General features: G+C 41.9%; 7 protein-coding genes across 8 annotated transcripts; 2 read left to right on the top strand and 5 right to left on the bottom strand.

Moving 5' to 3' along the window:
* The first annotated feature begins 17,920 nt into the window (after nt 1–17,920).
* ccn2a (cellular communication network factor 2a) lies at nt 17,921–20,591 on the top strand. The gene is made up of 5 exons (XM_069657521.1): nt 17,921–18,178; nt 18,316–18,532; nt 18,631–18,882; nt 18,993–19,204; nt 19,313–20,591. The coding sequence occupies exons 1-5, from the start codon at nt 18,116–18,118 to the stop codon at nt 19,607–19,609; spliced, it is 1,041 nt and encodes a 346-aa protein (XP_069513622.1). The 5' UTR covers nt 17,921–18,115; the 3' UTR covers nt 19,610–20,591.
* A 3,437-nt stretch (nt 20,592–24,028) lies between these two features.
* On the bottom strand, nt 24,029–33,411 carry chga (chromogranin A). The gene is made up of 8 exons (XM_069683396.1): nt 33,181–33,411; nt 32,849–32,898; nt 31,900–31,993; nt 29,970–30,038; nt 29,800–29,886; nt 28,233–28,544; nt 25,354–25,778; nt 24,029–24,440 (listed from the first exon to the last, which is right to left on the bottom strand). The coding sequence occupies exons 1-8, from the start codon at nt 33,224–33,226 to the stop codon at nt 24,357–24,359; spliced, it is 1,167 nt and encodes a 388-aa protein (XP_069539497.1). The 5' UTR covers nt 33,227–33,411; the 3' UTR covers nt 24,029–24,356.
* Nucleotides 33,412–45,308: 11,897 nt separating this feature from the next.
* Nucleotides 45,309–55,206, bottom strand: sel1l (SEL1L adaptor subunit of SYVN1 ubiquitin ligase). Of its 2 annotated transcripts, none has more exons than XM_069657488.1 (21): nt 54,679–55,206; nt 54,477–54,514; nt 54,084–54,306; nt 53,068–53,235; nt 52,597–52,702; nt 51,985–52,147; nt 51,793–51,846; nt 51,611–51,670; nt 51,442–51,523; nt 51,196–51,350; nt 50,814–50,870; nt 50,658–50,726; nt 50,268–50,345; nt 50,075–50,137; nt 49,852–49,939; nt 48,576–48,724; nt 48,259–48,424; nt 47,981–48,055; nt 47,653–47,825; nt 47,441–47,569; nt 45,309–47,282 (listed from the first exon to the last, which is right to left on the bottom strand). In XM_069657488.1, the coding sequence occupies exons 1-21, from the start codon at nt 54,764–54,766 to the stop codon at nt 46,992–46,994; spliced, it is 2,475 nt and encodes an 824-aa protein (XP_069513589.1). In that variant the 5' UTR covers nt 54,767–55,206; the 3' UTR covers nt 45,309–46,991. The 2 variants fall into 2 exon arrangements, with proteins under 2 accessions (XP_069513589.1, XP_069513588.1); XM_069657487.1 differs by having other exon boundaries at nt 47,981–48,058.
* A 1,009-nt stretch (nt 55,207–56,215) lies between these two features.
* arhgap18 (Rho GTPase activating protein 18) lies at nt 56,216–77,207 on the bottom strand. The gene is made up of 18 exons (XM_069657228.1): nt 76,799–77,207; nt 68,355–68,601; nt 67,634–67,775; nt 65,693–65,775; nt 65,299–65,448; nt 63,979–64,039; nt 63,317–63,435; nt 62,200–62,271; nt 61,938–62,031; nt 61,581–61,672; nt 61,252–61,329; nt 60,901–61,060; nt 60,707–60,789; nt 60,426–60,632; nt 60,139–60,273; nt 58,118–58,239; nt 57,960–58,015; nt 56,216–57,830 (listed from the first exon to the last, which is right to left on the bottom strand). Exons 1-18 carry the CDS (start codon nt 76,927–76,929, stop codon nt 57,739–57,741), a joined length of 2,124 nt encoding a protein of 707 aa, XP_069513329.1. The 5' UTR covers nt 76,930–77,207; the 3' UTR covers nt 56,216–57,738.
* On the bottom strand, nt 68,547–84,012 carry fkbp6 (FKBP prolyl isomerase 6). The gene is made up of 10 exons (XM_069657227.1): nt 83,944–84,012; nt 83,183–83,300; nt 83,002–83,091; nt 82,694–82,896; nt 82,288–82,407; nt 81,446–81,643; nt 81,007–81,116; nt 80,742–80,836; nt 79,011–79,143; nt 68,547–68,601 (listed from the first exon to the last, which is right to left on the bottom strand). Exons 1-8 carry the CDS (start codon nt 84,010–84,012, stop codon nt 80,764–80,766), a joined length of 981 nt encoding a protein of 326 aa, XP_069513328.1. The 3' UTR covers nt 68,547–68,601; nt 79,011–79,143; nt 80,742–80,763.
* A 1,654-nt stretch (nt 84,013–85,666) lies between these two features.
* On the bottom strand, nt 85,667–91,031 carry tmem244 (transmembrane protein 244). The gene is made up of 6 exons (XM_069683671.1): nt 90,939–91,031; nt 88,838–88,923; nt 88,650–88,726; nt 87,115–87,240; nt 86,781–86,825; nt 85,667–85,764 (listed from the first exon to the last, which is right to left on the bottom strand). The coding sequence occupies exons 1-6, from the start codon at nt 91,029–91,031 to the stop codon at nt 85,667–85,669; spliced, it is 525 nt and encodes a 174-aa protein (XP_069539772.1).
* Nucleotides 91,032–98,164: 7,133 nt separating this feature from the next.
* tmem200a (transmembrane protein 200A) lies at nt 98,165–117,605 on the top strand. The gene is made up of 5 exons (XM_069657259.1): nt 98,165–98,814; nt 113,809–113,943; nt 115,125–115,414; nt 115,499–115,662; nt 116,274–117,605. The coding sequence occupies exons 2-5, from the start codon at nt 113,816–113,818 to the stop codon at nt 117,357–117,359; spliced, it is 1,668 nt and encodes a 555-aa protein (XP_069513360.1). The 5' UTR covers nt 98,165–98,814; nt 113,809–113,815; the 3' UTR covers nt 117,360–117,605.
* The last annotated feature ends 26,574 nt before the right edge of the window (nt 117,606–144,179 follow it).

Here is a 144,179-nt window from a genome sequence, read left to right on the forward strand (position 1 = left end):
AGGAAAAGTAACAAAGTCACCAAAAGCATTTTGATTTATATTCTGTTAACCATGAATGTCTTTAAAGAATGTTTTTGCAATCAGTCCAATATTTGTTGAGATATTTTAGTTAGTGGCCCAACTGACAGATCGACACTGCCCACCCTCGAGCAAAGCCGCTAGCATGGCTAAAAACAGATGAATCATGTAACAGCTCATCAACAGTTTGTGGTTTAGTGTTGCACATTGTCAAAACTGACGCACAGAGCTGACATTATATAATTACAAAATCACGTTTCAGACAGCATTGATGGTCATCCTCAATGTTTCAACTGTAGCTCACTGTTCCAACGGCTCAGCGCTCACCTCTTAATAAGAGCCCTCCCTTCATTCGGCAACATGTTGCTCTGCTCAGACCAGTCTGAACTGCCCCTCGCTAGGACACGGCCGCTCCAGCATCAAACGATATTTTTAATCAAGTGGTCAAAAGCTATTGCACAAACATTCTAAAGTAGCTTAGGTCAACAGTGTCCCAGAGCCTGTTCTGTTAGCAGGAATGCTCCTGAACGCTGCGAACAGGCCCCTCTTTGTGCTGCAGTCCAGCAGCCTCACGCCACACCGCACCGCTCTGGAATCCTGTTTGTTTTCTTTCAAATTTCTCAACCTAGTTCACTCCGATGTGGAAGCGCAGTGTGCTGTGCGTGTGTGCAATCTGTGTTTTAAGGTGTGCGCTAAGTGTGCATCTGTGTTTGTACCCATGCGGCAACAGTATGGCTCATTGAGCATGTGCTCATTTTAAGCCGGTGCCAAAGTTCACAAGCTTCAAAGAGGAACATACTGGAGGGTTAAAAAATTAAAAACTTTGAGCCTGTGCAAATGAAGCCAGCTCGAGTGTAGGCTGTTAATGTGAAGAGCAACAGATTGATGCCTATTGGACCAGACTCTACTTCTTGTAGCCAACAGGCCTGCTTTTCAATTCATATTCAACTCAATAATAACAGGATTTTCTTCAACAGAGTTTGCCCTGGTATGTTAATGTGTGTCTGATTGAAATACCAGAACTCCTGATGACTTGAACATGTTCAATTTGCTCTAACCTACATTCGGGGACAAGACAAAACCTTGGACGTCAATCTGTTGTTCAGCATTTCTGTACTCCCCCGCACTCATTTCTGGTCAATCCACTTATCTAGCCAGTAATCTGCAATTATCCACAATACAGAGGGCTTGTTATAACCCTAATTGCTGACTGGACAAACACCTCAGTCCTTCCGTTCTGTACTTTCAGCCCTCCTCCCCCTTTCCCCTCGCTTCTACTGTTGGCTGAACAAACCAGAGGAATTCATTATCCTGGAAACACTTTGCAGAGCCGAGTGAGCCAAGCAGGGCAAGGCTATTCTTCTCTCCTGTCCTTCCTGACAATGAAACCATGGCTTACAATAGACCTATTATTGCTGCTATTGATGACTGCTGTTATTTTGCCATATGAACTGTAACCTTGGCAATCTGGAAGCCTTGTTTTTGCCCTTAACGGACTGTTTCACATGGATCTCATTCTTTCTGTGAGGAAAATCACGGCTTTCTTCCAATGGTGAAGAACTTTGACCGGACATTCAGGGACTAATTGATTTGAAAATATTGCAGTAATTTCAACTATTCAGTGGTCAATTCCATTTCTATCAGCCAAGCAATATATCTTAAAATAAGAAACCAAGTTTTCCAAGCATCCATCCACTATCTATAAACACTAAAGCCTTACAGTGTTGTTGGAACTCTGTTGCTTGGTATGAGGGGGCCCAGTGTGAACGCTGGCAGTAGCCTGGAAAGGTTGCCAGACTGTGATAAGTCTGGCACATGCTGTAATACTGTGTATAGACACTGCAACATTCACACTCACATCACACCTATGGGATATTTAGAGTTGCTAATTCACCAAACCTGCAAGTCTTGGGACTGTGGGTGGAAACAGGCGCAGACATGGGAAGAACTCTACACAGGAAACCTCCCAGAGTACGCTGGTAAACAGGAGGCAGGTTTTACATATGAAAACCCATATTACATGAAGATATATGTGCTTTATAAGAATCTGATATTATTAATAACAGTTCATCTTGCTGGTGTTTATTCACAAAGATTTCTATGTTATTCTAAGCTTAATCCAAATGGCAGCTGGACTTGGTTGAAGTTCTTGAAGACGCCTCTCGTCCGAAAGGCTTCTTCAGTTCAGGTATTGGATGAGACGTGAAACGTCTACAAGAACTTCAAACAAGTCCAGTTGCCTTTGGGATTCAGTTTATAATATCCATGACCTGGATGACTGAGAACCTTCACAGACATTTCTATATTATGCTACTTGAAGCGTATCATCAGTAGACATGATATTGATGTCAGTCGTTATGCAGACGATGCACAACTGTATCCAAAAGTCTGTTGTAATGATGTTTTAATGATTTAAGTGATCTATTTTTCAGCTGTCATTAAAACATTTCTCACTCTGATGTGCTTGACTTTGGTTCAAACACTTCACTGCTCCATTTCCAGTAACCTGAGGAAATGCCTGTTCTGGGCTGTCCCACTAAATGCCACATATAGGCGGCCCCTGCTAATATACTGCAGGGTAGGCTGCTCTGAAAAGCCCCTCCAAAATACTCTGCAGGGCGGTGTGTCCTGAACGTCCTGCACCTGCATAAACACACGGAACCAGAGGAGCTGCCTGCTGCCCTGCCAGGCACGCTAAACCACATGTCCAAAAGGCAGGAGAATAACATACCTGGGAAGAGTTACCGTGAGAAGCTCGAGGTAAAGTAGAATACAGTCAGCCACAAAAGGTTGCAGTCGAAAGGCACGGCAAGAAAGGTGCAACCTTCAGTTTATACATGCTTAGTGAAAGGAAAAGTACGGTTTTATTTTTGCATGTTCACACAAAACACACATGGTAACAAAATAAAGAACATGCTACGTTCGTGTGAAATAAATCAAAGAGCTGTAAAAGATCTCACACTATCAAACACAGAGAGAACAAGAGAAACCAGATGTGTAGAGGAGCCACAGACAAGGCAAAAAAAAATGCCAAAGCCGAAATCAGATTGGGTGAGAAAAAAACATGGAAACCTCAGGGATAATTTTGTAAAATGAGCTTAAAAAAGCCTAAAAGGAAAAATGTGTTGGGGCCTCGGAGACAGGCTGCGTATTGACACGCGGTGACAGAACACCTACCTGTCAGACGTGCCCTGTAAAAGCTCTGCTCGGTGGGACAAGGCTTCATATTCACACAGCATCACACAACACCTTGTTGTTACGTAACTGTCGCACCCTTCAATCATTGTGCTGTAAGTGAGACCTCACAAGGGGCCCCGACCATACATTCTGCACCGCTTTATAGCACAGGAGGGTCAGATTTAAGCTAGCTGGCCTCGATATTTGATCCTGGAGCAGTCTAAGGTATAGAAATGCCTTTTAGAATTGATTTAGTCTAGCTTTAAATCTTGTTTGCTCAATTTTGTAATGTGTTTAATTCATTTCTTGTGATCTCATCTGGGTTTGACAGCCGAGGTTTTGTGCGTTTAGCTTTAAAGATAACAGTGATTGCAAACACATGAACAGAAGTTAAAGCACAAGTTTAACACAATACTTCAATGTTGCAGTAAGAAAATACTGTAGCATACAGCAAATTAAGCCGTCACACTTGCAAAAAGCATCAAATTCACTGACCAATATACTGTTTGTATGTATGACAGATACTCGTGTGATAGTCCCTTCCTGCAGTTTGGCCTCCTCCTCTGCTGCTGATGGATTTATACACTGAGCGGGACTGGATACAGCTGGAAAAACAGTGAACTCAAAGTTTATGATGCATGAGACATATTTGGGTTAATGCAAAAACGATACTTTTAACTGGATTAAGATTTATAAATCTGACAAACCAATAATCCTTGAAGCAGACATTACAGCGTGCAATGTTGCATTTTGGCTCATGATTAAGACCTTCGTCATTAAGTCAACCCGAGATGCACTGAAGGAAAAACTGAGCTGAATTTGTTTGATACTCAAACATTTATTTTGCACATTTTTTGAAAGCTGATCGCCTATTTAAAGTGTCTGTGTACACAGATAATGAAACATTTTTAAAAGTTAATGTACGTGCTTTCTTTCTAAGAGCTAGAGGAGGAGATTGATAAAACACTTATATCTGACTGTATATTATGAAGTAGGAGCCATGAAGTCCTTAGCTTAGCACATCTAGCTAAGCTCTGTACAAGAGTAACAAACCAGTGTATTAGCGTATAGGCTACTTTATATCAAGTTGCTGGTTTACAGGAGGTTATTGTACCCTTTCTTGACTCAACACAGAGACTTTGTGGCAGCTTGTCTTGCAAAGCTAACATCTCCTGGCTGTAACTTCATAATTAGTGCACAAACATGAGTGTATCTATCTCATCTCACTACTTAACATTTTAGAAAATTGACTTATTTGCTTTCTTGCTAAAAGTTCGATATGAAGATTGATACCACCCTCATATCTGTTTAATATAAAAAAGGAGACATGGAGACGGTGAGTCAAGCTTAGCATAAAGTCTGGAAACAAGGGGAAACTAGCTAAAGCTAGCTACACTCTGAACAGAAGAAACAATTCCGTGTAGGCTACGAGTGTTTCTTAAATTAACACGTTACATCTGGTGGAGTAAAAAGCAAAGTAAAACCAAACAAGTTGCTGGTTTACAGGAGGTTGTTGTACCCTTTCTTTACTCAGACTCAACACAGTAACTCTAGCTGTAACTTTGTGATTAGCGCACAAACGTGAATGGACCTATCGTCTCATCTCACAAAGTCTTTATAAAATTGCCTTTTTAGCTTTCTTGCTAAAAGTTAGATATGAAGATTGATACCACTCTCATATCTGACTCTTCAATATAAAAAAAGAGGACATGGAGACGCCGAGCTTAGCTTAGCATAAAGTCTGGAAACAAGGGGAAACTATTAGCTAAACGCTGCACAGAAGAAATTATGTGTACCAGTGTTTCTTAAATTAACATGTTGCATCTAGTCAAGTAAAAAAACAAAGTAAGTCGTTGGTTTACAGGAGGTTATTGTGTGTTAAAGTCCTTCTGGGCCCGACACAGTAACGTAACATGGCTTTTGCTTCACAATTAGCACACAAACGTGAGCTTATACCCATCTTCTCATCTCAGTATCTGGAAGAAAGCAAATACACCTATCTCCTACAATGTTATAACTCAACTGTTGCCTCAAGTTGTTCCATTTCCATTTTTTATGGAAATAAGCAGAAATGTTTTTTTGAGGTTATAATTAACCTTGTTTATATCGGCTTCCATCCACAAGGTAGTAGTTCCCAAATGGAAAGCATGGTTTACCCACCACTAATTTACCACTATACTATTTAAATCTTCTGTGTCCATGCCCTTATTCACTCGTGCTGAGAGTGGAAAACATACTTCCTGCTGTCTGTGCTGAGGTCGGAGGAACATGTGAAACTTGGGTTGTCTGCTCCCGGTTTGACAGCTAGCTGAGCGATGACTCCTTCCTGCGTCATCACTTCCTCCTCACCTTGCTGAGGAATCCACCGTCCACTGTTCCAGCTGGGGAATATTCCATGTTGTTGTAAAGAGGATGATGGGAGCGTAATATTTTCCACTGTCAGTTTGGAGTGGGCAGGTATGCTGCAAGGTAAAGAATACTGTCAAGAGAGGACACAGTTAGATTTGGATACTGTTTTTCCGTGACGTTGGCGTTAGCTTACTGTCCTCTATAAGTTTGTACTTAAACCTATTCTTTCCTATTTTTAACCTGCATCTTTTATTACTATATTTTCCTTACCCTCCTTTACTGAATAGCAGAATTTGTCTGAATTGAACTTTATTGATTATTGTTAGCTTTAGAAAAAGCAGCTATTTGACTTGGGAATAAAGAAAACAGTGAGTAATATCAGACCAGCAGTGACCTTCCAGCTAACAGACACATAGACGAGCACCGAGGGGTCAGATTGCCACCAGACAGACAGACACTGGGCGAGGGTGTAGGCTGCAGTCTGACCTTGCAGCTTGTGGACCGATGGGGAGAGGCCTTTTGGTTCCAGACACGCAGACAGACTGGGAGGGGTCCCGTTAGCTACTGCGCAGAAACTTCATATCTGGAAACAATTAGAGCCGATGGGAACCCCAGCTTGGCTGCTTCTACAAGGCACTGCACTATCAGGAGTTTATTGAGGACTCTACTAATCAGAACTCCTTCACCAAAACCGCCAGCCACGAAAACACAGTTCATTACCCAATCGACGTTTTATGGAGCAGTAGGTACCTATATTGTTTTTAAAATTTAGTTGAGAACACATTTGTGTTTGCATTGACGGCCTAGTGAGAGGGAAAACCCTGGAGGAGTAATATTTTCACAGCCGTTGTAAAAGAACAGTCCACCTCGCACTAATCGTTCACCTTTTGCTCATTCCCATTAGTCATCTGAAAATGGTGTTACATTTTGCATCGCTCAGCAGTAACGACTCTATCGCAAGAGAGAGCTATTGTTGACTTTGAATGTTCTTCCTCCCCAGACAGGCGCTGGTCTTCTTGTTCGATGCCAAAGGGTTAGACTGGATTTTCATTGGTAAAGCCAAAACTCCAGCAGTGATGAAAGGGACTCGTTGCACACTTCCCTAATAGAAAAGTTTGTGGCTTGAACTTTGTTCTCTCAGATTGAAAGTTTGTTTTTGGGTTGATAGGAAGCCAAATCTTTGGGCTGGTTATTATGTATAAACCACAGAAAAAATACTTTAGACTTATAATTTACGCCATTAGTCATACACTTAAAAGACTGATAGTGATACACTGTAGTATTTTGGAATACATAAGGACGGTTAACAATGTAGAGACACACCTTTTAGGACAGCTACCAACTGGACTTTGGAGTGAGAAGGTTTCAAAGGTCATGAATGAGCCCTTAATAACTTAAGTACTGCAAAGACACATACGAATCTCTATGTGCTTTTGCTGCAATTTCTGTAAAAATATTCCACTTGAACTAAGGTCTGTGAGACAGAGTGGGTACCCGTATACGAGGTAAACAAGCAGCTTGTAAATAGTTGGTATGTTTGATTGGGTTACAGTAAATTGAGATTAGTGTTACTGGCAGGCAGCTGCTAAATAATCAGAAACTAGTCAACAAGCTCTCGTGCAGGAAAGTTGTTTCTGAGGGTAAATAAACAGAGTGTGAAAGGCCCCATAAGCTCTATATGAATTGATTTGTATGAAAGCACAGTTCTGCCGCTGACAGCCGGTAAATAACCATCCAGTAAAACAGACAGTAAACACACCTATTCAAGAGCGGTTTGACATCTCAGGCAACCTCAGGATGAGAGAAAAAAAGCGCACGAATTTCAATGAAAGCCTTTAAAAAGGTCTAATGGTAGAAAAACAGTCTGAGTTTATTTGATGTTGAGGAATCTTAAGGTGAAGCCTTGACCTGGTTCGCTGCACATCACGCCTTGAAACACCTGTCTGGGAAGCAGAAAAGCCACAAAGCAAAATGAGCGTTTTTCTCAGCTTGAGGTAACATTTACCTTGGCAGTGAATGAAACAAATCAGCAGCGTGTGATTAAAGCCCATGTTTTTATTCAAGGCTTTTACAGGAAGCTAATTAGCTAAGGTATGCAGTCGTGTGCCAAGCTAATAGGGGGAAGCTGACATTCCTGCAGGAGAGCGGTGCCCTCAGAAAGCTACAGAATATGTATTTATGCTCATGGCCTACTCTGTGTGAGCCACAAGACTTTCAATTTAAACAGTTCACAACATGGATTTTTCTTTTTGAAATACTGTGGTCGGGCTTCGTGAACCACAAAGTAAAGTCAATTGAGCACAATGAAAACCTGACTGATCGTGAAGCTTTAGATTAACCATCACACGTGTGTCCGTTCAAAAGAGGCTCAGTAGGCAAAACAATGTAACTCCCTTCTTCCGCTAAAGGTTGAATGCACTTATTATACACTGCCTTATGAATTAAGTGTATTCAGAAAGGTGAAATGGCAGTTTCAGAGCAAAAACAAAGGCCTTTGTCTACCCCCCAGTATGTGAAGGCTAGATGGCCAAATTGAATGGCTTTTCTACTCAATCACCCACTCCATATACTAGTAAAAAAGACTACATTTTCTATGTTCACACAGGTAAATAAATGAAATGGAACAAAAAGTAACTGCTTTTGATTTAGCTTGCTAGGATGTTCATAGCTGACCTTATGTACATTTCTGTTGTGTAACTTGAAAAACCTTTACCTTCAATTGTTGCCCTGTGATGAGTAAGTACTTTTTGGTTTCTTCCACAAGTATAATTTTATTTACCTTTGTAGTCTTATCTTCATCAACTGCAGCCAGGAAACATTGAGCCTAACTTAGCAGAGACTGGACACTGGGAAACAGCTAGCCTGATATCTAAAAGTAATTATTACACCACTGTGTTAAATACTTGATTTTGATTGGTGAATCCGCATTCCGAGGTCTGCTATTTCTCAATAACAGACCATTGTTTTGAAAAACAGACCATTGCCAAGGATGCGGCTTAAATCACACAATCCGGAGGACTAACTGTAGTCATATCAATCTGCAGAAAGAAGCCGGTTAATTTCATGTTGGTTTGTTTACGGGGGGGGGACAAAACAGCGGAGAGAAAGCAATAAAAGGTTAAAAGATGCTAAAACTGAAGGCTAAACTGAAGACAGCACATTAAGTTAACATTAAACTGAGCACAGTACGGGATATGGTGGTGTTTAAAGATGGTGAATGGAAAAGAAAATGTCAACAGACTCTGAAAATGACAAGACAGAAAACCTCAATCAGGTGCTACACTGATTCCTGGGGCCCGGTTTACCGTGTCTTACCTCACCATCAGTGAAAATGTTTCCATTTAATGTGAGTAAAAACAGCTAGGTTAGCTAATTTTAATGTCAGTAATAACAGCTATGTTAGCTCATTTTAATGTGAGTAATAACAGCTAGGTAGAGAAGGCTGCAGTTAACCTTTGCTAAGGACATAGCTCTCACTGACTGTAGCTGACTATTTTTACATGGAAGACGGAAATATAATCATTTTCAAATTAATGAAATATTTCCCAATTCAATATTTTGTGTAAAATATTTGATTCCGTAAGCAAAAAAGCTGTGTAAGAAGCGGGACAATGTATAGTGAGCAGGTTGTTCTCGCTGAGGAACCCCAACAGGGTGAGCAGGTCTTTGGTCTTGTCTCACATTATCTCTTACATAACTAACTCTCTACCTCATTTGTTTTAATCCATACAGGAACTGAAGTGTAAAATATCAACATGTGGTTGAAGAGGGAGCTCCAGGAAGTTACTACGACTGGCTTTAGTAAGCTCTTGTACTGTTGTAGGTTAGCCGTTTCCCCCTAAAGTCTTTATGCTAAGCTCTGCTAATCACTTCCTGGCTTAGTCATAAGACTAGCCAATAAGCATATTTTCACAAAATGTTCAACTAATTCTTTAAATCTGAATTATTCTCAGTGTGCTTCCGTTAAATAACCCTTTTGTAGTTGTAGCGCTGTGTGTGGTAGGACCCAGGCTATATTTAGAAACCAGCACCTGTAGAGACCATCTTTAGGGTCAAAGACACTGCGACCCCCAGAGGTCACCATCTGCTGTAGCTCTGGGCAACATGAAACTACAAAGAGACGATTGATTTGGAACTAAGTGTGCCGGTCATGATGTCTAAGTTTAGAAACCTCCTCGACCTCCAGCTGACAGGTCACCGAAACAGAACAGAGGCCATCCTGGACCCACACGGCGCTGTGTTTGAGCTAAGACCACCTGACTTCCATATCCATGTGTGTGGCAGTAAATCTACAGCTGAGCTGGTGTTCTGCTGTTTGTTGAAAGAGTGACAGCCCGAATTCTCATCAGTGTCTCCAGTCTAAACACTTTCCAGGACAGAGGTTTTAAAAAGCACTTTCCACTCTCTCTCAGCCACCCAGCAGCCCCCCTTGTTGTATCCGTGCTGATGTTCCCATGCTCTGAGTCCAGGGCTGGCTTCCACCTGTGAGCTTCAGCCAGATAAAAATGCTTTGTCCAAGGCACATGAAAGAAAAAGCCTCTCCTTTGTTAACACACACTGGCATTTACATTCCCCTAGATGACCCTAACTCTATGATTTATGAGAGAAATTGACCAAAAAATGTGATCCACCCTCCAACTATGCCCCTCTGGCATGAAACAGTCCATATATTACACCTCCGCCCATTACCCCGAGTAATCCTAGACCCAACTATTTCGTACTGGACGTGCCTGAATAAGATTTGGTCTCTTGCATGTTTCCAGTCTGAACATTTTCCACCACTCTGGGCTTTAAATAGACACAGTTTCCAGCTTGACAGTTCATCTGCCCACCAACCCCATTGTTAAATCTCGACAAATCATCCCAGGCTCCGGATCCATTATTAGTTTCCACTGCTTGTCTCCTCATAGACAGGCTTCAAGAAGTTTCCATCAGTTTCCAACTCTTTCATCTCTCAGTAAAAGGCCAGCCCCCTCTCTGTTGTTAAATGTGCACAGATCACCATCCAATCCTTCTTAAAATGTGAGTGTTTTTGCAGTCAGGTTCCAAATTGTAAAAGAAAGCAGTGACTTACTTTCCAGCACGTCTTTATTAGACTGTTTCCACGCTGATAAAATGCTTATTGCAGATGACAAAATTGAGTTCGACACTTGTTGTGTTCTGCATTCCTTATTTATAGCTGTGCAACACAGAAATATGTGCTTATTTTTCCACTGGAGACAACTAAAACGCATTAGCTGCCAATAAATAACAAAACAACTTTTCACCGCCAGGTTGTTTTCAACTTCTCCACACTCGCCGTGCCTCTGCAGGCAGCCCGAAAGTTCAAAGAAGCAGAAATATTCAGGCAGGAAAATCATTTTGAGATGTTGGTTTCATGTTCAGTTTACACAGTGGTGTATGATGGTCGGTTTGAAGGCTGAAGCCAGGGAACATTCCTCAAATAGCCTGCCAGCTACCACTGGGGAAATTTAGCTTTAATGGACAGCTGAGAGCCGATAACAGCTTCAAATATGGAGCAGATTTGGGAACAACAGTTTGGGTTTGCCTCCATAAACATACAGATGCATACATTTACATGCATGCAGGACACTTAGTTGCCATTCCAAAATACAATAAGGCCCGACATTTTAATGAACAAAAACTTTTTGGTATTTATTGCAGGGTTGTTCTCTAGGTTTCACTACAAAACAAAGTGTACATATAAAGTCCACTTAATACTGCTGCACAGTTTGGATAAATGTCTCCACCTAACCTCACAGTTTTTAAAATTGGCATTAAATGGAAAGCACACATAACATATTAAAGACGTTTTAAAACAGTACATAAAAAATGCTAAAAATGTTCACTGTGAAATCAAAGTCTATATCTGGCCCAGTGTGGAACAAAAATGCAGCCTCAGTACAGAGTGTTCGCTGTGACTGACTGCACTATTTTACTTCTAATGTTTATCTTCCTGCTGAGCTCTCATAGTGCTGGGAAGGAATGACTGTAGCTCTGCTCAATATGAGCAGTGTGCGGGAACCATGGAAACAGCTAAATGATGTCCCGCGGGACACAGAGGCCTCCTCTGTGACATCACCAGCAGGTATGACATTTTCACCCATGACGTGGTGGAACAGCACACATGAGGCGTTGAAGAAAACTGGGAATAATTTCCACTTTCCGCAGCAGAAGGAGAGACCAAACGAGGACAGTGTCGTCACCACAGGCTGATGTGGGCATTTTCAAATGCAGCTCGCCTGAGACACTGAGTCTGTCATCTCCACAGATCCTAAAGTTGGAAACGTCCCAGCTGACACGGCTCTGCGGCCTTGTGATGTCACACAGTAGCTATGAAAGCAACAGTGATGTAATGAGGCTAGAAGTGGCAGGCTGCAATGTGTGTAAATCCACACAAGGATAGGAAGCAGGCCTTGACCGGGAATAAATAGTTTGTATGACTTCACAGCTACATTAGGATCATCACAGCAGCTTATTCTCTTTGTAATGTTGGAAGAGATTGTGTCAAGAACCTGCAGAGAGTACTTACAAACCTCAATTTAATTACATTAGATTTATTGGTTAAGCAGCCAGCCGCAGCAGGCACAATTTTAAGAAGAAAAGGTCTGAAAAACGGCTAAACGCTACCTTCCAAACATCAAAAGAGCTTGCTAGTGAACAAAGCATAGCTTTAGCTAAAGACCCAGTACTTTCCCTTTAGAGTCAGTGTAGTAAATCAGAGCAAATTAGAGAGTAATTGTTGGACTTAAATTCACCACATAGACAAAAACAAAACTCCAAAAGAAGCTTATGTTGCTCTGCGACTGCTGGATGTTGAATTAGGCCACTGTCTGGTAACGACTTTGCCATATGCACTTCATAGTATCATTTATGGTTCCAACAGGGGAGTAGGCCAGAAGGCTTACCGCAAGTGCAGTTGTGGTAGTACAAATGATTTTTATTAAGAATGAGCAAAAACTCAAAGCTTACGGTACATTTTGGAGGGAGGGGTCAAAACGAGGAAATCAGTCCAATGCAGGTAAATGAAACCAAGGGGCTGGCCGAAAATCACAAGTCCAAAAACAGGCAAGGTCGGTAGGTAGATAATCACACTGGCAGGAAAACAAACTAGCAAGTTATTTTCAGACAAAAAAGGAAAGGTTGAGTGAAAAACAAAACATGACACAACATATACATGAACGGTGCACTGTTTTCCCAATTGTAAGTCATATAAATGTTGGTTATCATTTTTAAAACTTCACTTTTATCTGACAATGCAAAGACACTGAAAAGACAATGGCTAGCTAATATTTGAAGAGCCATCGTTCCGTATTTTAAAGTTAAACAACATATTTGTTTCTCCATTAGCTACAGTCAGACAACAGCTAATGTTAGCATTCATCCACCTCCTAGATACTGCTAGCTAGGGGGTGGATAAATGCTAACATTATCATTGGATAGTCTAACAAGATGCTATAAGAAAGAAGTAAATTCCTAGCTAACGGTAGAAATTGTAGTTGAAAAGTAGTTGAATGCTAACTCTAGCTGTTATCAAACAGTAGCTAATAGGCTATCAAATATGTTGTTTTACCTTGAAATATGTCCAGATGTCCCTCCAGATTTTCACTGTCGATTGTCTTTTCAGTTGCTGAATAATTGAGATGTAGTGATAAAAACGTACAACCTTGAACACAGTAGAACATCATTACGGTATTTGAGCTTTCCACACTGAGCGTGACGTAAGAAGAAAATGGCAGCCGTGCAAATATGGTGAATAAAGTTGTTAATGTATCTTTGTTCGGCTTGTTTCTGTTTCTCCGCAAAAAAAATTAACTTATAATTTAAAAATGTTGTGTTCAGTAATAATTTCATTGTGACTGTAACAGTAGCATTGACTCCAGTCAGCACCAACATGCTCAGACTTTGTGTACACGGTTTGTCTGGAACAATTTTCCTAACATGTGAAAGACAGACGGCTTAACGGCAGGTATTTTTACAACACTGATGCCAACAAGTACAAAGCCGAGCAGACTCCCCTGACACTGTATCACCACCACAGTCCCATTACTGATCTGAACCCACCGCTACTCTCTCTCTCTCTCTTAGACAAATATCTCGGCCTATACTTAGCCTTGACATATCTGGGCCTACCACACACAGAGCCGTATGTTTCTTTTGGCCTCCACCGTCGGCCCGTCCGCACATCAGGACCTGCAGAACAGTGAGCACGTGGCCCGTCAGACTACTGATAGTCAGCACAGGAAACCCCTGATACTTAGAGATTGAGTTCAATGAACGTTCAAGCTGACAACAACAACATGCGTCATATCATCAGCTGGAAAAAACATGTTGACTGTACGGGAAAACCTCATCTAGCCTTTTAATTACCTTTATTTGAACAAATTGTTTTCTAATAATCTTTATTTAAAAGACTCCTTTGTCCAAGTTTACCACTCAGATATTTTTTAAATAATCTACTTCCTGTTCAGACTTGATGCTATCTGATTAAATAAACCCTTAGTCTTTAAATGGCATTAAAATTGGTTTAAAAAAGTCCCTAAAATATCCCACAATTGCGGCTTATGTAAGATAAATTAACATAAAAAACAACCTGACTGAATTACTCTACATGCAAGATAAAACTGTCCAAAAAAAAGTTTTGTTTTGCAGCGTGGCTGGAGCACGTTCCTCTATCAAGCTGTTTCCTTTAGATATCACGGCCCTGAGGCTGTAATGACTGACAACACACAAACACACACACTTTCTCTGCTCTGTTTTGAGAGACACACACACGCAACACACGTTCACTCTGGGCTGTTTTTCCTCGCTCAGACGGTCTAACAGGAGTCCCTACTGTACTGAGCCAGCACGCATAGAGAAAATATCCATATTAGGAAAAGAGCAGACGCCCTTATATGGCGCAGCTTCCTCTGTAGTAAGAGCTCTGTCTGCTGGCTTCTCCTTCACATTCCTCCAGCTCCAGGTTACTCTGGGAGTTTTTCATTTCCGATTTGCTGGCTGGAGAAGGAGCAGGGCCGCCTTTCATAAGAGTCTAGCCTGGTGTGTGATCCCCCCCCTTTTTTTTTCTTTCAAAAAAATACACAAACCTCCGTCTAGCCCCTTTCCTGCGATCCTCCACTCTGGGGTTTGATGTAGTAAAATAAGCCCGGCCAGGGACGGGGCACACCTGGCCTTTTTAAGTCCGTCATAGACTAAACCTCATTAGGCAGGTGAGAAGCCGGAGAACATGTAGCCTTTGTTCCCATCATGCCTTCCTGGGCCGGGCTGCACTTTCACTAAAGTCAGGTTTATGAATCACGATTTATCCTGACGAAGGCCCAAAAATTCCTGTCAGATGTGAAATTAAACCTCCAGCCTTTGTTTTCAACAGAATCCTCTTTACGGGAAGTAAGAAAAGCAGCCTAATGCTCAAATCAACACGTGCATTACAGGAAGTGCCATTACCTGAGAGCATTAGTCTTTGTCTGCTTAATACCTGTCCGGCATACCTTGGCAGCTCAGCACATTCAGCTCAGGTAACTCAGGAAACAGACCATCAGGATCATCCTGAAAGAATTCAGCAGCACAAACAAAAGACAGAAATATATTATTACTATTTCCAAATTCTGTGAGGATGAAGATTCACTAAAATGCAGTGTCATTTGATTATTGTCATTTGTTATTTATTTGCAGCAAGAAATCTGGATAAAGCCGGTTTAATTTCAAGTCAATTCAATACAACTTTATTGTCATTCATCCACATACAAGTTATACAGCTGAACAGAATGACGTTTCTCACAGACAAGGTGCTAAAAATATTGCAAATAACAAGACAACAAACAAAACAACATACTTAAGACAAACAAGACGCACGCGAGATAAACATTAGCACTGTAAGCAGGAGCCGGAGGGGCCGCTGCGGCCATCCGCGCCGCCATTTTGGATCAATAAGCCGTCATTATTGTGATCTAGATGTCAGAGTTTAGGTTTTAAACAAATGGTTGAGGACCCAGATGTGGACTGAAATAAGAATTTATTTAAACAAAAAAGGCAGAAGGTGAAACAAAAGGCTTACTCATATGCAAAAGACAAAAAGGAAAATCAAAAGGCGGAGCAAAAAACTTACAACAAAACCAGGAACAGGTAATCCAAGAGACACGAGGGGTTAGGGGAAGCACGAAGAATATCCATCATGGACATAGACAAAACTCCAGAGAAGGACGACACAGGATGGATGACAATGAACAGGCAATGAGACAGGGGAGCACAAAGACTAAATAAACTTAGGAGGTGAGGCTAATCAGACACAGGTGAGACAATCAAGGGGCAGGTGAAAACAATCAGGGCAGGGCACACAATCAAACAGGCGGGAAAACACACAAAGGCAGGGAGTAAAACAAGACAAAACATACATAGGGCAAGAACTACAAAATAAAACAGGAAACACTAAAAACCAAACTCAGGACTGTGATAGCAGAACTCAAGCAGAAAATCTCTAGACAATGAAAAACAAATGAATTACTTAACTAAACAAGACTAAATCAAGACAAGAACACAATATATTAAATACAAAATTAAACAATGAGAACTCATGACAGGGAGACAAAGTGACATGGTAAAACAAGAAATAATAACTGAACACCAAAATAAAAGAAAACCGGAACTAAACTAGAAACTCATGACACTAGAAAGTCAGCCAAGTCGGTCCTAGTGTGCAATGGTGAAAAATAACACATTAAATGTACTCAAGTGTTGCAATCAAGCGGAGTTTGAGGTACTTTATTTGAGTATTTCTACCTTGCTACTTTAGAATTCTCTGAAACTAAACTATTTTGACTAGATTAAGATCAGAATATCAGAATATAGAACGCAGAACCACAAAATGAGAAAAATATGAGAAAAAGTTAAAAAGAAAAACTGGAACATGAACTTCTCATGACCTCTTATATTAATCTAGTGTCCCCTTGACAGGGACTCGAACCCTAAGTTTGGACTCAATGTATTCAAGCCAGTTCATTGTGCTACAATAGAAAAGTGCAGTAACCATTGATGCAGAAGTATTAAAGTAAAGATGTTGTATGTGGGGCTGCGTGGTGGTGCTGTGGTTAGCGCTGTTGCCTGGTTTGAATCTTACTTGGGACGTAGGCGGCCTGTTTGCATGTTCTCCTCGTGCGGGTATTCCGGCTTCCCCCGCACTCCAAAGACATGCTCGTTAGGCTCATTGAAGACTCCATAGTAGGTGTGAAAGTGGGTGTGAAAGGTTGTCTGTCTCTATGTGTCAGCCCTGTGATTGACCAGTCGAGGGTGTAACCCCGCCTCCCGCCCAATGACAGCTGGGATAGGCTCCAGCCCCCCCACAACCCTGAACAGGATAAGCGGTGTAGATAATGGATGGATGGGTTGCTGTTGTGTGTGTGGATACATCAGCCACAAAGGCCATGAGTGCTGATAAAACCGAATTACTTTATGAAGTTTTACCTGTTGAAAAACTTCCATCACTGCTACTTTTACATGAGTCTGTATCTTGTGTAAAAGTCGAATGTTACAGTCAGATAAGATCACTTGGATACAGGATGGGAGGACGTGTTTATGATCAAGCTGCTGTCTTCACAAATAACAGATCATAATGTGCTTATAATGTGTTTTCATGTGAAATGCTTAGAGCTGCACTTCAGCCGCTGATGTCAGAGCACAAAAATGCGGCTGCAGTGTCCCAGATGTAACCACAGGAGTACAGAAGCAGCGGCCAAGTCTGTGTGCAGGAACCTGATAGATAATCAGCTCAAGTTAATGACTCCAATGAATTTCCTTTTTCTAACAGCGTGCTGCTAATTTACTAAAGTACAAGCTGTCTGTGCGCCTTTGAACTGGAGCTGAGGAATGCTGTTGTGGGCTTAAAGTCTTAACTACTCGTTACACATCAATCGGTTTATTTAATCTTTGCGCGTCGATGCCTTTTTATGAGCTTCTACCTGTTGTTCTTTAACCTTTCTTCTTCTTTCATGCAAAGCTCTACTCGTTTTTTCCTGTTCTCCTTTTTTTAAAATTAATATTTATAGGTACCGGCTGTCTGTTTGTGAAGTCAGTCTTCAGGAATTCCCAGTGTGGGGTCCCATGCAGGCCTCTAACCAGACTTCACCTCCCATCCCAGATGAAAGCTGCTCTGAGAGAGACGGTGTTGTTTGGCCGAGCAGCAGAGCCTTGCCTTCAGACAGCAGGAATGTGGGATGTCTGGAGTGGGGGTCAGGAAGCGAGGAAAGAATGCCAAGTATGTCCATGTTTGTCCAAGGCCGGCTCTCCATTCAGCCCCCAGTGACGTGCTCGGAGGGCCAGCGAGTATAAAGGGAGCTGGGCTGTGCAGTCAGAACTCAGATCAACTCCTCTACCGAAGCTAAACTCTAGCTTTCACCAAGAAAGAAAGAAGGAAAAGACTGTGACCGGAGCAGCGGAGAAACGCTACGAGACGAACGAGACAAGAGATCAACTTGATCAGAAAAGGTTTCTCAAGCTCAAACTCTGAGACTAAAAGGAAAACGTTCTTAACAAGACTTAAGGAAAAACTAGAATCTATTTCTACAGCGAAGAAAAGATGTCTGCTGGGATGAAGACAATGATTATGCTGCCTTTCCTGTGCATCATGCTCTCACACATGGTAAGTCTAAAACACATCTCACCTCATACTGCTGATGGTTTTATTTTAAAGGACTTTATGTTCTCCATGTGCTAAATGGAGAACTGTTACACACTCTGTAGAGGTGATGTTTATCTAAGCGTGTGTCTTGTGTTCAGGCTGCAGGTCAGGAGTGCAGCAGCCAGTGCTCGTGCCCCTCCACTCCCCCTCAGTGCGCCCCAGGAGTGAGCCTGGTGCTGGACGGCTGCGGCTGCTGCAGGGTGTGCGCCAAACAGATGGGGGAGCTCTGCACCGAGAAAGACCTCTGCGACCCGCACAAAGGCCTGTACTGTGATTTCGGAGCCCCCATCAACAGACGCATAGGCGTGTGCACAGGTGAGCGACTCTTTCTACTGTATCATTTCAGTAGGGCCTTAATCATCCTTTATGTATGAACCAAATCATGACCGTTCCTTTGTTGTTCTCGCCCACAGCTCGAGACGGAGCCACCTGTGTGTTCGGAGGCATGGTGTACAAGAGCGGAGAGACTTTCCAGAGCAGCTGCAAGTACCAGTGTACCTGTCTGGACGGAGCCGTGGGCTGTGTGCCTCTTTGCTCCATGGACATCCGGCTGCCAAGCCCGGACTGCCCCATGCCCAGACGCGTCAAGGTGCCCGGGAAGTGCTGCGAGGAGTGGGAGTGCGATTCTCCCAACAGACACAGCTTCATGGGCTCCGCTCTGGCCGGTAAGTCGCTCTCCATTTCCCTATCATAATGTTGTTTTAAAGCAGTGTAGTTTTAATAGCAGACATGAGAAATGCTCTCTCTAATCTGGCGTTCCCTTCTATGTTTACAGCTTACAGAGAGGAGGAGACCTATGGCCCAGATCCCTCCATGATGAGGGAGAACTGCCTGGTTCAGACGACTGAGTGGAGCGCCTGCTCAAAGACTTGTGGCCTTGGGATCTCCACCAGAGTCACCAATGATAACCGCGAATGCCGCCTGGAGAAACAGACCCGGTTGTGTATGGTGCGACCGTGCGAGTCCCAGCTGGAGCAGAGCATCAGGGTGAGTGTTTGTTCAGCTGCAGTGATTTCAAGAACTCTAAAGGTTTAATATCATCATTAAAACAACCACAGAATGCTTAATAATGTTGTTTTTCCTTTATTTTTGCAGAAAGGAAAAAAGTGTATCCGCACTCCCAGACTCTCCAAGCCCATGAAGTTTGAGATCTCCGGCTGCACCACCACAAAGTCCTACCGGCCAAAGTTCTGCGGCGTCTGCCTGGACGGCCGCTGCTGCACCCCGCACAGAACCACCACCCTGCCCATGGAGTTCAAATGCCCCGACGGACAGGTGATGAAGAAGCACATGATGTTCATCAAGTCCTGCGCCTGCCATCACAACTGCCCCGGGGAGAACGACATCTTCGAGTCCATGTACTACAAGAAGATGATGGGCGACATGGCATAAAAAGCCACTGACGGACAATCGCAGCTTATGACTTGAAAACAAACAGAACTCCATCTCATTTTGCAGCTCAGTATATATGTTTAACGTTTTGTCATTATCTCATGTAAAAGTAGTCAAGACACTTCTCAAAGTGTCTGTGTGTTTCGTATGGCTGACATCAGCCGCATAGACTCAGACAGAGGGCTGCATAGCAGCTCCAAGAGATTCCTGCACTATAACTTCTATGTTTGACGAACCTACTGTCAGGTTTACGCCCACTCCCCTTAAAATCCCCTCTACAGACCCGTCCATTTTACTGTAAGCATTTGAAACCTTATCTAAGCCATGACCCCCTCTCTAAATGAGGTGTTTAATAACTCCCTCCACCCTCCGAGCCCAGACCAGACCTGCAAACTCTAAGCAGCTGTAGACGGAGCACGCAGACCAAAGCGGGCCAGTGTTCCCCTGTGCAAACAGGTCTGAATGTGTCCCTGTGTGTGTGTGTGTTTATATATGTGCGTGTGTGTGTGTGTGTTAGCGCAGGCCTGAATGTCAGCCTTGTCTCTGCTCCCAGAGTGGAGGAAAGGTCATAGTTTCCGCCCAGCATGTCGATGAGAAGGCGAGCAGCGTGCTGAGTTAAGGGTTAGATATGAACACAGTGGGCGTGGCCACGGCACTGAAAGACATGTTGACTATCACTGACTCAGGTCAGGAGGAAGAAACCAAGCGTCTATAGGAACAAAGTGTCTATTTTGTACAAAAATAGAAGAAAAAGACTGGAAGAATTGTTATTTCATTCCTTTTTTATTGTTGATGTGTAAATTATGTATATATTTGTACAGTTTAAGTTAATTTAAAAGCCAAATTTCTTCTGTGCTTCAAATGTATCCATAGTGTATTTTTTGTCGACAGTATTTTTTACTATTTTATTGAGAAGTGTGACAACAATGTTACATGTTTCACTTTGTAGCTGGAAATAAAATGTTATATTTTTTTATACAAACACGAGTTCTCTAATCTTTCTGTCTTATTTTGAGCTGATTGGTTTTTTATTTTGACATCTACTGAGGTAAAACTGCAATGAAAGATGTCTTCATTTACACCTCAGACTCACGGGGGTCTCAAGTTTGTGTTCTACATCACCCGATCAAGACTGACTCATGTTTGACATTTCATCCAGTGCAGGCATTCATTAATCATGAGGACAAATATCACTCAGTCAGGAGCCAGAGGTCAGTTAATTAACCTCACACAGTCATTACATCAGATCTGCAGCTGACTGAAGAGTAAAAGGGCAAAATGAGTTATGTGAGTCACTCAGTAACATGTGAACTCTTCAGTTTTCATGCAATCATCTTTTAAAAGTTGTTCTTTATGCAACATCAGTAACGCCTAATGTGATTAAGTTCTTATACAGCAATTAACCAGAACAATGTGCAGAACAGGAGGCTGTTAACACATGACTGCTGGTTGAAAGCACTCTTACTTGTTGGTCTGAAACTTTTCCAGAAAACAAGAATAGGAATAATAAAATCTAGGGAGTTAAATGTCTGAATGTGACTATGTTGCCTTTTCAAATCTCCCTTGATGTCAGCACTCACCTTTGGAGAGGAAGGCTGTGAGTCTGTCTCAATGCCGCCCTCTGGTGCCCTTTTCTTTTTGTTGTCATGCATATTTTATAACACTTTCAGGTTGCTTTGGTATTCATATGCATGATGTTTAAAGGACTAGTGCGTACGTTATAAGAGGATATATGTGGGACGTATGTTTTTGTTCGTGTATATTGAATGTATGTTGCAGCACCATACATTTATAGTTAAATCTAAGACAAGCTTTTTTTTCCCACATTTCATGGCCATGGTAGGTCCTCCTACCTGCTTGTAAGGGGAGAACAAGTAAAGCTGTTGTCATCTGGTTGCAGGGCGCTGCCATCTTGCGATGGTGAAGTCATTTGGAGACAGAGCTGCAGAGAGATCGGCAGGTGAAGCCTGATTTAATGTTTATTAAATCAGCCATTAAATGAGCCTGTCATGTAACCTTGCTCCTTGTCAGGATGTGTCCTGTTGCTCTACAACTGTTTTCAGTGTTTTTCTGGACCTTGATACTTTTCTTTTTGGACTTCTATTTTTACCTGCATACCTTGGACTGGACTGTTTTTCCTTTTTGTGTTGCATTAAATCCTTTATTAAAGTCTGCTATTGGGTCCTCTCCCTTTATGTTTAAAATCTATATATATGACACTAACCAAGTAATTTTGCTGTCAGAATCAAGCCAAACTGTAGCATCCTTAAAGTAATAATCTCAAAGTGAGTGTCGGGGACGGACAGAACTAACTTACAGTTTAGGCCAGGGGTCTCAAACTCAAGGCCCTAGATATACTCATACCAGTATTTCTATCATAGCTGGCTCGCGGGTATATAGCACGCACATCGCTGATACTATAAATCCCAGAATGCACTGCAACAGCGGGCGCAGCCAACAAGCCAAGCTGCGCCTGTGGGAGACTCAGATGCAGCAAGGAAACTTGGGTCACTTGTCATGTTGCCAAACCAGGTCTCCACGCTGTGTTCCCGCTTCCCAACTGCGCGTTTTGCTGATAGACTGAGCGGACCTGGCAGAGTTCACACGGTGATTTTCTGGCTTTGGAGCTCAGAAATTTAAATTAGAAGTGCTCAGTAATCTGTTTGTAGTTGAGGTGGACAGAGCACAGTAAACACCCAGCTGATTGAACTCTGAAACTATACCCCAAGCTCCGCCTACAAGCTGCTTGAATGCTCTGCATGTTTGGAAGCGCATACCTGTGTAAGCAACTGATGCACACCTTCACTCCATCCTGAGAGTGTCCACAGCTCAGACCCTGACCACAAACATGACAGAACTTGCATCCGAGGACAGATGGCTCCGGCTCCGGCAAATAAGACCGGAGTGCACTTAGATGTATGTTTTCTTTTTGCACCTCAGACTGCTTATGGTTGAAATATTGTGGATTATTGAAGTCTGTTGTCCAAATAATGTTGACGCCGTTCGACCCTTGTCTTGTACCCAGTTTTTAGTTTGGGCCCCCTCTCCGATTGAGTTTGACACCCCTGAACTATGAGGACAATAAGGTGTGTTTTGATTTTATATTTTGACTCATGTCCCATCTCTTAACATGGAGGAGGCGGGCTTTATGACCCATACTGCAGCCAGTCAGCAGGGGGCGATAGAGATGTTATGGCTTCACCTTTAAGGAGCTGTGATGTCGTCTATCTTTTTAGAAGTAGTGGATCAAACAGCATAATGTTTACTGAAGACAGTTCTATATACTGTGTATAGTCCAGTCAGTTGAGCATGCAGCTGATGTTTCAGGGACTCTGTACATGTGGCGCCTGCTCTACCGACTGAGCTAAACTGTTACCACAATGTGAGATATTGAGCTTCTCATGCAGGAAGACTTCATACATTTAAGATGTCGGCCTGGTTTTCAGGCTGTTTGGTTTTGGATACAGACACAGTTTCAGGTTTCAGTTTCGCAACAAGCTGCCAAAAAAGCAACACTTTGTATCTTCAGTTCCTCCTCTGCCAATTGTCTGTTCTATATTTTTCACTAATATTCTTTTAGCACTGCTGAAGCCTTTCACAGATTTGCTGTGTAAATATAGTAAAAACTAACAGATTTCCAAATCTCTCGTCTGGCTCTTTCTCCTCAATAGTAACAACCAGAGAACAATGTTCTAAAGGTTAAAGTGTGATTGTCTTGGTACTGAATAAACAGCTTGTGTGTCAGAGTGATGATTCATGTTCTCAGCTTACTCGCCCACGAACACAACTGTGTCCAGACTTCATCCACAGTGTGAATCAATGAGTCCTTACAGTGAGAAACTGGGTTCACTATCGACTGAGTAAAAATACAGTACACATTTTATTGACTGAATCTAGACTCCAAGTATTCACATCTTTACCAACTTATATTTAATAAGGTGCTATGTGATGAAAACTATCCTATCAGATATGTACACAGTTATAAATGGGTTTTATTTCTGTTATATTCACTTTAAATGAGCAATCGAAATAAAGATTTCCAGATAAACTCACTTCAATTTATTGTTTTTCTTACATAAATTAATTACAGTTAAAGATTACAACCCAGCTATTTATATGCTAAAAATGTTCATTTATTGCCTTGGCTTAATTAAAGTCAGCTGTATCTACAATAAGCAAGCATCGATGTCTTCTTCTTCTGCTTCCTCATGACTAAGTAAGCATCGCAGAAAGATCTTTGTACATGTATACATGCTGCTATTGTACAACCGCACCGTGTTGGTGTGTGTATACCTGGATCTACCTCAACCTTTTGCACGAATCAAAGTAGTGTGAAAGTAATCTGAAAAGCAGGCAAGACACATTTCAGACGGATAGAGATGATTGTCAGAGGAAATAAAGGAAAAGAAGCTGCCAACCTTTACGGACAGATTTTTTAAGCAACCTTGCTGTTTGTTCTGAATTTTATATGCACAGATGTTGTACATTTGTGTGTTTTCAGTGTGCATGTCTCGGTGCGATGTGCATCTACTGTTTAGTAATCTACGGAAGGGACAGAAAGTCACAAGGGAGGCCGCAGCAGTTTGGTGCCAGAGGGCATCCTCCATTAAACAGCGAAAGATGAAATCTGGTCACATATTCACACGCTCTATCTGTGGAGAACCAGGCAGCTGGGAAAGCGGAGGAGGACGAGGAGGCAGAAGAGGTTGCGGTGTCATCTCTCTCTCTCTCTCTCTCTCTCTCTCTTTCAGCCTTGCCGCATCTCATGGATTTTCTGGACAAAGTTTTCAAGCTCCGACTCGATGGTTGCCAGGCTTTCAATCTCCGGCTCCTGCGGATAAAATGAGAGGATAGCGAGAGGGAGAAGTTACCAACTGCAAGCTATCATGAGTATGTGCAAAGATTTCAGGCACAGCAGCTCTAAAAACCTCCAGCTTCCATGCAGTGCTGTTTTAGCTGTTAGCAGGGACACATTACGAGCCACCTCATTTAGCATCACTGTCAGAACAAATGTGAAACAGTTTGTGGCCATTAAGGCTATCACATCCTAAATAGCTTCCTTTGAACATGCTGCCAGGCAGCAGCTGCTCTGTTTTGCATCTCGGTGGGATTCCAGAGGTGAGATGGACTCTGCTTCCACACACAGACACCTGAGGGTTTTGCAGGTTTAAGGAGTACACAGTAACGAACTAGATACAGGGTTTTCAGTACATGGACTGTAAAAAAGAAGAGGAGCTAGCCACCATGACATCACCTATTGACATCACGACTTGTCAACCACAGGAAGTCATTTCCTAAAGCCTACCCTGCTTAATTGTTGCTGTTATTCTAAATGGGACCATAATTTACAAATGAAAAAATATGCTGTGTTAAAGAGGACTACAGATCGAAACCATGAAGTCATTGGGAAAATATTTACTGAAGTATAAATTGAGTGAGAATCATTTTTTCATCTGGTTTCATACAATCACACTTGCTTTGTCGCCCCCTGCTGGTCATGGAAAGAATGCAGGTTTAAGGTACTTCAACACTAGCTTCACATTTTCTTCTTTAAAGCAATCAGTGGTTAATAGTTAGCTTAAGCGGCAAAGGCTTTGTTACCCTTGGACAGATCTAGGCTACCTTTTTCCTGCTGTGTCCTTGCTAAGCTAAGCTAACTTGCTACAGGCTGTACTTCATATTTACTGTACAAAAACAAGAGTTGCTGCAACAGCTGTTGGGAGATAAATGGATTGACAGCACACCTCTAACTTCCGGCTGGCACTCCCCTCTTCCTCTGACCCCCTCTTCTCCTCAGCTCCCCTTCTCGCGATCATCTGCAGCTCCTTCTCCTCTGGACTCCTCTGACTGCTTCTCTTCTTCTTCTCCTCCACTTCCTCTGACAGCTCTTTGGAGTGATGTGGCACCTCATGCTGCTGTGAATCCTTTCCTCCTGATTTCTTCTTCAGTGATAAGGCCTTGCCCCTCTTGGTCCATGGCTTGACGCTCTCCATACCCCCTCTCTTTGACTCCCCTTCCTCCTCCTCCTCCTCCTCCTGCCCCTTCTGTTTCTCTTTTTGTTTGTGTCTGAAAAATGCAGATCTCTTATCTTTCTCCTCTTTATCGTCTTCATCTAACCTTTCTTTTGACTTGTTTCTGTGTGCATCTCTCTTTTCACCAGATCCAGCACCTGGGAATATAAAAACAAAGAATAAGGATTATTTTTTGATTCTGTTTTGAACTGAAACACCTCTCCCCGACAGGGGACAGAACACTCTCCACCATCAGCAAGAATCCACTTCTTGTAATGAAATATTTGGTGCCAGCTGGCAGCTTCACCCACAGTGCTGCTGGATGTGCTTTATAGGAATTAACAGGATGACGGGAGCAATAAGATGACTTGGCTGAAGCTCACTTTATAAGAGCAGGTATGCATATTTCTTTGTACTTTGCTATATCAGTTAAGAAAAAAATCATTGATCTGTTTCGAGGTCTGGAGAAAGAAGGCCTATCTTTGATTGTAGTCTTAATGAGGGAGATTATGCTGAATTATTCCAGGAGCCTCGGGTCCTATGTTCTTCAGCTAAATATCCTGTTAAAATGAAACATTGAGGAGACCTATAGAAGGGTTAAATGTTCTTTTTCTTTCTCAGATGTATGTTTTCCAAATTAAATAGGACGGCTGAATCTTTTTTATCCACTCAAACTGCATTTGAAACCATGTTTCTTCTTCTAAGAGATGTTCCGAATTAACTTTTCAGATAGGCCTACCAATTTTGATACCTAGACTGTGTACCCCTCCTCCCAGTATAATAAAAAAATATCAGTAGTATCGCTATTTTTTTACAGCTGTAAACTTCTAACATTGCATTGATGTAAAATGATTGCTACCATTTGTATATGCCCTCTCAGTGCACTCAAGGCACCTTTATATAAAAAAAACAGGCAGAGCAGCTTAAAACAGGCTAAGCTAACGTTAGCAGCAGCTCCTCCTGAAGCTCTGTGTAAGCCAAGAGTGTCGGACAAACCTGGATTCTTAACCAGAAACAGTTGTTGTGTGTGTTTTTACCAGCTTTATTGTCTTGTCTTAAAATGTGTGATGAGAAAACAATGCTAACTTTATGCTAGCTTATGCTAACTTTTGGCTGCACCTCCACCGCACTGTTGTTGATTGCTTTCATCACATGATAATTACGTGAAATTGGTTCTTCTTTGCCTTTTTTTAAACGGTAGTTAGTTCACATTGTATGTGTTATTGCTATGTCGGCCACTTTTTTGGAGATGGGGAAACCAGTGGATTTTTGGGGTGCTATCAGATCAGTGCATTGACAAGTTGCTAATACCCGATACCACATTTTAGGCAGTATTTCCAATACTGGTATTAGAATCTGACCAACTTTACTTCCTTTGTTCTTATGTAAGTAAATATATGTATGTCCATCTTAATCTCCAATTAAACTTCATTTTGATACCTAGACTTGAGTGTTGGTCCATACAGTGAACCCCTCCTCCCAGTGAGATACAAAATACATAGTATTGTTATTTTTACACAGCTGTATACTACTGACCTCGCATGAATGTAATAGGATTGCTACCATTGTTATATGGCCTGTCTTAGAGCACTAAAGAAACCTTAACAGAAAAACAAGCAGAGCAGCTTGACTCAAGTAAGCTAACGTTAATGCTAGCTCTTCTTGCGGGCTCTCCTGAAGCTCTGTGTCAGCTGAAGAGTCGGAGAAACACAGATTTTTAACATAAAATGGTTTTATCTATATATTTATTTATTTAGTGCTTTTACTTGTTGTAATTACCTTAACTGAGATATAAGATAAAATACAGCTTAGCATGTTTGATGAGATTTAGCTAGCTAGCTTACTTTTGGCTCTGTCGTTGTTTGCTATCATCACATGATTATTCAACCTAATATGTGTTCTTCTTTGCCCCCCTTAGACAGTAGTTGGAAGCCATTAAATGTGTTAATGTACATGTTTTGGAGAAACAAGTGGATTTTATTGGGGGCTAATAAATTATGCTATCAGATCAGTGCATTGACTAGTCGCCAATACCTGATAGCATATTTTAGGCTGCATTGGAGGCACTTCCTGTACTGGTAATGGTATCTTACACACTTTACTTCTTTGTTCTTATGTAATCAGAAATATATGTATGTCATATATGTAATGAAAACATATGCCCTACCTATCCTTTCCTGTGTTATTGAACAGAGGACCCTTTGAACATAGAGGGATGACACCAATCCTTCCAGCTGTAACCGTGCTCTGAAGCTCATTTGAATTCTGGGACATATACACATTTAATCATTTCTCTTGGTGCGCTGTCAGCCTGCCAGCCATGTTGGCCCCGCTCCCCTGTGTGGGGAGGGGGGGAGACTCATCATGTAGATGGAAGCACTTCAATCAATCACAGAGTCCTGTGGTGGCAGGCTGTTTTATCTGCAATGGCAGTTTTTCTTTTCGCACTCTCCCTATCTTAAGATCCTGCCATCTGCCTTTGGTCAACGTGATTCAATGTTGTAATTAAAAGATAAAGAAACATGACTGCTTTAAGTCTGTCACATTTTTTTTCTGGAACTATTCATGCTGAAAAAAGGCATGCACACACAGATAAAGAAAGCTTTACTCGCCTTTCTTATCCTTGGCCATGTTTTCTTCTGAACTCTCCTCTGTGTTTGAATCATTCTCTTCCTCTTCCTCCTCCCTCTTCTCAGCCTTGTTCTCGCTCCACTCATCCTCAGACTCAGAGACGTGACTTCCTGGGTTCTCATCATTTTCCCTCTTCACTTGCAGCTCTTCAGCGATGTTATTGTCCTCCTGTGACTCTCCATTCTCAAGGCTGTCATGCTTTTCTTCCTCTCTGCCTACATTTCCTGTCCCCCTCTTCTCAGACAGGATGGATCTCTCGCCCGGGCCTCCTAAAGCCTCCAACATGGATCGATCTGAAATGAGGGAGGGGGGGAATTTAATTTACTAGAAGACATTGATTTTTCAGTGATGTTAAGAGAAGGCGGTTACACAAAAGCACAAAAGTTAACTACTGGGGTTCATTTGGGTTGTAACTTTCAAATATTTGGGATTTTGCTTTATGTCATCATGTACGATTTTATGTCACATGATGCACATGATGAATTATTTTGACACACTTTTACCTCAGACACAGATCTTAAATTTGATGCAATGTAAACTATAATTACATTTTAAATATAATTAATAATTTTAGATTCTCATAGAGCTCAGATGCACTATGGGTCAGAGGAAATAGGCATGTTTTCTCTATTTTAGTCTCAGTCTTGCATTGCTGATCATCCACTCCAAGCTTTACAGTAAGTCCAACATCGACTTTAAAGGGCCAGTTTGCCGATTTTCAGCCTATCATGCTATTATGAGGAGCTAATGCCATTATGGTAGGAAAAAAATGCAATTTCCCTCCTCCTTTGGATGACGCCATCCGCTTCTCCAGTGGGCCCTGGAAATCCTCCACCACACTACGTAAATCACGTCATCTGGTGGAGGCCAGGGAGCTTGCAAAACTACACTTCCTCAATCCAGGACGCCCGCCTCTGATGTCATGTCTTGTTCAAAGTCGGCAGGTTTGAAATGTAGATTTTTTAGACGATCCACCGGTATATTCTAGTCATATTTCTGATTCTGTACCGCTCTGAAACCGTTGCCTGCAGTGAAAAGTAGTAGGTAAGGTAGTATTTCATTCCAGCGTCGCTTGCTGGGCCGTTCCTTTCAGAGGGAGGGGCGCAATGCATGCTGGGAGTTTAGGAATGTAGAATGGGCGAAACCACAAACTTTCTCCACAGCTATGGTGCCAATTTCAAATATTATTGCTTCTACTGATGACTGAGAACACCAGCTTTGACTGGGCGAATTGCTCCTTTAAAGGTAAGGCAGATGGTATGGTTTATCTATATTGGTACATGTCCCGATTCTGTTCACATAAAGCAGAGTTTAAATTCACCTCAGCATATTTACTCTGTTTGTCAGCCCTGCTTTACTGACAACATAAAATGTAAAATAATAGGGATCATACATCATTTTGACGGTGCAGATGGTGCATTTTAAAACATTGATTAGATAGTCCCTAAAAATGGAACAGGATGAACCTATGATAAGAAATAAGCAATAGAGAGAAGCTGTGGACTCTGTGTTCAGGTGTTGCACTGACTAAAGACTGAAGAAACTCACCTGCAACATCACTTGTAGTCTGAGGAGTTTGTGTCGAAGGGTCCGGTGTAGCAGCTTCTCTCTGCAGCTGCGATCTCTCTTGACCTCCTAATATTAAAAAAAGCATTATTCTTTTCTTCTTATGAGTGTAAACACGCATGTAAACAGACATCAGCTGATCTGTGACTCACCTTGAAAAGCAATCTCCTGCAGCTCCTTCAGGAAGTTATGATGGCGCAGGATGGAAACCAGCCTGTCGTCTGCGTAAAAACACAAATGCAAAAACGTGTGTGAACAAAGGGGTTAAATACCAAGTGATAAAAAGGGAGAAAAGGCAATAATGGGATCCTGCAGGGGGTAAAACACAGGTATACATCGTTCCCCTTCACTTTTTCAAAGGACTCAGCAATTTGCTTCAGTGGTTCATCGCAGTTAATTGCCCAGAAATTTACTGCTTTCAAAGCAAGAGCGCAATTAATCATTTGGCCCACAGAGACTCCCCGAGCGCAGAACATCAGCAGCGAGCAACTGGACTTTCTGCTGACCCACAAACGGCACTGCAAACTGTACGCAGCAGAAAAAAAGGACAACTGCTGTGCTCTAATATCAGTCCCTGATCTTTCCTCTTCCTCTCTTTCTTTTTTTTCTTCTTTTTCTCTTTGACTTTGACTCCCCCTTTCTCCCCCCCCCTCCTCCTCGTCTCTCCCTCCCTCCCTCCCTCCCTCTGGTGGTTTACAGTTTCCCGCTCTCTCAGTAACAAACGTGGTGAGTAATGCACGGATTGATTTTACAACAAGGACAGCTTCAAGGTAATTCACTGGCAATGTAACTGAATAGCCTTCACTGAGTGATAGTGACCCTGCCGTATTTATAACCCTGCATGGTTTTTTTTTACCCAGCAGCCATTGCATCAATCCATTAACCTTATGATATTGACACCCTGCTCTCGATAAAGAATGAGAGTATGTATTGGTTCTCATAGAAAGGTGTTGTTATTCCAGGGAAGCGTGATTGTTTTTGTCCTTGAGCATGTGGATGATGATGGGGTGATTTTAAGGATGAATATGGTGGAAAAAAAAGGCTGAGGTTGCCAAGTTTTGAAAATAATTGAATATTTGGAATCAATCTTACATAAAAGGTGTTATTTTATTTAATCTTCATAAGCTTCGCTAAGACCTTACAAATTAAATGACAGCCTTGGGTGGGGTGTACCAAAAACATTATGGCTAATCTGGAGTGTTTAACTCAAACACCTCTTTATTATTTAAGATGAAGGACGAAAATAAATGAGAGGATGACATCATTTGATGACCTGTTTGCTGTTTTCGCTGGGACACCTCAACCTCGGGTTAGCTGTTGCTGCGACAAGGAAATAAATCTGGGCTCTGTTGAGCAACGCACATCCTTCTAGCTACCCCACAACGCTACAATATATCATTAATATTGTGGTAATAGACTAGATATTGGTCAGCATTTTCTGTTATCCTGTCATTGTGAGAAAGTTTAATGTTTTCTTCTTTTGGTTTCATGGTGATACAACTTCCTACTTAACTGTTCCAAGTGAGTCACATGACCAAAAATAGTCACTTTCCCTTCTCCCAGTCTTCCATCTCCCCTTGGGAAGCTATAACTCAAATTTGAAGGTTATTGGCAACGTGTAGTACTTTTTAAAATTGACATTAGACTCTTCACTCAAATTTGAGAAACATGTTTTTGCAAATTGGCAAAATAAAAAGTTTTATTTAATCATGTAATAAGTACGAGTGGTAAACTACATTTTTAAGCTATTAAGCCCTTAAACCGAATTCGCTAATTAGAAACAATTACATTGATAACATCCTACATAACCAGGCTTGTAAGGTGCTCACTGACATAGCAGTGCTTTTGATTTTTGTGCTGTTTGGTGTTCATGGGTGGGTCTGGATAGGTATTACAAGGCTATCTGTTATGTGGCTTTGGTCAATGCTATACAGCTGTCCCAATGAAAATGCATACATAAGATAAAGACTCTTTAAAAAAGACATCAACAGCTAAACCAAAGATATTTTTTACATTATAAATCAAGGTTTTTGTTCAAAAAGATTTAATTTTGTTTGCTGTCCTCCTCAGGGCGGGACTCACCTGTCCTCAGTGTGTCCAAACACTCCTGACTGACAGGCAGGGGGTGGGGCCTTGAAAGCACGTCAGCCAACGCCTCCACGATGCATTTCATCACCTGCAGACACACAGAGCACAACATGACTCAAAGCCTTTCCTGCTACAGTCTGATGGTGCTTCAGAAGTTGTTTAAATTGGTCTCTTTGGTGAGTCAACGATGTAACTGTAAACTTTGGTTCTGCTAAACTCAGAATAAATAAAATATGTTCTGGTGGGGGAAAAAACTGTTCTCCACTTGTTTGGGGCTATTTGGGAATTACTTTTCACAGTTTTATGGATTAAAATTCATCTGCTTCTCTTTGAATGCCGCCTGTGTGCTTACTCACTCATTAACTCAAAGATATGAGTCTCTTAGATGAGACATCAAAATAATTTCAACTCCCATTGTGCTTTTAATTTGAAGCCAATGCTGCATCCCTGCTGATTTTTTACTCAATTTATTTGTTATGCCTGCCAGATCTGTGAATATTACTCAGTCCCATCTCACAACTCGCATCACTATTTCACTTTGATGAAATAGGTCTCCAAACTAGCCTCTCTCTCTCTTTCCCCTCTCCATCGAGAAATGGATCCAGCGATACCAAATCATGGAGGTGGAGCCTCTCCATTGCTCCCAGAACGGGATCTATTGATTGGAACAAGGTCACAATGAGATTGCCCCAGTGGAAAAGGAAACCAAGTGAAATAAATGACTTGGATTAACTATTTTTAATCACTGCTTGCTTTTGGAGAGTGGCAAGTACAGTGGAAGGACTAGGCAGGCTGTAATGAAGATTTATGCATTAAAATTACAGTTTCAACATTAGCAGGTAACTTTATAATATATCTTCAACTACAGTAATACATATATATATATATAAATAAAATTATCCTGCCAATACTGCTATCATTATGCTGCTAACAAGATTTGTACCTGTACGTCTTCATTCTCCAGCTGACTTGGAGTCACTGGCAATGACAGAACTGCAAGAGAAGAAAAAAGCATGAATCATCACATCATTACCTGCTGTATCTCTCTCTAGTCCCTACAGCTCTCATGTTATTCCCTGTTACTAAACACACACACTGCGTTAGTAACAGGGGGCTGAACGTGCCAAAGGTGCAGGTGATTTGACTCTAAAGACGTTATAGTCGCTGTCCTTGGTGCTGAAGCCGGCAGTCACATCTCTTAATGCAGATTTCTCTCAATTAAACAGATATTACTATCATATAAATTAACTTCAATAGGATGCTATGTTTCCTCACCGCAGTTGGACAGTATTGTCAGAACGATCAGTCCTCTCACGATCATTTTGTGGACACTTGGCGCATTAAGCTCTCCAGGAACAGAAAAAATAGCGAAGCTCTTATCAGAAGGTTTTAACTTTAAGTCGGTGGATTACGGACTCATTCTGAACAAAACTTAGCCTCCTTTTGGTATTTCTGGAGAGCTGAATCTCCTGCAGCATCGGCGACCCGGCAGCCTCCTTCCTCTCCGGCTTCTCCTCCAACACCTCGCCGCAACAGCACGCGCTTTTATAGGACGATGTGTAGCGAGGAAGTGACATCATTATGATACAAATGATTACTATTGTAGGCAACTTAGACGTTCCTCGGTGGTTGGCAGGGCGTGCACAAGTTAAGTTTACCTCATTGCAACGTAAGCTTGGGCTCTTGTTCATACTTCAATATATTATTGTATTAATAATTTATGTATTATTAATATAGAATAATTTTCCATTTCGTATTTTGTTTTACTGTGCATATGTTTTAGCCTGACAAGGTACACAAAGTTTACACAGAGACCTTGCTCATAAAACTTGAATTAAAAAAAAAGAAAGAAAGAAAGAAATTACACCATATACTATTTATTATATGGATCACTGGAACCTGTCTCCAACCAGATCAAGCAGGGGTGTAAATTAACATAAGAGCACAGATTTTGTGTCTCTTTTCTGCTGTGTTCACACACACAGGTCAAATCTGTGTCATCGTGGCGTGTTTGGTGATCATGTCTCCTGACTACCTGAATGCGTTGCTAGGTGACAGGTTATTAAAACTGACTGCTGTCATGGTTGTTTCAGTGCCCACTTTCATTATGTCAGTAGGTGGCTGAGATTACACAGACATTTTTCACATTTCATAACCAAAGACAAAGCAGCACTAGGTTACATTTCTTATCAGTGACAAAATGGCATAAAAAATGTAGTCTGTGTATAGAGTACGTGTAAGTTATTATTACCAATTTTATGTATGTTAATTTATGTTATTATTATTATTTTTACTGTAGTAGTAGTAGCCTAGTAGTAGTAGTTGACGTAAAAGTAGTATTAAAAGTGTATTAATGATGGGTATACGTCACCCACACGACTGTCGTTGCAAAGGCCACCTTTAAAGAAGTTACCGTGTATCCACCCTGTTCTACATATGACCATTTCCTGCTCCAAAAACAGATGCTAACGTCCAAAAATGTTGAACTCGACGACAAAAACGGTCTACCAACTAATGGTTAATGCTACAGTAGCAGTTCAGTTCTTAAATAGGCCTATAGTCTTGTCTCATACCTGCAAAATGTATCCCATCAGCCTTAGCTGCGTTTCTAGTAAATTGCTGATAAGCAAACCCTAGCTAGCTATCCCTAGCTATGCATTTTCTCCCCCCGCATTTCTTTTTGTATTTTCTTGTAAATTTTATTCATACTTTCTAACTGATGCTTGTCTATTGTCATGATAAAGGACTTATTATTGCTATATATACAATGCCGTTCGTGTTATTTTATGTCAGTTTTTGTTGATGTTGTATGATGTCAAATTTAAATAAAGTTTAAAAGAAAAAACCTAGCTACCTAAAATGCTAAACTAAGATGGTGAAAATGGTATTATACCTGCCTAACATAGCATATTAGCAGCATTATTGCGAGCATGTTAGCATGAGACATTGGCATTTAACTAGATGATAAAGGTCTTTATGTTACATTTATTTATGTATTTTTTTGCGCATTTTTTATTTGTCTTATTACTTGTATTGTTCTTCTGAAGTAGCACAGACTGTACTGTAGTTTACAGTATAGTGCGCGCACTTATACTGATATAATGACGATATACATTGAAGTTACAGACTGATGTAGGCGGAGTAATATGTAGACAATTGGATCCAGGTCTCGAGTGTATGTCATAAACTTTATATACAGTCATTGGTGTGTGTTTAGGCTACATTTAATGTGGACTACGACTGGCTGCATAATGTACTAATAAAGTGTTGAGTGCATGCAGTTAAAGTCAAGACTCTAAATATTTATCTACACATGTTCTCTGGTCATAAGAAGATACACAAACAGAATAGTGCTCTAAAACGAAAAAATATGGTGCCAGTTGATTATGGGATAATAAATAGACATGTTTAAGCACAGATTAATGTGATAACGTGAGGAAGAAAGGCAGGGTATAGATGTGCTGTCTTTAATCTGATTATGGCTTGTCATTATTCAGAGCGTTTAGATGTTTTCGTCTGAAATGTTAGGTTGGTGGAATAGAATAAATGTACATCCTAACTGTAAGTCAGTCTTTTGTAAATTAAAGATTTTAAATTGAACAAAACGCATGGTGAACAATTGTATTTATGTTTTACAGTATCATTATATAACAGTATCTCTATTCATTAGTATAATACACTGATTGTAAAATTGTTTGCTCCCTTTTACCTCATAAGTGCTGAGTCCCAGATGTACGTGTGCCTATGAGGTACATTTTCTCTTTTGTTACCAACACATTCACATAAAAACCATCAGACAAAGATGTTTCCGAGGGGTTGGTTGGACTGTTTGCCGTTTCAAATTTCCTACGGCACCATCCACTGAGATCCCCAAGATCTCATTATGCTTTCAGAGAGACAATAAAGGCCAATTTGCGTCACATCCATATTTGTCCCACATAAACCGGCGCCGGCTTTGTTTAAACATGAAGAGGGGTTTCTCTGAATGCAGTAATAAGACTATTATGAAAGCCAAGGGCTACAAGCACTGATTGAAATTCATCGCACATCAGCAACATCCAGGAGAAATGGTAGAGGATGAGGACACGGGAGATGTATATCTCAGCTCTCAGTGTTAGTTAATTAAAGTACATACTGGGTGATAAGAAATAAAATATTTATACTTAATTTTCAGAGTCTTTATACTTCAAAATGCTTTTATAAATTTAAAAATGGGCCTCTCCACTCAGTCAATGCACATGAGGGTTTCATTCTATGCTCTGTATGGCATGTTTACTTTAAGCCTTAGATAACCATCCCATTCTGCTCCTCACAACTCAACCCAACCATGCTGAGTACAAACGGTCTCCTTTTCATTTGCATTCAAGGGCTAAATTAACATTTCTATGCAAGTAACCTGAGCTGGGCTTAAAATGGCCTGCACCTGCCCCTGCATTATCCTCACTAAACAGAGTGTATGACTGTACTGTTTATTCTTAACCAGAAACAAAGACGAACATAAAAGTCATCTTCAGTACGTGATCATATACCATATACCATTACGTCGAATGGGGATCATCTGTGTGCAAACAAACAACAATGTTTTCTCTGTTCAGCATTCAGTATCATGTTTAATATGTGGTGTTTTTGTTCACTGTGGTGGCTTACTTTGCCTCCTCTAGCTCTCAGAGCATAATAATGAACTTAATGATGGACAGCAGTGAAAGTGGGCCAGCAGCAGCCTGGAGATCCAAGGAACAGACGTCAGACTAAATAGTGTCGGGTTTGAAAAGTCACAGTGGGTAATAAAAATGAAAAACACTTCTCCATCTTTAAGTGCTTTCTGTGCGCTGATTGTGGCCCTATGCAGTAGTAGGGTTCATCTGCATGACAGCACATGTTGTTGGAGATGTGAGCTCTGTCATCCTCGCAGGTAAAGGAATCCTAATGTGGGGAATGATGCAATTACTTGTTTCGCCCTGAAAATTCAAAGCTTTTTCCTTGTCTGCTGAACAAGATTGAACATAAAGTGCCATGATATAATCAGTGAAGTTTACCTGAAAATTTAACAGACATTGACTCCAGTTTTAAGACTAATTAGTTTAATGTTTTATGTATGAAAGTATATTTTTTACAATTTGAAATGCGTTACTTAATGCAAAATCTGTGATTTAAACCAATAAAGTTAAACCAGCACAGTTTTCCTTAAAATACATCTTCAGAAAATATTTTAAACACAATTGTAGGAGAAAGAGAAGATTTTTCTATCCAGTTAGTGTTTGGTCAGAGCAGGTAAGTCATCGTGCTACTGATATGATTCATTAAAGTTTAAAAGCAAAATACAAAATGTTCTGCCAAAAGTAGAAACTGTTTCATGTAGAAAAAGCTGCTTACCAACGAGGACTAAACGCCTTTCCCACCTGAAAATTAAATAATAGGGTTGTAGGATTCACTGTCACATTACCTCTGTGGTTACAGATCTTTAACCTGCAGTTATTTCCTCTACGCTGCTGTTCAGGGCCACATGCATGCAGAGTTGCAAAGAGTGGCTCACAAACTCTCCTTTTCCGGTCATCCACTTTATCACCTGCATGTAGCAGTGACATGTTCTGTGAAATTGTCCAGCAAAGTGAAAGCTACACAAGCCCAAGACATCCCAAAGCCACGTGGAGCGAGAGCAGCAGGAAGACGGCTGCTTGTGACCGAGCAGCGGAGTGCAGGTGAGACCGGCCTGAGTTTGCTGCAATCGGTCGGGTGAAGATATACGGGTGTTCCTGCAGACAGACACAGAGAACACGGGATGTTACGTGCATCTCGTGTGGTTTTGCATAACAGCCACTGACTTTATTCATTTATAAACTGCACATAAATGCAGACTCTAAATTAGGCTACAATCAATATTACATTCACTTTATATATTTAATTATTTTCCAGTCGTACTCATATTATTTTTGCATGGCAGAACAGTTGCACAGGGACTGAAACAGAGCTGCTCTGAAAAGAATATGTAGTTCTGTTTTAGATGATTGCCAACAAGTCAGACCCCGAAAAATGTTTTATTTTTTCATAATGAGGACATGTGCGTACATGGAGAAAATTATACAGTGAAATAGGTCAACAGAGTCTGGAGGTCTAACGTTCCTTGAACGCACCAACAGAGAAAGAGAACATTTATAGCCATAAAAATGTCTATAAAATCTAAAGTTGGACTAACCTATTTTTTAAAAGCTTCAAACATCTGCAACATGATTACTATTGCAAGCAAAGATTAAAAGAATCAATTTGCCCCCTCAAAGGTACTAAAAAACCAACAGCGTTTTGAAAAATGCAGCTACTTTGACTCTATTTTTCCTTATTATTACTAATCTTCAGGAATGAATGTAAGCTGGTTTTTGTTAGAAATAACTTTCCCAGTGAAACACACAAGCTCCGTGTGATTCCCTGGTGAAGTACCAGCACTGACCTACCATAGGTGGACAGATGAGACTGATGGGGTCAGAGAAACTGCTCACAATCATCTTTCCTCCTTCAGGCTGAAACTGTGAGAAGACAGACATACTGTTGTCACTTTTTACTGTAGTTTGAAAAAGCATACAGTTAAAGACGTTGTAGTGATAGTGCTCGCTATTAGAAAAAATGCTTCATTTTCTTGAGCTTGTGATCTCCAGATTTGTTCTATTAGAGTTGTCCATGTTTTCAACCTTCTGAGCACAGAAAGGATTTTCTTCTATTCTAAATTATATATATATATATGTGACAAAAAAAGCCATTATAGTAATGTATGTGATGATGCATGAAAAATAAATAAATAAATAAAGTCAGGTATGTGTGGGGATTAATGTGCGTGTGTGTGCGTGTGCTTATGTTTGGATGTTTGAGAGGCAGATATTTATCCTTGTTTATTGCTTGTTTATATCTATCCTTGTTTATATGTGTGGTGGAGAGAGAAAGAGGTTATAAATATGTTGGTGATATCCAAGTAGTGATAAATATATAAAATAAAAAGGGTATCATAATCACAATAACGTAATACGATAATATAAAATTATAAGGATCAAATGCAATTTTGGTATAATGATTATAAAGGAAATATCAGTATATTATCATAATATACAGCATAACACAACATTATTCTGATTGGACAAAAGTAATCCCATGAATGCTGATATGAAGTACAACATTACAGGGACATTTCACACTGTGTATCACTCCGCCTCCACCAGGCGTTCTGAATACTGTCATTCAACATTACAGCAGATGTATGTATGTCGACATTAATCAAGCTGGTACCTCTGAATCACACAGCAGACTCTTATGTCACTGCTTGCTTTATAAATTAAAACATACAGATCGATGTACATTAAAAATACAGCTGATCTGTGGTGACCTGTAGATACAAAGTGCAGGAGAATGCTCGGGTTGCTTGGCAACAAAAGTCCATATCAACTAGTTGGTGGAGCAAAAAATAATAATCTCTTGTTGATTATTACTTTTACTACTTTTTGTTGCTTGTATAACTGTTGTATAAAAGCAATATCTCACAAGAGGGAGTGTTGTTGTGCTGTAGGCATATAAGAGTAAATACTGTATATAGCCATAATCATTGGTATAATTGGTACAATGATAATTAAGTTATATGGTAATTACAATCATTATATGTAATGCAACATTGTCATCATAATAATAAGGTTTACAGTAATGATATAAGTAATATAATTATTATATACAATACAATTTTATTTAATGTAATAATTACTATTACGATGACTGACAATCATTTTTACACCTATAAGGTGTGAACCAGGCCATCAGAGGGTGGCGCAACAAAACATACCTTTACATAATACCTGTAAGTCCTTTTGAATTGCATCGTGGCGGTTGTTGACCTTTGACCTTGTGTGCCATTAACTGCAAGCATGTAACTCACCATGTTGTTCCACAGCCCCTTGGCTAGCTCCTCGTGCCCCTTTATGGTGAAGTGGAAACAGTCGTGAGTGAAGAAGGTCATATCGATCTTCCCGCTCTGTCAGAGAGACAAACACATACACCAGTGTAGAGTTTCTGATGGAGTGTGTTGATGCTGAAACGTGACTTCTCTCTCATTCTCAGCCTCGTGCTAACAAAGCCAAAGGCTGCATCTGTCACACTAGGGATGTTAATGATTCAATCATTACTGTGCAATGTTTCACACTGACTCATCTCCTGCCGTGTTGTTATTGTTGTGGCCTTTGTAGTGACAATAGATTACCGGGAGGCGGGGAGGGTCAGCGAGTTTGAGAAAGGGCTGAAGAATGACAGCAAAGTCATCCCTGAAGAAACGATCGCTGTTCAGCAGCTCCTCAAGTCTTTTCTGTGAACGGAAAGTAACACAAAATCAATCAAAAGACCAATGTAATGCCATTTCTATTGACACTTGTAATGTTTTACATTCATGAACCAGTTTCTGTAAATGAATGATCTTGCAGGGATGTTCTAATAAATACGAAAAACGTTATTTCCCATTGTTAACATGCACTTTCCATGAATTTAGAGGAATTAAGAGTACCTGGAACTCCAGATTGACCTCTATCAGCTCGCGCAGTTCAGGAGACCTGGGTACTGGCTCTATCAGGCATGAGCAGAAAGACCTGAAGAAAAGAATCAGAACAAAAGGAGGAGGGGGGGTTACATCCAAACAAGGTATCGCGTTGTTTTAAAGAAAAATCAGGTGAAAAATGTTCTTATAGTAATGTTCTAAGATATTATCTCTTAAAGCAGCTACTTTGCTAAAGAAACCAACACTCAAACCAAGACCAGTCTATCTTCTTCCACTTCTTTTCAAAACCATTGATACTGTCATTACGTTACTCTCTGCTGATGGGAACAGAACAACTTTCTCTAGCCCCACCGGTAAGTATTCAAGTGGACTAAGACTGCCCTCCTTGCTGTCACAGAGCAACTCCACACTGCTAGAGAAGACATCTTATCCTATGATCCTGCTGCCCCTTATAGCAGCATTCCCTCATGGACAGCACTTACAGGGTAAATTGGAGAGAATCCGTGTCTAAACCTTGTAGCCTTACTTCTGGGGTCCCTCAGGGTTCTATGCTGGGTCCTCTTTTTTTCATGTACCAATGAGTCACTCGCCTCTGTTTTTCACACACATGGCTTTTCCTAACACAGTTATTCAGATGACAAACAACTAGTTCTGTCTTATCCCTGGTCATGTTATCAGACGATGCTGGAACCCGACTCAAGTCAAGTCAAGTTTTAACCGACCGTGCTTCAAATCCTACAATGTCATGGTCAAACCATACATCCCAGCCCTTGTACTACGCTTTGCTACAGCCAATCAGCCTGCTATTCCCTCTCAATAAGCCAGTGCCCAGCTTTTCTGTTTCTGTGCTAGCTCTGCAATGGTGCAACAAGCTCTCAATTGACATCAAGAAAGCAGAAACTTACTTACGTACTTAAAATCCAGCGACAGAAAACTAATTGTTCAACCTGCACTCTGGCCCATTACAATATATAGGAAACTTTATTCTATCTCCTCTTTCTCTTATGTTTTTTTTTCTAATTGAAGTACTTGAAACAGGTCAACTTATTTGAGAAAGTTGTACCTGCATGTCCACATAGTTTAATGCAGTAATTGTTAGTCATAGAACATAGACTTGTACGTGTTGTACACTGGACAATGATTGTCTTCCAAAAAAGCAGTTCAATGTGACAACAACCATCAGTGACAAACTGCAACTCTAAACAAAACAAATTTTTGCTCAGGGTACTACATTATGGATCACTTAAACGTTCATTTTATTTCTGTAGATTGGCTCACCTTTGGAGCAGGCACCCTGGGGTGGGCTTCTGGACCTCCCTCAGAGTCTGCATGGGCAGGATCTGAACAACATTAACGATCATACGAGGAACCTGAAGCACAGTACAGAGGAGACTGTAGTGAATTCAAGCACTGGACAAAAACCTCACTAATCCAAACAGGTCTTGTCTATTTGTCTTTCACTTTTTACCTCATTCATAAGCATTTCCAAGGACACGGTCATATAGTGAATGAAGTTATCCACTGAGAATAGAGCCTAGAGAGAGAGGAAGACTCTGCAGAGATTAATGATGTTTTATTGAACTGAACTCATTTCAAAAAAGAAAAGACGGACCTTATCTTTACAGTAATCACAGATGTCATTCATGCCCATGAGGATGGTCAAAAGCTTCCAGTCCTTCTCGAAGTTCAGACCCTGAAAGAAGAGATATGAGAGGGGTCAGAGTGTGAATCTGATGAAACAGATTCAGGGACAGCATCTTTTCTTTTGTTGAGCTTTAATAAAAAGCTTTATTCTGACATTTCTGTACCTCAAAACCTCTCAGCGTGTCAATCAGATGTCTCGTCTGGCCGGGGAGATTACTAGAAAGAATAAAAACGTTCTAACCATCACTTAGACAGAAGAGAAGACATTTTTGTACGATAACACATTTTATCAGTGGAAGCAGCCTGGAGCCCAAACGGAGCAACAATCAGGCTGACAGATTATCATATTACTGTTTGCAACGTGCCAAAACAGTTAATGTCACGTCGTACAAGGTGTTGTGTCCGGTCACAGCCAGGTTGAAGCCTGTCTCGCTGATATGAGCCTGCATCCCGTGGACCGTCTTCCCCGGGGCAGCACCCAGCAGATTGGGATTGAACAGCTTGATGATATCTAAAAAAACACAATTGGGGAAAAAGAAATGTGTAATGACGATGTATTCGCTTGTGTCTGTAACAATAGTGGTAAGAGAGAGCAGAGTTACCATCTGTTATTAAAACATCTTACTTGCCAAAGTTATGGCTTCTTGAAATGAGCCGTAGCCTCCAATGCTGCAGAATGAGGAGACGTCAAAGAAGACATTATTACAACCAAAACTAATGATGTTTTTTTTAATCAATGCTTGCTTAAAACAATTAATTCAAACAATTCTGTTTAAAAGGTTAAGCCACATGAATGTCATAAGCTGTCTACAGGGTTTTTTATGTGCAAAGGATCGAGGACAGGTTTTACACAGGATGTCTGTCACCTCCACGACACGTGACGAAACTCAATAGGAATCCCGAGAACAGTGGTGGCGTTGGCACCTATGGCCGTCTGAAAAGCAAAGACACAACATCTGAGGAATATATGATCAGGACCTTGGGAAAATAGCTGTCTAAATAGTGTATGTCTGTTCTGAGGATAATGTTGAAAAGTAAATTTCACAATCTATGACTGACATTTAACAGGTCAGACCTTTGCTTTTGACACCTACTGTCAGTGAATCCCCCAGGGCTGCGATGACCTTGATGTCTGCCGCCTTCACATATTCAACTAGAGCAAAGACAGAAGAAAAGATGAAGATGAAGAAAAATAAATCTAATCTAATGTTTCACCTCTTGGATTATCATATTAATTGGGGGTTTGACCAGACCTGAGGAGGGGACAGAGGGAGACGGACTCATGTCTGGGCACTGAAACACAGGATGTCTGAAGCTCACCGGTCGAGTTTTCTCTGGAAACTCCTGACAAAGAAACGAGAGAGAAAGTTCTCCGCCATGTCCAAAACTTTTTAACTATATATTTTCAGATACAGATTAAATGTCTTCTATGTGGGACAGCCCTCCTTACAAAAAAGATCTTGTTAGAGAAAACCTTGACATAAAACATGTCTATGCTGATTTTTATTTCTTCCTTATTTCTCCTCTAACTTCATGTATTTTATACACTTTGTGTTGTTATGTCTTTAGTCCATTAAAGCTATGGTTGCACATAGTCAGCACGCCTGCTGATACATGTGGTATGGTCAGTTCTTGCCTCTAATGTTAAAGTAGGTTAGCTATTCATCAGTATCCGATCCCATCTATGGTCTGACAATGATATAGCCTTTGGGGACAACGGTGAACATGTCGGGGCATGTAGCCAGCGGTTAGCGATAAACGACTTCCAAACAAGACTTCCTTTTCCGCGTGCTGCATTGTACCGAAAACTACCGTTTTTTTTAACTTGTAATTAAGGGGTCTTACCTTTGCCGAAATTTCAACATCATGATGCAGATTTGTAAAAACTAAAAACGCAAGCTTCGTCAGGTCTGTCCTCAAAGAAAACTACTTTTAAAATGCTCCTTTGTTGAAAGGAGGTCGGGTTGATCATTTCTGATGCATTCGTGGAAGTCGGGAAATCTAAACGCTGAACGGCTTTCGTGACACTGTGTTGAAGGAATTTGTTATGTTGAATATTACATCTAGAACAGGTTGTTAGCTGTTTACATGTAGATGTCTGTTAATAGAGATTAATAAGAAGCTAAATCATCATCAGATGACCGCTGATGGAGCCGGGATGTCATTAAGGTAGATTACGTTCCGCCTGCTTTTGCTTTACCGGAATGGTTTTCCTGCGTGCTGATACGTGATTGGTCAAAATTACCCGGACTACAAGCTAGTACAAACTGAAACCAGAACACTTTACAACTTGCCATCCCTAAAATCCACGTCCCTGCCTACAGATTCTACATTTTTATGTAAATATAGATTATTCATTCATTAAAACAAGATTAAAAAAAGACCAAAATACAGGAGTTGAATGAATCTGTTACTCAAGGCCATAGCCATATATTAACCTGTTTCATGATTACAAAATAATGCCGGAAGAAGTAGATAATTTCCCTTATTCAGCACGAAACAATAACATTTTATGTTGGGAGCGGTGGAAGCGGTACCTTGTTCAGGGCCTCCTTGCTGTAGTGGCGTATCCCCTCCTCATACTCCCACCACCAGTCGTCACCTTAAAGAGAGGATTATTTCCAAAGTAAAAGGCCAAAAAAGCCACTTCTTCACATGCGTTTATCAATAAAAAAAGGCAGTTAGAAAAGCCTCTAAAAAAAGTTATTTGCAGCACAAAAATAGGCTCTGTTGTCACTTTTAAAGAGCTATAGTAGTATTACTTTACTCCCAGGAGGTCCCAGGTGAATGTTTACTTCCATATAAATAGTAGCCATTATATAACATTATAGGCCTGACAAACAATCAGTCTAGTTTCAGAGGCTGTTGTAACAATAAATACAGGCACGCAGGCTCACGTGTGCTCCTGCTTGTTCCAGCACTTACCTTTGACAGAGCAGGACGCGAGCATACAAGTTGCCACAGCGATCCAAAGCCACCCCATAGTAGTGCGCACGGGCCAGTCAATGGGTCCCCCCCTACAGACCCGCACAATGTGATGCTCAGCTTTACAGCACTGTCGCTTTGTCTGTGGCCCGACCTCTAAAGCTGAGTGACACCCCGCGGGTCCATTGGGTGTCAGCCACCTAAAATCTGAACAAAAACCAGATTTCACATGCGTCCTATGTTACGAGGTTTGTGATGTGCAATTAGCACTTAAAGCAAAAAAAAAGACAGCATGAAAACAGCTTTTAAATATCCATATATCATTTATTAATTTCTTTATAAACTTGTATCTGCGATGGTAAAAATGCAGTCTTCGACAATCTTGTACAGTGTTTCATTTTAGACAAATTATGTGGGTATCAACGTGTGAGGAGGAAACAGCTTCTTATTCTCCTACAGATAACATCCTACTCTCCTGTTTTGACTTCATGCAGATGTATTGGCAGATGACTTCTCAATATTTCTAACAACAAGCACATATTGTGGAGCTGAACAAATGTGGCAAAATCAGACGTTTCTCATCTTGTTTTTATAAATACTGTCTGGCCGAACCGAGGCGTCGTTTTTTCCTCAGTTGAAGCTGGAAAGTGTCAGCAGAGCGCGCGGCTCCAACTTGGACTTTTGCTGAGGGGGCGGAAAATTCTCACAACAGCTGAAGTTGTGTAGCTAAAACACACGCACAAACTCACACAATAAAAAGAAGTCACTTCCTCTTATGTGGAGACAATCCAGAGTTTGAGAACCTGTTATTTTTAAGGCTGCTCCAGTTTCTGCCTCAGCTAACACAAGGATTAAAAAAAAAAAAAAGCCAGGCGTGTGGGATGAGACGAACCAAAAACCCGAGCACTAGAATGAAGAGAGAAAAAACTGTTGATGGAAAATAAACACACCAATGTACCGTACACCTTCAAAAACTACTCTCTCTCCAGGCTGTATGCACCAGTTTCTCTGACGTCTGCTCTCTGAGTTGAAGCCTGTGCACTCTGCGTTCACTCTGCGTTCACTCTGCTTGGAGAGTGGAAGATGTGTCAGGATGAATTTTCAAACAGGATCTGCTTCAGAGATTTCCGTGACCGACTTCAGCAGCTTCTCATTCTGCCTCTGTGTTTCTCTGCCATGTTGGAAACACAACTCCAGTCCAGCTTTACGAACAATTAAAGTAAACCACTTTAACACGTCTCTTGTTCTTACACTAGTGACACAGCATGGCTTTAGTACATTTTAGCACTGTTAAGTTATTTACACAGAAACTGCCTCTCTCCTGGATCTGCAGGTTTGCAAAGGGTACACACCGGATATGTCGACTTTCACTAATGGATGCAAAACTTGTTCCGAATTAGCTCACTCGTAAGTGTCTGAAAAGAAAGGTGCCTTAAATTAAAGTCTGTAAAATAATGAGAGGAAACATGCAACACATGACTTTCTTTAGCAGATAAAATGATTTCAGTTCACGCCTGAAGTTTTTTTTTCTAAATGTGTCTCAAGATTAGAGTTGAAGCAGCTCGACTGGGTGTGATTTTCTCATTATGGAAAGTGAGAAAAAACTAACGCACATATCAGATTCCAAACAAGTCGGCTTTGTAGATTAGTAATGTCCAAAACGCCTTAAATCTGGCAACTATTTCCAGGGTAAGGACAGGGGAGCTTCTGGCAGTATCCTGAGTCACAGACTGTGAAGCCCCGAGTCTGTGTTTTCCTCCCAACTCTTAGTTCCTTTATCTTTGTCCATTAAAGTCCCCCTGTCTGACGTCAGCACAGGAACAGCATATTTGAGTTGAAGATAGGGAGTTGTGAGACTGCACAGTTCAGCAGCCACCTCAGTCTTTGTTTTGCGAGTGGCAGGGGGGAGCAGGCAGAGTGGAGGAGGTGCCACCAGCTGCTCCACGGAGCCGTCGGAGCCTCACGTTTGTCTTTTACTTCCCTCGCTCCGTCTGGCTCCCTCTCACTGCTGCTGCTGCTCCTCTTCCTCCTGGGCCGGGCCCTGGGCGGGCGTTTCTGCCTGAGCCTGGGGCTCGGCAGGGGCCTGCGACTGTTCCTGAGGTGCTCTGGGAGGAGGTGCCGGGGCTGGTTGAGGGGCAGGAGCGGGCGGGCGAGGGGGGACTATGATTTGGTGTTGGCGTTGTCTGTAGGCGATGACGGTTCCTAGCAGCAGGGCGATGACGGTCATGAGGTAGAGGTCCCACTCTGGGCCCAGAAGCTGGTCCAGGTCCACCTGAGAAACCAGCTCCTTCAACTGACGGGAGCCAAAACGGAAAGATATAAAGGACAAAAACAAGTCATGATTAATTTCAGTTTCCTCTAATGAAGCTTTTAACTCAGTTGAGTTATTATTCAGAGTTTCTTCTTCAAAGCCAAATTGTCAGAGCTCCAGCGGAGGAGAGAAGTACTCACATTAAGATCCTGCAGGTACTGCAGAGTGTAAATCAAACCCAGCTTGCACAGAGCCAGGAACACTGGGACCTGGGCATCGGGACTGGCTTCAGCTGCCATGTCATAGAAACGCTTGGCTAAATGGATGTCCTGCAGAGAGAGATTAAATCAGTCTATGCATATTCTAAAAGGAGCCCAACGACAACAAGAACTTTGTTCACCAGTTTAACTACCTGTTTGATGCCCAGGCCTTTCTCATGCATGTAACCCAGGTTGAACATGGCCTGGGCACTGTGCTGCTGCTCCGATGCCAGCCTGTAGTGGATGACGGCCGTCTCGTAGTCTACATCCGTCCCGTAGCCGTAGAAGTGGTAGTCCCCGAGTTTGATCCTTGCCACAGTGTAACCTGGGAGAGGTCGGGTTTTCATTAGACAAATTCAACTTACTTCCTCTTTGTTAAACGTCTACAGATGGACTCCAGATAAAGAAGTACTGCTAAATATAAAATTCAGCAGAGATGTAAAATGGATAATAGATGAGGGACAGTGTGTGTGGACTGACCCTGTGCTGCAGCTCTTGTCCAGTGGAGTAGAGCACGAGGGTAGGTCTCATTCTCGGTGAAGATCTTTGCTCCCTCTGCTTGATTCATTCATACAAAGGAAAGCAAATAAATTACTGCGTCGACATACATTGTATTAGATCATCAACTGGTCACATAGCAAAACCAGGAAACCAGACACATACAGGTAGTTGTCCCCCATGAGGTCAGGGAAAAAAACTAATGTGATCCTGATGTGCTTTTCACTTCAACCTAAAACCAACGTGATGCTTTTTCTTACTCTGGTCCAGAACGAAGGCCACGTTGCTCTGAGCGACCTCGTAGCCCTGCTCAGCCAGCAGCAGATACTGGACCAGCGCAGCATCCGTCTCACCCTCCTTAAAGCTGCCGTACGCCGTCATGAGCCGCTCAGACCAGCGACCACGCTCACACACGTTCTTGAAAAGCTGCAGAGAGGACACAGGATGATAGAATGAAGCTACATAACAAGTGTAAAGCACTCGGGCCGTAATGGATGAGTAACACAGCAGAGAGATGCTCTGTATTCTCCTCATTTCTTCATCTGTGTAATGTTGGAGTAGTACCAAGAAGCCTCACCTCCACAGCAGTGTGGCAGGAGCGCATCACACCAGTACCGGTCGCATGCATCTGAGCCAGGTTGTAGAAGGCCAGGATGTGGCCGGACTGAGAGGCCAGGTTGAAGAATTTAAGAGCCTGCTTGTAATCACGCTTCACACCGATGCCGTCTGTGGAAACACAGGAAGAAGAGAGAATTAGAATTACTGCCTCGCTGTTTAGTGCCTCCGCCAACCAGTCAAGTTGCAGTTTACACCCATGTCTGTTCAGATTCATACAGTGAAGACTTTGAAGGAATTTAATAAAAAGGTATTAAGTATATTTCTTGGCGAAACGTGGATGCTTCACACACATCTTCAACCCGGCAGCACAGAAGATCTATACAATCACCCCAGTTTCAAGGTGGGCACCAAAGATTAGTGTCACTCATTCAGTGTCTGACCAAATGTGAAATATGGTCACAATGTCCCCTTCTGCTCCTGAGTTCCCATTATGTTGTCACAGTGAAGTTGACCTTTGACCTTTTGGGTATAAGATGTCATCACTTTATCATCTTATCCTATTTTGTCATTTGTCATACAGTAATTAGTGTATCAATACTTGAGCTATAGCCAAAAACGTGTTATGTGTAGTCGCAGTGACCTTGACCTTTGACCACCAAATTGTAATGGGTTCATCCTTGAGTCCAATTGGACATTTATGGCAAATTTAAAGTAATTCCTTCAAGGCGTTCCTGAGATATCGCGTTCACAAGAATGGGATGGACGTGAGGTGACAGTGACCTTGACCTTGACCTCTGACCATCAAAACCTAAATCAGATCATTCTTGAGTCCAAGTGGACGTTGGTGCCAACTTGTATCATAATTAGCGCAGGAAGTCTTGAGCTATAACCAAAAACTTTTTTTGTGAGGTCACAGTGATCTTGACCTTTGACCACCAAAATCAAATCAGTTCATCCTTGAGTCCAAGTGGACAAGTGTGCCAAATTTGAAGAAATTCCCTCGAGGCGTTTGAGATATCGTGTTCACAAGAATGGGATGGACGAATGGACAACCCGAAAACATAAGGCCACGGCTTTCGCCGACGCTGAGGCATAACAACATAGAAACAGATGGAGGAAAAAATGAAGTGATTTATAGCAGAACAACAACAGAGTGATGCTCATGAAGGAAACAAATATTCAGATCTACCAGACGGACAAGGAAAAGGGAAAGCTCTGACAGAAGGCAAAAACACATTGACAGGCGTTGAGCTCCACGAGCAGGTGTTCACACAGACGCAGCCCTCAACACTCACTGTAATACATCGTTCCAAGCTGGAGTTGTCCGTCTACCCAACCCTGCTCCGCTGCCTTCTGGAAGTATTTCAGTGCCAGCTCGTAGTTCTGAAGACACAAAACACGCAGCTGTGATATCAGCACTCGACTTTTACTTTTAGACACGTTGAGACACAATTGTAGCTCTCAGGTTAGCAACACAGAGGGTTGTACCCTTAAAATTAATGTGTCAAGGTATCTTACCACTGGGACTCCTCTTCCATACAGGTAGGCCATGCCCAGGCCGCTCTGTCCCACTGGATTACCCTGTATGAAAAAGCCAGTGAGTAATTGAAACTGACAACCGAATAACACGCGTCACAAATCACAGAAACCTGTTCTTCTCTAGAGGTAAATCAGCCAGTTAAGAGATTAAAACATTTGGTTTCATTCTTACCAAGTCTGAGGCCTTCTTAAAGTACTGCAGGGCTGTCTCGTTGTTCTGAGGGAGATAATCGCTGCCTTCTGAGTACATCTGAAGGACAGAAGGAGGCATATCAGTTGATGCAGTGCCGTAAACGAAAACGCACTACAACGTCTTCTGTTATAGCGCAATGCCAGATCACTTGATTTAGTCTGCTTTTCCCAAGTCCTCACACAGCATGGCATACATATTCAGAATGTTTACAAACACAGAAGAGAAAAAATAACAATCTGCTTAAGTGTTTATTTAACAGATAGGTGCAAGCAAACTGTAATAAAACCGTCTACCATATCAAAAACCTTCTTCCCCCACGGCTCCCAGGGGAGAGCAGAGAGAGAGGAGCATGAAAGGCATCTCACTCACCTTGCCAAGGAAAGCCATCGCGTGTGTGTTTCCTGCATTTGCAGCCTGGTTGAAGTAGTCATACGCCCTCTGTTGGAGAAAAAGCATCAGGAATACATTAAACGCTGCAAATTAATATCAAGAGAAGGCAACACTTATTATCATTTAAAGAAATACCTGATGATTCTGCTCGACTCCACGTCCTCCATGTAGGTGTAGCTGACCTAACCCCACCTATCAGGAGGAAGAAGAACACAGTTAACTCTATGGACACATCATATTATAAATATTGAAAATGTAAATGTAAGACGGTTGAGATACTTTGCATACACGAGGAAAAATGTCTTAACACAAATCTGGATGATGTAAACTGTGATTATGTCCGACCACAGAGGCTGTAGGCTAGCTCACTTCATGCTATGTTTATTATTAGATTCCTGACTGCAAGATGGATTTAAAGACATTTTTCGTCCCTGAGAGGATCACTATATTTAAATGTAATTCATCAAATCAAATTAATACTTAAATTAACATTTGATTGATGATGACACTCTTGTACCTGAGCCTGCACATCTCCTTTCTCAGCTAGAAACTGATAGTACTGAATCAAGTCCTCCTCCAGCATCCCGCTGGTAGACCCCGGGTTCTCCACCTCATCCAGCAGCCTGATCCTCTGCACCGCAGAGCCTCCCGTCAGGGACACGTCACTGGCCACTGGAGAAAAGAGCAGATGTAGTATTTGCCCAGGAGGAACAGAACATATTAACTGAATACTATATATAAAAATGTTGCAGTGAATGCTCACCCTGATTCGCCACAAGCCTGTAGTGTGTCAGGGCTGACTCACAGCTCTGGGGAACACCCACGCCTCCCCAGTATCTGTATCCCTAATGAGACAAGAGAAAATGTCAGTGTTTGTACTCAAGAAACAACACGACCCTTTCATATCTCCACTGACAGAAAAATCAACCCACCAGGATCATGTGGGCTACCAGGTTTCCACCCAGTGCACCAAATGTGTAGTAAACCAAGGCCTGAAAACAGAGAATGTTGACAATACATGAACATCAGCTGGGAAAAGATGTTAAATAGACAAATAATACAAAAGTATATAGAGTGAGATATAACTAATAAATAATGTAGAATGATAACAGACCTTAGCCTGACTTGAGTTAACTCCGAGTCCTGCAGCGTACAAAAAGCCAAGAGCCTGTGGAAGAGTAAACAAGTGTTACACAACTGATTCTCCAAGCACAATAATCAGCATTTCATGTCAGAGGTCAGAGGTCAAAATGGTTTCAGCACATTTCTCACATGACAAATTCATATTTCTGGATGCCATCTTTACCGTCTGAGCTTTAGGCGAGCCCTCCACTGCGAGCTTCTCAAACATCTCTCTGGCCTTGGTGACGTTCTGGTTCATGTAGTCTCCGAACAGCATGGCGTACGCCACCTTCTCCATGGCTTTCTGGTGACCTTTCTCGGCTACTTTCTGCAGCTTCTCGTATAAGCTGTGAAAGTGGTTCGACAGCAGAGGTGATGTGGGTGAAGTCAGATTGACATACAGATTAAAGAAACACTATGTGTGCATAACAAACAGTACTGTGACACCTAAAACAAATAAGGATGTGGCGAGCAAAGTCACATGGAAAATAAGCGCACGTGAAATAGAGCCAAAACTAAATCTGACTAGATGACTAGCTGGGAAAGAATATGCTTTAGGCCACATGATAAATTACTGCTCATACACAGAAGGCTTAATTTGCTTTGTTGCAAAAATACCAACATCTTTGTCAGGTTTAAGACTCTAAGCTAATTATCGAGGCTGGGAAGTTCATCTTACAGACATATTTATGAAAGCTAAAACCTAATAAAGCATGAACAAAAGGACACCATTTGTTATCATCATTTCCAAATGCGTTGTGCAATAATACAGAAAAACCTGACGGGGGAAACTCACTCTTTCTTCTGGGTCTTCCTGGTGGTGGCATTGAGCATCCTCAGGATGGTCTGATACTGCTCCTCTGCCTCCTCCGCCTGCAGTCTCTGCTGTGCCTGCTCCTCCGCTGGAGGGAAAAGAGGAGAGGCCAATTAGACCGTGCAGGTGAAAAAAGGGGGGTTTAAAAAAAATGATCATGGCGGCAGAGGGGAAATGAAACCATAATGTGTTCTCAGGCTGGTTTTCATCTTTAGTTTCAGTTGCTGCGGAGCTCTCTAAAGGCTTTTATTTTGATAAACAAAGATAATTAAAAAAAACATTCTATAACAATTTATCTTCATTCAAGGCAACACTTATAAAAGTTTATCCAACCATTTTATTAAAACTTCGATTTGAGGAAGATTAATGGCTGCATTTTAAATAGAACACTTGTGGTTCTTACTGTAAGTCTGCTATATTAGCTTTAGGGAAGTTATTAAGTTGGAGACTTACTCTCACAGAAACCCCACTTCTTCTCCTGGTCATAGTCGTAAATTGTGGCGCACCAAAGCCGTCCGTCCCCGCGTCCATCAGTGGTACAGTCCGAGTACTCTTTACCCTGGAAGAAGAAAGGGAAGATGCAGGGCTCTCCATGGGCCGTACCTCCATTCACCACAGGAACTGTATCAAAATAAAACACATGTTATTATAATAGATAGGAAAATAACAACAGAGAAAAGGACATATAGAAAATATGTTTCAATGTCCATTGTAAAAAATCAAAAATCAATTATACTTGTGCAAAACAGCAACACAAAAGCAGGAAGTAGTAAATTGTACAAAGCAGTCACTAAGTAAAATGATGTAACTGACTGCAAGAGGAGCCACAGGTGCAAATGACTGTTCATGTCTCAGGGGGTTTAACCGTTTATCCGATCTGGCGCTGCCCTGAAACCACACGCTCTGCTCAGTCAGCTGAACTGAAAACAGGTTAACGTGTCAAGTCTCAACAAAACTTAAAAATAACAAAAACCGTCTTCATTCTCAAAAACAGATGTGCTTAAGACATAGTAATAACCTGGAGACATGAAGGAGTCCTTACAAGGATATAATCAGACACCCAGTGGCTCATCAACCCTTGTTTAAACAGCTATATGAAGCATTACAGGAAAAAAAACGGAAATAATAATCGTTCAACGTTTGGCTGCTTATTATAAAGTGTAATGAAAGCAGTGAATCCTTGTTGCTGATGTTGCAGGAGCCACTTTCTAGTGTTAAGGCTCTATTCCACGGCTCCATCCATCTCTGGCTTTAATTGTAAAAGGAAAAAAACTCGACTCAAAGCATGCTTTGCTCAGCCAGCTACCAGTTACAGAAAGCTCACTCATGATCTCTGTCTCACACAGACATCTGAAGACACAAACACAAGACAACAAAACAAACAACAAGTATGTATTTGGTAGTTAAATGCTAAGAATGCAGGAAGTATTCACAGCTCGCTGTTTGAGATTAAAAATTTGATTGCTTACTCTCTTTAGGTTTCTCCTGGACTGGAGGAGGCTGTTCAGGCAAGTCCTCCTTCTCTTCTCCTTCCAGTCCCTCCTCAGGTGACTGTTTCTCCTCTTCTGCCTGGGGTGACTGTTTCTCCTCTTCTGTCTGGGAGATGTCATGACCAGAGGTCACAGAAGCACCAGCCACAATTCTTGCTGTCAGATGGACGTCCTCCTCTTCAGATTCTGGGTCATGGTAAGACTGGAGGGATGACCAAGAAGTTGTCATTAAGGAACAGGTGGACGGGGGGGTGTAGATTTCATATTAAAATTGGTTGCTAGGGAAAAGCTATGGATAGCTGTCTTACAGACCACTTCTGTTAAGATTGATTTCTATCTCCCAAAAACACCATCAAACAGCTCATGAATTACCTTAAGCTCTGGTCCGTCATCCACGTGTTGCTCTTCATCTGAGAAGTATAAATATGGCAGACGTCAAGACACTGTTTACTAGAGATGGACAAACCTGCTTGTTAAATATAAACAGCTGCTTGCAACAGTTTAGGAAATGTACAGCCACTTGTGTCCATGCCGGTATTAATTATCAGTTCAACAACAAAACTAACATACTTACCAGCTGTTATTCCGTTAAAAACGACTAGCAGCAGGATGGTCAACAAGTAAAACGCTCTTGCAGTCTTTAAACACCTCTTAAAGCCCATTGTTGACAAGCTAACTATCTGCTAGCTGTAGCTGCTGCTATTTCTATCACCAAACATCCAGTTACAGTTGAGTCTCTCTATGATACGTAGCATAAATAAACTCAAACACGCGCTAAGAAAAACGAAACCGCACTCTCTCTGGAAAACAACCCGGTTAATTTTAGTTTCTGAAGCTGTCCAACAAGCTAACAGATTCAAGTGCAAAGCTAAGCTAACCGAGTAGTAACAAGCTGAATGACGTTTAGCTGCTAGCTGACAAGCTAGTGTTACATTGCCACGTAAAAGACCAACCAAATAGCGCACTATTTGCAAGAGACGCAACTCATCGGTCTACCAATTTGTTGCCAGGTACCTCTTTCTAAAACAAAATATCCGTGAAATGCAAAACCTTTTGCCTTTTGATTTTTTATCAACCACATACTACTTAGCTACCCATGTTAAGCCCCTACAACTGATAGACACTTCCTATTCTCGCATTTCGACCAATCACAGCGCGTCTAGTTTGACAGTAGCCAATGAGCACCGGCCAAAGACTTGTCAGCCAATCAGGGGCGTACACAATTATGTTCCTAGCTGATGGGGTTTGTCCACGACACCAAAACACTGATAATAATCATGAGGCTTGAGGTGGTTGCTTTGAACCAACACGTTATTAGTGCCACCGTAACCACGATAGACCCAACATTAAGAGGTATAACAGACGACAAAAAGAAAGAAAATTCTGAGGGAAATTAGTGTTTTGTTTCAATGACTTTATTAATGTGAACTAATCAAAGCAAATTACTGTAAACTTTGTAAAAAAAAATGGAACTCAAAATTAATGTAGCTATTAGTTTACTGTTTAAAATAGGTAGACTATAATAATATCTGCCTGTTTCATTAAAAGCGTTGCATCAATTAGAGAATAAAATACTTTTTTATACCAATTTGTAGTTCTATCAAATTTGACAGCAATGTCATTGTAACCTCCTGTTTTCAGCAGCTTCATAGTATCACTTTCCCATTGAAATCCAAAACACTGTAACACTGTGAAAGGATTTTGTCGCAGTTGGGACTGACTTCTGTTCTTCAGACGAGAGATGAGGTTAATGTGCTCTGTTAAATTTTGCCTGTCTCTGACCCGAGTAAACCAATGAACACAATGGGTTCAGGCCCTGCAAGCCCCACTAACGTCATTAGCACTCTGATCATTTGACGAACTTGGGCCATTAATTCTCAAAGGAAATAAGAACTAGCACCTGGTCAGGGCTGTGAGCTACCTGATGAAGAGGGGGATATTACTCTGAAGAAGTCTGCACATTTAACAGCAGAGGTTATATATTCATATGGTGTATATCCGCTATAGTGCATTCAAATCTTCTGTAAAATTTGATTCTCTAACAGGATTTCCCCAGTTTGCTTTTACTCTCTGAGGTCCTTTGCATACATAAGCACTCATAACAACAAATGTGGTAATCAATAAATGCATATTTATTTACAGGCTGCTTAGTGGTCATTTCAGGGGTAATAATAAAACATATACATAATCATTTTGAAGGAAAGAAATTCACAGTAAAACAAAATAATACAAGGCAGGGAGTGACTCATTTCTGGTTTTGAACTGTGACACATTTTTTGTAGTTAACACTGCAGCTGTCCAGAAAACAAACCTCCTCCATGTTTGACTTTGTGGTGCAAATACGATCGTCCACAGGCTGTTGAAACTACACAGAATCAGATATGTTTGTTAAATACCAAGAAAAGTACAGATACTGTATGTGCCAAAAAGATAAGATGGAGGTTTTCTATTCTTGGATTAATACGACTTTAGCCAGTGGACTATATCAACTCAAATCCAGACCGCGAAGACACGGAGACATAAATCAACACAATAAAAGCCGAAAGTGTCCAGATTTTTGCCCTCCATCATGTTAGCGTGTATCAGTGAAGAAGGCCATTCATAGAGTCAGCTGATTAACAATTTAGAGCCCAACATGTCTTTAAAATTAGTCTTTGGTACAAAACTTGTAAGGCAATTCAATGTGAGCTTACAGTTTTTGAAGATGGCTTCACACGTCACCAGCACACTCAAACATCAATGGTTCATACAGTTAACATGTACAATAACATCAATGTACCATAAAACGGTGATGTCATCATCGCGTGCCCTGGTTAGTTCTCATAGAAGACATTAACATGAGTAGTTTGGGATCAATGTTGAGGTGTGCCACTTATGGGGGCCCCTCCCTCACATGTAACTCACAGTACAGTACTTCATCACATCTCAAGCTTTGGAACCCAATGTTCCTTTCCCTTCTGGTTACAGTGAAGTGCTTCAATCTACTGACATTCAATAGTGACAATTCATTTACTTTTTCAGGCTTTTAATAAAAATATAAATATTCAAAGCAAATATTCTCAAAATTAAATGTATTTTTGTATAATTAATTTACGCTTTAATAGAATTTTAGTATTTTGTTGCCCTTTGTTATTTCAACTTTTCACTGCAGACGCAACAATACGATTAGTGGCAATAATTCAGTTTATACCTGCAATATGTTCAGTCTCACGTTAAATTAAGAATCGCAATATTGTGGCTCAAGTGCTGTGAAAAACTTCCACCGCAGTGCTCTGTCAGGTCTCCAGAAAGAACCAGAGGTCACCTAAAAATAAGTGGTTGTCTGTCACCTGCACAGCTGACACTTCAGGCCAGTTGTACCTGCAGCTCAAAGTTTTAATTGGTAGCATAAGGCAAGGTGGGAGAAAGGGGAAAGCAGTATCTCTCCCATTGTTTGACAGTGGACTTGTATTCCTTGTCAGTTTTTGGTGCCTGTTATTTATATAAAACCAAGCAACCATCTCTGCTACACATAAAGGGTCGTAGTACTTCCAGTTACCACGGAGATTCAGGTTATATCTCTGCTCAGTAGGACACAGTAGTGAATGGTTTGGAGCAGTCCGGCATCCAGCAGGCCACGGTGGTGGGAACGACGTTATTTCTGTGCAGCTTTGATGACCCATTCTGCTGTCGGGTTCAGCTGGATGAGGTCTTTCATGAACGTTTCCTCATCTAGACATCTCTCCTCTGAGGGACGACACATGAAGAGGAGAGGGTGACATTAAAACATGTTTCAACCATTGACTTACTAACTGGGCAGAAAAAACGACATCCAAACATCTTGATTAATAATGATTGAGTTGGTGCAGGACTTACTGATGTTTCCACCAATCTCATAGAGACACAGATCTTCTCGTTTCACTGTCACTGAACTGGGAGGGCAAAGAGAGAAAGAAAGCAAGAGAAAAAGTTAAGGATGGACCTCATATAATACAATAAAATACTGTATGCAGAGTTGCATGTTTGCTTATTACCTCTCCTGGCTGAGGAAGCGTGTTAACACATCAGCAGCCTGCAGCTCTTCAGTCAGCTGAAGTGCCATGGATACTTTGCTGAACTGTGGAGCTTGGACTCGGATTAATCCCTGCGAACTCTCCTGGTCGTAAACACAGACAAACAGGGAGACAGTCAATCATGCAGACGTAAATATTTTCTAATAATGAGGTCAAAACAGTGTCCTCACAAACACGCATAAGAGACGGGGAGTTTAGACAACAAGAATGTGGACTCGCATACATTCCTGTTTAATAAACTCCAAACACTGTCTGACATCTTAGCACTTGGCTAAGTGTTGCTGTGGTGACTTTCACCACTATAACGTCAAAAAGAACAGTACTCTGTAATGTGCTGCTGTACTTGGCTAGATTAGCTTATTTCAGTAGCTTAGCATAGCAGTAGTTTCTGCTAGCTCCACAGACATTTCAGTACATTTGTTTTTCATTTTTTTAAATACACAGAATAAATTAATTTGTGCTTATTAGATACTAATAAAATATAACTTTAAAAATATATTGTATATTTGAAATGAAACAATGCTGACATTGGAGCTATTGCGGCTGTCGGCCTGTGTAAGCCGCCAAAAAAAGCGCTGTGAGGGACTAAAACAGGCGAGGAACACTGTGACATGCTATAAGAATAATACATAAAAAACGATATGCATTCGACAATTTATTCTTCCACACAAAACTCGAAAAAAGATACCAGTAACCTGCTCGTAAAAATGAACGTTTTTGTGCATTTTTGTGCGGTCAACAGAAAATATCGCCTCCCAGGCTCACCCCCTCTCTCAGGCAAAGCCAAAACCCAGACGTGTACAGGTGAGTACAATCAATATAAGCAGTGCCATTACCGCCCAAGCTCCGGTAAACACGCCCACCACTAATAATATACTCACAGTAATATTTAAAAAAACTATCAAACTAAACTTACAATGCTGGCTCCTACAGGAGCTGACTGACTTTGGCATTTGGCACTCATACTCACTCAGCAACATCATTTCGATACATCACCACTAGATGTCACTGTTTCTCAATACGCTCTGCAGAAGAGCACTGATCATTATGAATGTGATAAGATGGTTTCAAAACGTGACTATCACTGTTTCAGTTGAGCTATAATTTATCCATCCAGCCTTTACATGTGGTTTATGTTGAAATGTAAGGAAACCTTTGCTGTAGCTCGCGAGCTTGCCACCTTTACTGGTGGTTTACTGGTGACACTGGAGTTCTGGGATAAAGAAGTCTACTTGGAAAGGCAAAAATGTGTGCCAACTACAATTCCAATAACATACGTAATTCAGAATAATGGTTCATACACAATGAATGACAATGACAATGAATCTGCAGCAGGAGGATCTCTTTACATCTTTTTAAAAGTAGATTGAAGGCGTTGGAGGAAGATGCATCAGGTTGGTAGATGCTTTGATTCATGACTTTCTGCTATGTGACCCTGTTGACCTGTGTTTGTTATTGTTATGTGTTATGCGTCTAAAAGAAGAAGAAGAAGAAGTGATACTTTATTTATCCCAGAGGGGAAATTCAAATTTTTCACTCTGTTTTTGCAAACATGCTACACAAACGTAGGCCCGAAATACAGACATGCACAAAAAGGACTCCACTGACATGCACTAATGGAAAGAGTCAGAGTGAGGGGGCTGCAGGTGGACATGCGCCCCGAGCAGTTGGGGGATTCAGTGCCTTGCTCAAGGACACCCCGACAGTGCCCAAGAAAGGAGCTGGCGCCTCTCCATTTACCAGCCCAATTCCACGCTTGGTCCATACCGGGCCTTGAACCAGCCACCCTCCAGTTCCCAAGCCAAGCCCCGACAGACTGAGCTACTGTCTACCCAAACTTTGCCTCTTTAATCTCAATGAGGCTTTTCATGGTTAAATTAAAATTGTGTAAATGATCAAAAACCTCCTGCGAAATAAATGCAGATTTACAGTTTCTCATTAGCACTTAGTCGGATTATAAGCAGTGTTTTGTCCTCTCCTACCTCTGGGATAGCTTTTTCAGATGTTTTTTCGGTGGTCATCTTCTTCAGGAGCTTTCTTACAGCCCTCTCTTTATTCTGTTTCCTTTGACTCTCCATGTTTTGTTGTCTGACCTGGGTCACGATGAACTTTGGGATCTGCAGGGACACAAAAGGGAGATTTAATAGCACGAGTACACACAGTATCCTCCTCCACACTCCTCTGAAAATAATCTAGAAGCTTTGGTGTTGGCCTTGACATTTTGTTTAAAGAGGATATTTAATTGGCAGAACATAAACAAGAGTTTTACAGTCCAAAGAAGATTCTGGTATCTGATCAGCAGCCGGACGATGTTGGCCGTGCTGGTCGCCATGGAGAACTCCTGCTGTTCTGTAACTTTGGAGCGAAAGCCTTTGAACATGAAGATGTTTGGAGCCATGACCACCGAGACGTTGTTGAGGGTCATTTTATTCTTGGCCTGGTGGTCACTCACACGCTGGAAAAACTCCACCAGAGCCTGTGGAAAAAAACAGGAATCAGATTTACGCTTTTTATTTCTGTACGCAGATTTCAGACTGAGAGCACCTGTACCTTCAAAGTGTCCCGATTGGCCTCCGGTAACAAAAGGACCAGCAGGTTCAAAGCCTGCAGCTGCTGCTTCTTTGTCGGGAGATCTGTTAACACACACACACACACAAGCACACACACCAATGCAAAGTATTTCAGTGTGGATATAAAGCTCTAGTGATTAAACAGAATATTGAATAAACAGATGATTCACATACTGTTGACAGCAATAAATGAGTTGAGGTACTCCACAGTCAGTAAGGGATGGGGTAACTCCCTGATGAACAGCTTCAAAAGGCTGGCAGCATCGTGCTGCTTCAGCTGCTGCCATGGAAACATCCCATCATAGAAGGAGGACTCGAGCTCCTGACACAGAGCCTGGATTTGGGACGGATACACATATTTTATCGACCTTCAAGAACAAATCGTGTTTCTGATGCCAACTATTATCATGGTAACAGGACAAACTGTTGGTATAAGCCCTTCTTTACTGTGTTACTGCTAAAAACAAACATTTGACCCCTTTTTTAATCTGTCTGCAGTGCCGGCACTAATGTAGTTTAACCAACCTTGACTCTAGTGGCCGCTCCAGGGATCCGTAGCAGCCCCTCAGTGTCTAATCCCTCGTCCTCAATATGACTCATAAGCTAGCAAGAAGCAAAAGAGAGAAACGGTTAAATAAAACATCCCACATTTAAAGTGTACAAACTCAAATTTAAGATGAACTTACTGGTAAGAAAAACTATTCAGTTTGATTTATGTTGTCCTCGAAATGGGAATGGAAATGAACACTAAGGATATATTGCTTCTGTTTTATTAGTACTATAATAAGTTTTCCTCTCTTCCTGGCTCTAATGCTGAGTGGTCCTTGTCTCAGACTGAGTGTTGGTACGCTCACCCTCTGCAGTATGAATGGCACTTTGGTCCCAGCAATTCGTCTCTGGTCCTGATCCAGTAAAGTGGTGAGGGGAACACCAAACAGGCCACTTTCTGCACACACATGAACACAAATATTTAATAAAGCAGAAATATCTTCCGACAGTATATTTACTGTGAATGTTAACCTGGAAAAAGTGGTTATTTATTCTCATTTTAGCTTTTATAAACGGCTTTATGTGCCTGGCAGTGTGTGCAAATACTAATGGCTAAATGTTCCTATTTTGTGTTATTACTTTTAGTTTTGCTTCTGTGGATGATTTCCCGTGTGTGTGTGTGTGTGTGTGTGTGTGTGTGTGTGTGTGTGTGTGTGTTGTACCTTTAGTCTTAACTTTGACAGCTTTATGAGCCTTAAGGTCGATCCCAGCAGTGTCAAATAGAGCCGTCATCTCCACCAGCACCACTCTGCGCACCTGAGTATTCAAGACAGACAAATATACATTAGAAAATGATCTTTAACAGTAAATGCATTCAGAAATAACTCTAACTAACTCATCTCTGATAAGGCAATTCGTCCTCAAACTCTAATCATATAACAAACATAAAAGATGCAAACACATGATGACATGCAGCCACGTTACCTTCTTCATATCCAGAGGAGACAGATCTCCTATTCTGGTCTGACCTGTTTTATCTCGGAGCAGCTTAAAGTTCTAATAAATAAAGAGAGAGAGGGGCAGGAACAGACAGGCATCAGTGACAGTGAAAGGGCACATTTAAAGAAAACACTGTGCCAAATTCATTTCTGAGTGACTTTTTACAAACACCCCTGGCTCAGTGTGCCCCCTCCAAACTGTTGATTTCTGGCTGTATTTTAATCTATGTTGCATATTTAATGTGCTCTATGTAATACTGAAGCGACTGACTTGTATAAGCACTGACTAAATTTGTTTCTACAAGCACATTAAACAGTGGAAATCATCTGTAATACCAGCTTTAGCCACCAGATAGTGCTGCAGACAAGCACTCGAAATGCTACTTCGTGCTGATGTGGAACACGATCTGTATGCCTTCACTGTGCTAATTAAAAGTCTACCTGTAATGTTTGACTACAACTATCCAACTGACAAATTTGACTGTTTATTATACACAATCAAACAACCTGATTAAACTATAACTTAAGAGTAGGCACTTTTCAACAGGAGCTCATTATTATTATTATAATAATCTTTATTCAGCCAGAAAAGTCCCATTGAGATTAACTCTTTTTCAAGGGAGTTTTGGCCAAGACGGGCAGCAGCATAATACAAACACAAAAAGGAACATTTAAAGAACACAAACGAGAACAAGACAAGCATAAGCAACACACATTTTAAATGATAGTTTTCTAGCAGTCAGTTTTGTGGCCATTCAAAGCCACAATCGAACATAATGTGAAACTACTGCTGTTGTAAAGTTGCAAGAAAAACATGTCGTCACACCTATAAATCCACGGCGGGCAGTAAAAACACAACTGTGTGCAGTAAAATGATTTTCTTTCTCTGCTAATCATTGACCCACAATAATTAATTATTGAACAATACAAGCTCTGATACAACGCTAAACTTAGCATAATTTATACTGTATTAAATCAATGCATGCACTTTGTTCCCTGTGGCCACACCAATGCTTCCTCAACTGTCAATAAGGAAATAAACATACAAATGTGCATTTATCCTGTGTGTATGTGTGTGTTTACAGGTAGCCTACGCGACTCACCGGTAGTTTGTCGTCAGGTGAGCTGGGGCCCGTGTTGACCCTTAACCTCTGATTGTTGTCCCTGTAAGTGAGCGCCTGCTCTGAAAAAGCCACTTCAACGTTCAGCTCCGTCTCGGTTTCTGTTGACAATAAAAGAAATAAAAGATACAGCCGCACGAACAGTGTACGACAAATGTGCTCATGTAGGTAAAGTACAGTTTTATAAGAACAGAGACGGACAGGTAAACGTGTTTTTAATGTTTAAGTCACTGCAGGAAAACTGCTGATGCTTTTGTAACTAAAACGTCTGTAAAAATAAATGAACCCACATTTTTAGGCTTTACAGGGTTTTTCCCATTTTTACATCAGTGCACAGTTTAGTAAAGTTTGTTAAAAAAAGACTTATTTTGAAGTTGTATTATAAAAAAGGGGAAATTAAGTTCTGTCATAGTGTTTAAGACCATATTTCAACTTTGTTATTCCATTTTTATGGCACCTAAAACAGACAAAATATCTGTTTTTTATATTGTTTTCTACTGTTTGTATCAAATTGTGTCTTCTCTGTTCTATTATTTGTATAATGTGTGTGTGAGTTGCTAGGCAGACGTGTAATTGGGCCTCAATGTGTCATCATGACTCATACTGTATGTGTGTGTGTGTCTGTAGGGGTGTGATGCATGTACCAGATGAAGTATCTTTCTGTCCGTTCTCACTTCCCCCTTTGGGTTTGTTGGACTCCTCAATCTGCGGCACACAGACACAGAAAACGTACAGCAAACAGTGTAATGTTCAACCTGTTACATTCTTCATGTTACACATTAGCTTGTCTGTTAATTAGTGGACAAACTGTGTGAAAAGGAAAGTGCAAGATTCAGTTCTAAGCTGTTTATTCTGCTGACTGCAGTAGTTAATAGAAGGACATTTAATATATTCAGCCAGGTGTAATGAAGGGATTTGATTTTGCAGTAATAAAGAGGGATTGGTGGTGTAACAAACAGCTTGGTAGTTGGTTGCCAATAACTGCCAGACTAGAGAACATCAAACACAAAGTTAGCAAAGTTGTTACCACTTCCTTTGTGGTAAAAAACAGGGAAATGTGTAATTTGTGTGATGTGGTGGTTTGTGCATTTCATGCTATCAAAGAGGAAGGAGGAATACAGCATCAATGCAGCATCATGTCCAGATTTCAAAACCCTTAAAATCACAATTATAAACATATAATAATTATTAGAAACTTTAAAAGGCAAGTTCACTTATTCACTCTCTTGCCAAGAGTTAGATGAGAAGAGGATCGACTAGTTAGCATTGACACTAAGCCAAACTCGGCGCTCATTAGCTATAGTCTGGTGACGATATAGCCTCTGGGGACAACGGTGAACATGTCGGGCATTCTGATGTAACCAGAGGTTAGCGATAAACGACTTCCAGCCAAGACTTCCTTTTCCATGCGCTGCATTGTTTACAGTCCAGTTAGTGCCTTGAGAAGCGACCGTGTGTTCAGATCCAAACTGAAGCCAATTTCGCCCCTCCAAATATGTCAGCAACAGAAACGCCGTCATTTCTTGGTTCAATAAATCCCCCGGAGGAGCGCCGTTTTATTCTACAGATTGACACTAAGCTAATCAGGGGGCAATAGCTAGCAAAGCGAGGTTAGCTAACCCTGTAGTCTCCAATATTTGCCCGGCAACCTTACAGAGACTAAATGAAGAAACACACTAAGCTAAGTGAAGCTTAGCTCCAGCTTCCTATTTATTATGATATTGATCTTAACTTACTTCAACTGAATATGGGCTTTTCCTAAAATGTAGAGTTCTTTCTTTTTAATTACACATCTTAAAATGTTTGATAGAAGATGTTTTAATTTTGACAAATAAACTCATCCAGCAAATGCACCGAAGCAGCTGTGAATATAATTCTTTCTCTAATGTTTCAAGTTTTAACTCTCTCATTTATGGTGATACAACATAACCAGTTTGTATTCGTGTGTGTGTGACTCTCCAAACCTTTTCAGGAGGTCTGAATATGTCCCTGACATCGGGAACGTGCTGCCGATTGCGTCGCCGTAGTGTCTGCTGTAGTGATGCCACACGTCGCTCTACAGCTGCCGCCTGAGTTCTGGTCAGCGTGGACAGGAACACAGCGCTGTCTACCTCCTGTCAATCAACCAATCACACTTAAACATGAGTCAATAATATCTTAACTGCATATTCATCCATCTTGTGCCTCCTTCAGTGTGTCAGTCTTTTTTTAATAACACATACTAACTCATAAAGGCAGGCTGAAAAGCAGGGCATAAGTAAACAGTACAGTATACACACACTGAATCGCTGAACTGTAAATATAAAGCTGCTAGTCTATGACTCAGGTCTATTTGAGGAAGGGAAAGATGATTGACACCTGATCCTGGTCAGCTGCGAGTGAATCATCGAACAGCCGTGCTAGCCCCGCCTCTGTAAGCCACGCCTCCTCCTGTTCCCCTTCTGTAAGAGAAAAAGAGAGGGAGAAATTAAAAAGGTAAGATAAGGAATTTTTCACCTGGTTCTCTGGATTGTTCCATAACTTTAGACTTGAAATGAAGGAAAGGTGCCGACTAGAATTGAAAAAGATCCCCACAAAAGACACTCAGGCAATTCTTCAGGTGCAGGAAACGGAAAGGAGTAACAGCAGACAGATCTGGAGATACATATTATACAGGAAGCTGGTGTTTGCTCCAGAGAACAATAGTCTTTATAAACAGGCTAGAAAAGACTCGCATAAATACCAACAAGACGTGCATACCTCTGATGTAAGGTGACGCAAGCCTGAGCTTGTAGTGTGAGTTTGAAAACGGTCTCACCAAATCATTCGAGTTCAAAAGATGTTGCAAGAAAAATACTTCAGATTTTAACACTCTAGATTACATTATTTTATGTCAAACCCCATTTACATGTTTTTTCAGAGTGGATTTTTGTTCCAATTGACTTGAGCTCGTATGCCATTAAAATCACAAAATGATGCACCAGTGTTTTATTACCCGTATAAATAGCGAGCAAACATATGGAATGCTGATTGGACCAATACGTGTAGTTTGATGCTCACATTAATACGTCCAATATGTTTGTCTTAACATGCCAAAATATGTCATCCTTACATGTCTATTCATAACTTGTTAAGACGTTTGTACCATTAAGGCTTCTCTGCTATTAGTGGGCGTGAACATACCCGCCCCTTTTTGACGTAGGTCCCGCGTTGGGCTGTACGTATTTCTACGTTGCTAGTGGGTACGTTTGGGTTACGTAGCTATCACGCGTCTTACACGCAACTGTGATTTAGTATGTGAAACAGTCCATTGTGTGCAGGGTGGATCGGTATCTGAAATGTGTGGGTAATTTATATGGGGTTATTTTTGTTTCTTTATTATGCAATGAAACATATTCACTGAAACTATCACACTGCAATCAAAAAATGTTTTATTGCAAGTAAAATACATTTGTGATTAAAACATATTAATGCAAATCTCTTTTGTTTGCAAATCCTTTTTCACATTTTTTCTCGATAACTAACCAGTACAAAAATGCTGATTTTAATAATGTCACTGTAAATGTCAATCATTTCTTAACCCCAATTCAATCAATATTATTTCCTGACCAAAGTTCATACAAGATTGATTGAGTGGGGAATTGTTTTCTCTCTTCCAATGACTATATGTAGGGATTCCCCTCAGAAATGGATGAAGTGGTAGCACCCAGGTCGTCTCAATGTGCTTTTAGCGTGTTAAGACGACATATTTTGGCATGTTAAGACAAACATATTGGACATTTTAATGCCAACGTCGAACTAGACGTATTGGTCCAATCAGCATTCCATACTAACCAAGTAGCTAAGGGGTCACGACCTCTGTATGTAGTGTAAATTAATGTTTCTAGTAAAAAAAAAAGGTAATTGAACGACCAGAGAGGGAAAACGTGCGAAAATGGACACGCATAACTGGATGCAAAGCAACCAAAGACTCATGCAAAACTTCAACAATATGCAAAATGAATCCAAGGGGACACAAAGCTCCTGTGAAGACACACGAAATGACCTAAATGGACACAAAACAACCAAAGAAGATGTAGAACAACTACAAAGAGACAAAAGGCCGGGTAGTTAGTAGAGTTTTTTTTTGCGTCTCGCCCAGCGACCCACATTCTCACAATCTGTCCATGTCTCGAGCACACACATGCCCAAACTACCCTGTGATCGAGCTCTGCCGCTGCATTATCTCTTCTGTAAGCAGAATCCTCTCAATAAAACACAATGTGTACTCTTCACATGTACGTCTCTTTTATGTCTTTCCACGGACACCCTGTATCTTACCCTCAGGAATTTTCTGCTGCTCCTCCTCAGGCACTTCCCCTTCTCCTCCAGCTTCTCCCCTCCCTGCTCCTCCGTCTCCTGAGCGGGTGATATTCTCCACCTCCTTCCAATAGTCATCCATCTCCAGCTCATCCAGAGAGTCCTAGACGACGTGCACAACAACACAGAAAATGAGGACTGATCCAAGTTTCATAACTCATTCCTATCCGAACTGTGTCTTTTGTTGTTGAATCATCTAAAAAACGCTCCTATAAGAAACAGATGTGATGCAAAGAGATAGCAAACACCAGCACAGGACTCAAGGCGAGTCTGGACAAGTCTCAAGAGTGGTGGTAACTGGCCATGCAGCTTCTCTGACACATAAGCACACACACATTTTTTATTTCTACATAAAATTTAAACAAACCTCAAAGTTTCTCCAGTTCTCTCTGCTTTTCCTAATAAGGCTTTTAACTTGAATTTATGTGCTGAGGCTGAAAGTCATCCTCTCTGGGAGCTGCAGAATACTTGAAACATATGAGTAACAACTACGATAAGCCTGCCAACCAAACCCCATATAAAATTTTAATAGTTTCAATTTAGGGCTTTATAGCAGACGATCTTAACTTGAGTACGTGCAAAATTTTTGGGACATATCCGTCTACACGATCTGTATAGTTGGAGTAAGTTCAGTGTTCAGAGAATCTGCTGCCACAGACTTTTCACATCGTCCACGGCCTACCTGGGAGTTGCAGCGCTGACATGGAGGCCGTGCTCTGGACCTGGAGATGGGGCTGTGTCTGGGGCTGGAGCCGGGCTTAGGGCTGGAGGAGTGCTGAGACCTCGGGCAAGAGGCTGCACTTGGGTTTGGTAGTGACGATGGCTCGGTGCTGCCGGTTTTAGTGCTGCTGGCGACAGTGGAGGGCGCATATCTGTCTCCGTGATGAGTGTTCTGGCTCTGTTGGACTGCGTAGTGGCCTGTTCTGCGGCTACAAGAGACACAGGAACAGAGTCAGAAGGTATTAGCACAATTCTTTGCTAACACATGTCAAAACAAGACAAACAGATCTTTTAATCTTTAATTAAAAGTGCTGCTGACAGGCCTCGAGTGTAACTAACTCTCAGCCGTAACTGTTTCACTTCTAGCTGTGCTCTTTGCACCGTTTTAATCACTGATGTTATGACTTAAAACTTATGACTCATAATAAAAACATTCCTGGATCATACAATTTGGATAATCAATTATGTTTATGCGCTGTATAAAAGCGTGTCAAAGTGCTGCCTTAATGGCACCACAAGAGACAGAGATAGCATGTGACACCTAACGGTCAGTGAGTCAGACGGACAGAAGTCGGTCAGTGTCTCTCGCTGAAGAAGAGCCAGCAGTGTGTTGAATTTCCAGTCAGGGACTAAGAATAGCAGCGCTCACACAGCTCGGACTCCTGTCTGCTAGCTTAACACAGTCAGCTCAGCATAGAGTGTACTTAAGTCTTGTTTAGCCTAGCAACACAAAGTGTTGTATGCGGCAGAAATAGTGGGAACACACTTAACTTAAGTGCAATCTGTCATCCAAATGTAAACAACAGCCCTGCCACCTTTCACAATACATAAGTTGGGGATGCTCTCTTGCTCCTTTAACATAAACTTTGTGCACAGACTAAAACTTAAAGCTGCTATGAAGAACTTTCAGTTTGTGTTGATTTTGGCGCCCCCTGTGGACGAAGCCGTACCTCTTATCTCTTTGCTGATTTTGTCCTCTACATGCCTAACTGGTGGTTTTTAACAACAAATCTCATCCTGCTTTCTTTAACAGCCACATGTATCACTCACTTTGAATGTTTGCCCTGGAAAATATAAACAAAGGCAGCATGCAGTTAATCGCTTCATCTGACACCTACCCACCACCAGCAGTTTCAGGCATTAAAAATAACTATATTGAAATAATCAATCTTGTCGTTGATGGTCTGGTTTGCTTTTGTAGCTCATGAAGAGTAATCAGAATTAATTTCAGTCTGTTTCACAACCAGTGAAAAACTCCTCACAGGAGCTTTAAGCTAGAGATAGACCGATATGGTTTTTTCAGGGCCGATACCGATACCGATTATTAGTAGTCAAGGAGGCCGATAACCGATATTTGGAGCTGATATTCATTTGCAGTAAAAGTAAAAATGTTGGCGTCAAAATTTTGAATAATACAAACTCCAACACTTAACTTTGTTTAAATGCCTTTAAGCATATGTTAATTAAACAAACAGACAAAAAGCGCAGGGAGTTCCCAGGGTCAGCAGCATCTCTTTGTTAACTGAAAATTTAAATAAATAAATAAATTACTTCACTATAAAACTTCATTTAAAAAAATAATAATTAAAATTTAAAATAAAAAAAAATAAAAAAAAAGGCCAATATGCGTCAAAATGCAGATAATCGGCCCGGCCGATAATCGGTCTATCCCTACTTTAAACATCCACCAAATTAAGCTTTATAAGTCCAAATTTAAAGTAAAGTATGATCATCTAAAAACACAAAAGTTGCTTGTCAAGTTTGACAAGTTTAACTCTGATATATGCAAATACTAGGTCCCTTTACTAACAGAAGTAAATGTTGTGCCATTGATATTTGTTGCAAAGGGGGCTCCAACAATGGCCTTTCCACTCAGTGTGGTTTCCAGAGTGATGCCTCGACTGCCTCTAATTGAGGGGAAGTTGGTTAAAATGATACATCGTCATCATATGTATGAGGGTTATCCCAGGGCATTTCATGTAGGGGTCTAATAGTTTCTGCTTTGCCAATGTCCGACTGAATGTCCCCTTTGTTGCGACAGGAAGTGACACTATCTACTCAGCACATTCTCTCTCTCCCCCTCTCTCTCCTTGTCTCCTCCACTTCAAGCTGTAGAGTTCTCATACAATGAGTAGCTACAGTTACAGTGAGACTGACTGTTGTGTACTTTCTGTGTCCTGTGCCAATCATCAGTCTGATCTCACCTGTCCAAACACACAGTGGGGGGAAATACAGAGCTGTATATTTGTCAGTGGAGCTGCTAATAACTTGAGCTCTGCAACAGTAACTGAAACTGGATGTGTCAGCGGTTACTGCGAGGGCACAGAAAGGATGGTGTCAGGATTTAGCAATCGGTGAAGGCAACCGGCTGTGGAAACAGTAGACAACAGTCAGCAGTACTGTGAGGAAGAATGTTCAAGTGTGCATCATTTGGGGTAAATCAGTCAAACTTGAACACTTTAAAGTAAAGCTGCCAAATGACCACGTGAGGCTCTCTTGGCAGTCAGACTGAACAGTCAGAGTTCATGTGCTGTGTTAATTAATTCGGATTTAAGAGCAGAGAATTACACTGAAGGTTCCTACTGAGCCAAGGCCACATACCACAGCAGACTTCCTGTAGCACACACACACATATGAAGCAATAAAAAAAGTATATATAGACACACACACACTTTGATCTTGATCACAATTGACCTCCTACTCTCCTTCCTTCCTTCCTTCAACCAATCTCTTTCCCCCGCTCCTCCTATTGTCCTCTACTTCCTCTCCTCATACACCTCTCCTGGGTTTGTGTCTCCCCTCTTCCTGTCTTACTGCTTTGTATTCACCTCTGTGTTCTTCCATGTCTTCCCAAACATTCCTCTCATTATCTTACAAACTCCTCTCCTCTGCTTCCCCTACTACTAAGATTTAGTCTAAGCGCTGAGTGATAACATGAGCAGAAACATGCTCCTCTTTGTTCTGATTACAGCAAACGTAGCAGGTCATCCCCTGACATTTGTTCGTTTCTTTTCTGAAGCCTCGACAGTTGAAATGTTTTCATTCATAAGGAATGGGAAAAATGTCTCAGTTTTCAGATCTACTTGAGGAGATTTGTTTACCTTGGATTCAAACCATGAACTCACAGGATGAGTTAATCATTGACCTTCTTCAACAGTTTGAAGAACCATAAATCCCAGATAAGCAAATACATAGTTACAAACATATTAACACACACATTAATCTACACCGTTGCTAACTATAACTTAAGACATTAAGAAATCGTTTACACGTTCAACGATATATTTACTTATACATCCTGTATTATTATGACATTACTGATGTGTTCACACTTAGCTTACATTTGGACTATTTTTAGCCATGCTAGTGACGTAGCTCTAGAAAAGGCTGCGTCGGTCCTACAATTAAACCCACACTGAAATATCTAAAATACTATTTCATGGATTGCTATGAGGTTGTAGACATTCATGGTCCCAAGAGGATGAATCTTAATGATTTTGGTGTTCACCTCACTCTTCAAGGGCCACTAAGAGGAAGGAATTTGTGTTTCTTTTTAGTTAAAAAAATGAACATCTCCTGCGTGGAGTTTAAATGAGCGAATTACTTTTTGTGCACAAACTTAAAATCGCCCTCAGAATGATTCATAAAAACATTCCTAATTTTTCACCTTGATCCGTCATCGGGTCTGTGTTTCATTTGGACCAAAGGTTTTTCAGACATTTCCATTAGCCTCAGCTGTTCTGTGTGTTTAGTAGCAATTGGCTAATGTTAGCATGCAACTATGCTTAGTAAACATTATTCCTCCTAAACATCAGCATGTAAATTTTAGCATGTTGCGATGTTAGCATTAAGCTCATAGCAGCACTGCTGTGTATAAATACACTCTTATAGAGCTGCTAGCATAGCAGTATTCTTTATTTAGTTAAGGTATGTGGATGAATTACATGCTGTAGTTTAGGGACAGTTTTTGGTCGATATTTGGTTGATTCTCTGAACAATCTGATTGGCTGAGACACTCATGCCTTGTTTAATTATTATCACACGAGAGGAAGTGATGCACTGAATATCAGCACTGCTGTGATTCGGTCACAGGCCTGAGGTGCAGTGATACACAGAGTGAAAAGTCCCAGTGATGTTGTGCTCTATATCAGCACTCATGGAATGCCTCTTGTCCAATCAGATTACTTGGTCGGAACTAACTGACTAATGTTCATATAACTGTGGTCCTTTAGTTCAGTGAACAGAGTTTTCTATGTGTTACAAAATCAAGCTTTGCAGCTTCTGCGTAAATACTGATGACCATTCAGTGATTTGTAAAGCAAAAGCAAGACAGGACTGCTTCCTCTTTAAAAATGAGTAATTGTACAGAGACTGTGTGTGTGTATGTGTGTGTGTGTGTGTGTGTGTGTGTTTGGAGTGGGGCTATCCCAGTTCACAGGTTGTGTGAAGGCAGAGAAATGCAAACAAATTATTCAAAGCTTTACACACAACAACACACATGACTTTGCTCTCTTACACACACACACACACACTCATGGAGGTCCCGTGAGCCCTTTGTAAGTTAAACAAACACATTGTCACACTTTCATACATTTGTGCACAAACGATCTTTAAAGGAAAACAGTGCAGCAGTGTGTGTTATTGTTCTGCTCTTTTTACCTTTAAACACACCTTTTGTCACCCGCTCAGAGCTGTCGACAAAGAAAAAGGTGTGTGGTCGTGTATGTGTGGAGAGGAAACAGCGCACAAGTGAATCCCACACTGAGAGGTGGACAGACTAATGTAAAGTAACAGTATCAACCGTCAAAGAGCAACTTCAATATGAGCCAAGATCTGAGTAAGTGAACTGAGCCCAACTATTTGAACCAACTTGACCCAAGTGACTTTTACAGGACTTCTCCCAACCAACAGCAGGATGACAAGATACTACTTTATGCTCAAGATAGAAGGATAATGAAAGATTGTATTTTTTTAAAAGATGGACAGTGGTTGTCGTTAACTTTCTACATGTTTTCAAGTATTATAGAAATTTGAAGCACTTGACTTGTGTACACTACCAGTAAAAGGTTTGGACACACTTTCCCATTCACTTGTATGAGAAAATTTGTCCAAACTTTTGACTGGTGGTGTATTTCCATTTTATGTCACTCTATACTTCCATTATCTACACCGCTTATCCTGTTCGGGGTCGCAGGGGGCTGGAGCCAATCCTAGCTGTCATTGGGTGAGAGGCCAATCTATACTCTGTACATAATATTTCACATGATATCTGGGGTTTTTTCACCTCATTGCAGAGAACATCAAGTCTCCCCTGTAGTGGAATTGATATGCCTACTCTTATTGTAGGCACCCACTGGCGACTGCGGAAATAACGTGCTTTTTAAAATGTACACATTCACTGGGCTACAGATACCGATAACGAATCGATGATATCGTGCATCCCTAATTATCAACTCCTAAAAACTTCTGATGTAGAGTAAAAGATGATCAAACAGCTTAAACATAAAGCAGAGCATAAATCTCCAAACACTGAAACAATAAAATTCTGCTTAGATAAATTCCATATTCTGATTTCATTACTTGACACTCTGAAAGAGGCCATTCTGCCTGTTCAATAGGCTAACATATATATTTAAGCAGCAATAATATATGCTTTGGTTTAAGTAGATTTAGATACTTAAAGTAAGTTTATACTTACTTTATATACTGTTTAAAAGCAGTATGCTGCGGCTTAACAGTCAGATATTTCAGAGGTTTCAGCTTTGTATTCATCTTACAGTCATGGCTGAGATTTTATCAATGTTCTACAGAAATGTTAAAATGAATCCTTTAAAAGGATATGAGTGCTTATTTCATCACTGGAGATGGATGCAGCTGAACAATGGACAGCTGAGGATGTTTTGCAGCCGCCATAAGAGGGGGAAGGAGGGCGGGGATTGTGTGAGTGGCATTCCCATTCATATCAACAGGTGCCAGCTGCCCTCTGTGGAAACAGAGGCTGTCTGTGTTCCCTCTCTAACAGTTACTGCTCTCAGCTGTGACACACTGACTAATAAATCATCTGCATTTAGTTCTGATTAATCTATAGTTTACTGCCTGTTACTTTGTCAATCTTGGTATCCGTCTTTTTCTGGCACAACATTTCTGCTATCTTCGAGCTGTCCGATTATTCTTATAATTTTTGTTAGTCTATTCTTAGGTCTGCTCATTCAAAGTATCCTTTATAAAGTCCAGGCTAGTCTGACATCTTGTAACCTCTCACAGCTTTTTGCAGATGTCATTTCCTGTGCAGCATTGTATTTCTGCTGCACGGTCAGGCTTTCTGTTGCATCACACGGTGAATTAATCCAAACCATGTGTGTCCACTGACTACTGGGCTACATGCATGCTTGGGCAAGAGAACATAAGAGAGACACTCTGCCCATTAAGCTCGACTTCTCCCTCTCAGAGCATCTAAACCCCAAATTAAAAGAGATCCATGTGCAAAACTGCCAGCAGACACGTAACCCAAGGCTCCTACGGTTGGATGTCCACAGCTGGAAAAAGTCCAGAACTTTCTGTCCGTCTGTCTGTGTCTCCCATTTGCTGACTAGAGGAAACAATGAGCACAAAACTAAGTCTTAGCGTCAGCCTAGACAGGACACACACACTCTCCTGTGGGAGGTGAGACAAAGGCAGGCTGTAACGTGATGCTGTTGTTCTCCAGCTAGCTGGACGAGCCATCTGGAACACACACATACATATACTGCATATGCACACATCCACAGAGGCAGGTGTGTCCATCTGAAAGCCAGCTGCACTGGGAGTTATTTACTTCACGACACCAAGGTTGTTGACTGCATTTGTTTGCTGATCTAAACATGACCTGGACACACACAGACAGCTCGGCGAGGATGAATAAACAAGCATGCTCTGTTACAAATAAAAGACTGTGACTGTGCAGTCGTTTCCATGTGAGCAAAGTTCCTGTTCAGTGGTTCCTCCGTGACTGTGACTCAAAATGCCTCTGTAATGTAGGAAGCTGCCAAAGAGGCCCAAACACCTTACTAAGAGGCTTTCTGTTGTTTTTTAACAAACAAGGAAAATAAGGATTAGTTGCAACTCCAGTTTATTCTACTGCATCAAGTGACACCAGCAGAAATCAAAGTCTTTTGGTCCTGACGATTTCAAGTTTTAAAGATATAATCTCAAAGATTTCAGTTTCGTTCTCTTTGGCGGGACCTTCTGGCAATAAACTGTGATAGTGGGAGTCCACTTCCTACATATCCAGACGTCTATGGTTGGATCACATTTACCTTCATCTGAGCATCGAATTTGTTTCTTTTCCTTTGGATTTTCACTTATTTTTGAAGTTGTATCTGTAGTCATCGATCTTTTCTTTGTTTGTTCAGCCATAGTAGATTACTGTTTACTCGCAACACTTGCAGAGGCTGGAAAAGCAGCCGCTTAGCTCCACCTACCTTCTCTGGCAGACCAACCACTGCTGGCTGATGGAAAACACGTCACTAACTGGGCGCCGCTTGTGATTTTATCCGCGGATGTCACCGCAGACACTCAGTCCAAAATAATACTATATACTATACTATATATAGAAATGCAAAGGCCTGCATCAGTGGGAAATAGTGACTTAACAGTCACTTTTTTAAATGAAAATCTAGGATATTATTATGTTAAGTTTAGGGCCCGGCAAACAGTAATCTTAAATATGATAATTTTTTTTAAACAACATGAAAAATAAGAGCTTAGACAATTTCCCAAATCCTTAGGTAACAACTTGAAATGTCTGAAAAGCCAAAGATATTGATCTTCAAATAAGCTAAGTACAAAACAGAATAACCATTAACCACACATTTTGGAGCTAGCTTAAAAAAAAGTAGCATTTTTGATTTAAGTATTGTTTAAATGACTAGGGTATTATCCTAAAAATAGTAATGTTTTTATTTAGCATATTATTAGAAAAAAAGGTTATCCTTTCACCTACAGTCGCCAAGAAGGCTTCAGAGTCTAACAGGCTACGTTGAAAAATCTGGGCCAGTGTAACAAAGTCAAGGTGAACCTGCTGATAAAGAATGTGCTGAAGGAAAAACATAACCCTAGGCCAAGGGCGGAGCTGGCCTCTGCATGGAAACAAAAAGGAGCCTGCATGACTGCAATTAACCAGGTTCTACTTTAACGATACTACTGGTTTCTAATTCTGCAACAGGATGCAGTCAACACGCTAGTTTCATTCAGCTTGTACTCTGTATAAAACATGTTCTCAACAGCTCTCAAGTTAAAAAACGTACACTACCATCATAATGACCTTTGCTCACTTGCTCGCGCGCACACACACACACACACATAAACAGACACCTTTAGCCGCCGCTGCCCTCATTTAACAGAGATAACAACACTGATATGTCCCACCTGGGCAGGTTGGGCTCATGCTCCTGGACTGACGGACCGCTCGAGGCACACGGGCTAGTTTTCGGCAACAGTTCCGCGTTGCTGTGGTAACCCGTTAAAACCACTCCCTGCGTCTGCTGCTGCCGACTCATGTTTCTGCTCCGGTTCTTCTTTCTTCTCCTGCTCCTCACACAGCTGGTATCCAACCACTCACTGATAACTCATTTAAATGATCCTGTGTATCTTATATACCTATGCTTCCCATCGCCATACCTCCCATAATGTCGCCGACTCATTCTGACATTAACTCTCCTCCTTCCTTCTCTCCCTCCGGCTCCCTTTTCTTCTCGTCTTTCTCCACAACTTGTGTGTTCGTGAGTCTGTGTGTGTGTTTCTGTGTGAGGTACTGCAGCCGGACAGGGGCTGGACCACAGATATACACAGCCCAGGGATTGGCTGAAATTTAAACAGGAGGGCAAAGTTTCTCAGGTGGTGGCGCCCCCTTCTGTTTGACGAGGGTAGTGACTACTTCCTGGTTTAATGTTTCATTTGGGGCTATAAAGAATATTTGATTGAGCATTTTTGGTATTTTTTATAGATTAACTCATAATTTCAAGTGCATCTCTTCATGAAGTCCACTTCATAAGCTTAATCACACACTGTAATGTGTTCTGCACTTGGACAGTAACATTTTAATTTCACTATTTGTGCCAACGTTAAAGCTTCTTTGAGGAGTTTTTAGCAGGTTAAGAAACAGACTGAAATTAATACTGATGCCTCTATATGACAGAGATCATCAGCAACAAGACTGATTACTTTAGCTCAGTTGGTAGAGCAGGCACCCCATGTACAGAGGCTACAGTCTTCGATGCAGCGATTGCAGGCTCGACTCACGGTCAGCCGACCATTTGGTGCATGTCATCCCCCACATTTCCTGGCTCTCTTCAGCTGTCCAATCTAATAAAGGCAAAAAGCCAAAAAAATCATCTTAAAAACAAGACTGATCATTTCTATATACTATGTTTTAATGCCTGTCACCGCTGCCACTGGGTCGGTGTCAGACAAGGCAATTTACAGCACGCTGCCAAAACAGTCTTAGTTGACATTTTCCATTGCAAAGATTCACAGTGAGTGATACGTTTGACTCTAAATAGATAGCAGGATGTTTTTTTTTTTATTAGAAAACACAATATAGGTAGGTACAGGACAAGATCAGCAAATAGATATAAGAGATCTCTTTGTCCACAGGGGTCACTTAGATCGACACAAAGTTAAAGTTCATTACAGGAGCTTTGAGTTATTCAAAGGTGGTTTTAAACAGGCTTTGGCTTCTTTTTGGACGGTCATCACAAACACACAGCCAAAACACACAAGGAGACAAATTAATCTCCCCGACTGTCCCGAGTCAATCCAAATGATCATGTACTTACATTAACTGAAGGTCAGACGGAGACAAAAACAAGTTCAGGCCTCAGAAGGACTGATAACAAGAACTGACATCTATAGGTCAAACAACAAACAAAAAGTCATTTTCAAAATGTACCATTTTTTTCTGATTTTCAGAGTAAAAGTAGCCAAAGCACAATAAAAAACACAAGTTACTTTATTGCATTAGCACTAAAGTAAACCTACTTGTCTAAAATAGTCATTTCATTTGTTACATTATGCTCTAGTTTTGAAGGATGGTCCAGGTGGTGCTTGGTCTGACTTCCTCATTTGCATTTGGCTACTAAAATATTGACATGCATCATATTTTATGACAATATCTTGCTGGTATAATACAGTAGATGGTAACTACAGCTGTTAGATAAATATAGAGTGGAGAACAAACTTCAGTTTAAAAATAAATGGCCGCACAGAAGTTGAGCCTAAGTTAAATACGTGTCTTATTTTGAAACTGAAACTCTGGACGGTGTTGAGCATCTGTCACTCAGGGAATATCACACCCTTGACCTAAAAAAAAATCATGATCAATATTCCTTTAACTTCACATATAGTTTAGGATCAATGAAATTTTAACTTTTGAACTACAACACCCAGAGTTTCAGCTTTTTGAATTAATGCTACAGTTAGATGGAAAAGAAATGCTACTTCATTGCCATTGCCAAAAACTGAACTCAACAGCAACATAAGTGTGTCACGTAGAGAAGCCGCACACACACACAAATGAGCAGGGTTATGAACACACCGGTGTCAGAGCGCGCAGACGCTGTCTCACTCTCTCGGTCCTCACCTGAGATGAAGGTAGTAGACGAGTCTGGAGACCATTGTGTCTGTCTGTTCCATGCGTCCAGCTAAGCGCTCTTTAACAGAGCACGACCTGCCGGCCATGTGCTGCTGGGAGATGATGCTATAACACTCACACACTGTGAAAAGTGGATTAGCCAAAGAGGTCAATCAGATTTCTGCTGCTCCTCCATCTGCCCCTCCCCACCTCTGATCCCCGCCATCTTAACCCCGCCCCCACCTGTTCTTCCTCCCAGTACCGCCGTCTGTCCAGTCACAGTGCATCGCTCACTGTCCTGTCTGATTCTGCTGCACTCTGCCAAATACTGATGCATGATATGGTACATGTGATATTATATTCCTGTAGCCAGTTTATATTTATATTTACTTCTTAGATTTGATTATTCTATTTTAGTGGTACACTCATCTTTAAGCTGTATTTGGAGGCCTTCTCAAACCACATTTATTAAAATCAGGTTGCTGTTCTGGAGGGTGAGATTTTACAAGTACGCCCCCTGGTGTTAGTTCAGTGTTTATCAGCTGCTCAATTATGCAGGAACACTACTCTAATTATGTTCTAAATTAAAGTGTCAATATGAATTTTAAAATAGAAAGCACACAGTGCATTTGACCGTGAACCTTAACACCAATGAGAGCCCATGTATTTTCAATTTATCTACAACAAAGACAAAATCTCTTGGAAGTGAAAGTGCATTTGAAGTTTTATTATCACCAAAAAGTGGTTCGGACCCCGTGTAAATGTTTAACACTGTTCATTTAAATCTGCATCTTCATCTTCAAACAGAAACTGCTGAGCTTCATTATTAGAAAACACTTGAACAGTTTTAAAGAACTTCATTCTTTTTAAAGACGTGAACAGACATTGATGCATCATTATTCCTTTTATGACATTTACAAAAACACACAAAAGGTTAAACTCTCAGAGAAAACACGCTCTTTGCTCTTTGATCTGCAACACACAAACATTTAATGAATGAGATCAGTCTGTCTGAAAAGCCTACATATAAAACATGAGATTTCTTTCAAGGAAAGTTTAATTGTAAAGAACCTGGTCAGGTATTAATAAGGGATGCACGATATTATCGGCACGTTATCGGTATCGGCCGATATTGGCTTAAAAATGAACTATCAGATATCAGCCAACACGCCGATATCCGCCGATATAATTAACCGATAAAATAATGGGCTGCTGCATACTTGATTAAATGCCCGACCTTGGGACAATGTCCCCGGCGCGAAGAAGACCTGCGCGGTGCAGCGTGATGACGTCACATGTGTCTACCTTCAGCATGAGAGAGTTAGAAGCCAAAATGTCCGTGGTGTGGAAGTTTTTCAAAGTGTCTGAAATAGAAAGCAAACCTGCTCTTTGCAATGACTGCTCAGCTTCGGTGATGCGAGGAGGAGCCAAGGCAAAGTCTTTCAACACTACAAACTTGATTAACCATCTCAAGACCCGTCACCCCGACCATTGTAACAAATGTGATAAGAGTATCACCATTATACTGTACACTAACTCCAATACAGAAGAGAGCTGATGATCTCTGCAATTAGATTTGCGGGAAAAAAATATCGGTATCGGTAATCGGCTAAATGAGTTGTAAAATATCGGCATATCGGATATCGGCAAAAAATCCAATATCGTTCGTCCCTAGTATTAATAACCCTCAGACAGATAGATTAATGATCAGATGAGGGGTTAGTAAACAGGCTTTCTTACCTTGTCATTCATCGTTAGAGCTTCACTTGCTCCTCAAGTGTCTGAACATCTTGGAGTACAAATCCTTCTGCTTGTCCAAGCTGTCTTTATAGCACCTGAAACATGAAACAAACAATTTACACACATGAATATCCATCAGAGTGATTGCGGCCTAATAAAGCTCTGTCCAATATAAACTCAATCAAAGACATATTTAAAGCCAAAATTGCACTGAATTGTCTTGAATTATTCTAAACTTCTCAATATGAGAATAAAAGTGTCTTACGTTGCCACTCTCATCAGCAGGTTGTTGATATCGCTGTCGAAGGGTTTCTTTGCTTGTGCAGTAATGAGGCAATCATGCGCGCTCTCGTACTCATGCAGCTCCAGATACGCCTGACGGGACGGAGATTACATCATTCCAAATAATGGACTAATTGTTCTCTAGAGTGTGAACAATTAACAACACGTTTAACCCAAAAGGGGAAGGAGAGGCTGATCAAAAACCCCTAGTGGCTCACAAGGTGTATTACGCTAAAAAATACAACTAATTCCTAAGCATAAATGTACCTTAAAAATGAAGCTAATCTTTAGTGAATTCATCCTATATTGACAAAATATTGCATCTGGTTCTGTCTGTGCTGAACATCCTTCCATGGAGACTTAAAAAATAAACATTTCTTATCATGCACCTATAAGCTGGGGAAAACACGTCCCTGTCTGACCTGTCCGCAGCGGAACAGAGCCTTTGTGTTGGTGGAGTCTATCTCCAAGGCTTTGTTGCCGTACTTCAGGGCTTTGCGAGGGCTATCCAAGCGCAGCTCAGTGAGAGACAGGTTTAGATAGAGTAGAAGCAGAGACGTCTTGATCCTCTCCGTCTCTGCATCGCTCTGTCCCTCCCTGTTTCCCAGCAGCGTCATTGCCTGTTCACAGAGAATTTGGTATAGAACAGACTTAACCAGTACACTTATACACAGCTGCATGTCACCTCATTAGCTAATTACCGTAAAATTCAGTGTATAAGACGCACCAATATACCAGTATAAAATGCAGAGAGGTTTGTTATTGTGTTATGGTATTTAACCCAGACGATGGCGCTATCCGGTTGTTAAGTGGTGACATCGCATCTCCGCATTAAACTGTTTTCCTGGCCGCTACAACGTATTTACAATATGGGTCAGTGCTGAGGAAAACTACTTTTATTGTTGCTAACACTTCGTCACAGACATGAATCGTCATGATCGCCATTGCAACCGCCACCCTCGCAACAAACAGCGTTACCGTAGGCTGCCAGCTACCGTTAGCTGACACACTGGTAGCTAGCAGGATTGCAAACTCGACATGGCGAAAACAGAAGGTAGGCTGTAACTTGTGTGTGTTTTAAATGAAAACAAATTGAAATAGTGTTGAAATAACTTGTAATCATGTTTTTATTATTAAATAGCTATAGAAAACCTTTTCCCCTCTGGTATATCCCCCCAAAACAGACTGCGTCTTATATTCCGGTGCGACTAAATTAGATGAAATAGAGCATCGCCTCTTTATCTTACTCATCTCGAAGTTTTACCTGTTTATAGCGATCTTTGGCGTTGTAATACCGGCTCTGGTTGAAGCAACGGTTGCCCAAGCTGCGCAGTGTAGAGACAACTTCAAGAAGTGTGGACAGAGGAACTGTGTTCTGCTCCTCCTGCAGACAGAAGAGGTGTCAAGTGGCTGAACATAAAAACACAAGTCCTTTGAAGCCATTTCCTTATTTTAGCTGTTGAAAAATAGTATTATAAAAAGAGCAATGGGTCATAAGAAATAAATCAGGTGCAGAAGGGGAAAGGGAACTACCAAGGTGCATAAAAGGCAATAACCAGAGGGTCAGTGACAACAACATGACATTTGCATGCATCTGCTGTCAAGTGGAAAATCAATGTCATTGTCTGACTTCTCGGCACCCTACTACTCTGACACAACGAGGCACTTACAGGACTCAGCGCATTGAAATTGTCCATTTGTCCTGAGTCGAGGAAGTCAAGGACATGAACCTCGTACAGAACAGTGGCAGCACTGGGAATCAAAGGAGGACAGCCCATTTCCCCGTATGCATACTCAGGCCGGAAGAGGAAACGACAGAACTCCCCCTTCTTCATGGTCAACAGGCCCAGCTCCAGTCCAGCCAGCGTCACATCTGTTTGAACAATCAATTCATAAACGGTTCAATTAAATCAAAGTGAAAAGATCTATGTAGGCCAAAATATTTAATACAACAGGCTAATCACGTTTAAATTCAGACCTCTCCCTAATTTCATCATCCGGGGGTACTTGTGGTGTGTGGTAGTCTCAAAAGGATGGTCAGAATACTCCAGGAAACCAGAGTAATGCACTGGAGAACAAAGAAAACTGTAAGAAGAGGTTATGACAGAACAAAATAACTGGACCAGGAGTTTTAAGAATAAACTTTTAGATAATCATACTTAATACTGAAGCATTTTCTGGCACAGGAGGGCCCTCTCCAGGCTGGACCACCTCTTTCAGGATCCCTCCATCTCCCAAGACGTCACGCATCTGCGGGCGAAGCTGCTCAAATGGACTCTATGAATGACACAAAAGAAAAGGCCCGCAAAAATGTCAAAATCAATTCATCTGTTGACTTTTGCTTTCCAAAATTTATTTGGTACACATGTATCATTTGAACAGCTACTTGTAATCAGCTAAAGCCGTCATTTAACTGTTTAACTATTACTTTTTTGTACAGCTCTTCAGGTAATATTAAGTTAGTTTGACTTAAATAAAAAAAAATTGTGACCAACTTTTTAAAATAGATTAAAATAAATGCATACATATATAGCTTAGGAATCCAAATAAAAGTAAGAATAAAAAAAAGTAAATAAAATAAATATCTAAATTAATAAAACATATGTGCATATATGTGCACACACACATGCATACAAATATATATACACAGATATTTCTCAATAAATAATTTTAATATAGTTGCACTGATGCTGTTGACATTGAATACTAACTTATACCAAATTCAACTTCACAAACTTAACTTCCTACTCTCCTATTGTTAATAAGGCGCATTTGTGAACGTCAACTTACGGTATTTTGTGTTACAATAGACACAACTAGCTCTTAAACAAAACAGCATCTAGCTAAGTTAGCTACTACTACCATTAGCAATTAGCACACTTAGCTAACCACGCTGAGCCTTATCACCATGGTAACTTACCGGAGTGCTCAGCCACTCGTCAGCGTTTATTAACCGCCGGATACTCGGTACTAATCCGTTTCTAGACATTTAGTTTGTGGTAATGGCAGGTTTATTTGATAGTTTAATTGACATTAAATGTAGGCTACTATCTAGCTTTGTTTTGGCGCTCAGGTTTTGGTCACGTAATTAAGAGTCAGGTGACCTTGATGGCCAATGAGAGTCAACGGAGGGCAGCCAAGCGGGCCAAAAAGAACATCAGTTTACGGATTTCTTCTGCTCATTGAAACACAATATCACTATTTTAAATTACAATTTAGAGTCAAAAGAATATCTCAAATTCTATTTTTCACATATCTCTGAATTTATGACAAATCAAAATGGTAATACTGAACTTAAATATTGCCTTTATAGCCTTCCAACTTTAGGGCTCAGGGTTATTCAGGCCAGATTGTCAGCTCATCGGTGAAATATCTTTGGATACAGTTTTGAATGTTTAAATCTGAAATTTTAAAAGTAAACTTGAACATATTACGTCATCCTGATCTTTTGATCTATTGATCATTTCTATTTATTGACAAATGCTCAGAGAAGTTGCTGCATCCTACCTTTGAAGGCTGAGCAATCCTGGTTGGTGTAATACTCCCAGCTTGAGTCTAGCTTCTGAAGGCAGGTGTCTGACTGGTCAACTAATACAAAATCAAAGCTGACATTCTTTACAATTTTTCCCCAGATAGTGAGGAAATACATTTATTTGGTTTATGTGAGTCCTGTGAACAAGGTGCACTTTTAGCAATAAAGTCAATAAGGTGGCATTTTTCATTGGCATGGGACCATTTTTGGAATACATCTATAACAAAATATATTCCAAAAATAGTCTTATCTTTAGGTAGCTGTAATTTATTAAACCAGGGTAGCTTTGCTGTTCCTCAACTTTGTCAACGGGTAGTTCGCAAAGCCATTATTTCAAAGCAGCTATGTACAAACATATACAGACAAACAAAAAATAATTTTGGTCACGTATTTAATGTAAATACATTTTTAACTAAGATACAACCAGCGTTAAAATGGTCATGTATTTGTAGAGTCTCTTCATAGCACCTAAAGATTAAAGCAGAAAATCTATCCATTTAGAAGAAGCTCCAAAAGGATGAAGATTTTTTTTCTGGAAGCACAAATTTGTCACCACATGCACATATATTATTTGATTTCTTTGTTGTCTAAACAGGTTATAATTCTCTGTCAGACTACTACACTGCAAACTTTACACATTTTTTAACACTAACATTGCAACAGCAATATTTCTAACATAACTCAAATGTATTCAAGACTATTTCTTTAGACTCTGTCATATTTAGTAGCCATACATACAGTCTAACTGAACACAACAGGTTTCATCTGGCTTATAACCTTTGGCTGACAGCTTGAAGTTTGCAAAGAAACAATACAAAACAATATTTATACTGTACAGATTTATAAAACAATGTTAAATAGACAAAAATGCGCCATTTGCACAAAGAGAGATTTGACTATGAGTTATTCAACCATTATCATATCGAACAGAGAGAATGATTTATTGTGGTTACTTTCTAGAAAATATACAGTATATAGTGTATAGATGCAATGTAGGTGGTCATACTAATAGTCATAATGAACCTAAAGCAGTATGATCTTTGAAAGTGAATCCAGCAGGTTTTATGAGATTAACCAATAAGCCAGTTAAAAGCTTTCCTCGTTGTGTTTGTTAGAAGTTCTGTAGGTCAGTAGGATAGACGAAGTTGCTTCTGAAGAGTTTGTAGGCCAGGAGCTGTCCTCCGAATATCATCATCACCAGACCGGAAGCTGCAGGGAGACACATTCAGTAAATAAGAAAAAAGATCAATCAAAGGAAGGTTTGGAGGCCGGAAAAGGGGGGGGTATAGGAAGTGAGTCAGTCCTGGAATTTGGCTGGAAAAAGTAGGAGACAAAGGGAAATAAAGACTTTCCATTCCAAGAGTTTCCATTTTCTGCAACAAGGATTAGAGCAGCAGTCCCCACACGACGGACTGCGGTCCAGATCCGGACCCAACTGCCGTTGTCTCCAGACCCGGACCTATTTATAGTTTTGACAAGTGCTTCTATTTTAACTTGCGCAGCTTTTTTGTCTTTGCAGTAGTGATTTGGGGGTCCAAGAAACTCGCAGATCAATGATTTCGTTGTAAGTCATCACACATGACGCTACTCAGCCAATCAAATCTGTCACTCAGATCGCGACTGACCCAATGGGTGTGTGAGAATACAGATACAGACTGAAGAGCCAGCCGACAAGAGAGTTACAGAGACAGAGTGGGAGAAAATAAGTGAGTTAGGGAAAAGTAGACATGGCGTGCGCTAAAATGAGAGCAGTAGAGAAAACCGAGCTTTTAAGACTGGACAGACTCGTGTATGTTCCGTGACTGTGGCGATTATTAAACGCGGACATTGTCTGAAACGGTCACTCCGTTTGTTAACAGAGACTCCAGGCTGCAGTTTAGTTTAACAGACCCCCCAACATGCAAACACACTACATTTCCTTACCAATATTGAAGTATTTATTATTATTATTAAATTATGAGAGCTCTGTGTAAAGGTTATTAGCATTGTTGTAAAAACTATTTAGCATAATTGTATTTTCTTTATTTGATTTGACAGACATTCAAAATATATAAATGTATGGTGCTGAATCATAGCGCAGGTCAGACATTATGATGTTCCGGACCTTTGCTAGAGAAAAAAAATCTCTAACTGGACCTCTTTCAAGTTTAATTGAGTTCCCTTGGATTAGAGATAAAACATGGAGGGGCAGAGAGTGATGGGAAAGAAGGAAGGATAAATCTTACCCAGAGCTATCCACCATTGCTCAGCTGAAGGGAAGTCTGACATCACTGCAGAGACATGAGAAATGTGTGTAAAATAAAAATAAAAACCTGCACATATTCACTTCATGAACAACTTTAGGATGTCTGTTGTCTTTTTAATTGAGTCAGAAATGTATGCTGGTTCTCTTAATTATTAAAACCTCGACACAAAGAGACAGAGCCTGTGCATGTGTGCGTATACATCTTTGAACTACTGTCACTATATCCACTTACATAACCAGGCCTCCAATCCTATCAGCTGTTCCACTCTATTGATCTACTTTGTAAATGTGTGTGCGTGTGTGTGTGTGTTTACCTGCTACAGTCATGGCGACATGCAGCAGTGTGACAGTGATGGCGTAATCCCAAACCCACTCCTCTACGATCCAGGCGAACACCAGCCCTCCCAAAACATAGGTCACTTCTGTGGAGATCACACCAACTGAAGAGAGACGGACAAAACACACACACACACACCGTCAGCCTCATATTTTTCTTCTCTAACATGCTTTGCAGTCACATATTCAACTCTTATTTCATATTAAAATAAATCATGCACTATAGCAGAAATAAAAGGAGGTCAGAAACCATAAAAACAAAGTAAACCATCATTTCCTTTACAGGTTGTTGCTTTTGTTTATGCCAATGTGCGATAGACTTAAATATTTTATTAATGCATATGAGTGTATAATCTTCTTTGGTAACAAACAATGACCATTTTTAATTTATTTTTTCTATCAAATATTAGTCACTAGTTTTTATTTCTTGTTCTTGTCTAAGTGTGGCTAAACCTCCTCATGTGTTCCAGTTTTTTGCACCGTGTATTAAAGTGTCCAGTGAGCTATGACAGTGTGAAAGTAGCATTAAAAATCAACTTACTTGAAAGATATAAAAGTTATTAAATGTAAAAGCCGCAACATGGCCCTCATAATGGTAATATGCTATAATCCAGTGGTTCTCAACTGGTCTAGCCTCAGGACCCACCACCACCTCCTTAATGACGACATCACAGTATGCCAACATCACAAAACACAACTGTATAATAGTCGAGCAAAATAACAAATAGGCAGCAGTGCATAAGAGGAAAATATTCCCTCTACAATTCATTCAGTTAGCAGCCTTTCTCAACAGAAATAAACTAAAAAAGTGCATAATAAATGCAACTACTGTAGGGCTCATCAAGTTTCAGGATGACAGTTAAATGTAACTGTAGCTGGGAGTACCCAATTAGTGAATAAACTACACTACGACTGCATGCACATCATAGGAAACCCATGTCCTTCAAAATAAAAGCGCAGCATAGACGGCTATAATCCATATTACATAATTCATCAATCACTATTATCAATGGATTAATAAGTAAGCAGCATTTCATGTTGCTATAGGAAATTATGATTTTATTACTTTAATCTATAACAGTACTTCTCATTTGATAAGCTGTGACCATCCATTATCTGTACCGCTTATACTGTTCAGGGTCGCTGGGGGGGCTGGAGCCAATCCAGGCTGTCATTGGGCGAGAGACGGGGTACACCCTGGACTGATCGCCAATCAGTCACTTAGAGACAGACAACCTTTCACACTCACTCTCACACCTACGGGTAATTTAAAGTCACCAATGAACCTAGCGAGCATGTCTTCGGACTGTGGGAGGAAGCTGGAGTACCCAGAGGGAACCCACACATGCACAGGGAGAACATGCAAACAGGACAGAACAGGCAACAGCACTTGTGTAAAATGTAAACTATTTAAAAGTAAGGCAGCAATGGAAAAACTTAAATCAAAGACATGTCCCCCAAAACTGTACTTGAGCACAGTTAAATAATAACCGCACTGATAGAGTCAACTCACCGAGGTATTTGGGGTTCTGCCATGACGGTTGTGCTGTGTAGTCAAACGGAGTCAACAAGCTGTTGATCTCATGAACCCTGCAGACACACCAAAGCATGCTAAAGAGGTGAACAAACTATAAACAGATGTTTGTGATTCAGATGTTCAAGGCACATATCTGACTGTGTAAATACAGTAGGTGTGTGTACCTGAGCAGTCCGATGCAGAGACTGACCGCGATGTAGTAGAGAGAGTAGAAGCAGACCATGCACATCAACAGGTTCTGCAGGACAACCTGAGGGGAAGACGAAACAGCAGCGTACTTGTAGTTAAAAGAGTTGGGACAGGATGTGGAACAGAGAGTCGTATTTGTTCTTGCAGTTGCTTTTATTAAATTATTCTTGATCTAAATTTACTACTGTACATGCTGTATGTTCCTGCCAGCATTTTTGGACAATTATTACATTTTTCCTTCATTAGACTGCCGGAAAAAAGCAGAAATTACGGCCCTGTGCAAGGTCAAACCCCAAAATCAATTATGAGAGCCATTAATCAATGAGTGCATGAAATTCGAGGCCTTTTAGCTTCTAAGAAGTCTTTTATTGACTGTCTGAGGATGCTTGCTCTGAAGAAACAAGGCTATAAATACCAAGAGAAACTAAAAACCATCATGTCAGTGACTTTAATCCCACTAGAGATATTTACTGGAAAGCGTCATCATTATTTCATGCCTTGTGTATCTCCCAAAGCAAACAGAACACCCCCTGTTCCCTCCCTCCACTTTCTCCTCTCCTTCATGACCCAGAAAACTAAAGCTCCTGACAGCAGCAGACAGATGCTCTCTAACGGCTCTATTCATAGATGATTAACTGCAGCACTTACAGGAAATGGGTTACAAGACACCCTCAGATGGGAGATAAAAAGACCTCTTCCCACAGCTGACATTTAGGCTTGTCAAACACAGGTGTAACTAATGACATTAATAACGGCTGCTTTCCAGTCAGGTGCGCCAAAGCCCTGCACATCAGTTCACTGGACACCTTAGTGGAGCAGAGGCACCGTTAATCAAAGCAACACCTGTGCTGTTCCTGCTGTGACCAGTCAAACATCTGCTGGGATACAGACCACAGATAAAATCCAGGTAAATATCTTCCCAGTGCCTGTGTTATCCGACCCACAGTCCCAAACTCAGAAATATTAAAGTTATAGCACTATGAGAGAAAAAGCAGCTTATCCTTAAATTTCACAAGAGAGGTTGGCATTTTTAACCAAGCTAGCATCAACAGTGTTATTGTGTGATTAGTCCACCTTGTTGGTCCTGACTTAAATATCTCAAAAACGTTTCAGTTGATTGTAAAAATGCTTCTACAGACACATACCTTCTAATACTTACTTTATGACCAAAAATCTGCAAAATTAACATTTTTACCAGCCTCAAACACATTTTATGTCGAGTAGCCTACTTACTACCGAACATTAGCATGCTAATAAGCTAAACTAACATCGCGAACATGGTGAGGTTTCGGTGCCTAAACCTAAACAATATGTGGTTAAAGTTTTAGCTGTAACCGTCATCGTCATTTTAGCAAACTCACTAGTGACAACTACCGTTAACGTTACCACTACTAATTACTACATTTCAAGCTAGCTAAGTTTCAACAAGTTGCCACTAAACGATGGCAGAGACGTGTTTTGTTTTCAGCTGTAATTTTAAGAAAGGAGAAAAGTCATACATAGTTGGCAGGGACTATGAAGATTGGGGAATTCTTAATGTATAAATATAGATGATCATTTTAACTCACGATGCACTCCCACGTGTGACGTTTGTCTTGCAAGGTTTATGCAGCCATAAGGAAGTGGGTGTGTCTGAAGGCATGAACGTGGCTGGCTAAGCTTGTGCTAATACTCTCAGAGACGGCTAAACGCCTTGACTAGCTGCTGGTTTGTTTGTCACATCCAGCCGAGACAGTACTTAAAAAGAAACTGCTCCAGAAACAAGCTTAGGGACTTTAAATTCATCCAAAAGGCCGGCTTTTTTAAAGGCCTGCTGAGTTTTGATTGATTACAGAGAAGCATGCTTCAGATTCAGTTATAAGATTTGGATATAAAATTGAAAAACTACTGTGTTTAACATTAATTGTGACTGTATTGAGGATGCCATAATTCAAATGACAGAAAATAAACTGGATTATTCCATTAGAAGCGTTGCACATATTAATAAACACCTCACTGCGTGAGATTCTGCTACTTCACAGACAGCCCTTTGCTCTCCACACTAGCACACTTTCACACATCATTCAGCGTCCTTACCCAGGTATCACTGGGTGTAGTCTTGAGGGATAAGGGTCCATGGCGTTTTATGAGTGTGAATCCACAACAACGACAGCAGTAGTCCAACAACATGAATGGCCGCTGGTCCAAATGTGAGAATGTAGGTTACATGTGAGTGTTTGTGTGTGAGAGAGCATGAGGGGAGGGAGGGGTGGCTGGATTAGAAAGAAATGGGATTACTACTAAGAAGTCTGAGTAAATCCTAAAAGGGATAAAGGTGAACATATAGCATGAACGTATTGTGTGGAGTATAGGCGTGCATACAAGCACAAAAAAACATATTCTCTTCTTCCTCCTATCCTTCCTTTGTTGCCTTTCCTCCTTCAAATATACATATTTTATATGCAAACTGCCACATATTTACTTGTTCCAGACTTTCTCATGGATTTGAACTATGTATCTTTAAAGACCCCCTCCAGTGAAAATCAAGTGTTTAACCTTGTAAACATCTCCATGCGGTGTTTTTCATGCATCTCATTATGTGTAACCTATGGCAACCACTCTGGCAATACACGAGCCAGCTGTAACAGTCATTGTCATTTTTGCAAACTCACTACTGACTCCTACACTAACAGTATTAACTTTTTTTTTTTTTTTTTCAAGTAAATAAATGTTAAGTCACTATTTACCTCCGAATGAGATAACAATGGTGATTGAGCCTACGGCCCACAAATGACAGCCTTTGCATTTGCAGTATATAGTATTATTACAGACTGGGTGTCTGTGGCGACATTTGCCGAAAAAATCACAAGCGGCTTTCAGTTAGTTTTTCATCACTCAGCAGTGGTTGGTCTGCCAGAGCTAAGCGGCTGCTTTTCCAGTTTCTGTAAGCATTGCGAAGAAACGGTAATCTACTATGGCTGAACAAACAAAGACAGGATCAATGACTACAGATACAATAGTGGGCGGGGTCTATACAGATTCAGGAATTTTTAATAAGGGAAAAGGAGGAGATGCCTTGGGAGGATTTTTACAAGGTGATTAAACATGCAGGAAAAACATATCAGACACAATTGATTATTTCAAGCAGAGCATTTAATATGTCTTAAAAGATGACTGAAGCTGCTCTTTAAGCTTTGGAATAATAGTAGGACAATAATAGACTATTTGAATATGTCACCTTGGCCTCTGGGTAACTGTGATCTGCATTTTTTTCCACTATTTTCCAACATTTTAAAGACAAATCTATCCTTCCATCCAATTGAGAAATGAACATTTTTCCAAGTTAAATTAACTGACAGAGTTCCTGAAACCAACACTGACACTATATAGCATGTATTTCTAATATGTAAGAGGGTTTTTTTTTTAGCTCATATTGTCTTTTTAAAATCCTAATTTTGATCTGTGATTTATCCTGGAAGTCCAAATTTTTAGAAATTTGGAACAAAACATCACCAAAGATAAGTTTACAATCTTGTCTGCAGTTCATCATAAGACCACTAGGTGGCAGCAGAGCTTCAAACACAAAGAGAGCGCTTAATCAACCAATAAATAGGCAGCAGAAGGACAAGAGATGATAAGAGCCACATGCACAGGACTGTCAGCAGCAGATAAGATGCTTCATGTTGCTTCATTCATATGTATAGATATCTGATAATGATGTCATAAATCATTGTGATCTGTCTAATTTAACTTCATGAAAAGAAAGATGGGAGAGAACGTGATGGAGGCCGAGGTGAATGCAGAAACGACGACAGCTCCACTTCCCCCTCTCTCTCCAGAAATAGCTAAAGAAACTCTTCATTCACCTCCTCAGCGTCACAGCCTGCGTATGTCCGTCTGTGTGCGGTGAAGCACATGCACGTGCGCCTTTGTGCGAGTGTGGGGTTTACTTGGCTGCCACGGTAACCTGCATCATTGTAACCATAGTGATGGAGAGAGGGGAGTGGGAGGTGGGGCGCATGTAGAGCGAGGTGGGCGTCATAACTATTCATCCCCCTGTGTGTGTGTGTGTGTGTGTGTGTGTGTGTGTGTGTGTGTGTGTGTGTGTGTAGTGGTACATTTTATTACTGCACATCACTCCGACAATCTCTCTTGTACTCGCTCTCTCTTTGTATCTGTGGATGTTTCATGCAAGATGAATTTCTTTTTAGATGCAAAATTATTTTGATTATACAACAATGTTTTTACCAGTATCATAAACAAGCTTGCACACATTCCTCAGCTGGTAATACAGGAACATTTTCACACATGCTTACATGCTGACAATAGACAATATGATTGTGCTCTTGTGTCTACATAATATGAAGCTAAAGCCTGCAGCAGATTAGCTTAGCTCAGCTGTAAGACTGGAAACAGGAGGTACCAGCTAGCCTAGTTCTGTTTACAAACTCTGCCTACCAGTACATTTAAAGATTTATGAAAGACGTGTGAAAAGCCTGTAGGTCCGAGAAGTTGAGTTAATGCGAAGGTAACTAAAACATGCATTCTTTATAACAGCCAGCAGGGGGCGACTGCACTTGTTGCAGATAATATTTCTACCTTTATTTTTACCCCTGTAAAAAATGTATTAATCACTCCAACCTCAGTCCTATCATGCTATTATGGGGAGCTAATTCCATTATGGTAGGAAAAAAATACAATTTCGCTCTGTGCCTTTGGAGGATGCTATCCGCTTCCCCAATGAGCCCTGGAAAACCTCCACCAGACTACGTAAAACGCATCATCTGGTGGAGGCCAGGGAGCTTGCTAAACTATACTTCTTCAATCTAGGACGCCGCCTCCGATGTCAAGTCTTGTTTAAAATCGTCAGGTTTGAAATGTAGACTGCAGACCTGAAGATGTTTTAGACGATCCACCGGTATATTCTCATCAGATTTTGGATTCTGTACCACTCTGAGCCATTTTCACTCCATATTTCACTCCAGCGTCTCTCGCTGAGTCGTTCCTTTCAGAGGGAGAGGCACAATGCACGCTGGGTGTTGTAGGAATGTAGAATGGGCGAAACCACGAGCTGTTTGTACAACTTTCTCCACAGCTATGGCGCCAATTTCAAATATTATTGCTTCTTATTGATTATAGAGAACACCAGCTTTGACTGACAGTGGCTTTTTCCAGGGGCGAATTGCTCCTGTAGACCTTGGTCCCATTTAGAGCACAATAGATGAAAAAGCAGGTTTGGCTTGGTAGGCGGGGCTACCTTTTGATTTACAATTGGTTACCATGGTGACCTGCCAATTAGGATAGGAGCGTAGCGATTCATATCCACCCTCTTTTAAAATATGGTCACTTTTGGCTCAAATTACCAAACATCACAACGGCACAAAATGTCAAAGGTATCAAAACTAGGGATGGGACAAAATATCGATTTGTTATCAAATGTATATTGTTGTAAAATTATCAAAAGGTAACGCCAAATATTGATATTCTAGGCTCCTCAAGGTGGCGCTTATGACATGAATGAGGGTTACTTGAATGGAAATTAATTGGCTGAGGTAGAAGTGATTCCCGTCCCGAATCAAAACAGTAGTCCACAAACCAGTAAGTGACATCAAGTTTGTCAACTCCTTTTATACAGTGTATGGTTATAGTTATACGAACAACAATTCAATACTCATTACATCACCATTAACACCATTTCACCTCTTATACAGCCTTGAATCTTAGAGATGTTGGTTTAGGTAGATGTTGTTGAATTCAGACAGAACCGTGCTGGTTGATTTAGCTGGTTTCTAGTCTTGATGCTAAGCTAAGCTAACTGTCATAATGGCTCCAGCTTCATAAATGGAATGGTATATGGACTGCACTTATATAGCACTTTCTACTCACTCAAAGCGCTTTACACTACTGTCACATTCACCCTTTCACACACACTTACAAAGGCTACTATGCTAATCTCCAGTCAGGATCTATGCACATTTAAACACTGATAGCTATGCCTTTGGGAGCAATTTGAAGTTCAGTGTCTTGCCCAAGGACACTTTGACATGTGACTGTAGCAGTCATGAATCGAACCGTCATCCTTTAGATTTAGAGACGATCAAATATACCACTGAGCCACAGCCGCCTCACATAGCATACAGTTAAAAAAGTGGCATTAATCTTCCTTTCTTACGCTCAGCACGAAAGCAAATACAGTAGGGGGATTTCATAAATGTTGAACTACTCCTTTAACAGGTGTGTGTGAAATTAAAGCCTCAACATCAGGTCAGCGATTACAACAAATTCAAAACCACATTATCACTAAGGTGACCCTTAATCCTGGTTTCATTCCAACACCGCTGCAGCTTGGCAGAGCTGGAATAACAAGTGCAGTGAATCGTTTGAAGCTTAAAAGCATGTCAGATGGATTTCAAGCCACTTTTCAATTATTAAGCCCGTACCAAACCTCAAACGACAATAATTTTTCCAAAGAGCACAGTGAAGATAACACAAACTCTCATTCTGCTCGCCTGTTCTTTTAGAACAAATGAAACAGCTGCAGCACATTGTGATATCAGCATGAAGCATGTTATCATTCCCAGACCTGATATCACATGACTATGAAAAATGGGACTGATAGAGACAACAGAGGCCCACTGTATCGAGAGGGAGAGATTACACCACATGAGTGACTTTAAACAATCTCTGCAGGGACATCAAAACTTTGTCTGTCCTCTGTCCCCACAGAGAGGGGCAAAGATACGTTCAGCAGCACCGAGGCTCACTGGCCTTCATGTTAAAGTGGCGTATTGTTGGAGTGGAGAGGCTGTAATTACCACTGAGTGTGCATCTGTGTGAGGAGCAGATTCTGACGTCACATAAACACAGCAAAGAGAGGAAGGGCTTTGCATAACAAGTAGGAGAAGTATTCTGATAATCACTTCAGCCATTTTTCAAGAATAACTGGCTTCCAATGGCGAGGATTTGTTCCCTCTAAGTCCCTGTAAATTTAATCTGTTTTGGTTTGAAATGTTGGATTAAACAAGATCTACACTACGTTGACTTCTGGGATACTGTGATGGCAATTTCTTGCTTAAAGGGGGGGATATTATGCTAATTTCAAGCTTCATATTTCACTCTGTGATCATTTTTCTCACACTGGTGCTCTGTGCAGGCCCTCATACAGCCTCTGCCTGAAACGACTCAGTCAGCTCTGTCCCTTTAAGAAACCCCGCCCCCTGCAAGCCCACTTTCTTCTGATTGTCACTTTGTGATGTCACAAAGAAGCTGAGAAGCCTGGGGATTACTCCAACATACTTTTACCTACAGATTTGAAACCAGGAAACCAGGCCCGTGACTAGACTTTTTTGACTGGAGTGATTTATGCCAGGGGGCATTAACTACTCACATTTAGGTATCGTTTAGATGTTCAATTCATTTGTAAAGGCTCTTTAATTAAAAAATGACTTCCATACTTAATTCCAGGGACTCAAAAAAGAGATGTATCTCTGAAAGTCAAAGCATAAAGTATCAACAAATCACTGCTAACAACAGGCTGCTAGTCACTTAAGCTACAGCCTGTTGCTACACATTGATTGTTGATTTGAATTTAAGTCCCGCCTCTGACCAAGCAGATAGACAATCATAGTGTAGGATTATGGGGTGGCATTTGGGGTGGCCGATCAGAAACGCCCCTGTTTGAAACTTCACGTCGTTTAGTTTGGACATCCAACATTGTAACATTTTATGTCTTAAAATGTGAAACAGCATAATACCCACTCTTTAACGTGTTATAGAACACATGTATAATTAATAATGAAAATCACAAATTAAAGCCTTTGTCTTGATGTCCCGCCCTCTTCCTGTGAATCAACCAATCACTGAGTCTCAAATAACCCCCAACAAATCTCCTGCTGGCTTTCATCAGTCGCTCTGCCTCTCAGTCAAACTCTGATCTATGAAAATATCCTCATTTGAAATTACAACACTCGTCAAAATGACAAATTCTCTCCTCGACGCTCTCTTCTCTCCACCTCCTCCTCTCTGTATAACCCCTTTTCCTTCCAAACCTCTCAATTCAATTACAGTCTCCTTTAATTATTGAGCTGCAGTCTCCCGTCCACAGCTGCTTACAATAAATATAACACAAAAAGTCGACACATTTTATAAATCCCATAATCCCAAGTGGGCTCGTAAACACAAAATGCAGCAGTCAACAATGTAAGGCTTTGTTTGTCCTCTCCTTTCTTGCTCCCACACTTTCCCCACATCTCTTCTGCCTCCCTCTCTCTCTGCAGCGTGTTTTTATTTTCATCTCTTATGGAATGTAAATACAGCAGCGGACTGACCACTGGGACGCGAGTCAAACACAAATCTAAAAAATGAGCTTTAGCGCAGATTCGGGGGTTGGGGCGTCAACAAGATAAGGCTTTTTATGATCTAAGCGGCTCCAGATGTCTGCGCAAGAGCAGAAAAGAAAGCAGTGTTGATGCTTGAGGTCAATTTTTTGGGGTTATTTTTAGTGTGTGTGCAGAGGGGGTGTAAAGGTCAGAGGTCAGGAATGTCATGGTCGGGTTTAAGGTCGAGAAAGGCACCCGAGGAACGCCCTAATGATCGTGCACAAACGTGTACGTGCTCAGCTGTACCACTCTGCCCTCGGGGTGTTTTATATCTAACTTTATCTCAGCCACCTAAACACACACGCTCTCTCTCACACACAAAATTTCTGCTCAAATCTCTGTCTCAAATCCTCCTCACTTCGCCCCAGCTGGTATATTTTCACTGAATCAATCCCAGCATGTAAATACAGGAAATTATCCGCATGCCAACATCTGCAACGTTTTTGCGGCCCCTCTCTTTCTCTCTTTGCGTGTGTGAAGCCTGAAAAGTTGAACGAAAACACACCACCCTGTGAGTGTTGATAACTCCTAACATGTGGGCCTCTCATGCACATCTTACATAAACATCAAAGAACACACTCAAAGCCAATTATACACACTTTTACACACTGCTTGTGTTGCATTTCCTGAGCTTGTGTGCGGATACTGCATCCATCTCCCATAGAGATACAAATCTGAGCCTTCAGTCTCTCTTTCTTCAAAACCAGTCACCGTCTTATCGTCTGCGTCCTGCTCGCGCATAAAAGCATGGCACGGTGCCGTGTTTCCCTCCATAAACGCGCATGCATACATCCCTCCAGCGCGCGCACAAACCATTCACCCCCCATCTCTCGCTCTCTCTTTGCTCTCTCTATATCTCTCTCTCTCTTACACACATACACACACACATCTCAGTGAAAGCCTCTCACATTCCCACAAGCGTACAAGCGCTTTGGAGGAATTGGATGGAGCTGCCTCGCTCTCGCTCCCGCACAGAGGAATAAAAGAAAAACCCACACGATTTAAATCTTTCAACAACTTCCGGTTAAGATTTTTTTTAACTAAGTTTTGATTCTTTATAGACGAAAACACAAGTTTTTGGACGCTAATATCGGGAAAGAGAGTTTTACGCGTTGCAGCCACGAGGGAGATCACAGCAGCGGCTTTTTCTCGATGAAACAAGGAATATTTTTCCACTTTGGGACTCGCAACGTGAGATTTTACCACTTTCAAACGCAGGCATGTGTTAAAGGATTTTAATAAGGAGCGTGTTTCACCGCGGCCATCGTCCTGAGCGCGCATTCTCTCCAAATGGCGTAAAACGTGAACCTGTAAAGTCATCAAAAAAGACCCTTTGGATCCCACTCTGACCCGGACTAAGTGTAATAATGACATTACATCGTCTCTACTGAGGATCCTGGCTCTGTGTTGTTGTTTCAAAGCCCTGCATGGCAGCTGAGCTGTCTCCTGTCATCCTAATTTTCTCCGGCATGGCATCTCAGTGGAAGTAGCCTTCAAAGTGGAAGATGGCTTTCTCCCTCTCCCCGGGTTACAGCCAAATCCCCCCGCGTGCCTAATGGCACAGTGACAGAGAAAAGTGACGGCTTTTTATGAAGGTAAGAAGTGAGCACCGTCTGTGACCTCCTCTCCAACTCTTTAAACACTCTGTAAAACAATCCAAGCCGACAGCTCACAGTCTCTTCTTTTTGTATCTATAATTAAAGACGTTTTGTTTTATATTTCATGAACATGGAAGTGTAGCCTCTATCTTCCCACTGTAGTTTTATAGGACACTATAAGCTGTCATATTAACTATATAGTCAAGCATTTTGTTTGATGTGTGTGTGTTTGCATGATATATTAATTCTCCGGGGAGGGAGTACGATTAACAGTTTATCGTGCCAGGTTTCAGGAGTTCACTTCTTTGTTCCAGTATTGCCAGCCAATGTTCATGCTTTAGAAGACAGGTCAAAGGTCATCATTAAAAGGGTCACTGATCATTTTCAGTCATAACCCTTAAAGAATTATTTAAAGATCCCACCCGGGTTCATTTTAAGACACAAAAATGTTAACCTAAAGCTGTGAGCAACTTTGATTTTGTCTCAACACTGGCGGCTCCGGTGGACAACTTACCCACGCCTTGTGTCGTAAAGATCTCGTTCTGGCTAGCTTGTGCACACGTTTAGGAAGCCAGTTAAAGAAAGAGGCTTCACTTCTTTTTAAAGCTATGTTTCTTTGTCAAACACAGCTGCCTGCAGGACTCTTAGCGATGAGGTAATGTGTCTGTTTGGGGCTGCGTAAGATAAGTAACTATAATATAAACTACTATACAAACTTAGTTTAGCACTGTCCTTAGCTCGTCCAGCCGACAGCTAACAGATGGTTGCTCGTTATCATTTTCACCAGTAAAGCTTAAGTTATTTTCATTACCGAGTAATGTTATGTCTTAATAATAATAAGCCACAGCAAGATAAAGATATATATTTAGGCTGCAGGATAAATTGTTTAACCATCGCAATTGTGATGTGGGCATGTGCAACAGTCACATCGCAGTGTGAGATTGTGAGGCATATTAACTGCAACACATCAAGCTGCTGCTTTTTTGTTGCTTGGTGCAAAACGAATACTTGCCATTTTCTCTTTGTCCATCACTAATCCACAACAAAAGTCTGTCTGATATCACATTAGTGCAGCCCGTTATGAGAGCACAGAGTGAACTGAGCCGCAGAGTCTGTGTGTCACCTGCCTGTAAACTGTAAACAAGCACATGCCGCTGCTGCCGTCACAGATCATGCCGGCGGGATGATCGAGTCAGACGCTCTGTTACGCTTCTCAGTGAGTGTGTTCCCATTATCAACGACACCTTGTCCTTGTGCTCGTTAACACTGCGGCTACATATAAGGGCTGGTAATGGAGCGGATGCGTCGTGTTACATTTTGGTGGCTACACCTGCAGCGTACACGCGGCGTGAGGTGGTGCGTGGTGACAGGATGTAGGAGAAGGTGAGCTTCCAAAAGTTAACACTCCGCCTGTTGTCTCTACTTTTTCATGCGGGTGTCAGAGTCTCTGAACCAAGAGAGATAAAAGTAGGAGTTAGTAGTTTTGTTTTGTTAGAGGAAAATTAACATACAACAAATTACATTACATCAAGTGGACAAGTGCTCAGATTCTGGATTGGACTCTGACCAAGGTCTTGCCGATCCTGCCCTGTACATGCATGCATAGCGCTCTGTCAGGTACAATCTCCAACTGCTTCCTTTGAAGACGTCTCACTGACAAACCTAAACGTGCACATTTAAATATAGGCTTTTAGATCTGCATGCCGTACATCGCTGTGTTGAGGTGAACACACAGAAACGTAATGAATATGAAAACCGCCTTGGTGTGCCAAACTGTGCAAAGTGAAGGTCAAACCTCACATTGAAGATACAAGAAGCCAAACACATTATATTAGTGGAGGGTGCTTTAAGTACAGACACTCTATCTCTGTCTTTGGTGTGATTTAAATGAACGAAGTGTAACTCTCACCTTGAGAGCTGTTTCAAGAGCGAGGGAAAGTCCCCGAGCCAAATGGCTCGCAGTGAGACACGTGTCGCTGCCAAACATTTTACACTGAAATGATCTGAGTTTAATTTGGGAATCATTAAGAAGTCAGGGGACATACGAGTTAATCCTCCTTCACAGATAACCTCTAAATGGATAATCCTGTTTGAATCCCCCCTAGGTCAGCAGTTCCTTCACTTTGCTGCTCCCATAGTGAGATGTTTAAGCTCTCAAACCACTGACTGATAATTAGATTAAATCCCAGGGACCCCCATGTGAGGAAAATACTACAATTAATCTGTTTATCACAGAATTCCTGCTTCAAATTTCAAGGCCAAAATAAATATGAACCACAAGATTAGGGATGCACGATATTATCGGCACGTTATCGGTATCGGCCGATATTAGCTTAAAAATGAACTATCGGATATCGGCCAACACGCCGATATAATTAACCAATAAAATAATGGGCTGCTGCATACTTGATTAAATGCCCGACCTCGGTGCAATGTCCCCGGCGCGAAGAAGACCTGCGCAGCGTGATGACGTCACATGTGTCTACCTGCAGCATGAGAGAGTTAGAAGCCAAAATGTCCGTGGTGTGGAAGTTTTTCAAAGTGTCCGAAATAGAAAGCAAACCTGCTATTTGCAATGACTGCTCAGCTTCGGTGATGTGAGGAGGAGCCAAGGCAAAGTCTTTCAACACTACAAACTTGATTAACCATCTCAAGACCCGTCACCCCGACCGTTGTAACAAATGTGATAAGAGTATCACCGTTATACTGTACGCTAATTCCAATACAGAAGAGAGCTGATGATCTCTGCAATTAGGTGTGCGGGGAAAAAATATTGGTATCGGTAATCGGCTAAATGAGTTGTAAAATATCGGCATATCGGATATCGGCAAAAAATCCAATATCGTGCATCCCTACACAAGATTTTGGAAAACTTACTATAAGTGGGATTAAATGAGCTTTTGAACCACCTCTAGGATCTAAACATGGACCCCACAAAGGTCCAAGGGCCCCAGTTTGGGTACCAACTACACAGGGCAGTTGGGGACATGCAGCTCATGTTTCAGAATTAGTGTGGGTGACTTACTGAAAAACAGGGAGTGCGGGGAAGACAGAGTGAGTCATTTTGTTAGAATCAACAGGGGGCTAACTCCAGTAAACACACACACACACACACACACACACACACACACACACACACACACACACACACACACACACACACACACACGCACACACACACACGCAGGCCTGGCATGAGCATCCGATGATTCAATTCAAAACTTAATCTGGTCGAGTAGAGCTGGATTGATCACAGGAGGCGTGAAGGATGCCAGACTTTAAAAAAACCCAACAGTATGTATCATCGGAATAATGAGAGGATAAAAAACAAACAAGACGCTGGAGAGGGATTTGACACTCGCATCAGAATATGTGCTGCCGAAAGGTCAGCGTGACAAAACGAAGTGACATATTCTGCAGACAGATGACTCACCCCTGACCGTGAGTCTGTAGGAGTAAAGAAATGTACACTCACACGCTCGCTATCTGTATATCTGTTGCTCACTCTCGCCCTCCTCTTTCCTGCTTTCATCCGTCTGCTGTTCTCTCTGATAGCCAAGGCGCCTGTGATCAGATAAAACCGACACTTCTTTAATCCGATCTTGCAGTGTTTATCTGTATAGAGCTACATGAAGGGACTTAATTCCCGATGCCGTAAGAGGTTCATGTGGAGGTCTGATTACTCAGCAGCCAGACTCTCAGGTATCACATTTTAATTTCACTCCATTCTGCGGCTCCGATCAAATCAGACGCACGGTACAAAAAAGGAGTTTGAACATTGTGCAATTCAAAAGTAAAAAATGTCATAACTGCCCGTCTCTAAAAAAGCCATTTTCTCCGGCTTTATCACAAAAGCTCCTGAACAGCACAAGGGAAACTGCACAGGTGAGTTTTACTGATTAGGGCAGATCTCTGGGTTGTGTGGGTGTGTTCTGACTCAGCTCAATTTCCTGTGTTGCACTTAGGGTGACGGTGTTATATGGTGGCCTCACACAACTCCCTTAATAGTTTCACACACCTTCAACCTAAGAAGCGGCTAATGGTATGTTCATATCAGAGTAATGGTATTGACCAATGACTGTATATGAAGATGGACGTCGCGTCTCCATCTGCTCTCATTGTACAAAAGTGAAGACAAAATACCCCCGAGGCATCTTGCTCTGGTGACTCTTGCTTTGGAGCCAGAGCTGTACAGAAGAGATCGGTGGGCGGAGCCGCCGTAGCCGCTTCCTCTAACCAAAACACACACTTAACTTACCGAAAAAAACCCCCAGCAAGGATCCCGCACACCGGTGTGTTTAACAGCAGAACAGCTTCTTTGTGTTGGTCTGAAGCAGACGTTCACAGATATGTAAACTTCAATGACTGTAGTGATTGTTTTAGTTACATCTTCTCTCGCCGTTCCTCCTCTACTCTGCTAATCCAGAACAGATCGGCTGCAGGAGCCGGATTGGTCAACAGAGCTGTCAATCATCCTTTTTACCCCATCAAATAACTAATACAAACTAAACTTGTCAGAAAAATAAACACTTGGACATCAACCAGCATGATAAGAACTAACTATAATGACAGACACCATGTTTGAGAAACATTTATTTGGCGTGTATTTTGATTTTATAGTTTGACTCATGTCCCATCTGTTAACATAGAGGAGGCGGGCTTTATGAGCTATACTGCAGCCAGTCAGCAGGGGGCGATAGAGAGGTTTTGGCTTCACTTTTACGGAGCTGTCATGTCCATCTTTTTATACAGTCTATGGTATTGACAGTTATGAATGTGTTCGTCACTTCAAGTCAGAATTCAAGTTGGGAGAAGCTCAAACTAATCTTAATTGCTGCTTAAAATAATAGACTGTATTTAAGAAGTGGACGTAGCCATTAGGACGTCACTTCTGAGATTCTACTTGGAGTGGTAGCTAACCATTGTTGTTTATTTATTTTATTTTATTTTTTGATGTTAGACCAAAGACTCGCCTGAACACATCTCAAAAAATGTTTGTCTCTCTGCGAGTAACAGCAGATAACAGTCTTGAGTATGTGCACTAGGAGGCAAAAACGAGGAAAGAGAAACACAGAATCAGCCAACAAGCGAGGTACAGTCATCCTACACTAATTGATACCAGATACCTGCTAATTGGTGCTAACATAGAACTCTTCATGGTACATCCAACACCGCACACGCTCCTGAAAAACTTTCAATCGTGTTCAGGTGCGACGAGCTGGTCAGTAATTACGTCTACAACTCTTACTGGTTTGTCGAGCTGGCTGGATGCAGGAGGCTGGGGTCTGTGGGGGATAATAGCATGAACCTCTGCATGCACAACGCCCTCCAGGTGAAGCTCCCCCATTGCACGTGATGAGAGTAAAAATGCAGCAACACAATCAGCTTGTACTCGAGCAGAGTGATCGAGAGTGTCCTGTTTGATCAAGCCACCGGGGGTTGCTTCCCTGCAGCCGACTCTGACCTCTGACCTTTCTGGAAAAGCAAACAGAGAATTTCACTTCAGGGGTGAACAAAGTAATTTAATAACACGTGATTGAAAAAAATAAAACAACAGATCGGTTCCTGCTCCGAGGCTCTTCATGCGCTGTAATCCACGTCCCAGCTTTGTGTCACACATCATCTTGTCTTCTTGTTATAAATTTCTTGTCACGTTCAGCCTGGTGAAGCAGAAAAATCCTCTCTGAAGCATCGTGCTCATACTGGTCTTTCTGGGGGAAGATTATCCCTCACAGAAAACAGTCTGTTTGTCTAAGTTGTGTTATTGTGTGGTAACGTAATAGCAAAAGAGTGAGTTTGAACACTCTTTGCTAGTGTGTTTATGGAAGTAAAAAATGTAAGCCTCCGCTGCCAAAAGGGCACATTTTTGAGCCGCTTTGTCTCGAGAGGCTCAAAAGAAAACACTTTTAAAAGTATCATGTGAACTTCCATTAAAAGTTGATGTTTTTTGGGGGGTTTCGAAAGGCAATTTATAAGAGGAGCTCTAAAACGGTCTCCCATTTCGACTACACTTTCTCCAAGAACCCATTTGGAAAAGTGATTATCTGATTAATGTGTTCTAAAGTGGATACAATTTGTGTTAAATGGGCTGAAACATGCCAACACAACAATTTAAGCCTTTAAAACAGACGTATAATATCAGCCCTCAGTCAGTCAGTCCACTCTTCTATCCAATCCTATTCTATGTATCATACTATAGCCAGCCTACCATATGTATGGTATGTACTGTGCAGATTGTATATACTGTATTATACAACAGTTAGCTCCGACCAAGTAATCTGATTGGATAAGAGTCATTCCATGAGTGCTGATATAGACAACAACATCACTGGGACTTTTCACTCTGTGTATCACTCTGCCTCAGCCAGGTGTTCTGAATACTGTTAATTAACATTACAGCAGACAGTGTGTGTCTCAATGATAAAGCTGGTACCTCAGAATCACACAGCAGACTCTTATTTCACTGGTTGATGATAAATTAAAACATGCCGATAAATGCACATGATAAAAACGGCTGATTTGTGGTAACCTGTAGACACAGAGTGCAGGAGAATGTTTGGGTTGCTTGGCAACAAAAGTCCAGTTTCAGTTAAGTTGTGGAGCTAGTTGGTGGAGCAAATAATAATCTGTTGTTGATTATTACTGTTTACTACTATTTGCCGCTTGTGTAACTGTTGTATAAAAGCAATAACACACTCGAGGTTGTGATGTTGTGCTGAATATCAGCACAGCTGTGATTCAGTTGTAGGCACAAGGCCGCAGGCCTAACCCTAACCCTATCATCACTCCCTCTCGTGTGATATTGCTCAATTTTATACTTTGATATACTAAACTACTTTATGAAATATATTTTACTATATTGGGCTATATTGTACTAGAGCCCCAACGATATGGGATTTTTGAGATCTAAAATATTTAATAATAATTCACTCTTTATCAATATCGTAGCAGATGTAATACGTTTATAGAGCTGGACTGGAAAAGGACTTTTTCTTTGTGGATTTTGGGCCCATTTTGCACCGAAATGTTGTTGCAACTTTTCTCAGGAGGATACTTTCTTTAACAAATAACTTTATCAAAAATATCTAACATCATTATACACTGTTAACCAATTTTTAGTGAGACCCACTGTTCGCTCAGCTGTGATGCTCTGCTACATGTGCTGCAGACTGTGCTCAAAGTATAGTCAAGTATGGAGTCAGTGCCATGTGTGATGCTATTATATTTATGTTGACATGGTAAATATGGCTGTTCTAATGAGTACATGACGTGTTGTGAGATTTTTATTGAATAAAAGGAAGTTAAATGTCAAAAATGACACTAAATTAATTCTTCTTTAATAAAATCAGTCTATGAACATGCTCTTTTCCACCAACCTGACTTCTCTCTGGTAGTATTGTGCTTGACAGAGGTGTAGGCGTACTTTGAAGAGAAGTACTTAAGTTTGACCCGGGCATAAAAACGCTTGACAATCTCTTTATTTCTGCATTTCAGTTTAAAGCAGAGTCAAGAACAGGCTGTACAAAGATCTGACACTGTTCACAGCATATTTAAGCCCATATGGGAAATTTACATCAGAATATAAACTGCATTTTGATACAAAATCGCCACAAGAAAAAACACATGTTGGAGAGGCTAATAGTAGCCTGCACATGTCTTGAATGTTGTCTTCCATGTTTGACTCCTAGCTCCATGATATAATGGCAGCTGACCTTAACTGCAGCCACAGGAGGGGCTCGTCTCTCTCTCTCTCTCTTAACAGTTATTAGAGTTCTTTGGCCTCAGTTGACCTCAAGAGAGCAGTTTATAACCAAGAGAAAAACACATGACCCAGTGTAACTGTAATGGGAGACATAATGGTGCAAATATGTCTCTCTCTATCTTCCCTCTCATTCCTCTCCTCGCTGCTTCCCGTCTTATGTCCATGTAAGACGCCTTCCTCCATGACGTGTTAGCATACAGTTCACTACAGTGAGTCATCTGAGACTTTTTTCAGAGTCTTTCTAGAGTCAAAAAAGGTCTCTGGAGTTTGTTCCACGTGGATCAAAGAACCTTCCCTTCCGGGCTGTCTCTTCTCTTCGAGCGTTGCCTCGCCGCTCCTCCTTTTGTCTCTCAGCCTCACCTGTCTTGATCTCTCTCCTCGTGATCCACATCCTTTCTCTCAGAGACAATTCTCGAGTTTCAAATTGTGTTAAAAAAAAAGATGTGATTAACACCCTTAAAGCAGCGCTAACTCGCAAATGTTGGGAGAGCATAAAAAGTGCAAAAACTCCCTGCTGCTCTCACCTCTCTGTTCAACAATGTGTCTCCCTTTTCCATCGCCTCCTCTCATTTCATTCCAGTTGCCAATCCGACTCTAGCGTAATTCCTGTCTCCTCTTCCCCTCAGTGACACCTCTTTGAAAAGCGACTTAAAGGTGTGTTCTGGCCATGCAAATGCAAATTTCACTCAAAAGGAAGCATGAGAAATGCTAATAAGCGATAGCGTAAATGAGATACCTGGCATTCCTGTGCACACAGCTGGTAGTTGCTATAGAAACATGTCACCTCGCAGCAGCACATGCAGTTGCTATAGGGACAATACATCACATGACGTCGCCTATAGATAGGTATCGTGTCGTTATCATGCTCGCTGAGAGACGGATCACATTCAGAGGAGCATCACAGCGCAGGTGTTACAGATCAGAGAGAGGAAATCTCTGCTCATGTAAGAGTCTCTGAATGTCTCCTGTAACAGAATAAATCTGCTCCCTGAAGGCGAGGTACATTTAATTGTTCTAAAAGCTTTCTTGTGGTACAGTTAAACAGCGAAAGCCTTTTAAGCCATTAGAGTATTGAGGTGATCACATGGAGGCTAATTCATAATTCATTAAACACTAATTTAGAAAACTGCTCATTAAGGCAGCAAGGGGGAAAATGGAGCAGAGGATGTCGCATTATTTATAACTTTTATCTGATTTGTGGCGGGAAAAAAAACATTAATATTCATACAGTCTGAGCAGGACCGCTGTGATTACACTGAGAGACAAAAGACAAGGCAAAAAAACAGAAAGGTTATCACGCAAGGAGCTCTTAAGGCATATATGTTTGCATCCTGCTCAGAGGGGCGTGTGCAGCAGGTGGCCATAGGTGGCATGCTGCCCCTAAAAACTGATTCACCACGAGGGATGGGTATTGAGAACCAGTATAACCAATATGTGATTGGTCAGTATTGAAAGTACAGATAATCTCATGGATAAACGGTGCTCCTATCGGTATTAAACGGTTACATTCCATCCTATTTAATGTCATTTTATTTCAATTGTTTCATCCTTACGTAGCTGGCATCCGTCCCCTAGTGATGATGAAGCTGGCAACAACGTTGCATTGTTGTGGTTCTCTGGAGAAAGTCAAGTAGGTCTATATGGCGGACAGAGCAAAGCGTTTGAAAGTTTGGGCTCACTTTACCAAATTTCACTCTGGTGCATCTTCATGCAATTCATGTAAAAGGGTAGTTGCGTCTAAAGGTGGAAACACCAGCAACTCCACGAAACACAAGTTCAACGTTCTATAACTCTGAAGCAGCTTGTTTGACTGCTTTAGCAACGCGGCTAATGCTAACGCTGTTGCTAGACTGCTAGTACGTCCTCAGTGCAGCCTCCGAGTCCCAGTGGCTCTGATAGCAACACTGCAGATGGGATTAGCCAAACTAGAAAAGCAGTTAAAACGCATGGTTTTTCTTCCAATTTAATCCATAGACGGCGTCAGTCAAGCAGCAGCCCCAGCAACCCATTCTCCATCGCTTATTGTAAGGTTATTTTAAAGTTCATTGTAAAAGATTTACTTTACTACAGTGGAGTCCAGTTTAGGTACGCTAGTAACTGATAGATGATAGTTGCCATGACAGCTGGAAAACTATTTTTGTATTGCTTATGATTGTTACTGTAACTACATTTAATGTTAACTGTTGTTGCTGTAGGAAGAGGACCACAGGCCTTAACCCCAGTTACCCCTCTTCCAGAGGCACATCATCAGACACCCCATGTCTTTGTTTTTTCACCAAATAATGTAGAGTAGTATCGATATCGATACCAGTATCGACAAATTCCTCTTGATTCCCATCCCTATTCACCACCACAAGCTATCTGCTCAGTCAGAGGCGGGACTTAAAATCAACTACTACAACTCTTTGGGCTTTGCTGCAACAGGCTGCCACTTTGTTGCGTTATTTAAAAAAACACAGGAATATAACAACTGTACGACACTGTAGATATGTTTCATGGAGACAGACTTGGTTAATAAATACTATTTACTTATTACTATTATTACTATAAGTCAGTGCCCAGGTTGGGACAACGCAGTCAAACAATTACAGTCCCGCCCTGCCTGTGAAGACCCACTGATTGGGCGTTGAGCGTTAATGAGGTCACTGCACATGTCCAACACAAAGTAGGAAGTCTTGTCGTGCCAGAGCCGGAGTGCTTTCTCATTAGACGGCTGGTGTGTGTGAACCGGCAGAGCTCCGATCGCTCTTCTTCTCTTGTTTGTTGCTTGTTAAAACTACAGATGCACTTGGCTTGTTGTCGGCTTCTGTCCTGTCATCTTGTGCAGGAAAAGCACTTTCATGTAGCTTATTGTGAGGCCTTTCCACCACTTTGTTTTTACGAGTGATTTCAGTTTCTGACCAACGTGCAATGATGTAAACTTCTATATCCCTCTGTCATCTTTTTCTCTCATTTTCACCGTCCTTCCTGTCTCTATCCTCCAACCCATCCCTCTCAGTGAACGGAGGAAATCTCTCCCCCTGCTCTTGAACATTGTGTGGGTTCCTGTTTGACGCACACCGAGCAGCGAGAGACAGAGCGAGCACGAGCGCGGAGAAAACCCGAGAAAAAGTGGCTGCTTGTGTTTGTCCTTGTGTGATTCACCATCTGTGGTAGAGCACTTTCCTACAGCAGTATTACAGAAGAAGATGATTGACATGAAAAATACATTAAGATGTGAGAGGGAGAAAGGAGGGTGGGAGGAGAGAACGTCTGGTCTTGTGTGTGATTCACACTTACTTTGATTACTAAAAGCTTTGTCTCCTCCTGAATCTTAAAGCAGACTTTATTGCTCGGAGATATGCGGAACAAAAGAGAGAGGGAGGGAGAGAGAGAGGGAGAGGAGAGTGGTCAAATAAAAGAAAATTAAAATTAGAGACAGATTAAAAATAGATCTGAGAGGAAGGAGGGGAGGCAAAAAAACAGAGAGATGAGATGACAAAGAAAGCTTGGGTGGAGGAAGAGGAAGGATAAAATTATTCAGGGTCACAACCAGAATGCATTAGCCCACAGACTGAGGGTGAGACTGGAGAGGAGAGAGATCTACAGATAGTCTGCTCCTGGAGGAGAGAGAGAGAGAGAGGGAGGGAGAGAGAAATGTAAAAACAGAAAGAGGAAGGTCATGGGTGTGTTCGTGTTCCCATGCTAAATCTGTTTCATCCTCTTATGTTCACAGACGTACACTGTTTACCAAATAAACACACTTTAATTAATATTTCCATTTTGAGAGATTTCTATCACGGTGACGCTGAAACAGACGACAACAGCTCTGCGTTTGCCAAGAGAAGAAATACCAAAGAAACACTATTACAACCATTCTGGTAGAAAAGAGTCGTTTTTTTTCCAACTTAATGCGTCAGCAAACAGACTAAGTTACATGTGGCTTTGTTGGAAAAACCCTTTCCTGGTTCTGCTTTTGCACAATCATGTGCACCTCCTCCACCTCAAACCTATTTTCATTGGTCAAAATCAACGTTAGCTTCCTTAGCGTCTCTTTCCCTTCGATCAACAATGATCTTCTGAGCAGCCGTACGTCTGTATGATCAGCAGCACGTTTTGACGTTCCCTAAAGAACATGGGTTATTTAAATGAGTAGAATTATTCCAACTGAATAACACTGGATTATCTTGAATACATTATTGCAAAGGAAAAATCAGTGAAATAGCTTGTAGTTTATTCTTTCAGCTCCATTTGAAGCGTGTTAGAAAGAGGTGCTACCGGGGGATTTACATCAAAGTTGCATTCAGAGGAAGCCTGCAAGACAGGAGAACATCTGCAATGTGCAATAACATTGTTCCATATTGTGATGACCAATAAATAAAAACATATTTAAGTGTGCACAATCGATATAACTTTACGCTCCTGCTGTTCGGCCTATTTTGCACAGCACCTGTGTTTATAGTACATCGTTTCTCCTGAAGAGCTGAAGTGCCGTTCTTTGTTTTTTACCACAAGGTCAACAAGCTCGTCAACCACATTTTCCTCGCGCTTCTCTCCTTCCTCAGCTCTCGTGCTAGCTCACCTTGAAGCTGCCACTAAATTTACTCCACTTTATCTGAGGGTAACTGATGGCTCACTAAGGCCTCCTCTAGCCCCCTTTTACACTGCCAGTTCATGGCAGGATAATAACGCCTGTGTTGTGTCTTGTCTTCAATTTAAAACACATGGAGGCAGAATGGTGGGGCGAAGTCGTTCATGTAGACTTACTCAGTCTGGATTTCCCTCTTTCTAGATGGTTATTTCTTACTTCCACACTTTAATTGTACTCTCTTCTTCACCTTTTTAAGTTTTAATTCACAATCTACTTTAATCTGATCACTTTGCTTTGCTTCAGTCCCCCCAACACACCTGCACCTCTGCTCTCTGCACAGCCTCTGGCCCCGCCCCCTCTCTCTGTCTGCTGTGTTGACTGTCTCCATCAGCAGTCTGTTTAATTAAGTCACAAAAGTTAAATGTTTTCTAGCACAATTCAGTTCTCACAGCCCGTGAGCCGCATGTGCACGAGGGACGTTATTAATGACATAGCGTCTCAAAACGATCGATCGTTACCAAATGACATCTGCACCTTGTATAAGTTTTACAAACAGCGACAATCAATGACTCTACAGTAGGGACATAGGGAGTTAGATACACAATAGCTTCTTATTTCACTACAATATTGTGGCAGCTGGCTGGAGGGAGATCGCCAGGGAGCTGAAAGTTTGATACTGAGCGCACAGCTGATATAGGCACGTGGATTGTTTACATTGCGTAATAGAACTGCATACGACTGTGTGTGGACAGAGAGCATCCTATGTTGGACCCTCTTTTGCCGTTAGAACACTGTGTGAGGAGCAAACTGGTTCCGCTGTTGTTTATTTGGTTGCCAAGACTTCAGTGCTCTCTTCCTCAACAAGAAGAGCGGGTGAACGACCGTTCATTTGGAGCGGAAATCTCCACAGAGTCGTCTAATTGCGACTTCAGGACATGTTATAGAAATCTGAAGCAGCGGCGGCAATATTGTATGTAGCGGGATCATTGCTTAAATTACAGCGCTGTGGCGAAACGCTGCTGTAGCTTCTGATTGGCCAAATGGTGTGAAAGCATAGCCCATGTTTTCAATACTCAAGCTTCTGCAATCTGTTGATTGCGCATGTTGATACTGCAAAGACAATGAAAGGATTTATGGTAAATAAATGGTAAATGGACTGTACTTATATAGCGCTTTTCTAGTCTTGGGACCACTCAAAGCTGCTTTTACACTACATGTCAAGTTCACCCATTCACACACTCATACACACACTGATGGCCAAGGCCAAAGTGCCAATCTCCAGTCAGGATCTATGCCCATTCATACCTGATGGCTATGCCACCGGGAGCAATTTGGGGTTCAGTGTCTCGCCCAAGGACACTTCGACATGCGACTGTAGCAGTCAGGGATCGAACCCCCAACCTTCCGATTGTGTAGCCCCAGTTAAAAGTCAGAAAAAAGCATCACTATCACAGTCTAAATAAAAAAAAATCCTTCACAATGCATTGTAACCCTTCGCTATATAGTGAACACCTGGGGACAGCAGTATGTTCAAAGTGAAAGAAAATTATGTCCAAAGGTTTAAAATGTCTCCACACTGTATTCTACTACACGCCCGCCCGACCCTAAACACAACATTGCCAGAATGTAATCTGAAGAGGAGTACTTGAAATTTCCATTTGAATATTGTGCCTTGGTTATTCAACATCAAACACAGTCAGTTTAATCCTTTTAGAATTCAATAGGACAATGCTAATGTTCATGTGAGCCCAGATTAACAGGCATTTAAAGCCAAATGAGGCTCCTGAAATAAGCCTGTGTTTGTTTTAAGCCTCCTTTCTCTTAATAACTATTAATAGACGTTTGAGCAGCTGGTGAGCACAGAGACTGTGATTCATTTAGAATATCAGATCAGAAACGCAGCACTATAGTTCCAGTTTTATAACTGCCACAATGACGTAAATAACAACAATGGCAACAGTAACAGAAATGCAATAAAACACAGACCACTCCACCAGCTCTCTCTCTGTCTGTTTGCTTTCTGGCCCTATATCTCTCATCGTCTCGCTCACACAGGAAGAAAACAGTAAACAGACACAGTGTATGAGTATGTGCAGTATGCACACACATGCACACATCAGCTCCTGTTGCCCTGAAGGCTGACAGCCGACAACAAAACATCACCAGTAAACAGAGGAGATGTTGTACTGGCTGTACGTTTCTGTGTGTAAACAGCAACTCCTGGAACTTGGACACACTGTCCCTGCAGAAGTCTGTAAAAAAAAAAAAAAGTCACTGCCACACATGAGCCGACACACCTGTGTAAATGAACACAAACAGAGCTGTGATCCATGATTGATGCTGCGCTCTGAATATTAAGCGCCTCACATCCCCTGTGTTCAGAGCATCTGGGAGACATTGTCTTTGCTGAAACGCGTGTGTGCACCGTTCACATGTTCTTAAATACTGTTGTTCTTTTCCCATGTGCATCTGTGCTTCTGCCAAATTGCTGTTTGCAGCTGTTTTATAGTTTCTGATTATGTGTACAAAAGACCAAACAAACTGGCAGGAAGTACTTCTAAATCTTGGCGGTATAAACATCAACTCACTCAGAACAGATGCTGAACGTAAAGAGCATGTTAAACTCACGACTTAACTATTTCTCTGTGTGCATCTGCAGGTTAAGAATGACTGCAGCAGCAGGTGTGCTAACAGGCTTGGCTAAGCTCAAACGCCAGGACTCCGCCCGCTCTCAGCACCGGCCCATACCGGGCTCGCCAGGCCTGGGGAACGTCGCGACTGAGGCCGCACCCAGGTGATTCTTATCAGCTACTTTGGCAACAGGAAACAATTTAGTTTCTATGTGATTTATACGCAACAGTGGTTTTAATGTTACAACAAGCCAGCACAGTCTGTGTGGAAGGTGTTACTGCCTATGCAATCACGGTGCATGTTTTTGTAAGGTGGCTGAAATGATGTGAGACGGCTTTACATCACCTTCTTTTATGTGATGCTTTTTCATTTTCATTTTTCTCTTTTTCCGTCACCCTCTTTCGTCATCCTTCTGTTTTCTCTTCTGTATTTGATCCTCTTTTATTATTTAGCTTTAACTTTATCTTGACTTTGCTGTCTCGCTTTGTTTTGTCTTATTTTTTGGGTTTCTTCTGTTATTTGCTTTCTGAGTATCCTGCATTTAGCTGTGTCTGCCAACGCACTTTGTAACCTCTGTTTTTAAAGGGGGGCTATTATGCTAATTTCAAGCTTCATATTTCGCTCTGTGATACCCGAGGAGGCTCTGTGCAGGCCCTCATACAGCCTCTGCCTGAAACGACTCAGTCAGCTCTGTCTCTTTAAGAAACCCCCCCCCCTACACGCCCACTTTCTTCTGATTGAGGCTGCACTTTGTGACGTTACAAGCCCAATCCAGGGGCTGCAGCCTTATTTGAAGACCGATTGCGTCGTAGCGGCGCATCGAAGGCTGTCCCAATTTGAAGGCTCCTTCAGATGGGGCCAACAAATACCTCCTTGTCCCAGGCCGCAAAGGATACACCAGATGGATCCTTCGGCCCAATGTATCACGAGATGCATTGCGGGCCAATTCAAACGAGATGGCGTACTTGAAACAAATGATCTGTACAAAAATAGGTTAAATTACTCAGCGTTAGTTATGCTCGCTAATTAGCCCGCTAGCTACCTGTTGCCAGGTGACAGGAGCGTTTGGTCACGCAAGGGTAAGAGCGGGAACAGCTGGTGACAGGAAATCCACAGTAGACCAGACCGTCTCATTTCAGTTCGGCTTTAACGGTCTACGCAGGCTACAAAAGACGCAACCTCCGTGGACCGCCTCCTTCGACTATATACTATATGTCTTAAAATGTGAAGCAGCATCATACCCCCTCTTTAAAGGTGCGATATACATATATAGAAATACATATGTAGGTCATTAGATACATTTCATTAAATCAATTCTGTTTTCTTTTCATAATCTTCACTTAGAAAGCGGAAACGACGCACCGATGTCGTGGTGGTTCGCGGTCGGCTCCGCCTCTACTCCGCCTCCGGGTTCTTCCTCCTCCTGGGACTGGTCATCCTGGCTATAGGGATCGGGATGGCCACGCTGGGCTACTGGCCGCACAGCGAAACCGTGCCCAAATCACCGACTGGAGGAGGATCTCAGACGGCAACCGCCGGGAGAGCTAAAACATCTGCTGCAGGTGAAGGAAATGGAGACAAGATGGCCGTTACAGACGAGGACGTGGTGAACTCTAGCACTGGTCATGTGCGAGGTAAGTGAAGGAAAATGAAGTTGTTTGTTTTGTTACATTGGCTGATATTAAAACACTCATCTCCTCCGTCTGCTTTGCATACAGATACGCCATCCAAACAGACAGGGGGCGCTCTGACGCGGTTCCTGGAGCAGCATCGTCACTCTGAGAGGATGAAGATGTTCGGGCCCTTCACCATGGGCATTGGGATTTTCATCTTCATCTGTGCTAACGCCATTCTGCACGAAAACAGAGACAGAGAAACTAAGGTAGGGCTCAAATCCGGCCTCGGAAGATGACATCGAGAGTTACCATTAAAGTTTGAGACTTTCAAGATGTGACAGGAACTCTTAACAGAATAAGTGCTGGCTCGCAGGGTTTTAAACACTTAATGTTGCAGAACATGGTGCGAAAAAAATAATATTTCAAACACGTATTCCAATTTTACAAAAACAAACCTTGAGTCAATTGAAAAAGTAGTTTGTATTCCGTCACAACCCTGTCTTCTCATTTCGGTTCTTCCTCCACTCTCTCCGAAATGAGGGGCACGCACGCTGCAGCCAGTTATCTTTATTCATCATCCCTACATAACTAACATGCAAATCATATTTCTGCCAACCTCCCTCCACTCTTATCTCTGCAATTCTCCTCTGATCACATTTCCTCTGCTCTTATGCCCCCTCGTTCCCTTCCTTGATTCGATTACACCTTCCCTACTCCCTCCCTCCTCCACTCTCAGGTGATCCGTGTTTTCCAAGGTCACAAACATCCAGCACATTATCGTGTTCAATATGTTATAATGGAATATTGAGCAGATTCACAGGTAATCCAAAGGTAAACACGACTTCTACTATTAATTCTAGTTTCCTCTCGACTCTAGATAATCCATATGAGAGACATGTACTCCACCGTCATCGACATCCACCGCCTCAGGCAGAAGGAGCAGAAGCTACACCATCATCGCAGCAGCACCTATTCGAGGGACGTCGGGGATCTTCGAGGCTTTGGGGCTGATAACGCAGCACGTCTGGCCAGCAACTCCCTCCTCGCTTTCTCCTCTCGAGCCGGAGGGGTAGGAGGCTCCACAGAGGAGGAGGAGGTGCTGTTAGGGGATGAGGAGTTTCATAGTAACAGGGGCCAGGCTAAGCTGGATTGTAGCTTCGCGGGGCTGTTAGCGCCGCTCTACAAGGACCGGCCCTTCTACGGCCCGGGGCTCGGGTTGGTTCACTCGGATTCTATGCGCCACCAGTGGTCAGTGGACGGGGACGGGGAGAGAGGAGGACACCATGCACGCTCCATCGTCTCCTCCTCTATCTCTGCGTTTACTCTCCCCGTCATCAAACTCAACAACTGCGTTATTGACGAGCCGGAGATGGAGGCGATTACGGAGGAGGACAGAGGAGGCGAGAGGAGAGACGGAGAGAGGGCGCAACCTCTGAGCTCCATGGAGTCTCTCGTGGTTCCCGTAGCATCTGTTGCCAAGGCCTCCAAACCTCCAGGCCTACACCGGAGTAACTCCGCCTCCTCATCCTCCCACTGCTCCTCCGTCTCCTCCACCTCCCTCTCCCCGGCTCCCTCAGGCTGCTGGCTCTCTCCAGGAGCAGCAAGGACTGACTTTGGCTCCAACTCCTCTCTGCACATGCTCAGCAGCCACTCCAAATCTCTGGACCTGGAGCGTAGGCCGAGCATGCTCAGTGTGCGCCCGGAGCAGCGGAAGCACCCCAGCTGGCCCCGCCTGGACCGGAGCAACAGCAGCCGCAGCAACAGCAGTAAAGGATACACGCGGCTGGAGGACAGGGAGGAGCAAGGGGAGCGGCTGCTGGATGCGTCAGCGGCAGCGAGGCGAGACTTCAGCAAGAGGGAGAAGCTGCTGATGATATCGAGGTCACATAATAACCTGAGCTTTGAGCACGATGAGTTTAACAGCAGCACGCTGAAGAGGGGCAGCTCGGAGACTCAATTCTGAAGCGATGGACTAAAGGTTAAAGACACATCAGGAGGAACTGATGAGTTTAACAGCTCCAGTCTGTGGAGGAAAAACTCAAGTGGAACATTATGTGCTGTAAAAATTTCAGGAAGACACTAAATGCCTATTGTACAGGTCCAGAGGGGCTGTTCTGTAGCTGACCCTGACCTTTGACCTCCCTGGAGGGAGGCAAGTGAACAGTAAGTTCTCAACAGGGATCAATAAAGAAATAACATTACATCATCATTATCGTCTGCTTCATACAAACGTAGTTCTAATAAAGTTGTAACCGGATCTCAGTCCTGAGACACATTGATCATGTTTCATTATAACAGCTTTTAAAGGTTCCTTTCTTAGCTGACGGAGAATTCAAGGACACACCGGCAGCGCTCTGAGCAGGTTTCTTCCTGAGTGGGTAATCGAGACACAAATGTTAATGTTTCAAACAAAGTTTAGAAACAACCTGAGGAAAGAGCATCAACAATTAAACATCAGAAGAGAAGAAGCTCTCAGACTGTAGGAGTCATATTAGTGATCTTTGCTAGTACGGCGCTATTAAAAACAAAGTGAAGACAGAGGCTGGTAATGATCATTTTAACTAATCTACTGATCATGAAACAATTACTGTATTTCCTAACATAGTGACCCAGGACCTTTAAAGCAGGCCTTGAAGCAGGCTTCTATTAGAGGCAGGATGTTATTTCTAATCTGCTCTGTTTCACCAGAATTAAAGGTCATTTCTAAGTGCAAGGCCTCGTTTTTAACTGGTGCGACTGTATTTGCTAAAAATAAATAAATAGCCCTTTTATGTTTTGGTAACCTTAAGACCTTTAATTTCTTAACAAGGCTTTTATTGTGAAAAACGTTCAGTCACGTGTTGGGGAAAATTGAATAGCATAGTTCCTCAACGGCACCTGAAATGTAACTACTTCATGTGGCACTTGTAGACCTACTTGTACTATAAATTAAGAGTTTGGATGAGAGCTAACAAAAGGCCCTTTTACACTGCCAGTTCAAGGTGGGGTTATTACGCCTCTGTTACGATCCGTCTTCTATGTAGAAAGCACGGAGGCAGAATGAAGGGGCGAAGGCGTAGAGCCTCTGAGCCAGCATCGGAGGTAGTAACAGAGGCGTAACGGCGTCAGTGTGTATTTGAAGCATGCGCTGTTTGTTTACAACTTGCGCACATTTTGCTAACGCTATTTAAAAACACACACTGGGTCAACTTAATGCCGGCGTTGCTTGGTCCAATGTAAAATGGCAAAGGCTGCATGACGACGTAGCTTCATTACGGCGCCGAGGCGGAACCGCAGTGTAAAAAGGGCTAGAGAGACGCCTGCAGTGACACAAATCAACAATAAAACTCTGATATTATTTGAACAAGTATGGTACATAAATAAGCGAATGCAGAATCAGTTTGTAACCTTTCGCCTGGTGTAAACCTTTACAAGAGTGCAGAATAGTTTTCAGAGGCTCCCAGCTCTCAAAGGATAGATATCAGTGTTTGTTTTAAAGGTGGTTTATGTCTGTGTGCGTCTGTGCTACAAGCTGAAGATCAAACAGCAAACAAATGCAGTTACTACAACATCAGAACCAGCTCAGATAAAAGTTAAATCAAGTTTCCAGACTGCAAAACACAATAACAGTCCCATGTTGCCCTGCAGTCATAATATTTCTGCCCTTTACCGAGAACTACAGTAAGAAGAGTTTCATGTCTGCTCTTTGTTTGTGGCTCTGCTGCAGCATATCGAGTTTATGTCTTACAATAGCCGCCCTTTATTGTCTTCACTTATGATATAAACTTTGTTGTTTATATATGCTGATAATGACTGCTGACGACTACAAAAATTCACAATTAGAACTGATTAATTACTGAAAGAAAAATCAGTGTCAAAGAGAGCGTCACCATGGATACATTCATCTTGTTCTACGCTGTTATTCAAGTCCAACTAAAATCAAACTGCTCTTTAACAACTTCCACCATTAGCCTTCCTGCCAACGTCTTCTTATCCCACTTACAGACATGGACACACACGTTCCCCTGCACCTTATCTAGCAGCTCAAACATTCAGTGGGGGAAAAAAGTGCTCTGCTGCTGTCACTTTGAGGATAGAGAGCTAATTAGCTGCTCAGCTGCGGCTCATTAAACAGCCTGTAAACATACCTGCAAATGTCACTGTGGTACAGTCAGATGCTGGTGTGGCTCTTAATCTTCAACACCACACATTTAATATTTCCCAGAAGACCTTATGTTTTCCTTCAAGTTTCATATTTCACTCTGTGATACCTGTGGAGTAGCTTAGCATAATTTACAGTCAGAAAAAACTCATCATGTTTCTCACACTGGTGTTCTGTGCAGGCCCTCATACAACCTCTGCCTGAAACAACTCAATCAGCTCTGTTCTTATGGCTGTATATATAGATGGACGATGCGTCTCCATCTACTCTCATCATTACGGTATTGATGCCAAAATAGTCCCCGTGATAGGCACTGCCATCTTACGATGGTGACGTCATTTGGAGCCAGAGATCTGCAGGTGGAGCCGTCGTTGCCACTTGTGCTAACAAAAACACACATTTAACTTACTGGAAAATACAGGAAGGATCCCACATGTCGCCATGTTTAACAGCAGAGCAGCGTCTTGTGTTGGTCTGAAGCAGACGTTCACATATATGTAAACTTCAATGACTGTAGTGATTGTTTTACTTAAGTCTCCTCTCGCTGTTCGTCCTCCACTCTGCTAATCCGGAACAGATCGGCTGCAGGAGCCGTATTTGTCAACATAAGCTGTCAATCATCATTTTTACAGCATCAAATAACTAATTAAGAATAAACTTGTCAGAAAAATGAACACTTGGACGTAAATCAGCATGATAAGAACTAACTAACTTTGAGAAACTTTTATTTAGCGTGTATTTTGATTTTATAGTTTGACTCATGTCCCATCTGTTAACATGGAGGAGGCGGGCTTTATGAGCTATACTGCAGCCAGTCAGCAGGGGGCGATAGAGATGCTTCGGCTTCACTTTTAGGGAGCTGTCATGTCGTCCATCGTTTTATACAGTCTGTGCTCTGTCCCTTTTAGAACCCCCCCCCACCCTACAAACCCCCTTTCCTCTGATTGGCCAGCTCTCCGAAGCCTGCTAAGGCTGCTCTTTGTGATGTCACACATGTAGAAAAAACTGTGTGAAACCTGGCGTTCACAGCAGCCTGCAGACTAAGCTGAGAAGCCTGGGGGTTACTCGAACATACTTTTACCTACAGATTTGAAACTTCACCCACTTTTAGTCTGGACATCCAACATTGTAACATTATATATGTGTCTTAAAATGTGAAACAGAATAATACCCCCTCTTTAAAAACATAATAAGGGACGATTAAGTGATTTCACATGGACTGTTAAACTTGAGTTTCCTCCTACAGTCCCCCTTTAAAGACACATCTTGGTTTGCCTTTTATTTATTTATGTATTTTTCATTCACTTCGATGGTTACAGGTTTGGATTCAGGAATTCAGCTGCTGAGAAACATAGTAATAATGCCTCAGCATATTATGTTATTAACGTAGAGACAGGGTGTTTGCTCTCGACTATCTTACCAGCTGATATGATGCCTCCATACTGCTCTTTATCTCTGTTGCAGTTTCTGTTCGACTGTCAGCTACTTTTACAAAACCTTATTACATTTAATAAGCGGTTCAAACTTCCTCTGTGCGACTTTTAATGCACTGCACATGAACAATAAACCCTCAGCACCACATGTGTGTTGAAACAGACAGAGACTCTCGCCAGAGAGCTTCATTAACTGGTTCCCAGCAGTTTATGAGTCAATGTCAAATTTTATCCTCTCCCTCAAAATAAACTGTATTTTCACTGAAACGTTGTGTGTCCTAATGAGTGTGTTAAACCAACAATGATTCCAGCACACAGAGAAGCTCCTCTAGCGCCTAGCTAGCGGGTCAGTGGGAGGTAACAGCATCTCTTGGGTACACGCACACACAAACATGTAGCAGCACACTGTCTGACCTCACATCTGAACACAACTTCCCAAATACATCACTAATCCCTCTCTCTCTCTCTCGCTCTCTCTTTCTTCCTCCGTCTCTCCGGCTCCTGCATATAAAATAAGCAAAAGGTCTGAGTGAGTCATCGTCAATTATCATATGCTCTGCAGCTCCGTGGGAACAACACACACTCACACACACAAACATGCACACTCACACACCAGAGGACCAATCGTTTTACATCCAAACATTTTTCTCGTCAAAATTCAAGCGTAGACACACAACAGGTTAACACACACAAACACACGCACATACACACAAATAGGGTTTAAAAGCAGGCGGCTGGCGATGCTGTCTCGCTGTCCGAGGTCACAGATGATAATCCTAACCCTTCCTGAAGGCAGGAAACATATTTAGACAGCTGAGATGGATGATGTCGCATCATGTTAACATTAAGCCAATAGACTAAAATTACATTGTCCTGCTGAGACTTTTCTTTGTTCGACCAGTTCAAGATTTTAAGAGTTGCATTGAAGGAAATCAGCGCCAGCACAAAAGCAATCAGGAAACAGAACTTCCTGTAACTACATTTTGTTGCTAAGAGCATCTCCAGCAAAGACAGATGGCTCGGTAATTAAAGCAACTGAATCAAATGTACCAAATGTTTTACGCTCAGCACGGGAATAAATACAGAGAGTCCAAATGTGAGCGCCTTGTCTCTGTAATTCTCGAGTTTCAGATGTGTATCTAGATTTCCTCTTCCTGACGGACACTTTGACATCTGAGTATCACCCCCGAGCCGACGTGTTATAAAGGGACAGCTCACTTCTTCTCACCTCCGAGGATGTGTCACACACACGAGCCAACAGGGAGACTGTGAGTCTGTTGGGAGACACTTAGTCATGCAGTTTTCCGTAAGGTTGCATTCCGTGCTTGAGGCTACAGATACACGTACAGGGCTGCACAATACATTCGTAATTGCAATTGCGATCAAAAGTCTGTCTGGTATCACATTAGCGCAGCTCTTCATCAGAGTACGGAGTGAACTGACAGCTGTGCATGCAGAGTCTGTTAGCTGCCTGTAGCCTGTGTGAACAAACACGTGACGCTGCTGCCGTCACAGATCAGAGCAGGCTTTTAGTTACGCGTGGTGGCTTTGGAGTGTGTGCACCTCGTCCCAATGCTCGTTAATGCTGCGGCTACATATACAGGCTGGTAACGGAGCGGACGTGCCGCGGAGTGACTTTTAGCGGCTACACCTGCAGCGCACACACGGCGTGAGGTCGTGTGTGTCGACAGGAAGTAGGAGACGGTGAGCTTTCCAAAAGTTACTGTCACTGGGCTGATCACGCTGATTAAACATATGTTTAAACATCGTTAGAAATGGTAGTATACGTATCACAGCTGCAGCCCACGAGTCTGTTTGTATTTATTTAATAAAGAAACGTGTCGCTCCACCTGAACTCTCACTACTTTTTCATTCAGGTGTCAGAGTCGCTGAACGTAGGAGGAAGGTTTGTTTTGTTAGAGGAAAATAGACTTAAAAGTCCCAAATAATAAAAAGTATGATTCCTTGTATATGAACAAAAACATTTTTCTGGTATAATTTCTAGAGATAGACCGATATGGTTTTTTCAGGGCCGATACCGATACCGATTATTAGTAGTCAAGGAGGCCGATAACCGATATTTGAAGCCGATATTTATTTGCAGTAAAAGTGAAAATATTGGTGTCAAAATTTTGAATAATACAAACTCCAACTCTAAAAAAAAAAAATCAAAAAAAAAAAAAAAAAGGCCGATGCCGATATGCGTCAAAATGCCAAATATCGGTGCTGATATATCCCTAATAATTTCCTGTATGTTTTTACAACAAATATAGCAGAACAAAAAGTTATCGCAATGCCACTTTTCTCCAATATCGTGCAGCCCTTGTATAGTAAATGTTGGTTTTGGTCTCTCGTTGGGATTTGTTGTCTAAATGATTTAAAGAATTACAGCAGCCTTTTCCTTCTACCAGCCAAAGACCATTCGTCATTCAACCTGTTTTCATATCACTAAAGCTCCTACATCTGCCGCTCTAGCCACCTGCTTTGGAATTCCTCCCTCTCTAAGAAAACATGCACACAGACAGAGTGACTCTTTTCACATTTCCACGAGCGGCAACAGCAGTTTGGCATAAACACAACAAGGCCTTTGTGGTGCACTGAGCACTGAAAGCAACCAAGGCTGCACAGACAAAGAAGCAGCTCCAGAAATGCAGCCTACATAACAGTCTGGACTCTGGACAGACGGGACTCAGTGTTCAAAAGTAGCAGAACAGAACAGAAAATATTGCAACATCATTTTGTGTTGAAGGTATTTCATCACTGGAAGTGAATGACGGTATACGGCTGTAATAAAGGCACCTCCGTGGCTGGCACACGTGCAGACAGGCGAGCGCACACACAGGCAAACATATGGAAATGACATCACTGAACTCGACTAGATCACATATTTATATCCACATCAATAGGAAAGAATGACTTTGAAGACCTGAGGCACAGGTGAGCACCCGGAGGAGACGGCGCGGATGGATTTTTCATACATTCATTTATTCTTTTCTTCTCTCTCGGTCATAACAGGGTCTCATATGGTGTTATTTCTCTGTCTCTGTGTGCATGTGAGGATTTTATGTTACGCCCTTGTGTTTTCACCAATAACAGCAGCAAGACGTGGGCAGTTTAGTGACATAATCAGCTGACAAACAGATTAATTACACACACACACATCTGGAGGCTAAACGGAGAGGTTTGTAGATTAGCCGAGGAGAACGGCTGCCAGGAGGGCCGACTGCATTACCACAGCTGCCGCGGATAATAACAACGCATCGCGGTTTGGGATGAGCAGTGCTGAATAAGTAATAGAAGTGAGTCATCCAGTGAGTAACATATTGGTTTCTAGAGCGGTGAATGCTCTATTATTTATATTTTACGACAGGGAAAGGAACAGTAAATGTTTATCTATCCAAACAGGAATCTTATTACCTCACAATGAGTTCAGACCGAATATTACACTGGGAGTAACACAGTCCTGAGTGAAATGCGGCTGAGACGACAGCACAGAGGAGGATCTGTAGTGTGAGAGGCAAGCAGCAACCTCCAGGATGAGAAGGAAGCCAATGCAGAAGGAAGTGCCAAAAACTGCAGTTCCTCGAGTGGCCACTTGAGGCTGGCTCCAGGAATGAGTTAATCCTCATCAGGTCCCATATTAAAATGCCCAATAGAACAGCAGCATTAAACATGTTTACAGCCTGGTACAAAAAAGGTCTCTATAGCTAATTTCTCTAACAATGAGAACTGTACAGGTCGAATATTTCTCTAACTCCCCTTCATAAACCTAAAAACATTAGGGCGTGTTCACGTTGAGTGACAGGTGGATCCTGCTACCTTTCTGCTAGACATCAACACAACCTCTCTGAACCATCTTTGTGGTGTTTGTAAACGTTAGAAACATAATATGCCTATGTGTGTGGTTTATTGTACAGATCATCCAAGAAGTCTAGTCCTATCTTAAGCCCCTTTCTCACTGATCAAAAAACCTGCTAACACCCTGCTTTTTTGCTTAGTGGGAAAGGCTACAATCGGCATTCAGATCAAATGACTCTGCAGTAGACCCGGGTAATTATCGCCTCGGCTCCAATCGGCAATGATGGGAACACAAAACCCTCGTTGACACACTAATCTCCTACCCCTTTCCGGCACGATGCTATGCTCTGTCGGTAAGTTCTGCGACTCCTTGTCATCTCAGCTACAAATACCGCCCATCTCCATCCAAGCAGTGCTTGAACATCGTTCCAAATTTGTCGCCGCCGAGTTTGATAAATAGACTGAATGAGTAATAGACCAAACAACATCTTCACAGTTGTCTTCGGCGATGTCAGCAGTGACGCAGCAGAAAAGAGACCGAAAGGAGTATACTGGGTCTTCCCGGGTCTGAAAAACCCACGTCAACTCGCTAATTTTGGTGGGAAAGGGGTTTTATAGCTATGTTAGCTTAAAGCTCCTCTGAGGAACTTCTGGTTTGTGTTGATTTTGGCGCCCCCTGTGGACGAAGCTATACCTCTTGTCTCTTTGCTGATTTTGTCCTGTACATGCTTAAGTGGTGGTTTTTAACAAAAAATCACATCCTGCTTTCTTTAACAGTCATATGTATCACTCACTTTAAATACACTGACTGGAAAATGTAAACAAAGGCAGCGTGCAGTTAATCGCTTCGTCTGACACCTACCCCGGGCCAGCGGTTTCAGGCATTAAAAATAACTATATAGAAATAATCAATCTTGTCGCTGATGGTCTGGTTTGCTTTTGTAGGTCATATAAAGTCATCAGAATTAATTTCAGTCTGTTTCACAACCAGTGAAAAACTCCTCAATGGAGCTTTAAAGCAGAAGATCTAGTGCATTCACTGTGCCTGGCTAGTTAGCTTGTTCAGTGCTCATTTTACAGCGATTTATTTCTCGGCCAGTGCAAATAAGTCAGGATTGCTTTTGGCCTTTTTCCCTGAGAGAAGACAGCAGGCCGCAGTGATGAGAAGACCGGTTGTTTTAAGTTTCATCCCGTTCACCAGTTGCTCGCTCTCTCACCAGAGGACTAAACAAGAGAGCAGAATGTCTGCTACGTCCACAAACTCTCTCAGCTTCTTCAGTCTAATAAAAAACAACTCTGATCTTCTGCCACCACAAATAGAACCTCATTCTGCAGAACATATGATGGTTAACTTGCTCATTAGCCAGCTAATGAATCAGTCACAGATGTAGACTGTGTAGCTTTGATAACCTGACCTTTGCCAACCCCTGACTCCTCTCCAGCTCCACCCTCTCATCCAAATCATTTAAAACATCTGGCTCCAAAAACAAACATGGCGGCGGCCATTATGCCAATCTCAAGTCACTGCTGTGATGCCATTACACATTAACCCCTCTCCCTTTAACCACACAACTGACTCTCCCTGCGGTGTGTGTCACTCGAAGAGCCTCATTTACGAGTGTGCGTGTTCATGCGTCTGTCTGTGTGTTCCGTGCACTTGCCATGAGGCGGCAGTGGGGGTGCCAGCCTAGTTGCCATAGCAGCATGAGATGTGCTCTGGGCCCCTGCCTGAGGAGGGAACTCAGTCACACACATAATCACCAAACACACACACACACTAAGCTTTTATAAACAATACAACCTCAAACAGTCGGACATTAAATGAGGCGACAACGCAGTGAAAATGAAGCAGAGGTTAATTTAAGTGGCTGCTCTTCTGTCCCACTGTGATAATGGACGGATCAGGCAGGGTCAGAAATATTTATCTGATGCACTTGACCTGGATTTGGTCAAGTCTCTGCTGGCTGGGAGTAAAGACAAGCACTGTAAGAATACATGAAAGAAAAGTGCTCCATTCTAAATATAGGAAGGAGAAAGGAAGAGCACCCTCTGTCTCCCTCACCTGCTGCACAGCTGCTGTTCTGTGCTGCAAGTCTCCGGAGGATCAGTAATACAGAGGGATACAGAGTAGTAATAATGCACGCCCTGGAGACTCCCGACGTGGTGGTGGAAGCAGAAGCGCAGAAGAGATCAACATGTACGCACTGATAACAGCATTATGCAATTAAGCCTGTTATAATAATCACATTGTGACCTTTACAGCTTCGTCTTCAAGGCCTTCAGAGTCCAAATGAAGACGCAGATCAGTGCATTGTGTGACAGCAACAACTGTCCAACAGGACTGCTGACCTTTCATAAGTGAAGCACTTTTCTGATGCGCCTATTTATTCCTCACAGGGAGCACATTAGAGCATGTGTTAACTGTATTCTGTGTCCTCTATAACAAGGACTTTTTAAGTCCTCCACTACTTAAAAAAAGAAAAGCACCAACATTTTGCAGCAGAACCAGAATAACCCTTTTTATTCACACTTTCTTCCCCCGACAAAACGTGTGCACACTCAAACCACAGTTCAACAGTTTGCTCGGAGCACCCTGTGCTATGCTAGTAGTTGCTAATGAAGCAGAGGTCTGCCAGGATAACTTTACTAACTCCACACACCCACCATCTTTACATTTTTAAACTTCTAGTCCAGGAGTTTCAGAGCTGAAGGTCAACACACACGCATACCGCCCCGTGAGTGAAAACACCTGCACCCATTCTTTTTTATACACGCCTGCACACTTGGTGGCATCTTGACATGCATCAACCTGGGATGACGTGTGTCTTGTTACCTCCAGTGAGTGTCAACTCCTCAGGATATGCTGCTGCCATATTTTCTACTGTTGAAGGATGTCGATTCCTTTTGAAAAAAAAGCAGATGTTTGCACACATTTGCATTCGAAAGTTTGGGCTCCCACATTTCACTCAGCTGCATCTTTGTGCAATTTATTTAAAAAGGTAGCTGCGTCTTCAGGGGGGAACACCAGCAACCTCACAAAACACATACAAGTTCAGCAGTCTATAAATCTAAAGCAGTGCAGTGTGTTTGACTGCTTTAGCAAAGCAGCTAATGCTAACACCGTTGCTACCGCTACTGGTAGTATGTCCTCAGTGCAGCCTCCGAGTCCCGGTGGCTCCGATATCAATGCTGCAGATGGGATCAGCCAAACTAAAAATGCAGTTAAACACATGGTTCTTATAAATAAGCCTGTAGTGATTCAGTCACTGTTGTAAGCTACCTTTGCTTGTCAGCACTTCTAACTTATGTTCCAATTTAATCCATAGACGGCATCAGTCAAGCAGCAGCCCCAGCTTCATCTGCAGTGGGTAACGTTAGCAGAAGTCAGACACCAAAGTTAAACTTATTTTCCATCGCTAAACGAGATCCAGGTAGTTCAGGTATTGTGACAATCGTTCAGCTGACTCACTTGAAGTCGTTGAGGAACCAATAAAACGGAGAGAAGCTGGTGAAGATGCTGCGAAATAGTTTGGTTGTGCTGCGTTCACTTGGGTTCAGGCAGACGGTAGACGGCATGTTTTGGACGGCACGGGGAAAGCAAACAAACACTCGATGAAAGACCGAAACACGCATGACGAGATGTTGCTATGGTGATGTTGAATAAACTATATAATCAATACATTTATTTCATGTCATCATTTTATGTTGATTATTCTAATATTTGTTACTTGATAGTTGTTGTTGTACCAAAATGATAAGCCTCTCATTGTCCGGATCGCCGTGTTCTCTTGTTGTGTGAAAGAGGTAGGTAACATCCAGTTGTAAATTTCCGTTATAGGTTGAAATGATGGAGGCTGGAACAAGTGAAACATCATTGTATTTGCTCTCTTCAGTAAAAACATTCAGCATCAAAGCAGAGATCTCCTTTGCATCAGGACTTCAATGTGTGAAACAAACCACGGGAGTGACGTGAAGCCTGTCAGCAGTTTAACCGCCTTTTCTTGACAGCAGTATCAAATTAATTTGACAGTGATATGTGTAAAAATGCCTTAATGGGACCAAGTAGAGAACCCAAGGCCTCTGCAGAGATGCTCATTAGACACACACACACACACGCACACACAGACGGTGCCAGCACCAGGTGAGTCACCAGTGGGGTTTTACATCTGCTCCATATTCCTTTCTAAATACAGTCTCCATCTTCCTCCTTCTCCGCCCCTCAGTTCTTTTCTTTCCTTCTCGCCTTCCCCCCACACTCCGTCACCACCTTCATCATCCCATCTCCTCTCCTCCTCTCTGCCTTCAATTATTTCCTCTCTCCCTGTACAGCCTGTCCCTTGTTCATGTCTTCTCCAATATTTCCTTCTGGTGTCTCTTCCTCCTCTACTGTAGCTCTCTAATCCCCTCCTCCCCCTCACCAGTATCCTCTCCGTCTCTCTGTACTGTCTCTCTCCGTTTGTAAGAACATTATATGAGAGAGCTCCAACATGAACTGTGAGCTCACAGGCAGGCCGCGTTAATGTTTCACAGCGAGCGCAGCTCACACACGCAGGTGCAGAGGGCTGCTAATGAGAGAGCCGGTGTGAGATTACAATGATGAAACTGTCAGAGCAGTGCTGAATGAAGTATTTGTTGCTCATGATAGTGCTGCCTCTGTTTTATCTGTTATATCTCTGCTCAGACAAATTACATCATCAGTGTAATCAAAGCAAACTAAACCTTTTACAACCTGAAGTTAAAATGTGATTTGTGTGATGATGTCTCATATGGATAAGAAAAGAAGTTTGCTGCACGGTGGTGCAGCTGTTAGCGCTGTCGCCTCACAGCTAGAAAGTTCCTGCCTCGAATCCTGGTTCAGATGTACGGGCCCTTTCTGTGTGGAGTTTGCATGTTCTCCCCGTTCATGCGTAGTTTCCCTCCGGCTTCCTCCCACAGTCCAAAGACATGCTCGTTAGGTTCATTGGTGAATCTAAAAAAGACCAGTAGGTGTGAATGTGAGCGTGAAAGGTTGTCTGTCTGTATGTGTCAGCCCTGTGATTGACTGGCGATCAGTCCAGGGTGTACCCCGCCTCTCGCCCAATTACAGCTGGGATAGGCTCCAGCCCCCCCGCGACCCTGAACAGGGTAAGCGGTATAGATAACGGATGGGTGGATGGACTTCCACAAAGTTTACAAGGGAATGACCATGATCGACAAACAAATGCAGAGATGTCGCGTTCCAGAAGTACTTAATCCCACATTTCCCATAATGCAAATTAAAAGGATTTTTTCTTTGGACCCCTCTCGTCTGGTAAATGTTTTTCAAACTTCACGCCAACTTCAGTAGCAACTAGCATCCAAACCTAATCTGAGATAAACCCTGATGACATCATATGAATGGTATTTTTTTGACTGAAGAGCCTCAGGACACATTTAACAACACAGGAAAGATACAACTGGGGCAGCTGTGGCTCAGTGGTAGAGTCGGCAAAGGTTGGGGTTTCGATTCCTGACTGCTACAGTCGCATGCTGAAGTGTCCTTGGGCAAGACTCTGAACAGAAAAATTGCTCCTGAAGGCACAGCCAGTGGGTATGAATGCATAGATCCTGATTGGAAATTAGCACTTAGGTCATCAGTGTGTGAACAGTGTGTGAATGGGTGAATGGGACATGTAGTGTTAAAGCAGCTTTGAGTGGGTCGGAAGACTAGAAAAGCTTTAATTAAACACAGGGTGTACATATCGTGTACAAACAATCTCCTTTTTTTAAACTACTTTTGGCCTTTTGCTTTAACTGATGTTTTGATTGATAACTGACAGGTAGTGAAACAGGAAGACAGCCACTAAGCATAAACATATAGTCCTTCAGACATGTCAGGTCTTAACCCCTTGGCCAGTTTGGGAAATTCAAGAGGACGTTCTGAATGCTGTAGTACATGCAAGTAAAATTTCAGGCTAACTTAGCTTAGCAGGTTTGTGTACTCTGTACTCTTTTATAGCAGTTTATCCACTGACCAGCACTGGACTATTCCTGGCCAACAAATTGAAAGGACACTGATCTCTGCCTCGACCAACCACTTCAAACATCTACACACAACCGTCCAACACAGCAGTATTTCTCCTCAACCAAGTGTGCAAGGTCTGCCTGCCTTATTTTGCAAACTAAAATCAATGCGGCAGATCGAGATGACAATAAAGGTCTTTAATACCAGTTGTAGATGCTTACGCTCATGATGAAATATTAATATCACAAACCCAGATACAGTTCCTGCTCTTATTCCATCCAACACACACAAGGAGCTTTATTATCCCTATCTGTTTATGTCGGTGTAGTATCAATACAAGCAACATAATGTGGTGTCATTAGGTGACAGCATGGTGTAATCATTTTAATTGCAAAATACAATTAACTTTTAGATAACAGATGTTTATCATTTAGTTTCAATTTATTATTAGCAGGAATTAAATTTTCTGCAGATAAAAATGTAAAATCAGACACAAATAATGTTTTTAATCGAGCATGCACGAGAACAGTTATTAAATCAGCAAAGACAGAAGTGGCCCAATGTTTGATTGCATTAGATATTCAAGCGTTTCCAGGCCGTGAAAAACATAAAAAAGTGGGGGACAGTGAGAGCACAAAGACCGACAGTGAGACAGAGAGACTCATGGGAAATTAAGACGATCTGTAGGTTGGTGGACGGATGCATCCAAGGGCAGAGAGTGAGTGAGCGTGGGTAGATTGACAGAGAGGTCGCACCGCTAGCCGCGTGTGTGTTTGCGGTCTCAGAGTGGGTCTTAAGTGTCAGCAAACTAAAAGCAACACACACACATTTATTTCTGCAAATCTTCACAATGTACATACTGTAAGCACAGCGCTGCGTGCGGCACTCGCACACAAACTCACGGCTGCTGTGTTACAGCGGCTGCAGGAAGAAGTTTGCTCTCTGTCCTCATTAATAAAGTAGAGTGCATGCATGAATGAGCCGATCTGTGTAAAAGACAGAGTTAAAAATAAATATCTGTGTGTCGACTCGACGCTGGTTTTGTGCGGACTAACTAATTCACGCACACACACACTAATGCATTGTGTGTGTGATGAACTGTGAGCAAATGTGCTGCATCTCCATTATTGATGAGTACAACTGTGTGTGTGCATGTCCATCTGTGTGTATCCCAGTGTGTATGTGTGTGTGTTAAAAGTTTAAACGCCCCCTCCTGTGTTTCTTGTCTCTGCGGGCATCATCTGCCCACTCAACCAATCACGAGGAAGCATCCCACATCTAACTTAACGAGCCAATTAAATTAGCGCTGCTGAAAGGAGCGACCTCAGGGCACAAACTCCTTCTCTCCTCCTCCTGCTTCTCTCTTTCTACTCTCTCCATCATCTCCCCCTCTGTGGTTCATTTGCTGTTGGTCTTTGCTTCCTCTCTTCTGCCCTTCATCCTTTTGTCGCTCCATGTTTCTTCGTTCGCTCGCCTCCCTTGTGTCTTTTGTCCATGCTTACTTTGACTGGCTTAATTGGTCTCATCAGTCGCCTATCTGGTTTAAGAGCTGTAGTATAGATTGACAACAGAACACAGGTTGCACAAAGTTTAATGCCTTCAAAGCAGCTCTAACCAATATATCAAACTACTACATCTAATGTTTTCACAAACTGCTGATGTTTCCCCCTGGTCGACTGAGTTTTTCAGCCTCAAACAGCTGAGTGTGTTTGTTTTAAGGCATCTTTGCCGTTTTGTGTCACTCTCACTGCTCTCATTAGCATCATGTCTGGAGGCAGCTTTCAGCAAAAAAGCTCTGAAAACAGCACGTACACTACCTGCCGAACATCAAACAGCTAGGTTGGCAGAAAGCTGTCAAAGTTAGCAGCAAGCAAGTGAACATAGCGAAGCGTTTAGCAGCTAAAAAGTCTGACACTTTTCTCTGGTAGGAGGTTCTGGAAACACAAACAGGCCTACAAGGAGAGAAAATGTGACTGAGATATGTCAGACGCAGGACATGAGTTATGTGTGAGTACAGTGTCTTAGTGGTGTTGGGCCACCATCTCCTGCCATTACAGCTTCACTGCGTCTTGGCATTGATTCTACATAGCACCATTGTTCCAAAAGACATCACCTCATTTAGTGTTTTGATGATGGTGGTAAAGAGCGCATCAGCCCATAATCTGTGTGTTCAATTGGGTTGAAATCTGGTAACTGTGAAGGCCATTCGGTCATTCTCATCGAACCATTCAGTGACCCCTCGTACCATATGGATGGGGACATTGTCGTCCCAGAGAAATCCAGTCACCAGCTTGCCCTCCGTGCCTAAAGAGAGGGACCCTGGAGCACATCCTCAGCTGTTTTTCAAAAGCCCTGGGCGAGGGGCACTGTCCCTGGCGCCATGACCAAGTCCTGAAGGCCATAGCGGACACCTTCAGCAGTGGGATCAGCCACTGCAAGCACTCCCGCCTAGTGAAGAAGTTTTGTCAGGGCTGAGGAAAAGATAACATCAGCAGCCAGGACGACCTCCTCTGGCCTGCTAGCTATGGCACAAGACTGGGAAACAACTTAAGTATTCAGAAACTGATGCCACAACAGCACTAAGACCAGACATGGTTCTGATCACTGAAGGCTCCAAGCAGGCCGTTCTATTGGAACCCATCGTTCCCTGGGAGGAACACATCGAGGAGGCAAACGAGAGGAAGAGGGCAAAGAACACTGAGCTAGTGGAAGAGTGCAGAAGTAACGGGTGGCGAGCGAGGTGCGAGGGCCTACGACGTGCTTGGCATCACAGGGGCCAGTAGGCGTAGGGCCATCAAGTCGGCCACAGAGGCAGCGATGTTGCTTCAAGGTGGCTGTGGATCAGTAGAGGAGAGCCGTGGGTGGGGTAGTGCTACCTGGACACAAGCTGGGGCCTGATCAACCCCGGCTGGGTCGCCTGGGTGAGGGTGTATAATGGTTGAAAGACCCGAAACCCAATGACCCCAGGTAACATCACTGATGGTGTGTCCAGGGGCATCACAAGATGCATCTAAAAAGCATCAGGACAATTTTAAATTGATTTGCAGTGACCCTGCAGCCTCTCCATTTTTATCTCTCCGTATATGACATCACTATTTTTGTGAGCGTACTAACTAGGATAATTCTTCCTTGTGGTAAATCCTTGATATTTGTGGTAAAAACAAATGATTTATATCACTTTTACAATGATCAAACCATCATTTAACCATCTTGCCTTGTATGCAACTAACCATATTCTGGTTTCACATTCTGTACGTCACTGGTCCACACAATATGTTGTACACATAATGAGTTATACAGAAGTATCAGACCAGCTCAAGCACCTGAGAGACATTTTATCTGAATTTTTAACTGAAAACAATCCCTGGTGTTCACCAACTACTGTGCAATGACTCAGAAAAACCACCCAGCTAGCTGTCACCATTATAGCAACAGGTAGCAACAAGTCTGCAAACAACATCCCTGAGTAAATACAACGACGTGGAGCATCTACACGTTGGAGCAGATGGACGGCAGTAGATGACCGAGCCTGACAGCTAAAAATAACATAATGGGATAACAACAAACACGTGATGGAGCCTGGTTTCTGTTCCAACATGCTGAATGTGGGCTGACGAACTTGAATAAAGAGCATGAATCCATGACGCCAATGTGAACAGTATGACGAGCACAAGCTGGTAAAGACGGTTTAAGGGTTCTGACACATGTACCTAATGATTGTAACAGACCAGGTGTACGAACAGGACAGCAGATTTAGCATTCAGCCGTCAGCACAATGGACCATTTATGGACAGGATGATAGAAGGGATCTTTGAATCGTGTCGCCATATTTGAAGGTTTGTCACCCTCTTCTTGACCACAGTTTGATGGTTAGTGAACTCCAAGCTAAATGTATGCAATATTTTCTTTCCAAAGATCAGAGGGAAGATCAATATAACTGGATTAGTGTGATGTTAATGACTCTGTTCTGCTTCAAAGTATTAACGATGTGATGTGATTTAGCATCGATTCAGAGCTGCAGCCAAGTTTGTCTTTGCACTGAGAGAGAGAGAGAGAGAGAGAGAGAGAGAGAGAGAGAAGGGGAGAGAGAGACGTCAGTAATGTCTCCAGCTGTCTGCCTTAATTGGTTCATTTGGGACAATGACTGTGTGCGTAATTGCATGGACACACATAAGCACAACAATAACGATAAGTGCCTCTAAATGTTAACAGAGATGTCTTCAGGTTAGAAGCAACACTGAGCGTTCTGTAACATGCCTACACGCACACACATGCACACACACACACACAGACAGAGTGTATCAATGCCTGCGTTTGCTCAATAGTCATCCATCAGCATTTGTTACCACAGCAACAACATTATCAGGGACAAATCAAATCAAGTGTTTAACCTGCGATGCAGTCGTGATAACAAAGAACAGGTCTTACAGCTTTATCTCCATTAGAAAACATGTGGAGGGCTGAACATATACATGACCAGGTTTCTAACTTTATTTAACGGAAAAACTAGCAAGCACCGGAGGGAGCTCGGAGTAGAGCCGCAACTGGTTCGCATCGAGAGGAGCCAGTTGAGGTGGTTCAGGCATCTGACTAGGCGCCTCCCTGTGGAGGTTTTTCAGGCATGTCTAAATGGAACTGGGAGAAGACCCTGAGGTAGACCCAGGTAGAGCCCGCTGGAGGGATTATACTGTGTTCTGGCCTGGGAACGCCTCGGGATCCACCAGTAGTTAGCTGAAAAATGTTGTTAGGGAAAGGGACGTCTGGTGCTAACATGACTTAGCCATTAACAAAGACAGCGCCCCACCTCAGAGTGTCGCCCTTTGGAGCAACTATAAACACTGTAACATTGTACAAACCTGTCCCTTTTAAACCTCTCTGATCATAACCTAAATCCAGCTATCGTTTTCTTGGATCTGCTGTCTTCCATGTTTCCTGGCTCATTAATCATTAATACATCCATATGTAGACGTACTGGAACACTGTCTTCATACTCCATAGCTATGGAGGAAAGTCGACTAGTAGGTCGTAGCGTGTTGGGGTTTCTCTATGTTGAGTGAATGACAAACAAAGCTCCCGTACTATAAAGCAAGTCACATTAGATTATATGTAGGACATCCGAGTAGTTTTACACGTTTCTCTTCCGTTTGTGGTAATGTGAGCTGTGAGAGGGTCAGAAAGCAGAAAAGAAAGGAACAGAGAGGACAAACACCGGAGATACTACAGCATGTTATCTCTCAGTTGAAACCCATTTAACACACACACACACACACACACACACACACACACAGGCAAACAGAACACTCTACTTTCACTGGTAAAATAATGCATATTTGATCTGCAGTTGCAGAGTTATGAATTATAAACACAGCGGACTACGAGGAACTTAAAAGCCACTCCGTGTGTGTGTGTGTGCGCGTGTGTGTGCGTGCGTGTGTGAAAAGGGGACAGGAACAGACAGAGAAAATGACATATCGACACAGCAGGCTGAGGTCTTTGATTCTGACAAGTGAAGGACAGTTTGTGTCCTGTTGTGTCCTGCTCAGCTGGTTCAAGTGGAAAGAACATCAGCACGAAATCCAGGTTCCATTCCCCACAAGAGTTCCGAGTTCACACTCTAGCCTTCCTTTTTTATTACCTTAGAAAAAGGTATAAATGCTCAAATAAGATAATCAGTAGAATCATAATCTGCTGTAAATGAGGGCTGAACTTCCTTGCCATGATAAGCAGAAATTAGTTAGTATATCAGTCACGGAGGACAAAAACAGAACATAATATAAAAATAATAAAAGTAATTTAATTGGCAATTACAAAAAAAGTAGCCAAGAGAGATTTATGAGATTAAAACATTTAAAAAAGATTTAAAACAGAGTATTTAATTCAAAGGAATAACCCTCGCCCTCCCGTCTCCCCTGCCTCTTCAGTGAAAAGTAATAACTGAGTGAACAAGCTCCATGATAATGATGGACACCCCTGACAAAACTTGAATAGTGCATAAGGCACCCCTGAGCAAAATGATCTTCAATAAAATCTAATGCGGGGTCGAGCGCAGCTCTTTGTGCGTACACAATGAGGTTTCAGCAGGACACTGATTTTATTAAGCAGCGTGATGAAACACAGATTCAGGAGCAAGTTTAGGCAATAAAGACACAAGGCAATAAAAAAAGATGGTAATATTTCCTTCTGGATGGAAATGTGGAACTGCAAAACAAATGAAGAGAAAAGCAGACAAACGACGCACAAGTCATAATTTAATCTGTGACAGTAATATGTCAGGAGCTGTGCGGAAGCTGCAGCAGAAGCCCAGCGCAGGTTATATCTACATTTGTGGCCCCGACAACTGGCCACCATATATGTCATGTCCATGGCCCCATGTGGCAACCAAGTTATGGCAGGGGCTGGAGCGAATCCCAGCTGTCATTGGGAGAGGGGTGGGGTACACCCTGGACTAATCCCCAGTCAATCACAGGAGACAGACAACCTTTCAGTCACCAGTAAACCTAACATGCACGTCATACCTGGAGGGAACCCACACATGCACGGGGAGAGCATGCGAACGCCACACAGAAAGGCCCCCTACGTCCGAACCGGGATTCGAACCTGGAACCTTCTGGCTGTAAAGCATTCCACCACTGTGCAGCCTGGTTACAGTTCCGCAGACATCCACTTCCCGAGGCCGACCAAAGGGCTTGGTACAATGGAGAGAAACAGGGCAGGTCCAGCAGATACACCCAAACAGCACCCCCATGCTCTGTTGCTATTTGGTCACTTCCAGTGAGTCAGTCTAATGTTCTTTGCTGAACCCAACCATTACACTGTGGCCACACGTGGAGTACCGTAAAATCCGAAATATAATACGCAGTCTGTTTTGGTGGATCCCAGAGGGAACCACGTTTTCTGTAGCTATTTATTAACAAATATGTGTACACAAGTTATTTCAATTAATTTCAATTCATTTCAATTTGAAACACATTCAAAACACACAAAAATAACAGCCTACCACCTGTTTTCACCATGTCGAGGTTTGTAATCCTGCTAGCTACCGGTGCGGTAGTTGAGCTCAGCCTACGGTGACGTTGACAGTTGCGAGGGTCACGGCTGCACTGGAGGTCATGGCGCCTTTGCCCTTTGTCTTAAGATTATTTTATGTCCTTTTATGCCTGTATTTAGTGAGAGGACAGTGGATAGTGTTGGAAAAGAGAGTGGGGAATGTCACACGGCAGAGGGCTGCCGCATTGAGGACTGTAGACTCTGTACATGGGCAGTGCGATTTAAACACTGAGCTAAACCAGCACCCAACCTGAGTTTTCTATCAAAATACATAATCAAAATTAATTTTGTTTAAGTGTTCAGTTATCAAAATGTGACAGTAAAGAAGGCTGGGTTAGTGAAATAGCCTTTCTTATACTGTTTTCACATTCAAAGTTTACATTTGGGCCCCCACATTTCGGGGCTCGACCCTTGAGGCCAGTATTACTTTTAAGTATTAAAGTTTACAGCTGGTCAGTTTAGAGTTGATGGTTTTGAGTACAACCATCAGGCAGCAGCAGGAAGCACAGGGTGTGGGAGCTGACTCCGCTGAGAGTTAGATTGGAAAGGAAGGAGAAAACAGAGCGGAGGCCGAGAGGGCAGGGAGAGATCTATGAAACGGTGATCAGAGAGCTACTTCTTCCACTGCTGCTGCTACAGATGATTCAGTCAGTGGTGAACAAGAGGTTTAGGCCAAGGAGCTTATTAGAACAGGTGTTTGGAGGAAGTTTGATTATTTCTGCATAGTTTCAGGAGTTCTTCCTCACATCTTGATGGTGCAAGATAAAATATGTACTAAGAAACTCTGAAAAGCAGAGGTTGCTATAATGATGTGAAAAGGCTGAGGGATGAAAAGGTAACTTTATATGGAGTCATTCAATTAGCAGAGGCCATTTATTCTCTGGTATGCTTCTCCAGCTGCCTGCCAGTTTGAGAAGGGTCAGCAAAGGACATGTGCGCAAAGGTTACAGCGAAAGTGAGACATCAACGGGTTCTCCTTTTAGTTATGTTCTGCTGTTGCCAAGTGGAAGATACTCTGTGGAAGTGCACGCACAGAGGAGATTAAATTACTGATTCAGTAAGTTTCCTGTTCTCTGAAAATAAACAAATGAATCAATTAATTGTTATATAAATTACAGTAATAGTAGTGGTAGTTGAAGTGAGCCTTGCTGAGCAAATTGTGCTTTAATTATTTGACCTCAAATACTTTCTTTATCCTCTCTGCCTTTTCTTTGGTCTTTCCTTTGCTGTCCCCTACACTGGCTGACAAGGGCAATCGCAACGGTCCAAACGTTTTACATTAGAAGAAACAGGCTGCAAATTCACAAACGATGCAAATTCAACACATGCAAACGTCTAAAACAAATGTAATGACGAAAAATAAACCATGCAGCAAAAGGCTGAAAGAAATGCATCAACATCAAACGTGCTGCAAAATACAGAAACGATGCAAAGTCAAAAACACCGAAACCCAGAAAACACACGCAGCAGAAAAACGCTGCATCACAACGGAAGTGCTCCAGGCCTGTAGGGGGCGCTCAGTGTAACAGGTTTATTATTGACGTTGCATGCTTTTTTATTTGCATCGTTTCAGAATTTGCAGCCTGCTTCTTCTAATGTAAACTGTTTGGGCCGTTGCAACGCAAATGTCCACCGTAGTCGACTCTGTCAGTCTGCCTCCTCGCACCTTGTTCCTGTACTTTTTTTCACCTTCAAAGAATTCCTCTCTTCTTTTTGCTTCTCTCCTTTTCACTTTATCTCCGTCCCACTGGTTCAGCTCCTGTCCCCTCCTCTCCTTTCATGTCTTTCCTTCCTAAAAAACCTCCATAACTGTTCTGTAAGTCGTCTCCCAAATTAGTAATAAATGGATTTTCGAGGCACTGTGATCTGTTTAATCTGTAATGTATTTTTCAAGGCATACACACAGAGAGGATACCTTTAATAAGGGTGTACCTTCATATCTTTTTGCTTCAAAGGCAATATAAATTTAAGCTGTTCTCCAAAAACCGAGGGATAAGTTGTAAATTTATCAGAGTGTGTGTGAGAGAGGTGGCTTGAATTCAAAGCAATTCTTTGTTTACACTCATCACTGGCCAGACACGAGTAACTCCTGTAAAACTACACAAAGCTCCTCTTCATAGAGACGGACACTGCTGGAGCTTGGAGAAGCGCCTGGTCTCTGATGATTTAAAGGCACCGAGAGATGAGAGAGGCTAAAGATGTTCCGAAACACACTAAAGGCCAGATGACGCACTCAGAAAGGATGGATGTGAACTTTCAACACGGAAACTTTTATCTATTTAAGTGTTATTAAATGATGTGATATTGGCTGACTTTTTATTTATTGTACTGGGAAATGTTGGGATTGGATTATTTTTAACAGTTAAAAGTATTAGGAGAACGCTTAAAGGGCTGTATGATGACGTCACCAGTACCAACAACACATCTGGTTTACATCCTAATAAGGTTATTCGCACTAACATCTATTCATGGTTTGTGCATGACAGCTTCATGATACTTAACTTTACTTGATCCATACAGATGTGTGGATGTGTCCCCACGCTGCTGTTTAGGAGGCGGAGTCTTTTGGTATTAAGCTTTAGGCTGCATGGATGGTGATGTGGGTGTGTTGGTCACTTTGGTCCACACTGAACTGGACTGAACACACAGACGACCTTTAGAGGAGATGACCTTTTCTGCACAGCTGCACACACGACCGCTCTGTCAATCATCAATGACAAAACACGTCCCCAACACCCAGAGCTAAAGTTGCTCCCCTCGGGGTGACGATCGAGAATAACCGCGACAAAGGAAAAGATACAAGGGTTCAAAACACTCACTATACATTATCCCACATGGCTATTTACTTCAGAAATTAATAATTTGACAGAAAGTATTGATTTGAAAATGATTAAGCAAAGGTCTGTTCTTCATAACAAGAGTCTGCTATCAAGAAATAACAGACCTTGGTATGCCGTAACTGACCAATCAGAATCAAGTATGTAACACAGCCGTGTAATAAACTGTAATATGAGCGTGTAGGCTGTACTTTATTAATGCAGAAATCACAGATCTCTCTTCCGACTCCTTTAGAGCGCCACAATAAGGTAGAGCTGGGCGCTAAATCGATTTTACAGATTAATCGAATTTATGATTTAAGAAGATTTTAAATTTGGTGCAAAGGAGCTTACTTCAGACACAGAGGCTAAATGTCAACATTGCAGCATGCACTGATAAAAGGGACCGGTTCTCCTCTCCTCGGCCGTCTGGAAGTGGTTCGGGGTTTGCAGCGTCCAACAACGAGCAAAGTCGGTCAAAAGTCAGCGCCATCGAAAGGCAGCAGCATGATTTTTTTTCCTGCATCTCAAACAGAGGCACGCTGCTGAGTACAAGAACTGTGTGGCGCTGCGAGCTGCACAAGACGGCTGCAGCGCTGACACACCCGCTATGAAGCAGGTAACATTAGCGGCATCACTTTACTGCAGTATGAAATGTAATTTACATGCAACATTTAACTGGTGAATATAACTGTATATTAAACATAAAAAGGACAGTTCTTGCCAGCATTAGTGTGTAAGCATGCAAGATGCTGATGTGGCATCAAGCTCAAACAACCACTGTGCATAAATACAGGCTCAGAGAGCTGCTTGCATGGCTGTAAAGTCTTGTTAGAATCCCGACTGTTGAAACTTCACATTACAGCTTCATAACAACAAGTAAGCGCAGCTCACTTTCAAAGTGTCATACAGTCTGAGAAGATGAAGGGATGAAAAGGGGGGAGGAGAGGAAGATTTAAGAAGTAGGAAACGCATGAAGAAGTGAAACTAAGACAAGACAGAACTAATCCTATTTTCTATCCTCCTCCGTTTCTTTATCTGCCCTCTCTGTCGTTGTAACCTCCTCAGCTTTTCCCATTTCTCCCCCTCTCTCTGTTAACGTCCCGTCTCTCCTCCCTTTTGTCCGAGGTTGAACGACCCCTCTCAGCACAAGAGCATCATCCGGGGGAATAGATAACCTTTTAGTCCATCCTTTTAATCTCTCTCTCACCCACACGTCCTCTCTTTGTCTGTGTATTTCTGTCTCCCTCTATCTTCTCCATCTGTCTCTTCAGTCCCAGCCAGCTGCGTGTGAATGTGCAGCACACTCAAATTCCAAAGTAACTAATAAAAGACACTCCAATTACAAGCCCTCATTTCACTCCTCTGCTCCCTCGGCTTAATTAATGTTAGTGAATAATACATTAAACGTGAGTAAAAGCTTTTTCTTCCTCACGGAGATTGTGGCTTCTGGTCACGCAGGATCCTCTGCGAAGTGCTGGTGTCGGCTAAATATTTGAATTATTTTGACCCTTGTAGGCGCTTATCATCTGCTCGTCCCTGGGCAGCCGTACAAGAGTGTTTGTTACTGACGGACTGTTGGATCAGCTCCCTGGTGTGAGTCCGTGTACAGTTCATCGCCCCCTCTACCCAACGGACATTCAAGCACCACTCTGTTCTGATGTTACTAATCCTGCCATGGTCACACGTCTGTATATATATATATATATAACATGCATCACAATGTCTGTTCATTTTAACTTAGCAAACAGGAAGAGAAGCATGTTCAATTACATTGTTCAATATTGCGATAATGACATGGAGCTAGAACTCTTCTTTTCTATGTCTGTCTGTTCTGCACATCCTTCCTCAATCCAAAATAAACACAAAAAGCTGTTTATTTTTTTACCACTTAATTGACACCAAATAATCTGAAGGTAGCTGATAGCTAGCTTGGGCTTCATCTGATCGCATCAAAATGGTTTGAAAGCATGGCCAGGGCTCCATCGATGTGGTACAATATTTGTATGCTGAGTGAGAAAGTGTAGTATGTTTACATTAAAGACCCCTCCAGGTAAAATCAAGTGTTTAACCTTGTAAACATCTCCACGTGGTGTTCTTCATGTGCTACAAGACGTATCAGGGACAACATAAGCAGTCATCTCCATGGCTGGGCCTGTCTGCTTTTAAACTGCAGTGTACCAAGGACAGGCTGAACAACACGTTTTCAGATTGGCAGGGTTTGTGATGTCACAAACCTAGAGAGCCAATCCTGTTAATGGACGGGGTGATGCTACGCATATCATTATGTGCAACCTATGAGAACCACTTCAGCGATGTCAAGCCAGCTGTAACCGTCATCGTAATTTTAACTCACTACTGACTACTAACGTTAACGTTACTACTACTAATAACTACATTTCAAGCTAGCTAAGGTTCAACAAGTTGACACTAAACGATGGCAGAGACGTGTTTTGTTTTTCACGGGCGGTTGGAAATTTGCATAGTGGGCGGGGACTATGCAGGTTGGGAATTTCTAATGAGGGAGAAGGAGGAGATGCCTTGGGAGGATTTTTATAAGGTAATTAAAAATATTTTGTAAAAATAAAAAACATATCAGACACAATTTATTATTTGAAAGAGAGCATTCCATGTCTTAAAACATGACTGGAGCTGGTCTTTAAGTAATTTCTCGTATTCATTGTGATACATCCAGACTTGATGTGTTTATTGCGAAGTTATACAGCAGTCAGTTAGTTTAGTTAATGTCTGAAATGTAAGGGCTGAAGATTGTGTTGTAGTTGGTCCTGCTGGCGGTGAAGCAACACATGACAAATAAGAGGCACAGCAAAACATCAGATAGGAAGGATGAATGTGTTCAACTGTCTTTAAACATCACATTTACTAGACTCTCGACTGATATTGGATGTTTGAGGCCGATAGCAGAATAAGGGGAAAACTTCATCAGTAACGCTCTGCTGGACTGAATATGTGATAATACCACCTCTTAATCACTCTGCACTATATATGCTGTAAAAGTAGTTTCATATCGGCGCATATCTGAAAACATGTACACTGACACTGATGTATCTACAAAAGCCCAATACTGACCGATATTTTCAGGCAATTGATACATATCGGTTGGGCTCTAACAGTAATGAGTAAAAGTGAAAATATTTTGCATTGTTTGCATCAGGAACAGTTGCATTTTCTACATAAGGATATGAAAGCACAAAGAAGTTCTGTGTGTGGGTATGACGGGCGGTGAGAGCTAGCATAGAGGGGGTAGGCTCTGGGACGCCGGTGCTAACTGTTGAGCCTCCCCAAGGTGTCGTGGACCTACACTTGACGAAACACTGGTGAAGGGAGGTGCCCAGTTCATAACCCTGTTGATGTGCTGCCTATCGCTGCCCATCGAACTACAAGTTTGAGTTGTGGGGGCCATTAAAAGCCATGTGGTAGGGTAGGTAGTATCAGCGTTGTCAATACCTGGCATTAACGGAGCCTGCGTCTGTTGACGATGGCAATGCTGCTTGTGTGTCACCGCAGCCCACCATAGGTTAATTATAAGTATTGGGATGAGGGC

This window comes from Semicossyphus pulcher, unplaced genomic scaffold (assembly GCF_022749685.1).
Source record: "Semicossyphus pulcher isolate SPU_LCO1_2020_fin unplaced genomic scaffold, fSemPul1.0.p SCAF_11, whole genome shotgun sequence".
Taxonomy (NCBI): domain Eukaryota; kingdom Metazoa; phylum Chordata; class Actinopteri; order Labriformes; family Labridae; genus Semicossyphus; species Semicossyphus pulcher.

Excerpts from the sequence above, each read along its gene's own strand:
- chga (XM_069683396.1), bottom strand. The coding sequence starts at position 33,226 with ATGATCGTGAGAGGACTGATCGTTCTGACAATACTGTCCAACTGCG. Across the intron at positions 28,545-29,799 it reads GACTACAAGTGATGTTGCAG|ATCGATCCATGTTGGAGGCT; the intron begins GTGAGTTTCTTC and ends CCCTCATTTCAG. Across the intron at positions 24,441-25,353 it reads GTGCCAGCCGGAAGTTAGAG|GAGCCGGAGATTGAAAGCCT; the intron begins GTGTGCTGTCAA and ends TTTTATCCGCAG.
- tmem200a (XM_069657259.1), top strand. The coding sequence starts at position 113,816 with ATGACTGCAGCAGCAGGTGTGCTAACAGGCTTGGCTAAGCTCAAACGC. Across the intron at positions 113,944-115,124 it reads GCGACTGAGGCCGCACCCAG|AAAGCGGAAACGACGCACCG; the intron begins GTGATTCTTATC and ends ATCTTCACTTAG. Across the intron at positions 115,415-115,498 it reads TAGCACTGGTCATGTGCGAG|ATACGCCATCCAAACAGACA; the intron begins GTAAGTGAAGGA and ends CTTTGCATACAG.
- tmem244 (XM_069683671.1), bottom strand. The coding sequence starts at position 91,031 with ATGTTGTTGGACTACTGCTGTCGTTGTTGTGGATTCACACTCATAAAA. Across the intron at positions 88,727-88,837 it reads CTCTGCATCGGACTGCTCAG|GGTTCATGAGATCAACAGCT; the intron begins GTACACACACCT and ends GTGTGTCTGCAG. Across the intron at positions 86,826-87,114 it reads TGTCGCCATGACTGTAGCAG|TGATGTCAGACTTCCCTTCA; the intron begins GTAAACACACAC and ends ATGTCTCTGCAG.
- sel1l (XM_069657487.1), bottom strand. The coding sequence starts at position 54,766 with ATGGGCTTTAAGAGGTGTTTAAAGACTGCAAGAGCGTTTTACTTGTTG. Across the intron at positions 54,307-54,476 it reads ATGACGGACCAGAGCTTAAG|TCTTACCATGACCCAGAATC; the intron begins GTAATTCATGAG and ends TCATCCCTCCAG. Across the intron at positions 48,425-48,575 it reads CCTGCCACACTGCTGTGGAG|CTTTTCAAGAACGTGTGTGA; the intron begins GTGAGGCTTCTT and ends TCCTCTCTGCAG.
- arhgap18 (XM_069657228.1), bottom strand. The coding sequence starts at position 76,929 with ATGAGTCGGCAGCAGCAGACGCAGGGAGTGGTTTTAACGGGTTACCAC. Across the intron at positions 64,040-65,298 it reads TATTCAGACCTCCTGAAAAG|ATTGAGGAGTCCAACAAACC; the intron begins GTTTGGAGAGTC and ends TGTGTGCCGCAG. Across the intron at positions 61,673-61,937 it reads TGTCAAAGTTAAGACTAAAG|AAAGTGGCCTGTTTGGTGTT; the intron begins GTACAACACACA and ends ATGTGTGTGCAG.
- ccn2a (XM_069657521.1), top strand. The coding sequence starts at position 18,116 with ATGTCTGCTGGGATGAAGACAATGATTATGCTGCCTTTCCTGTGCATC. Across the intron at positions 18,179-18,315 it reads GCATCATGCTCTCACACATG|GCTGCAGGTCAGGAGTGCAG; the intron begins GTAAGTCTAAAA and ends TCTTGTGTTCAG. Across the intron at positions 18,533-18,630 it reads ACGCATAGGCGTGTGCACAG|CTCGAGACGGAGCCACCTGT; the intron begins GTGAGCGACTCT and ends TCTCGCCCACAG.
- fkbp6 (XM_069657227.1), bottom strand. The coding sequence starts at position 84,012 with ATGTCTAGAAACGGATTAGTACCGAGTATCCGGCGGTTAATAAACGCT. Across the intron at positions 82,897-83,001 it reads GATGATGAAATTAGGGAGAG|ATGTGACGCTGGCTGGACTG; the intron begins GTCTGAATTTAA and ends TTGTTCAAACAG. Across the intron at positions 80,837-81,006 it reads CTGCTGATGAGAGTGGCAAC|GTGCTATAAAGACAGCTTGG; the intron begins GTAAGACACTTT and ends TTCATGTTTCAG.